General features: G+C 50.8%; 6 protein-coding genes across 12 annotated transcripts in view; 5 read left to right on the top strand and 1 right to left on the bottom strand.

The window, feature by feature from the left end:
• Positions 1-11,203, bottom strand: part of CYP4F22 (cytochrome P450 family 4 subfamily F member 22) — a gene marked incomplete at both ends in the record, with an annotated part of 17,234 nt that extends 6,031 nt beyond the window's left edge. The window contains 5 exons of the mRNA XM_082651128.1: positions 2,309-2,430; positions 2,638-2,765; positions 2,868-2,921; positions 7,631-7,775; positions 10,982-11,203. Coding sequence (XP_082507254.1) covers positions 2,309-2,430; positions 2,638-2,765; positions 2,868-2,921; positions 7,631-7,775; positions 10,982-11,203 — 671 coding nt within the window. The remainder of the gene's footprint in view (positions 1-2,308; positions 2,431-2,637; positions 2,766-2,867; positions 2,922-7,630; positions 7,776-10,981) is intronic.
• A 30,067-nt stretch (positions 11,204-41,270) lies between these two features.
• PGLYRP2 (peptidoglycan recognition protein 2) lies at positions 41,271-46,005 on the top strand. Its single transcript, XM_082651123.1, has 5 exons — positions 41,271-41,453; positions 42,572-43,654; positions 43,974-44,184; positions 44,792-45,089; positions 45,880-46,005. Exons 1-5 carry the CDS (start codon positions 41,390-41,392, stop codon positions 45,937-45,939), a joined length of 1,716 nt encoding a protein of 571 aa, XP_082507249.1. The 5' UTR covers positions 41,271-41,389; the 3' UTR covers positions 45,940-46,005.
• Positions 46,006-48,343: 2,338 nt separating this feature from the next.
• RASAL3 (RAS protein activator like 3) lies at positions 48,344-59,269 on the top strand. The gene is made up of 17 exons (XM_082651113.1): positions 48,344-48,680; positions 51,148-51,278; positions 51,443-51,521; positions 51,624-51,685; positions 52,051-52,121; positions 52,673-52,799; positions 52,885-52,983; positions 53,441-53,983; positions 54,318-54,462; positions 54,716-54,860; positions 55,731-55,967; positions 56,055-56,256; positions 56,364-56,482; positions 57,408-57,798; positions 58,083-58,240; positions 58,762-58,825; positions 58,931-59,269. Exons 1-17 carry the CDS (start codon positions 48,359-48,361, stop codon positions 59,072-59,074), a joined length of 3,039 nt encoding a protein of 1,012 aa, XP_082507239.1. The 5' UTR covers positions 48,344-48,358; the 3' UTR covers positions 59,075-59,269.
• A 1,692-nt stretch (positions 59,270-60,961) lies between these two features.
• On the top strand, positions 60,962-87,041 carry WIZ (WIZ zinc finger). Of its 4 annotated transcripts, XM_082651108.1 has the most exons (13): positions 60,962-61,098; positions 62,535-62,798; positions 67,801-67,873; positions 69,484-71,615; positions 72,757-73,080; positions 77,340-77,510; positions 78,449-78,952; positions 80,007-80,405; positions 80,984-81,535; positions 82,633-83,160; positions 83,357-83,776; positions 84,071-84,266; positions 85,317-87,041. In XM_082651108.1, exons 2-13 carry the CDS (start codon positions 62,594-62,596, stop codon positions 85,474-85,476), a joined length of 5,664 nt encoding a protein of 1,887 aa, XP_082507234.1. In that variant the 5' UTR covers positions 60,962-61,098; positions 62,535-62,593; the 3' UTR covers positions 85,477-87,041. The 4 variants fall into 4 exon arrangements, with proteins under 4 accessions (XP_082507234.1, XP_082507235.1, XP_082507236.1 ...); XM_082651109.1 differs by lacking the exons at positions 77,340-77,510; positions 80,007-80,405; XM_082651110.1 differs by lacking the exons at positions 67,801-67,873; positions 69,484-71,615; positions 77,340-77,510.
• Positions 87,042-89,611: 2,570 nt separating this feature from the next.
• On the top strand, positions 89,612-119,612 carry AKAP8L (A-kinase anchoring protein 8 like). Of its 3 annotated transcripts, XM_082651120.1 has the most exons (15): positions 89,612-89,712; positions 96,382-96,456; positions 102,415-102,447; positions 102,745-102,802; positions 102,905-102,985; positions 104,895-105,348; positions 105,440-105,536; positions 105,616-105,686; positions 106,009-106,072; positions 106,972-107,080; positions 108,533-108,674; positions 108,763-108,868; positions 109,106-109,236; positions 119,078-119,173; positions 119,283-119,612. In XM_082651120.1, the coding sequence occupies exons 1-15, from the start codon at positions 89,700-89,702 to the stop codon at positions 119,598-119,600; spliced, it is 1,848 nt and encodes a 615-aa protein (XP_082507246.1). In that variant the 5' UTR covers positions 89,612-89,699; the 3' UTR covers positions 119,601-119,612. The 3 variants fall into 3 exon arrangements, 2 of the variants coding, with proteins under 2 accessions (XP_082507246.1, XP_082507245.1); XR_014296508.1 differs by having other exon boundaries at positions 102,745-102,985; positions 109,183-109,236; positions 119,283-119,421; XM_082651119.1 differs by having other exon boundaries at positions 102,745-102,985.
• Positions 119,613-119,997: 385 nt separating this feature from the next.
• Positions 119,998-137,662, top strand: AKAP8 (A-kinase anchoring protein 8). 2 transcript variants are annotated; one of them, XM_082651117.1, is made up of 14 exons: positions 119,998-120,083; positions 122,652-122,690; positions 124,122-124,154; positions 124,670-124,946; positions 125,396-125,879; positions 126,386-126,515; positions 126,758-126,804; positions 128,191-128,224; positions 130,157-130,244; positions 131,993-132,134; positions 132,503-132,596; positions 133,036-133,166; positions 134,339-134,434; positions 135,922-137,662. In XM_082651117.1, exons 1-14 carry the CDS (start codon positions 120,065-120,067, stop codon positions 136,423-136,425), a joined length of 2,118 nt encoding a protein of 705 aa, XP_082507243.1. In that variant the 5' UTR covers positions 119,998-120,064; the 3' UTR covers positions 136,426-137,662. The 2 variants fall into 2 exon arrangements, with proteins under 2 accessions (XP_082507243.1, XP_082507244.1); XM_082651118.1 differs by having other exon boundaries at positions 120,004-120,083; positions 124,670-124,764.
• The last annotated feature ends 1,459 nt before the right edge of the window (positions 137,663-139,121 follow it).

Genomic DNA, 139,121 nt, shown 5'->3' with positions numbered 1-139,121 from the left:
ACCCCAGGGCCAGGCACTGGATAACTTGGGGGCACCCCTGTGCCCCAGAGCCTGCTGAAATTATTCAAACTAGCCAATCTTAAGCCTACATACCCTGCCTTTCTCAATGCTTCCCGTAGAACACCCCCAAAAATGTTTTGGCCATGCTTTCTTCTGGGGCTTCCCCATGTGGCTCTGTGTGGTGTGGCATGCCCCCTCATCTTGGGAGCAGTAAGTAACACACTGTCTTTTCCATGGCAATTTTTCTTGATCTGTTTCTAGGTACATTTTTAAAACAGGCCCAAAGAGGGATGAGGACTTCTAAATAGAGGTAGCATCACTAAAATTAAATGGCTACAATCCACAGAGCGGGAGAAAATATTTGCCAATCATATACCTGATGAGAAGCTTGCATCTAAAATATATAAAGCACTCTTAAAACTCAATAATAAAAAAGACAAATAACCCGATTTTAAAATGGGGAAAGAATATAATAGACATTTCTCCAAAGAAGACATACAACTGGGCAACAAGCATATGAAAAGATGCTTAAAAGCATTGGCCATTAGGGAAATGCAAAAAAAAACTACAGTGAGATACCGCTTTACCCCAACTGGATGGCTATAATCAAAAAGACAGATAATAGCAAGTGTTGATGAGGGTGTGGAGAAACTGGAGCCCTCACATACTGCTGGAAGGAATGTAAAATGGTGCAACCAGCTTATGGAAAAAGTCTGGCAGTTCCAAAAGAGGTTAAACATAGAATTATCGTATAACCCAGTAATTTTACTTTTAGGTATATACTCAAGAGAATTTAAAACGTTCACACAAAACCTTGTACACAAATGTTTATAGCAGCATTGCTCATAATAGCCAAAAAATGGAAACAACCTTAATGTCTATAAACAGGTGACTGGATAAGCAAAACGTGGTATTACGTGGTAAATGGAATATTATTCAGCAATTTTTAAAACGAATTATTGATAATTCAACTACAGCATGGTTGAATCTGAAAACAATATGTTGACTGAAAGAAACCAGAAACAGAAGTCTGTGTAATTCCATCTATATGAAATTTCCATAAAAGACAAATCTATAGAGACAGAAGGAAGATTAGTTATTGCCTAGATCTGGAAGGGAAGTGGGAAGTGGGAGACGAGTGCTAAAATGTACAGGGTTTCTTTTGGGTGAAAATATTCTAAAATTGATTATGGTGATGGTTGCACAACTCTGTGAATATACTAGAAACCATTGGTTGTATACTTTAAATGGGTGAATTGTATGGTATGTCAATTACATCTCAGTAAAGTTCTTATTAAAAAAAAGAAAGAAAGAAAAACTAAATTGCAGGGGGCAGGATTGCAAAGCGCTGTCCTTAGTTCTGAAGCATGCTTGTTGTTTTCATGCACTAATCACCAACTGGCATTTTCTTGTTTATTTGTTCATGGTTACTGCCTGTCTTCCCACTAAAATGTAAGTTCCAGGTGAGCAAGACCTTATCTGTTTTGTTGACCACTGTATTCTACTCTAGAGCTGGCACACAGTAGGCACTCAATAAATATTTCTTGGATCAATTAACGAATTAATTACTAAGGCCATCTCCACCTTACCCAACGGAAACAATACCACTAGAAGGCCCTGAGTAACAAAGTCAGCAGCTTGTTATTGAGGACCTACTATGTGCTACAAACTTGACAGGCATTATGTCCCTTATTCCTTATATCCCCACTTAGACTGTAAGCTCCAAGGAATTGGGCTTAGTGCTTACCACCATATCCCCAGTGGCTAGCATAGTGCCAGGCACATAGTAGGTACACAACAAATATTTGATGAATGAATGAATGAACCAGAGCTATGGTTATTTCATTCATTCAACAAATATTCACTCGACATCCATCATGTGCCAGGGCAGTGCTATATCATTTTATGCTTTAAACGTCTCTCAGAAGGTCAGGGATTGTCATCCCTATTTCACAAAGAAACTGAGGCTCAGAGAGTGTGGGGAGGGTCTTTCCAAAGACCACGTACCTTCTGTGGAGGAATGAGTGAAACTAGCGTCTACCGAGCACCTACTGTATGCCAAGCTATTGACTCACATTATCCCCTATAATTCTCATGCGATGACTGTGGGGATGGGATGGAGATGTGCATTTGGGGAATGAGGAAACAGGCTCAGAGAGGTGATGTCAGTTTCCCAGAACCACACAGCCTGTCAGTGACAGAGCACCAGCCGCGCAGGAGTGCCTAACAGCTAAGAGTTTCCTTTTTCCTCTCATCACCTCGCCCCTGGAGCAACTGACTCTATGTTCCCCAGGGAGGCCACACTCACTCCTGGCAGTTGCTGCTGTAGCTGAAGACACATTTCTGAAGAGTGTCCAGGGTCATGAGGCTGACATGCTCAAACATGTCCAGGGAGACTTCTGAGCCCTCTGCCAAGCGCTGCCATTTAGCCTGGAAGAGAAAGACACGTGGCAAATGGGTACGGAGACCACAGACCTTCAGCCGGGCTGACAATGACCCAGCTGCGAGTTCACTACAAGACCACTTTACAGATAAAGGAAGTGAGGCTTCCTGGCATCACATGGTTTGCCCATGAGCTGGAACCTGGACCAGCCTCACTTCCAGGATACCCTCTTCCCAAGAAACCTTGGGACTCACATGCATGATATCGGCGCACTGGTTGAAGATCTTCATGTAGGGCTTCAGTATGTCAAAGTGGAAGGCAGGTGTCAGCAGGCGGCGGTGCCGGCTCCACTTGTCCCCTTTGCTGAGCAACAGCCCATCTCCTGGACCCAGAAGACCAAGGTTAAGGACCTCACCAACAAACCCCACACCCTGCCCCCTCTTTCCTGAAGCCCCAGCTCCAGGCTACCCAGTGTCAAGCTCACCCAGCCAAGGTTTCAGAAAGCCATAGAAAAGGTCATCCTTGGGGGCAACGGCAGCTGTGGAGAGAGAAGAGGTGATGATGTCTCAAAACAGAGTTCTGACCCTTGACCTCTGCTTATGACCTCCTTGGGCCTCCACTTTGGGCTCTCACCTCCCACGTTACTCCTCCAGTCCAATCCTCCACACCTGCCCCAAAGAGAGCCTTATAACATGTTGATCTGAACATGAGCCTTCCCTGCTCAAACCCCTCCCATGGCTCCCTAAAACCTTTGTAAAAAAGGTCAAGCTCAGGCTAGCACTGAGGACCCTGCCCTACCTTGCTGCTGTATGCCTCTCCCATCTCATCCTTCAGCATACACCAAATAACCCCGCACGTTGTTCCTCACTTCCAAACCTTTGCCCAGGCTGTGCTTTCTCTCCAGTATGGCTTTCTTCACCTGATTCTTCTCCTAATCCACGCCCTCTTTTCTGCCAGCTCAGGCCATCTGAATTACACCTCCTGTGCTCCCAGCCTCCAGCCTCGCCCTTTCCAGTCTGTCCTGTACCCTAGACCCAGGGGGATCTTACTTGACTCTAGATCTGACCATGTCCTTTTCTGCCCACACCCCCATCAGCCTCAAGCACAGCTGCTCAACCCATTTACAAAGCCTTGAATGACGTATCCCAGTCCAGACCATTCTCAGAACACCTCTCTCCTCCACCACAGCCACCCCTTCCCGCACACACCCAACTTGCTAACATCATAGAACTTTTCTCAGGTCCTTGAAAAGCTGTGTTCCCTCTCTCTTCTGAGTCTTTCCACCAGGCGTCCTCTCTGCCTCCAACACTCTTTCCTCATTCTTCCAGTCTCTCTTGGATGCCATTCCCTCTCCCACCAATCACTCTGGATTGTATCCATCCAGTTACAAGCCCTTTGAAGGGAGGGACCTTGTTGATCACTAACATATTGGTGCTAAATAAATTTTTATTGTATGAATGAATTAACCAATCAAAGGATGAATGAATGAGAACTATCAATGGGTAGTTGGATGGATGGTTGGATGGTTGGTTGGATGGATGGATGAATGGATAGATGGATGGATGATGGGGGGGTGGGTGGGTGGATGGATGAGTGAATGCATTCCCTTTCTATGTGCTGAATAGATCTGGGACAGGATGGGCAGGGCCCAGGAAGGAAGTACCTGAAACTCAAGTAATGTCACTTTTACCTGAGATATGATTCAGCCACCTACACTCCCCAGGCATTGGCCAATTGTATGCACAATCATCTGTCCACTCGTTCTCCCATTCTACACACCTCTGCTGCCACCTTTCTGTGCCCAACCCATGCTGGGGCCCCAGAGATGGCTCAGCTCCACACCCTGCCTGGAGGAGCTCTGGGTGTAGTGGGAAAGGGAAGCAGAGACATGCCATGTAATTAGTAAGAAGGTAGAATGTGTGCCAGGAGCAGAGGGAGGCACAGAGAAAGGGCTACTAGAAGTCAAGGCAGACTTCCAGGAAGAGGCAACTTTGGAGGAGGAGGTGGGAGTCTAGTCACGCCTCTCCTCTCTGGGCTCTGGACTCCACGCTAGGCCCTTCAGGGGTCTTTCTGACACACAAACTTGTCCAATGGCTATCCTGCTCAAACACCTCCCATGGCTCCCTAACACCCCCAAGATAAAACACAAGCTCCTTCACTTTGTACATAGGTGCTCTGAGTCCAGCTCCTGTCTCATTTCCTACTTCTCCCCACATGTCATCTTCACTCCAGACACCCCAAGTCGCCTGAATTCCCCTGGTATTTTCACACATCTGCACTTTTGCACTTAGGACCCTCTACCTGGGACCTCTCATCAGGCAAACTCCTATGCATCCTTCAAAGCCCAGTTTCACTGATGCCTCCTCCAGGAAACCTTCTCCAAACCTTCTCTTCAGCCAAACCCTTGCTCTGTCATCCTCAGGTCCCTCCTCTAATCCAACCCTCAGCACTCAATGCCAGGAGAGCCTGTGTCCAGGCTGCCTCTCCCATCACTTTCCCCTCCAGTAACAAGGAGATGGTAACATCCACCCTGAAGAAGATCATATAAGAAAAGCCCCCACAAGTGCCCAGCAGGAAGCTTCATATTACTGTGATTGAGAGCTTGACCTCTGGGCTGGCCAGGTCTGGGTTCAAATCCCAGCCTTAACTGGTTGTGTAAACTTGGGCAAGAAAATCGAACAATCTTGCCTACCTCATGGCAACCCTACAAAAACTCAATGAACTAATGTGCTCCTGGCACACAGTAAGTGCTCATTAAATATTCATGCACATAAATGAATAACTAACCAACTGTTGGCTATTTTTACTACTGTGACTATAATTATTGCTCAGTTGTGTCAAGAACTTGTGAGATGAATAGCTGGGTCCCCAGCTCACAGCAGGACCCTAATAGGGAAAAATGAGTGCACAGACACCATGGGAAACAGTTTGGTGGTTCCTTGAAAAGTTAGACATAGAGTTCCCATGTGACCCCACAATTCTACAACTAGGTACCTACCCAAGAGAAATGAAAATATATGTCCAAAACTTGTACACACATGTTCATAGCACCATTATTCATCACAGCCAAAAGGTAGAAACAACCCAAATGTATGTCAGCAGATGAATGGATAAGCAAATGTGGTATATCCGTACATCCATACGATGAAATATTGCTCAGCCTTAAAAAAGAATGAGGTCCTGATCATTGCTACAATGAGGATGAACCTCAAAAACTATTCTGAGTGAAAGTCAGCTGCAAAGGACCACATTTTGTATCATTCCTTTCCTATGCTATACCCAGAAAAGGAAAATCCATGGGGACAGAAAGTATTTACCACTGGATGAAGAGAAGGGGGAATGGTAAGTGATAACTTAATGGCTACGAAGTGTTTTATGGGGCGATGAAAAGGTTTTGAAACTAGGGAGAGGTGACAGTTGCACAACACTGTGAACACACTAAACACCTTACACTTTAAAATAAGTAATTATATGGTATGTGATTTCCGCTCAATTTTTAAAATGAATATATGAAAACAAGCTACAATTAAATGCCTGTATATCCTGCCTTGTCTTCTATAAAGCATTCTCATCTACTTTCTCTGTATATCCCAAATGCCCCTTCAAAGATGAAGAAACAGAGGTTCTAAGAAGAGCCATGCCTTTCTCAGGGCCCATCAGCTATGTGGGTTTAAGCCTAGAGGAGCAAACCCCCGAGATGTGGTCCCAAGGAGGCCCCAATAGGGGATGGAATTTACGACTTAGGACCAGGTCTGTCCAATCTCAGGCAGACAGGCATGGAGGGGCCCGGACACCTTGGGGCCGGGAGGCCTGATGCCTCCTGACTCACACAGCCCCACCCTCTCCAAGCTGGAGTCTACCATCCAGCTCCTCCAGTGGAGGAGGCACTAGATAGCCTGCCTGTCCTGAGAGAGGGCAGGGGAGAGGAGAAGAAGAGGCCTGAGCATCTACTAAATTGCCAAGCTTATGATGGGGGCTCTACTCCCTGGTCTGCTTGGAGTCTCATAACCATGCAGGGTGACACTCAGAAAACAGATGCTCTGAGCTGGTGGAGAGGGGAGGGAGGGGGAAAGAAAGAAAGAAAAAAGATATTAAAAAGGCAGAAGAGAGAAAGCCTTTATCAGCACCAACCCACACTATATTACTGACTCTTCACAACCACCCTATTTTACAGATCAGAAACTGAAGCCCTGAGAAGCTAGATGAATTGCTGGGTCACACAGCAAGTACATGCTCCAGCCTGGATTCAAGCCCAGCCCACCCAAGTCCTGGCCCAGGACTCTTTCCACAACTTGGTGCCCATCCCTTGGAAGAGTCACCCTTCCCAGCGTCCAGGTTTCCCTCTTTGTTCATTGGGGATGGTCATTCCCTTACAAATGCAATAATGCGGGACACTGAGGCATGAGGAGGGCAGAGCTGGGAAAGGGAAGGATGGCAGTTCCTTCCTCCTTCATAGCTCAGGGGACAGCCTTGAAGGTGGTCTCCATACGTGTGTTTGCAGAGACCAAAGCTGAGGCCAGAGGTCCTAAAATTCCTGGAGCTCTTTATTTCCCATCCTTCCTCTCTCAAATGTCCCCTTATGCCTCTGGAGATGCCCAGGTACATGCGAGGCCCCCCTGAGGGCCCAGAGCCCCTCTCATGAGGAAGATAGTGCTAGGCACAGACACATTCAGCGCTAAATGGTTAGGAGTGAGAATGGGAGAGTCTAGAGGAGAGACCTATGGTCTGTCTGGGGGAATCAAAGAAGGCTTCCTGGAGGAGAAGGTCATTAGAGCTGCATGTTGAAGCCTGAGCAAGAGCTTGCCAAGCACACTTGGGAATCCTGCACCTTGAAATAGGTGTGGATGGCAGAAGGGAGAAGCAATCCTTCTACCTCTCCCTCTCTGCCAGTCAGGGCCAGCCTGAAGGCTGCGATAGCCACAGTGGGAGTGTCAGAACCCAAATGATAGGAGTGCCATGGCTTAAAATTGAGCAACAACCATTTAACAAAAGCTTGGGCAAACAACTGCCTATCCGAACATGTCTGCTCTGACTCTGAGAGGTGAACATTCTCTAAAAGTTCCTGGGAATGTTATTGTCACGCCTTTTCCCATGCTGTTCCCATTATCTGTATTGCCATCGTGGCTTTGGTAAACTCCTATTCATCCTTCAAACGGCCCTTCTTCTGGATAGCCCACCTGCCTAGAAACCCAGGTAGGCTCTGGGAGTTGAGGGTTTACTCATCACTCAGAGGCCCAGCCCACCTACCTGAGGCGCCCACCAGGGGCTTGATGTAGTCAGGGTGCACCAGAACCACCAGTGGCAGGACAGGTCCTATCCACACCAGGATCACATGGTGCATGCTGTCCAGCACCTTCTTCTCATCTTGGAGGCCTGTCTCATTCGGGAGATACTGCAGAGGGTGGTAGAGAAGGGTAGTGAGAAGGTGTCCAGCCCTGGCTTCCCCCAGCCCTTCCCTCCCACCACTTCCCCGGCCCTCAAAACAAGCCAGGAAGAGCTGTATGACTGTGGGCAGTTGGCTGCACCTCACGGAGCCTCCATTCCCTCATCTGAAAACTGGGGGAAAAGTCAACTCCCCTTCTGAGGGTAGTTGAGAGGATTCATGGAATAGCAAAGTGGAAGAGCCCCAGCACAGGGCCTGACACACGGCGGGTGTTCAAGAAATAAAAGCAGTAAGAGTAAACACAATAATGATAACGGTTGGCACTTAATCTAGTACCTCTATGTTCGTAACAAAATATTACTAGTATTGTTCTCTTTAACACGTACACATGCTTGCAGTTGGGTGCTGCTGTGGGCAGTTTTCAGATATTCATGCATTCAACCCACACAAGAACCCTATGACGTAGTTGCTACTATTTTCCCCATTTTACTTTACTCCGAAGGGTCAAATGATTTGTCTTAAGATACAGGTGAGTAAAGCGACTGTCCTGGTTTGGGCTCCCCTAGAAGCAGGACCTGAGACAAGGGTTCTAGGGCAAGCAGTTTATTTGGGGGGGTGATCCCCAGAAACACGGGTGGGGAGAGGAGAAGTGAGATAGAGAGGAAAGGCAGCCAGCAAAGAGTTGTCAAGGGAATTACTCCCATGGGCAACTGGGGCTCAGTCCCATTGGGGATCTCTGGGGGACATCCATCTCAGAGTCAACCCACCTGAAGGTGAGGGGGCTGGGGTGTTTTTATACCAACTCCCCTCATCCCATAATCACCGGCTGAGGTTGAAGTTCACAGTCCGCCCGTGCAGAGTGGGCTTCAGCTGCTAGAGAAAGCCTTAAAACACGGGTGCTAGCAACTAGAAGTCAGCCAACTGAAGCCAGACATGGGCCGAGAGGATGTGCGCAGACACTGGCATCACCTGCCATAGTGGTAAAGCCAGGATTTGAACACAGGCCCCCAAGCTCCAAAACGCCTGCTCTTAACCAACATGTTCTATGAGGCAGAGCACTTCAGGCTCAATGTCAGATGGATCTGAGCTCAAATCCACCCTCAGCGGCTGTGTGATCTTGGGCAAATCACCTAATCTCTCTGAGCCCCAAAGATCGAATCCATAATATAGGGCAGGTCCATCCCTATTTCATAGGCTATGAGAATTGGGAGAGCTCAGATATAAAGGAGCCTAACCCAGTGCCTGGCCAATGGTAGGGTCCAGCAATTGTAGAATGAATGAATGAATGAACAAATGACTCCTCTCTGGTTTCTGTGTCTCCTTCTTGATCAGGTTCAGCCCTGAGCCTGTCCACACCCAAGGGAGATCATGGTGTCATCCAGGTCTCATGGCCTGGGAGGCAGGATGGGCCCACGGGGTCAAGGCTGGACTTCAGAACTGGTGCTGGCCAACCTCCCATGGCACCAGAGCCTGGCCACTATTTCCAGGACCACCATCCATGCCAGAGGGCTTCCTGGAGTAAGGGCATTGGATGTGGGGCATGAAAAATGAGTAGAAGTTCATCTAACAGAGAAGGATATTCTGGGCAGAGGGCACAGTTTCGGCAAAGGCCATGGAGGTGGAAAGTCAGAGGCTTGTTCCAGGAGCAGAAAGTCATTCTATGGGACTAGAGGGAGATGGTAGAACAGGTGAGGAGGGTGGGGGTTGGAGTCTAAAGGGACTTGAGCTCCAGCTGAGAAGCTGGGACTTTCTCAGGACAGCAATGGGGAGCCATGGAGGGTGTATAAGCAGGGGAGGGACATGGCTGGATTCAGGAATCCTTCTGGGACCAGGATGAGGGATGGACTGGAGGGGTAAGACTAAAGGCAGGAGCCCAGGGAGGAGGCTGGACCATGGAACAGCAGGAGAGGAGGAGGCCTGAGCAGTGGTTGGAGAATGGGAAAGAGGGAGGAGATTCAGGTACAGCCAAAACTTGGTGAGTGCTGGCTGCAGGAGGATAATAAAATGACTGTTTCTTGCACTATTGAGTGGAAATGTCTCCTGCTTCCTTCTTCTGAGACACTCACTCCAAGCAGTATCTAAAATGTGTCTAGAATCACTTGTTACTTCCAGTCTCCGCAGGACCCGAGAATTGAGCACATACATCCACCGCGGTGTAGCAGGCTCAGTGCCCAGCATGCCACAGACACGACTTCAGGAATCGTTGAAACAATCCCACGAGATTATTAGGAATGATTATAGTTCCACGTTGCAGATGAGTCATCTGAGGCACAGGGAGGTGAAATAGCTTGTCAGGGTCACACAGGCAGCACATGGTAGAAACTGGCAAGTCCACACTGGTGACCATTGCCCCAAAGTGCCTCTCCAAAGTCTTCCTCCAAGTTCAGCATGAGGAAGGTCTCCACAACTGTCCCTCGGTTTCATCTAGGCCTGGAAGGGGGATCAGCTGAGTCCAGCAGGGAAATAGGGGCTGGACTCTGGCCCCCAAAGCCTCAGCACCCTCAGGAGTCTGACTTTCTCTCTTCTGACCTCTGAAGCCCTTTTAGAAAAGTCCAGCCTTTCTCATCCAGAAGCTAGAGGGGCAAGGGTAGACAGCTAAGATCAGGGACGCTGGAACCAGACAGCCTGGGTTTAAACCCAGACGCTGCCACTTACAAGCTCTGTGACCTAAGGCCAACTACTTAACCTCTCTGTGCCGTAGTATTCTCCGGAGAAAAATGGAGATAATCACAGGGCCTACCTTCTAAGGTTGTCAAGAGGACCAAAGGAGTTAATATTTATAAAGTGCCTGAAATAATACCTGGAATATATATGTGAAATAAGAAATGAAATGAAAGAAAAGCGTTGGAATCCTCACCTGGGACCACAACATTAAAGAGAAAGAGAGAGTGTGTGAAACCACATTGTGGGGTAGGTGAAGCAACAAAATCTACAGGGGTGCCCCGCCTCCCGCTCTGGGATTTCACAAGCACTGGTACCTGTTGCTATAGCAATAGCCTGGAATTAGAGTCAGCTCTGCCTCATCCAAGCTGTGTGATCCTGGGTTCCTGCTTGCCCTCTCTGAACCTCAGTCTCACTCCGATCCTGTAAAATGGGTCTCTTCATGGCTCCAACTAGATTCTTGGGGGGATGAGGGAAGCCAGCAGGTCCGTCATCCTTACTGAACATCTGCACCTCCCCTGCCCTGCCCAGCCCACCCGCCCAGCCACACACACCATGCCCAGGTGGCCCAGCAGCCAGCTGCGCCGGGGCGGCTGGGGGAAGCAGCGCAGTCGGCAGCAGGTGATATAGAAGTGCCAGCAGAGCCTCAGGAACTGCAGCAGCAGACGGAAGAGGAAGAAGAGCAGGGAGAGAAGGAGCCCGGACAGGGCATACAAACGGAACGCCGTCTTCTCCAGTCCCAGGAGGTGCAGCAGGTGCTCTGTGATGGGCAGCATCCTGGGGGGACACACAGGGTGGGGGTCAGTGCAGGGGGGAACCACCCTCTGGCCACATGTGTGCCATACACATGATGACCTGTGGAGCCAAGCGTGATGTGCCTGGCACATAGTAGGCACTCAGTCCATGTAAGTCCCAGACACCAAGGATGCTTCTTCCCAGAGCAGTGACCTCCAGCCAGCTGGCCCCGCCCATATGCCCTCAGCCTTGACTTCTCAGGGCATCCCTCCCAACGTCTCTGCCCGTGCACAGGTGGCCAGAGTATTAGAAAATTGAAACAAACTCCCTCTCCTCCTTCTTGCCAAAAGTAGCTCTCAATCAATGACTGATGAGCGTTGCTGGATAAATAACCCAGCTCCTTCTTTCCAGGGCAATGACCCTGAGGTGTGGGTTCTGCATGCACTGCTAGGGTTCCCCAGCAGCATTAAACTTCAGCCCCTCCTCCCCCTCCCCCTCCTCCTCCTCCTCCTTCTTCTTCTCCTCTTCCTTCTTTTTTTAATTGAGGTAAAACTCACATGCTATAAAATGAAGCATTTTAAAGTGAGCAAGTCAGTGGCATTAATACATTCACAATGCTGTGCAACCACCACTTCTATCTAGTCCCAAAACATTTCCATCACCCCAAAGGGAGAACCCGTCTCCATTTAGCAGTCCACTCCCCGCTCCCCCCGACCCCTGGAAACCGCTAATCTTTTTTCTGTCTCTACGGATTTGCCTATTCTGGACATTTCACATAAAGGGAGTCATACACAGCGACTTTTCATGTCTTTTGTGGCTTCCTTCACTCAGAATGATGTTTTCAAGGTTCATCCACTTTGTAGCATGTATCAGTGCTTCATTTCTTATACTGCTGAGTAATAGTCCATTGTAAGAATTTATCACATTTTGTTTATCCATTCATCTATAGGACATTTGGGTTGTTTCCACCTTTTGACTGCTATGAAATGTGCTGCTATGACCATGCATGTCTATGGATTTGTTTGAGTCCCTGTTTTCAATTCTTTTAGGTTCACTGCCTTCTCCCTTATTCGTCGTTTCTGTGATCACGTCCCACATAAACTACTTGCACTCAAATCCTTGCCCTAGCGTCAGCTCCTGAAGGAACCAAAACAGAGTGGGTGTGTACCAATAATACTAATAACACAGTGACCAGGTGTAGAGCGCTTACTACCTGCCATGCACCACCATCAGGGTGGTGCCTCATTTCATGGACTCTTAAAGCAATCTTTGAAGGCAGGTCCCGTCATTCTCTCCATTTTCAAGAAAATTCAAGCTCGGTGCCTCCAACTCACGGGAGTTGGGAGCTGGCAGGGGTCCCCTGAACCCCCACCAAGGCCAACCTCAATCAATTTGAGGGCCCATGGATCTCAGACAACACCAAGGAGACTGCTGAAAATGCTCAGGTCCTGCTCTCATCAATCTTTTCCACTCAGTCCTATGAGCTAAGGGTTCCCTCTGTGCTCCCACCTCCTTGGACAACAGAGCTAAAGAAACCCTGCACTGCAGGTTCTCACCTGTGTCCTCAACACCCACCCACCCCTGCCAGGGGTGCCCCCTCCCAGGACCTCCAAGCCACTGGCTCTTCCACCAGCCAAAGTCCAACCACATCATCCAGGCAGAGGTGAAGTTTCTATTGGTTGCTGTGTCCTGGGAAAGCAGGAGGATGGGTCATTACCAAATGTGGAGGACCCCATTGGAATGGTCTGACTTACAAGGCAGATGACATGACGACTCATTAGGATGGCTACTATTAAAGAAAGAAAGTAAGAAAATAACAAGTGTTGGCAAGGATGTGGAGAAATTGGAAACCTATGCATTGCAGGAGTGAATGTAAAATGGTGCAGCCGTGCTGCAGAGAACAGTATGGTGGTTCCTCAAAAAATTAAACATAGAATTACCATATGTTCTAGCAATACCACTTCTGGGTAGATCCCCAAAAGAAACGAAAGCAGAGACTCAAACAGATATTTGTACACTCATGTTCATGGTGGAACTATTCGCAATAGCCAAAAAGTGAAAGCAACCCAAGCATCCATCAATGAAAAAATGGATAAACAAAATGTGGTCCATTCATACAGCGGAATATTATGCAGCCTTAAAAAGGAAGGAAACTGTAACACATGCTACAACACCGAAGAACCTTGATGACATTATGCTAAATGAAATAACCCAGACACAAAAGGACAAACACTGTATGATTCCACTTATATGAGGTCCCTGGGCTGGTCACATTCATAGACACAGAAAGGAGGATGGTGGTTGCCAGGGTCTGGGGGAGGGGGAAATGGTGAGTTAATGTTAACAGATACAGGGTTTTAGCTGGGGAAGATGGAAAAGTTCTGGAGATAGATGGTAGTGATGGTTGCACAACAATGTGAATGCCCTTAATACCACTGAACTATACACTTAAATGGTTAAAATGGTAAATGTTATGTGTATTTTACCACAGTTAAAATCTTTTTTAAAATACAGAAAGCCTGGTGTAGGCAATATGCCCTCTGGAGGGCTGGAAGGGGAGGGGGAGGGGGAGAGAGTAAGCAACCTTCCAAAATGAAACACAGAGAGCTCCGAGTCACGAGTCCCAGGCATATGCTCTGAACTAAGACCACTGATGTGCAATTGGGCTGCCTCTCCCATGGGCAGCTCTAGGTGACACACACCACAGGAAGTAGCCATGGGTATTTATTTCTTTACCAATTTAGTGATGGATAATGATTTTCGCCAGCAATATCGGGGAAGCCAGCTAGCGGTTACTACGAAGAATGGTGACCTTCCTCTGGCTTCCACAGGCCAGGACTTCCACTAAGGGTTCTACATGCTTCTCTTCAGCATTCAGTTGGCAAATCATTTCTGAGCCCCCGCTATGTGTGTGACTCTGTTCTAGGCATGGGGATGTAATGATGGCAGGACAGACATGGTCCTGGCCCTTAGGGGTGGTGACCACCAACAGACATGCTAGGACACCACAGAAAGGCTACATGTTCTGAAGAAGGTAAAGTGGGGATGGGGGAGTGGCTGAATATTGGCCCCCCCGCATTGATATCCCATTCTAATCCCTAGAACCTGTGACCTTATATGGAAAAATTTTTGCAGGTGGGATTAAGGTAAGGATCTAGAGATGGGGAGATGATTCTGGATTGTCCAGGTGGGTCCTAACTGGAATCACAAGTGTCCCTCTAAGAGAGAGGCAGAGGGAACCGAGGACCCGGGTTCAATCCCTGGTCAGGGAACTAAGATTCCGTAAGCCACGTAGCGCAGCCAAAGAAAGAGAGTGAGAGAGAGGCAGAGGGAGATCTGGCACACAGAAGAGAAGGCCGTGTGAAGACAGAGGCAGGGATTGGGGTGATGCGGCCACAAGCCAAAGAACACCTGGAGCCCCCAGAAGCTGGAAGAGACAAGGAAGGATCCTCCCCTAGATCCTTCAGAAGGAGTGTGGCCCTGCCGACACCTGGATTGCAGACTTCTGGCCTGCAAATCCAAGAGCTAATAAATTGTGTTGTTTTAAGCCGTCCAGTTCACGGAAATCTGTTACAGCAGCTACAGGGCACTAATACTCAGAGTAAGAGGATGGGGAGCAATTCTTTTAGATGAAGTGGTCCAGGGAGGCCTCTCTGGAGAGGGATATCTGGGCAGAGGCCTGAGTGAAGTGAGGAACCTATATGAAGGGGGCTTTCTTACTAAAATATGCACACACACACACACACACACACCATAAGCAGCTGGGTTCTAATCCTAACTCCTCCACTGACTGCTTTTACTGTCACTCCCAGTTCCCCATATGGAACTGGGGGTAGCTGTGAGAGATGATCTCTGAGTCCACCATGGTATGACCTTTCCTGTGTGTGGTCTGGAGTCAACATATTCAGCCAACAGGTCACATGGGTCACATCTAACCCCTGGGCAAGCTGGCTGTGGTCTGGCTTCTACCCCATCCACTACAGATACCTTTCTAAAGGCCTGTCATTCCTCTGCTCTAACTCCCTCCAGGGCTCCCCACTCCCCCCAGCCTGGTATCCAAAGCCCTTTGGGAGGTGAACCCTGTCCATCCTCCACCTCAGCCACAAAGCTCCCCTTTCTCAGTCCGTTTTGGACCCCCCCTTTCTTCACCCAATTTGTAAATGTTGGTGTTCCTTAGAGCTTGGTCCTGGGTGGTCTCCTCTTCCTCTGTGCACACCTCCTGAGGATCTCACGCCCTCCCATGGCCTCCGTGACTCGTCTCTGAGGTGCCTCCCATGTCTCAGTGGCCCCCTTGATAGGTCCAGCCACCGCCTGGATATTCCCCCACGGGTATCAGATTCCCCTCACCCCCACCTCCTTCCTTCTTCCTCCATTCGATCTGTTGCCAGCTGCTGCCAGTTATCCAGCCTAAACATCTTTCACATCCATTCATTTCTCTCCATCCATCATCCCAATCGATGTCAATTCACCGCTGTGGTAGCCTCCTCCCATCGGTCCCGAGTTCCATGCTTGGCCCCCAGCAGTCCATTCTCCACACAAAAGTCAGAGGGCTTTTCCTAAAATTAAATCAGACATGACCTTCCCCTTCCTCCTATGGCCCCGCCATTACACTCTGAAAGCAATTCAGACTCCTTCCCATGGACCCCATTGCCCTGTGTGGCCTGCCCCTGCTGACACCTCCAACTCTGTCTCCCACCGCTCTCCCCCTCACTCACCCAACTCCGGCCACTCCAGCCACAGGCTAAGTTCATTCCTACCTCAGAGCCTCTACACTTGCTGTTCCCTCCACCCTGCATGCCCCTCCCCCAGCTCTGCCCGCACCAGCTTCCCCTTGTCCTCCAGGCCCAGCTCTGCCCTGACAGCCCATTTTGCACGGCAATCATCTACCTCCTTTCCTTTGCTCTCAAAAGAATTATTGAGCACCTGCTGTACGCAGTGACTTTCACAGTCATGCATGCCTTTCATCTTTCCAGTAACCCTCAGAGGAAGCTGGGGGACTTGGAGTCACAACAAAAGCCCCCACCTCCACCCAGGAAAATCGCAGCTGATGTTCTGACCAAAGAGTTGTCTTCCTGAAGGATTGAAATGGGAAGGAATTGGAACAAGATAAAGTGTGAGCCCTGAAAAAGGGGTCCCTGCTCCAGGTGGGTGGGTGCATGGGAGGGCCAGAGAAACCCTGTGCCCACCTCACCATCCCTCAGGACAGGTGCAGGCTGCAGTCTTTCCTGGGACAGACACCAGCTCTACTCCTAGCAGAAAAAACACATGCTGTGGGTCCCCAACTGGCTCTCCCCCTGGGAGCCACAGTCTTCTCATCCACAAAATGGGAATAAAAGAAAGAGGTCCATCTGATGTTCATGGGAGGAGCTCAACAAATGGGTGCACTGAGGAAGTTCTCTACTTTCCACAGCTGGGTTCCTCCTCCCCTCAAACAGAGCAGTTCTGTCCAAATCCCCAAAGAAAGTGCTACAAAAAGTTTTGAGGAGGTGCGGCCGCTGTGGGAAACAATTTGATGGTCCCGCAAAAAGTTAACTATAGAATCATTCCATGACCCAGAATTCCACTCCTAGGTGTATACCCAAAAGAATGGAAAACAGGGACTCAAACCGATACTTGTGTACAAATATTCATAGCGGCACTATTCACAATCACCAAAGGGTGAAAGCAGCCCAAATGTCCATCAACTGGTGATGGATAGATATCATATGGTGTATCTATACCATGGAATATTATACAGCCATGAAAAGGAATGAAGCACTGACACAGGCTGCAATACAGATGAACCTCAAAAACATCAATCTGAGTGAAAGAAGCCAGACACAAAAGGCCATGTATTGTATAATCCGGTTTATATAAAATATCCAGGATAGGTGGGAGACAGAAAGCAGATTCGTGGTTGCCAGGGGCTGGGGGGGAACGGGAGTGGGGAGTGAGGAGGTCTCCTTTCTGGATGATGGAAATATTTTGAAAACAGATACATGTGGTGATTGCACAACATTGTGAATGTACTAAATGCCACCGAATTGTTCACTTTAAAATAGTTATTTTATGTTAGATGAATTTTGCCTCAATTTTTTTAAATGCAGAAAAAAAGGTTTTGAGGACCCATGAGAAATTTATCACGGTGGCTGCCTCTGAAAGGAGCCTGCAAAAACTGGGGGCAGGATTGGAAGGGAGGCTTACCTTTCTGTCTCCATCTTTGGGGACTTTTTGATTTTCTATACCCTGAGCACATATTGACCATTCAAAAGTGTTTTAACTATTAAAATTAATTAGTGAATTGTACAAGCCAAAGAATGAACTCTAATGTAAACTATGGACTCTAGTTAATAACAACGTTCTAGGGACTTCTCTGGTGACGCAGTGGTTAAGAATCTGCCTGCCAATGCAGGGGACACAGGTTTGATCCCTGGTCCAGGAAGATCCCACATGCCACGGAGCAGCTAAGCCCGTGAGCCAGAACTACTGAAGCCCAGCGCGCCCTAGAGCCCGCGCTCCGCAACAAGAGAAGCCAACGCAATGAGAAGCCTGCGCACTGCAAGGAAGAGTAGCCCCCGCTCGCCACAACTAGAGAAAAGCCCACGCGCAGCAACGAAGACCCAACGCAACCAATAAATAAATAAATAAGTGAAAGATGGGGGGAAAACCTAGCATGTTAAAAATAAAAATAATAATAATGTTCTATATTGGTTCATCAAGTGTAACAAGTGCACCACACCAATGAGAGATGTTAATAACAGTCGAGTTGAGGGGGTGTGTTGGAACCCCATACTTTCTGGGTAATTTTTCTGTAAACCTAAAACTGCTCTAAAAAGTAAAGTCTGGGGCTTCCCTGGTGGCGCAGTGGTTGAGAGTCCACCTGCTGATGCAGGGGACACAGGTTCGTGCCCTGGTCCGGGAAAATCCCACATGCCGTGGAGCAGCTGGGCCCGTGAGCCATGGCCGCTGAGCCTGCGCGTCCGGAGCCTGTTCTCCGCGACCGGAGAGGCCACGGCAGTGAGAGGCCCGTGTACCGCAAAAAAAAAAAAAAAAAAAGTAAAGTCTGTTAAGATTTAATTAGTTGATAGCACAGGGAACTATATTCAATATCCTGTGATAATGGAAAAGAATATAAAAAAGGAAGGAATATATATGTATAACTTAATCACTTTGCTGTACAGGAGAAATTAACACAACATTGTAAATCGACTATACTTCAATAAAAAATTAATTAGTTGAAATTAATGAAAAATGAATTAAGATGCTTCAATGGGGGGGCATGTTTGGGGATGCAGGCAGTTATTCTCTTTCTTGATCTGGGTGCTGGTGACATGCGTGGGTTCAGTTTGCAAAAACCCCAGTTCTAGAATGTGCACTTTCCTGTATGTATATTACACTTCAACTTAAAAAATTAAAAATAAAATGAAGAGGTGTTTGGGGATTGCATTATTCTTTAAAAAATGCATTTTTGGATTCAAATCACAGCTCTGCCCCTCCCCAAGTAAGCAGCCTGGAGTGAGTCCAGTCCCCATCCTCAGCATCCCATTTCCAATCTGTGAAATGGGTTAATAATAAAGGGACCTACTTCCTAAGTTTGTCTGGGACACTTCAATGAGATGAGGCTTGGCACATAACATGCAAAATTTCAGCCATTATTCCTATTTCTATTACAATATTTATAAAAGTGAGACAAATTCAAAGCTGACACTCTCAGGATGCTGTGGGAGGCTGGCATGCCTGTTCCTCTCAGCACCAGCCCCCAATCTCATCCCAGAAGCCAGGCAAGGGCCGCAGCAGCCCCGCCCTGGCAGAGGTGGCCCCGCCCACCCCACTGGGGTGGGCATTATCTGAAGATGGAGGTGACAGTGACTGGCTCTGAGGCTGGCCCACACCCATGGAGGGCTGGTTTGTCAAGTTAGCCCGGCCACCAAACGGGGACTCGTCATACAAGGTGTGTGGACTCCTGAGAACGAATGCAGTAACGTGGAACCTGGCCCACCAGAAACCATATATCTGCCTCTTCTTGAGCCACAGGCATTGTACATACTACCTCCACTCCCCACATGGTGGCCTGACAGCCAAGCACCCAACACTGGCCCCACTGCCCTACATCCCAGCCCTGCTCTCCGTTCCCTCTAGCAGCCTGTAGTCAGACAGCCTGCCCCCTAAGCTGGCTCATGGTACCTTTTCGAACGCCTCTATGCCAAAGGGCTGTCCCATATTTTTCCAAAGTGCCAGACCCCAGACGTTATGAGCCGGGAGGGGGCCTACCCAAGTATCTGGGGTTCTGAGGGTTTCAGGGGCAGTTATGACAGCAGGGCCAGGTTGGCAGAACAGGATGTGGGGGAGTGAGTCTCACCACAGCTTTGGGCATACTTTAGGCATTTGCCTGCAGATTCTTTGGCCCAAAGGAGATCCTGGCAGAAAAAGAAGCTTAAAAATTACCAGTAAGGGCTTCCCTGGTGGCGCAGTGGTTGAGAGTCCGCCTGCCGATGCAAGGGATGCGGGTTCGTGCCTCGGTCCGGGAAGATCCCACATGCCGCGGAGCGGCTGGGCCCGTGAGCCATGGCCGCTGGGCCTGCGCGTCCGGAGCCTGTGCTCCGCAACGGGAGAGGCCCGCGTACCGCAAAAAAAAAACAAACTACCAGTACTCTAGATCATTCCAGGGCTGCAATGTCTCTGCCCATCATCTCCATCAAATGTGGCCATGCTTGGATGTGCACCTCAGAAAGGACTCCTTGGAGCTCTGCATCTTAGCTGTGTGACCTCAGGTGAGTGTCTGCACCTCTCGGAGCCTAAACTTCCTCATCCATAAGACAGGAACCCTATTACCAACTTCATGGGGCTGAGATGACAACTAAGCGTTTTTTAATGTGCTCAGCTCAGTGCTTCATCAAGGACAGTAAGTCCTTGATCAAAGGTACCTCTCACAGCTGTTGGTACTACCATCACATTCATGATTGTAACTCAGCCACCCAGGATTTCGAGAATCAGGCCCAAGTCTTTCCAGGGAGAAGAGATGGGGTCCCATACCGTCTGGATGACTCTTGAATGTCTCCAGAGTCAACCAAACCCCTCTGCGGATACCAACCAAGGTCACGGCTGCACACTAGCCCAGAGCTAATGTTACTGCTCAGAAACCCAAGCTGGGCTATACAGAGAGGCCAGAGCCTTCGGAAAGTGCCCAGGATTTTGGGGTCAGCCGGGGCTGGTTTGTTCAAATCCCAGCTCCCCCATTGTCTCCCTCCCACCTCCAGCCTGAGACTTATCAGCTGGTGGGCCTCAGTTGCTTTGCATGGTCCCTGCTGGCTAGCCCCCCTCTGGTCCAAGGGGGAAGGGCCAGACCCCTGGGACACCAGGGAGCATTATTTCAAACAAACATCCAACGAACATCAGCTGGGACCAACTGCAGGACCTCACGCGACCCTCACAGCCAACTGTGGGGACCCAGGCAGGCATCCTCTTTTCATAGAGGGTCAGTTGGAGGCTCTGCGCCTGTGATGTGTGTGAGACTGTGAAGGCGGCGGCACCACAAGACTAAGGTCCATCAGTGGGACGCACTGCCTCCCCTTTAAGACAATGTGGAGTGGTGAAATCCCAGTGACCCCAACCAGCCTTCAGGAGGCGTCACAGGGCTGGGCTTGGATCCGTCTAAGATGCCCTGATTCGGAGAGGTGTCTTCTTGAGGCCCTTCCCACCATGGACACCCAGAGAGAAGGATACACCCAGGACTCCGAGGCGCACATAGAAGAAACCTCACACAAATGCAGCGACGGTCGGGGGGACACACGCACACACACACACACACACACAGACACACACACGCACACACGGGCACACACACACACACACACACACACACACACGAGTCCCTCACAGGCAGTCCCGTCCTGGTTCCTGGGGATTCCCGGGGCCGGCAGTGCACCCGCCCGCCGCCGCGCGCAGACCCTCGTAGCCGCGCTACCAGCCCCGGAGCTGGTGCACCTCGGGTTACCGCGCAGGGCTGAGGCCGCCCTCAGGTTACAGTCCGCCACCCCACGCGCGCTCACCCTGCGGGTCTCGGCCTCCCTCCCTCGAACCAGATCCGCCTGAACCGAAACCTCGGCTCTGACTTGCCGTCAGGCGGCCCAGCTCTTTAACCCAGACCAGCCGGCCACAAGGAGAGGCCCGCCCCTGTCACGCCCCCGATCTCAACAGCCTCTGGGCGGGGACTGAGGTGCGGCCTCCAGAGATGGAGAAAACGAGATACAAGAGACATGGAGGCGTGGAGAGGGACAGAAAGGGAAAGACAACAGAGGATGAGTTGGAGAGTGACAGGTGGAGAGATGGAGAGAAAGACACAGAGACAGAGAAAGACACAGGCAAGGAGACAAAGACTTAAGATACCCAGAGGCCCCAACCATCAGGGTTCCTGCCACCCTGACTCCCTTTAGCGCCCAAATCCCCCTCTGGACCACTCTCTAGTACCCTCCTCCCACACCAGCACCCCTCAGGGCCTCCAGTTCAGGGCCTGCTCCCAAGCTGGGACAGGAGTCCCTAAGCCAGCATCCCTGGTGCCCCATGGGCCACAGGGCCTCCTCTGGGACGCCAGAAATCTGCAGACTCCACCAGCCCTTGGGAGCCAGCCATTCTGCTCCCTCTGGATCTTGGGTCCAACACACCAGCCTGGAGCTCTGCAGCCAGCCTCTCCCTCCAGGAAGACCTCCAGCTTCAACAAGCACCACAGGGACTTCCCTGGTGGTCCAGTGGGTAAGACTCTGTGCTCACAATGCAGGGCGCCTGGATTCGATCCCTGGTCGGGGAACTAGCTCCCCGCATGCATGCCACAACTAAGAAGTCCACATGCCACAACTAAAGATCCCTCATGCAGCAACTAATATCCTGTGTACTACAGCTAAGACCCAGTGCAGCCTAAATAAATAAATAAATATTTTTTTTTAAAAAGCAGGGCTTCCCTGCTGGCGCAGTGGTTGAGAGTCCGCCTGCCGATGCAGGAGACACGGGTTCGTGCCCCGGTCCAGAAAGATCCCACATGCCGCGGAGCGGCTGGGCCCGTGAGCCATGGCCGCTGAGTCTGGGCGTCCGGAGCTTGTGCTCCGCAACGGAAGAAGCCACAGCAGTGAGAGGCCCGCGTACTGCAAAAAAAAAAAAAAAAAAAATGCACCACAGACACTTTTTCTGCTCCTCCCACCCCACCCATCCCCTGCCAGCCACCTTGACCCCTCCAACTAGGAGGTTCTCCTTGGCCAGCCCATCTTGTCCAGAGGTGCCCAGAGTCAGCCCTGCCCCCTAATGTGAGGCAGATACCATTCCCTGGTTGGTGAGTGGGTGGCTGATCTGGGCAAGTGGGCAGACAGGTTGGGAGGACTCACAGCTGGCCCCCAGCTCCCCACCATCTCCCCAGGACCAAGCAAACGACCTTGCACATACCAGATGCCCAAAAATATCCATCAAAGCGGAGGAAAAACACTGGAGAGCAGAGGCCCAAGCTTTAGTGCAGGTCCATCTAGGAAAACTGAGGCACAGGATGCAGGCTTGAGGAGAGATATGACTGTCCAGGTTCAGGCAAGGGCCAGGTCAATTAGAGAAGCCTGAAGCTCTGAGAAGATAATACTCCCCTCTCAATGAGTTCCAGAGTTAGAACTGCCGTAAACCATAAAGAAGTTCAAGAGGGACTTCCCTGGTAGCACAGTGGTTAAGAAACCGCCTGCCAATGCAGGGGACACGGGTTCGATCCCTGGTCCAGGAAGATCCCACATGCTGCAGAGCAACTAAGCCCACAAGCCGCAGCTACTGAGCCCGCGCACCACAGCTACTGAAGCCTGCACACCCAGAGCCTGTTCTCCACAACAGAAGAAGCCACCAGAGTAAGAAGTCCACGAACCACAACAAAGAGTAGCCCCTGCTCGCTGCAACTAGAGAGACCCCATGCGCAGCAACGAAGACCCAACACAGCCAGTCTCCCTGAGAGTGCCCCCTCCCAGGATCAGCTGGTGCTGAGCTGGGCAGTGATTGGCTCAGAATTAGTCTGTGCAACAATGGAGCACCCACTGTGCTCCAACCATTGTTTTAGGTGCTGGGAATATGGCAGAGAATAAAACAGACCAAATCCCTGTCCTCATGGAACTGAGATTCAAGTGGGGAAATAGATACAGATATTTCCATCAATGAAGGGATATAACAAAGGGTTTTGACATGAGGTAGAAGGGATTCTACTGTATGAGGTTGGGTATCAGGTCACTGGCTAAAACCTGAATAACAAGAATAAATGTTGAATCATGTTGTACATCTTGAATATACACAATTTTTATTTGTCAATTATACCTAAATAAAGACAGAAAAGAATAAATTTTGAATGAATGAATGAATTTTTACAAGTCTGAACCTTACAGAAAATGCTCTGGCTGGTTCCCAGAGGCTGATACAAGTACCCTTAGCTATTAAGCCTGGTTATTTTACTTCATTTCATTTCATTTTAGAGCAGAGAAAGGTTTTTTGCAGGGCCAAGTAAGGAAAGCCGGTGGCTCCTGCTACAAAAAACCCGAACTCAAGCCCAGTAATTGTATATGGCACGTGGAGGAACATTTTCTATTCATTTTCTGGTTTATGTAGTTATATTAAATGAGAGATTCGTTTGGATACGTAGAAGAAAAATATATATTTGGCCTGAACATCAAATCTGCAGTCTCATGGATATAATAATAGCATTATAAATTTTGCTTAAAATAATAAGGCTTAAAAGGAAGAGCCCCGAGAGAAAACTATTCATTAAGTAATAGAAAGGTAATAAGTACATAGGGCAAAAAGTGGTGACAGGTAATTGTGAATGGCTGAAATTTCAGAATCAAAAACGATCAGTCTGGATTAAGATAAAGACAGAGGAGGAGGCTGAAGATCTCTGAATTTGAGTTTTGGAAAAATACAAATTCCAGAAAACAAGAAGCAGAGGGCTCAAAACTTGAAGCAGGGAATTCTAGAACAAGTGTAAGATGCCCCGCTTTGCCCCAGCAGGTGGTAGACTTGGATGAATTCTTCATCCTTCATTTTCATGAAGTTCTCACTAGGCGGTGAGGGTGGGAGGGGACAGTGTTTCAAGGTGAAGAAGAGGAGATACAAATAATTGAAACTTTGCTGCTTTGGAGGAGGCAGAAGGGAGGCCAAGAAAGGCAACATGAGGGATGTGACATCTGAGCTGGGACGGCAGGGAGAGGTTGGATTTCAACAGGTGCAGGAAAGGGAGTAGGGCTCGAGCACAGAGAAACCAGAGGGTGTGGCTGGGCGGGTGGCTTTCTCTGGCCTCAGGATGTGAGAGACAAAGAGGCTGGAGGGGTGCAGGACCTTGAAGGCCAAACCCAGTGGCTGAGGGTTGACCTGGGGAGCAGTGGGGAGCCATGGACAGTGCTTGAGCGGGGAAGAAGCCCCCTGTTGGTTGACTTGTTTTCTGGCTTGTGGAATTTTACTTCCCCGACCAGGGATTGAACCCGGGCCCTCAGCAGTGAGAGCGCGGAGTCCTCACCACTGGACCACCAGGGAATTCCCGGTTGGTTGTTTTAAAGCACATTGGAGCTTATTTAGTTTTTAGGGTTGTGGAGGATGTCCACATGGGTGACTAGCTGGATGTGGGTTTCGAGAGAACCGAGGAGGAGAAGAGAGGGTGTCAGCCCAGCTTCTCTGCCTTTAGAGAGATGGAGAAAAGGAAGGAGGAGCAAGTTGAGGGGCCCGGGGATGGGGAAACACTTCCTGGCCACGCGACCTTGGGCAAGTCATGTGACCCCTGTAGGCCTCCATTCCTGACAGATAAAACGGGGGAGATGACCACAAGATGAGATGGTGTTTGCAGTGCACTCAGCCCCACGCTTGGCGCAGAGCATGGGCTGGACAAACGACAGCACTTCAAGTTTGTAGTTTGATTTGGGCTATCCCAGCAGTTCTCAGCTGGGGCAGACTGTCCCTTCAGAGGACATTTGGCAATGTCTCAAGATACTTTTGATTGTCATCCTGTGGAGTGAGAGATGCTACAGGGGTCTTTTGGGTGGAGGCCAGGAATGTTGCTCAACATCCTACAATGCACAGGACAGCCTCCACCACAGAGAATGATCCAGCCACAAATGTCAGCAGTGCCACAGTTGAGAAACTCTGGGTTACCTGGAGTCTAAAAGGCCTGTGGGCCATTCAGGGAGACACCCAGGAGGCAGCTAGGCCCATCAGGAGAAGTGCATCTGTGAGTCACCTGTACTGGGAAGACAGTGGATGCCAGCAGAGTGAGTCAGTGATGTTATTCCAGGAGTTGGACTGAGAAGAGGATGGGAAAGCAGAAGTGTTGATCACAACTGCACTTAGAAAGAGGACAGGCAGAGGCATGGGTCTGGAGGTGGAGATGGATCACATCTGGGGGGATGAGGAAGCATGGTAATAAGTTCCATCAGCTGTGCCAGAGGTCATGGAGCTCAGGCCGTAGCAAGAGACAGAACTGTGTGGTTACCAATTCACCAGCGTCTTTAGCCTGGCTCAATAGACTAAGGTCAGAGTGGGAGGGGAGGAAATGGAGGCAGTGGCCAGACCAGGGAGATGGTACCAAAAAGACATCTGGAAGTGGGTAAAGGTGGAGCATGGCACGGGTGCTGGGAAGGGCTTTTCCTGGGGCTCCAGAAGCTCACATAAGACTTTTTTTTTTTTAACATCTTTATTGGAGTATAATTGCTTTACAATGGCATGCTAGCTTCTGCTGTATAACAAACTGAATCAGCTATACATGTACATATATCCCTATATCTCCTCCCACTTGCATGGGCGTGGAGAGGGACATCCTCCCTATCCCACCCCTCTAGGTGGTCACAAAGCACTGAGCTGATCTCCCTGTGCTCTGCGGCTGCTTCCCACTAGCTATCTGTTTTACATTTGGTAGTGTATATATGTCCATGCCACTCTCTTACTTCATCCCAGCTTACCCCTCCCCTCCCCATGTCCTCAAGTCCATTCTCTACATCTGCGTCTCTATTCCTGTCCTGCCTCTAGGTTCTTCAGAACCTTTTTTTTTTTTTTGGATTCCATACATATGTGTTAGCATACGGTATTTGTTTTTCTCCTTCTGACTTACTTCACTCTGTATGACAGACTCTATGTCCATCCACCTCACTATAAATAACTCAATTTCATTTCTTTTTGTGGCTGAGTAATATTCCATTGTATATATGTGCCACATCTTCTTTATCCATTCATCTGTCGATGGACACTTAGGTTGCTTCCATGTCCTGCCTATTGTAACTAGAGCTGCAATGAACAATGTGGTATATGACTCTTTTTGAATTATGGTTTTCTCAGGGTATATAGTGGGAGTGCTGGGTCGTATGGTAGTCCTATTTTTAGTTTTTTAAGGAACCTCCATACTCTTCTCCATGGTGGCTGTATCGATTTACATTCCAACCAACAGTGCAAGACGGTTCCCTTTTCTCCACACCCTCTCCAGCATTTGTTGTTTGTAGATTTTCTGGTGATGGCCATTCTAACTGGTGTGAGGTGACACCTCACTGTAGTTTTGATTTGCATTTCTCTAATATTAGTAATGTTGAGCAGCTTTTCATGTGTTTCTTGGCCATCTGTACATCTTCTTTGGAGAAATGTCTGTTTAGATCTTCTGCCCATTTTTGGATTGAGTTGTTTGTTTTTTTGATATTGAACTGCATGAGCTGCTTGTATATTGTAGAGATGAATCCTTTGTCAGTTGCTTCGTTTGCAAATATTTTCTCCCATTCTGAGGGTTGCCTTTTGGTCTTGTTTATGGTTTCCTTTGCTATGCAAAAGCTTTGAAGTTTCATTAGGTCCCATTTGTTTATTTTTGTTTTTATTTCCATTTCTCTAGGAGGTGGGTCAAAAAGGATCTTGCTGTGATTTATGTCATAGAGTGTTCTGCCTATGTTTTCCTCTAGGAGTTTGATAGTGTCCGGCCTTACATTTAGGTCTTTAATCCATTCTGAGTTTATTTTTGTGTATGGTGTGAGGGAGTGTTCTAATCTCATTCTTTTACATGTAGCCGTCCAGTTTTCCCAGCACCACTTATTGAAGAGGCTGTCTTTTCTCCATTGTATATTCTTGCTTCCTTTATCAAAGATAATGTGACCATATGTGCGTGGGTTTATCTCTGGGCTTTCTATCCTGTTCCATTGATCTATCTTTCTGTTTTTGTGCCAGTACCATACTGTCTTGATTACTGTAGCTTTATAGTATTGTCGGAAGTCCAGGAGCCTGATTCCTCCAGCTCCGTTTTTCTTTCTCAAGATTGCTTTGGCTATTCAGGGTCTTTTGGGTTTCCATACAAATTGTGAAATATTTTGTTGTAGTTCTGTGAAAAATGCTATTGGTCGTTTGATAGGGATTGCATTGAATCTGTAGATTGCTTTGGGTAGTATAGTCATTTTCACAATGTTGATTCTTCCAATCCAAGAACATTGTGTATCTCTCCATCTGTTCATATCATCTTTAATTTCTTTCATCAGTGTCAGTTTTCTGCATACAGGTCTTTCGTCTCCTTAGGTAGGTTTATTCCTAGGTATTTTATTCGTTTTGTTGCAATGGTAAATGGGAGTGTTTCCTTAATTTCTCTTTCAGATTTTTCGTCATTAGTGTGTAGGAATTCAAGAGATTTCTGTCATTAATTTTGTATCCTGCTACTTTACCAAATTCATTGATTAGCTCTAGTAGTTTTCTGGTAGCATCTTTAGGATTCTCTATGTATAGTATCATGTCATCTGCAAACAGTGACAGCTTTACTACTTCTTTTCCGGTTTGGATTCCTTTTATTTCTTTTTCTTCTCTGATTGCTGTGGTTAAAACTTCCAAAACTATGTTGAATAAGAGTGGTGAGAGTGGACAACCTTGTCTTGTTCCTGATCTTAGTGAAAATGGTTTCAGTTTTTCACCATTGAGGACGATGTTGGCTGTGGGTTAGTCATATATGGCCTTTATTATTTTGAGGAAAGTTCCCTCTATGCCTACTTTCTGGAGGGTTTTTATCACAAATGAGTGTTGAATTTTGTCAAAAGCTTTCTCTGCATCTATTGAGATGATCATATGGTTTTTCTCCTTCAATTTGTTAATATGGTGTATCACATTGATTGATTTGCATATATTGAAGAATCCTTGCATTCATGGAATAAATCCCACTTGATCATGGTGTAGGATCCTTTTAATGTGCTGTTGGATTCTGTTTGCTAGTATTTTGTGGAGGATTTTTGCATCTATGTTCATCAGTGATATTGGCCTGTAGTTTTCTTTTTTTGTGACATCTTTGTCTGGTTTTGGTATCAGGGTGATGGTGGCCTCGTAGAATGAGTTTGGGAGGGTTCCTCCCTCTGCTATATTTTGGAAGAGTTTGAGAAGGATAGGTGTTAGCTCTTCTCTAAATTTTGATAGAATTCGCCTGTGAAGCCGTCTGGTACTCACAGCAGACTTTAAGGGGCAGAGATGAAAAGAAGAGAAATCCCCTCGTATACTCTTGATGGGGATGTAAAATGGTACAGCCACCATGGAAAAACAGTGTGGTGATTCCTTTTTTTTTTTTTTTGTACAGCAGGTTCTCATTAGTTATCCATTTTTTACATATTAGTGTATATATGTCAATCCCAATGGTGGTTCCTTTTTTGAGGAATAGAATTACCATATGAACTCTCTAATTTCCACTCCTAAGTATATACCCAAAAAACCTGAAAACAGGGACTCAAACACATACATGAACACAGATGCTTATACCAGCATTATTCACAGTAGCCAGCCACTTGAGACCATTTTTTCCAAACCAACCAAGGCCATCTCTCCCAACTCAAAGCCTTTGCACTGCTGTTCCTTCTGCCTAGAATTCTGTTCCCTCTCAGGGGTGACTCATCTCCCACCTGGGCAGAATCTTAGTGACCTAGTTACTATGGAGAAGGCGAAATGAGCAGTAAAGAACAAGGTGTCCTTTCTGGCCTTTGTCTAGTGTGACCCAGCCCCCACCCTTCCTCTGCAAACACCTGTCTCCATTTCCCCATAGTTTCGGGAGGATTAATTTCCACCTCCCTGCATCAGGGCCCAGGGACACAGTATATGTGAAATAGAGGGTAAACGATACCACTGACATCCGCGGATACTTCATTCTACCTCCCTTAAGCCAATCAGACTCTCTCCTCCCACACCTTAGACAATTAAATGCTCTCCTATCCCTCAGCTGAACAAACTCCAATCTCCTGTTTCTCATCCAATTAGACTCCGCCCCCTTCCCCCCTCACTCCTAGCCCTCAGCCAGTCAGACTCTGCCCTCCCTCTCTTCAGCCAATCAGACACTCTCCTGCTTCTCAGACAACCAGACTCCACCTTCCTGCCCCTTGGCTAATTAAACTACTCACCTAATCCTCAACCAGTCAGACTCCCATATCCTATTTCTCAGCCAATTAGACTCTTCCTGTCTCTCCACCTAACCAATTACTTCCACCTTCCTGTCCCTCAGCTAATCTGGCTCAGCCCTCCCCCTCCCCACCTCAGCCTGTCAGAAACAACCTTCTTGTCCCTCAATCAATAAGAATGCCCCTTTAGGTGAAGCCCGCAGTAGGCCTGGCTCTGCCAGTTGCCAGCTCTGTGGACTGGAGTGCTCTTCTTAGCATCTCTGTGTCTCATTCTTCTCTACTGTAAAACGAGGGCAGTCGTCTCCTTCCCTGTTGGGGTGGTCCCGAGACTCCAACCTGAAAAGTGGATTCTCCCTTATATGTTGTATACATGTGTGTTAGTATTTCTCCTCTCTCCCTCAAATCCCCAAAAGCTGTTGCCTCTACTAGAATACCCTTTCCTGCCAGACAAACTCCTATTCATCCTTCAAAACCCAGCTGCAGCAACCCCTCCTCCAGGAGCCTTTCTGTGCTCCTCTCCCATGCTGTACTCAAGCTCCCACTGTGGACCCTCCCAGCTAGCCTGGGACTAGGTCTTTTGGGACCCCAGAATCTCCCAGCATGAGACTGGGCACAGACTATTGCTGCCATTTGAATAACTGCTGACCAACTGAGTCCATGAACAAATCAATTTTAATACTGATTATCTGGAGAGGAAACCCAGAATTGGACTTTGGGGGAAATCATTAAATCCCTTAATATCAAGTACCAAATCATGAATTCATTTTTTCAGTGGAGACTGAGAGCGACAGCTTTCACCAGATTTTGAAAAAAAAAAGGGGGATTAAGGACTTTGTTTTACAAATTGGAGCCTCACAGAGGGCCAGTGACTTGCCCAAGGTAACACTGCCTGGTGGTGAAAACAGAGTCAGGATATTAATTCCTGTGACCCATCTGAGAGTTCTGGGACTCGGACGCCCAGTGTGAAAAAAGCTTTCACACTCATCATCCAATTTAGGAGGAAAGAAAATTCATATTTATAATGAAGAGCCAAGTGGTCACTCAGTTGACAGATGTTTATTGAACACCTGAATGCTGTGTGCCAGGCACTGGTCTCAGCCCTGAGGATGCAGCACTGAGCAGCACAGGTCCCTGCCCTCCTGGAGTTTCCATCCAAGTGGGGAAGGCAGCAGTAATTAAACAAATGAATAAGATAATGTCTGGTAAGGATCTTAGTAAATAGGATGTTCTCGCAGGGAAGGACTGGGAACCTAGTTTAGATAAGGTGGTCAGAGCTAAGCCTCTAGGAGGAAGTTATGTTTGAATGATCCCTGAATGATAGGAAGATATGAAGTAGACTGTTCCAAGCAAAGTGAACAGCAAGTGCAAATGCCCTGGGACTGAGTGAGGGTGGCATCCTCACGGAGCAAGAGGCCAGTGGGCTGGAGCAGGAAACGCACTAGGAGAGGAGATCAGAGGTGGGGGAAGAAGTCAATTGTGAAGATTCTAGTGTATGCAAGGCAGAAATGAGAGGGAAGCGGGGTGGGTGCCTCAAGGCAGAGGGACCTGCAGGAGCCAATGCCTAGAGGCCAGGAGGTGCCTGGTCCATGCCTGTTTGGGGGCCCAGAAGTCACCCTGCTTTCAGCTGTGCTGATATAAACTGTAGAGCAGGAAGGGAGTGAACAGTTTGCAGCAAAGTTGACCTCTGCCAGGGAATCTGTTGTTGTTCTTGACCGCAGGCCATCCTAGGCTGATTCAGCAAGATTCTGTGTTGTCAAAGGTCAGCTCCCCAAAGAACAAAGCAACACAGCAGCAAACGCTTCCCCACAAGAGGACCTGCCTTATGGACCTCACCTCACTAGCTTCCAAAGGGGTTGAACTTCAGGAAACCTCAAAAATGCTTGCAGGCTGGATCTAGCCACCAATTGCTATGTGACTTTTGGCAAGTTACTTCACCGCTTTGAGCCTGAGTCGACCACTTTTTTGTGTGACTCATCTGTAAATCAAAGGCTTCATACATGCTCCATTGTCTGCCTACATTACCACACTCATTTTTCACATTAAGGTTGGGACTCAGATTATAAAGAGAGATGGAGGTTCAGAGTATAACTTACCCAAGTTGGGAGTTAAACTAGATCTGTCAGATTCCAGGGATGGTGAGGCTATGGGGGTCCAAACCAAAGACCCTCCTTAGGAAGTGTCTGGCTCCCAGTGGCCACTAAGCAGATGGGAACTATTCTATGGTTATTAACCTCAGGATGGTGTGACACCACCTCTCCCAGCCTCAGTTTCCTTGGCTGCAAAATGGGGACTTAGAATTCTCTCTTCACTGGCTTTGGGAGGCATTAGAGATATCAAATGTGTAAAAATAAATGGTGGGGTTTGGTGATTTCTCAGAAAGTTAAACGTAGAGTTACCCCATGACCCAGCAATTCCACTCCTAGATATAGACCCAAAAGAATTGAAAACTGTACTCAAACAAGTGCATGTGCAGGCGTGTTCCTAACAGCACTATTCACAGTAGCCAAAAGTGGAAACAACCAAAATGCCCATCAAATGATGACTGGATAAACAAAATATCAAATATCTATAGATTAGAATATTATTCAGCCATAAAAAGGAATGAAACCCTGACACACGCTACAACGTGGATGAAACTCAAAAAGCATTACGCTGAGTGAAAGAAGCCAGACACAAAAGTTCACATAATGTATGATTCACATAATGTATGTATATAAAATGTCCAGAGTAGGTAATTCTTAGAGACAGGAAGCAGATTGGTGGTTGCCAGAGGCTGGGGAGGAGCGAGGAAGAGGAAACGGGGAGTGATTACTTAATCAGTATGAGGTTTCCGTCTGGGGTGATGAAAACGTTTTGGAACTAGATAGAGATGATAGTTATACAAGATTGTGAATGTACTAAATGCCACTGAATTGTTCACTTTGAAATGATTAATATTATGGTACATGAATTTCACCTCAATAATAAATAAATTAGATATAAATGGTGGGAAGCAGGTTGATGTGATTTCATATCACCCATACATTTGCTACAAGCATAAGATAGATACATTATTATTCTCATTTTAGAGATAGAAAACTCAAGGCACAGAGAGAGGAGGTGCTCCACCCAGGGAGTGGGCAAGTCTGAATTGGACCTGGGGTCTCTCTGACCTCAAGCAGTTTCCACTCCTCTGCCTGGGAGCCATGCAGGTGATAGATACCCACAGTGAGATCATGACCCTGGAAGCACAGGTGACTCAGCAAGAAGGCAAACAGAAGAACACAGGATATTGGCTAGCTTGACCTGGTTCTTTTCCTCTGGCCCAGGAGAACCAAGCCAGGGAGACCCAGAGCTAAGGGGCTGTCCTTTGTCCAGGCAGAAAACCTTTGTTATTGTCACCTCTCTGTTCCCAGTCCTGGGCTGAATGCCCCAAGAAGACTCATCCCCGGAGCCAGCACTCAGGGAGCTCCTAGTCTGGAGAGTATGGAGTTTGACATAGATACTCACAGACTCTTGGTGTCAGGGCTGAACCAGAGAAAGGACTCTGGAGCTGGGAAAGGCAAGAAGAGAAAGCCTGAGGAGAAGGGAAGTCTTCCTGGATACTGGGGATGGGTTTTGAAGTATGTATAGGAGTCCACTGGGTTGAATGAAAAAGTTTGTACTTTACACACTCACAGACTTTACTAAGGAAAATGCAAAGTGATATGAGCCCTGGAGAGGGGAAATTAGTAAATATCTGGCAAAATTATATAGGTATTTATCCACTTAGAGGAATATATCCCAATGGTTTTCTTGCAAAAATAAGAAAAGATGAATGAACAAGGTTATTCATAGCAGCACCATTTAAACTGTCAAAAGACTGGAAATGTCCATATGTCCAACAGTAGGGCATGGTCGAATAAACAAATTGTGGCACAGCCACATGATGGAGTACTATGTAGCTGTAAAAAGGAATGAGGAAGAGCTCCGTATATCAGTGTGGAAAGATCTCCAGGAAACAGTGTTAAATGGAAAAACAGCAAAATGGAATCTATCTATCTATCTATATATATACATATATATATATATACACATATATGTGTGTATATATATATATATGTATATATGTATATATACATGGAGAGAGAGAGGGAGAGAGAGAGTAAACCATGAAAAAAATTGTAAATTGCTATCTGAGAGGAAGGGAAAGAACATGATGGAGGGTACTGGAATAGAAGCTAGATGTCTCTCTATATATCTTATTCTGTAGATTTGACTTTGGAACCATTTAAGTATTTACATAATTCTAAAATAATATTAGATTTAATAAATAATTTCCTCACTTCACACCCATTAAGATAGCTAATATAAAAAATGAAAATAACAGGGCTTCCCTGGTGGCGCAGTGGTTGAGAGTCTACCTGCCAATGCAGGAGACACGGTTTCGTACCCTGGTCTAGGAAGACCCACATGCTGCGGAGCGGCTGGGTCCGTGAGCCATGGCCACTGAGCCTGCGCGTCCGGAGCCTGTGCTCCGCAACGGGAGAGGTCACAGCAGTGAGAGGCCCGCTTACGCAAAAAAAAAAAAAGAAAATAACAAATGTTGGTGAGGATGTGGAGAACTTGGAACCCTGTGCACTGTTGGTAGAATGTAAAATGGTGCAGCCACTATGGAAAACAGTATGGGAGTTCCTCAAAAAAGTAAACATACAATTACCACATGACCCAGCAATTCCACTTCTAGGTGTATACTCAAAAGAAGTGAAAGCAGGAACTTAAATAGATATTTGTACACCCATGTTCATAGCAGAACTATTCACAATAGTCATAAGTGGAAACAACCCAAATGTCCATCAACAGATGAATGGATAAACCAAGTGTAGTGTATCCATACAATGGAATATTATTCAGCCTTAAAATGGAAGGAAACGGTGGCACATGCTACAACAGTGATGAACCTTAAAGACACTTTGCTAAGTGAAATAAGCCCGTCACAAAAGACAAATATTATATGATTCCACTTATATGAGGTTCCTAGAGCAGTCAAATTCATAGGGAAAGAAAATAGAATGGTGAGTGCCAAGGGCTGGGGGAAACTGGAATGGGGAGTTAGTGTTTAATGAGGACAGAATTTCAGTTGGGGAAGATGAAAAATTTCTGGAGATAGATGTGGTGGTGATGGTTGTACAACAATGTGAATGTACTTAATGCCACTGAACTGTACACTTAAAAATGGTTAAAACTGTAAAATCTATGTTATGTATATTAACCACAATAAAAAAAGGTAAAGTGGCATTACCTTATTTGAATGACCCAGTTAGTCTAAGTTGCATTTGTTATAGTACAATATTCAGAGATATTTTTAAATGGGGGTGGTGGAATAGTGAGGTGAATTTTTCAATAATAATAACAGTTATTATAATAATATAAATCCTGTTAGTTGAGATGTTTTCTAATCCCACATTTTTTCTAGTCACATAATTATAATGCACAATCTTATCATGAGGTATTGTTTTTATTGTTGTTACGGTTTTAAAAAAAATAAAAACTTTCTGTCCTCCAAAAGAAATTTCCTAAAAATCAAAAGCTTCAGGTTAGGGGCAAAACTACAAAATGAAACTATTTCAAGAGACAATTACGGGACAATAATTTGATGGCGCATTCCCAATGGGATATACCCAAAAGACAAAAAAAAAAACCCAGAAAAAAACGTCTTAAATGGATTTTCAACAATCACATTGTTTAAGGTACTGTTGTTATGTTATTCTGAGATGATATGTGTGTATTGTGGGGGACTGGGGCCAGTAGGGAAGACTTGACTTGGACTAGTACCCCAGGTGCAGAAATAATAAATGACTGTGAGTTTGGACTCATCCAGGACATGGAGTCTGGCCGTAACAGATTATCCTGTGGGCTGACCCTCTGCTAGGGAGGCTGGGGCAGTCAGGTGGATGAGCAGAAATGACTCTACTTATTGAATGCTTTCCACATGCTGGCATGGTCCTAAACATTTTGCATGTATCTCCTTGTTTAACTCTCACAAAAACCCTATGAGTTTGGTACTATTATCCCATTTCAGAGATGGACAAAATGAGGGCTCAAGACTAAGGCTCTTTCTCTAGCTAGTAAGAAACAGTGTGAGAATAGGAATCTGGGTGGGATGGCTCAGCAGGGGTCAGCAAACTTTATTTGAAGGCCACATGAATCCAAATGAAATGAAACCACTACCCAGAAAGGTATCTGCACCCCATGTTCACTGATGCATTATTTACAATAGCCAAGACAGGGAAACAACCTAAGTGCCTCTCAATGGATAAAGAAAAGGTGATATGGATAGATAGATAGATAGATAGATATAAATATAAATAAATATACAATTCAGCCATTAAAAAATAAGCAAGTCCTGCCATTCGCAACAACCTGAATGGAAGTTGATGGCATTATGCTATGTAAAATAAGTCAGGCAGAGAAAGACAAATACTGTATGGTCTCGCTTACATGTGGAATTTAAAAAAGAAAAAAAAAATAAACATATAGAAACAGAGTAGAATGGTGGTTGCCAAGGGCTGGGGATGGGGGAAATGGGGAGATGTTGGTCAAAGGGTACAGACTTCTAGTTATAAGATAAATAAGTTCTGAGAACCTATCATACAGCATGGTGACTATAGTCAACAATTTTGTATACTTCAAAGTTGCTAAGGGATTACACCTTAAAGTTCTCACCACAGACACATAAAAAATAAATATGTGAAGTAAGGCGATGGATGTGTTAACTACCCTTATTGTGGTAATCATTTTGCAATACATTCATATAACAAATCATCACGTTGCACACCTTAAACTTATACAATGTTTTATGTCAATTATATCTCAATAAAGCTGGAGGTGGGGGATGCACAGAGTAAGTATTTTCAACTTTTCAGGACAAATGGTCTCCATCACAATGACTCAACTCTGCCATTAGAGCATGAAAATAATCATAGACAATATGTAAACAAATGGGAGAGGATGTGTTCCGATAAACTTTCATTTTACGTAAACAAATTGTGCTACATCCATTGAATGGAATATTATTCAGCCATATAAAGGAATGATTCATAATAAAATGCATTGATTCACGCTACAATATGAATGAAACTTGAAAACTTTATGCTCAATGAAAAGAAAGCCAGACACAGAAAGTCACATATTGTTTGATTCCATTTATATGAAATGACCAGAATAGGTAAATCCACAGAGACAGAAAGCAGACTGGCAATTGCCAGGGGCTGGTAGATGACAGAAAGTAACTGCTTAATGGCTACAGGGTTTTATTTTGGGGTGATGAAAATTTTGGAACTAGATTAGATATAGGTGATGGTTGTACAAAATTGTAAATGTACTAAATGCCACAGAATTGTACACTTTTAAATGGTTCACTTTATGTTAGGTGGATTTCACCTTGAAAAAAAAACAAAAAACAAAAAAAATTGTTTACAAAACAGATAGTCAATGCATAGGCTGTGGTTTGCCCAGTCTTGCTTTAAAACATCTCTTCTATGTGGCACATATATACAATGGAATATTACTCAGCCATAAAAAAGAATGAAACTGGGCTTCCCTGGTGGCGTAGTGGTTGAGAGTCTGCCTGCCAATGCAGGGGACGCGGGTTCGTGTCCCGGTCCGGGAAGATCCCACATGTCACAGAGCAGCTGGGCCCATGAGCCATGGCCGCTGAGCCTGCACGTCTGGAGCCTGTGCTCCGCAACAGGAGAGGCCACAGCAGTGAGAGGCCCACGTACTGCAAAAAAAAAAAAGAATGAAACTGAGTTATTTGTAGTGAGGTGGATGGACCTAGAATCTGTCATACAGAGTGAAATAAGTCAGAAAGAGAAAAACAAATACCGTATGCTAACGCATATATATGGAATTTAAAAAAGCGGTACTGGTGAACCTAGTGACAGGGCAGGAATAAAGACGCAGATGTAGAGAATGGACTTGAGGACACAGTGTGGGAAGGGGAAGCTGGGAGGAAGTGAGAGGGTAGCATTGACATATATACACTACCAAATGTAAAATAGTTAGCTAGTGGGAAGCTGCTGCATAGCATAGGGAGATGAGCTCGGTGCTTTGTGACCACCTAGAGGGGTGGGATAGGGAGGGTGGGAGGGAGGCTCAAGAGGGAGGGGATATGGGGATATATGTATACATATAGCTGATTCATTTCGTTGTACAGCAGAAACTAACACAACATTGTAAAGCAATTATACTCCAATAAAGGTGTGAAAAAATTAAAAAATAATAAAAACATCACTTTATGTTAGGTGAATTTCACCTTGAAAAAAAAACAAAAAATGTTGTTTACAAAACAGATAGTCAATCCATAGGCTGTGGTTTGCCCAGTCTTGCTTTAAAACATCTCTTCAATGTGGCACATATATACAATGGAATATTACATCTCTTCACAAAACCCAGAGCTGAATTTTAAAATGTAGGCATACACAAAACATGGAAACAACCTAAATGTCCATCGACAGATGAACTGATAAAGAAGAAGTGGTACATATATACAATGGAATACTACTCAGTCATAAAAAGGAATGAAATAATCCATTTGCAGCAACATGGATATGACTAGAGATTATCATACTAAGTGAAGTAAGTCAGAGAAAGACAAATACCATATGATATCACTTATATGTGGAATCTAAAATATGGCACAAATAACCTATCTACAAAACAGAAACAGACTCACAGACATAGGGAACAGACTTGTGGTTGCCAAGGGGGATGGGGGTGGGGGAGGGAAGGACTGGGAGTTTGGGATTAGCAAATGTAAACTGTTATATATAGGATGAATAAACAAGGTCCTACTGTATAGCACCGGGAACTATATTCAGTATCCTGTGATAAATCATAATGGAAAAGAATATTTTAAAAAAGAACGTCTCAAGACTTCCCTGGCGTTGCAGTGGTTAAGACTCCGCACTACCACTGCAGGGTGCACAGGTTCAATCCCTGGTCAGGGAAATAGGATCCCACATGCCATAAGGTGTGGTCAAAAAAAAAAAGAATGTCTCTATGTGTATAACTGAGTCACTTTGCTGTACAGCAGAGATTGGCACGACATTGTAAATCAACTATATTTCAATTTAAAAAATTAAATTTAAATAAATGTAGGCATATAAAATCTTATCTCAGAGACGTGCACATAAGTTTTTATTATTATTATCAGGTTCTTCATTATTATTATCATTACTGTTACCAAAATGAATGTTATTAACTCTGATCTTGGCCCCAAGCCCAGCCCTGACCCGCCCCAAGTTCTTTTTCCTCTGGCCTCTGGCCTCAATCCCAGGTTCACTTCAGATCCAAAGTCCAGGGTTCTGTCTCTCTGTGCCAATGCTACCTCCATTAGAGATGACCCCAGGCCCTGGGTACTCTTATGAGACCCCTGGTCTGTCTGCAGCCTGGAGGGGCCTTGGCATATCCTGGCAGTGGGCCTCATGAAGTGGGAGGGAAGCAGGGGCGGGAAATGACTCATCATGGGAATCCCAGCCTTTGTGCTGCCTCCCAGGCCCAGCCAAGACCAGGTGCGCTGGTGTGTGGGTGTCTGCATGTGTGTGTTTCAGAGCCTAACCTCAAATTGACCCCACATCCTCAATCAGGTCTATGGTGTACTCAACAGTCACTCCCTGCTACCCATCTGGTCCCTGACCTGTGGTGGGCATTTCTGGACATCCCAAGAGAATTCAACATCTCCTAGTCTGGGGGAGATGGAACCAGACAGAGAAACTCTAGACCTTGTATGGACAGGTCTGGGTCAAAGGTAGGAATCCCGGGTTAGGGAGCCAGAATGGGAGAAGTGGGGAGCCAGGGGTAATCAAGGAGCCTTCCTGAAGGAAGGGTCCTACCCAAGAAGGTCACAAATCCCAGATAGACCCTGAGGGAAATGTTGGCTGGCCATGACATGTCCCTGACTCCAATACAACCCAGCTCCTACCACAAACTTCAGGCTTTAAACGGGTATCAAAGCTGCCCATCTGGCTGGCCCAAGAATTACTGGGTGTGAAGTTGCTCTGTAGCCAGTCTGCAAACACTTGCCCAGCATGAAGAGGTATAATTACTCTGACCCTGACCTAGCCACAGGATAGTGAAAACATGCACTGGGCTTGGAGTCTTCCCCAGGTTCTAGCTATGTGACCTTGCACAAGTTACTTAACATCTCTGAGCTCACCCTCCTGCTGGGTAGAATGAGTATAAATTGGCAGTTAAATAAAATTGTAAGGGTCTCTCCACAGCCACAATCAGTGGGAGAATCAGAGGGACAAACCCAAGGTCCATGATGCCACATCAGGGTCATTCCCAGACCAAGCAGACATTAGGTGAGGATCTCATGTGACAGTTACCCCGCAACATCCTGGGGGCTACCCCCTGGTGGATGTAGGGCCTGGATGAAGTTAAAGCAAGGGAGGCACAAAGACAGGATCAGAATTCCTGATTTTTCCTTTCACTTCTGGCTCCAAGATGTCTAAGCACAGCACTGCCCCTGACCCTGTCTTTATTAAAATGTTGATATTTGGTTCATCATGGATTTTTTCTGCATTTCTTTTCGTCTTTTAAAGCATTGTGCTCGAATATTATTTATCTTGATGCTGAGATTTTCGGCACCACCTTAAAGTTTACACCCTCACTCTCCTCACGCTAATCCTGCACCGGATGGACACACAGCCCACATCTTCCACGTGGTTCTATCAGGCAGAGCCCCTGACCCCAAATCCTCAGAAACTGGGACGTGGAGGAGGAGATTTCCTCAGAATCTCCTGGGGAGCAGCCTCTATTCATCCTCCTCTCTTAGCATCTAACTCTGTGAGCCCCTACTGTGTGTCCAGCTTTGTGCTAGGCCATGCTGAGTGCCCAGAAAGAGGACACTCAATATCTAAGTAGGTCCCCTGGGGAATCCCAGGCCTGGCTTAACCTGGGCACTCCCAGGCCTGCCCAAGGCCCGCCCTGTGCTGAGTGCCCAGCCCGGTGGGTCTCCTGGAAATTCCCCAGGCTAGTTTCGAGATGGGAGGCCAACAGTGAAGTAATTTACACGGCAGCCCCAGCCATGATGAGCCCATCCCACCCGATGCTGGATAAAGAGGAGGAGGGCTCTCTTCAGCAGGACTTGGCCACAGGCACCAGAGGAAGAGGGAGGACCCCTCACTGCCAACCCAGGTGAGCCCAGAAGTCCGCTCCGGGGACAAAGCCAGGGTCCCAAACACCCCAGCCCAATTCCTGCTCTCAGCTACCTCTGGTAGCTTGGGATCCGGAGCTGGAATGAGATGAGAGATGACATCTTCGGGTCTCCCTACGCTACTTCAACAAAAACAATCCTCGGCCCCTGCACTCATCCTCTGCCTGAGGCTAAAGTGCTGGCATCAAAGAAAGCAGAGGCAGTGCCGAGTTCAGGCCTCTCCTTCTCTCCTCACCCTCATCACAGCCAGTCTTACCAGTCGGGCGGCACCTGAGAGTCCCCTCTGGTGGCCAGAAGCAGCTACAGAACGATCACCATAGGAAGGGTGGATTGCTGCATTAGCCTCAGTTTACCTCTCCTGGGGAATGGGCAGAGTTTGCTGGAATCTGAACTACCTAGTTTCCAGGCCACTCCTGCAATGCGCTTGGCTTACTGACCATTGACCTCACCCTGGGAGGAACAGGATAGGATGGGGGAAGCCCCTGAGACCCAGATGACGTTGAACCAGGGCACTCTGTACCCACGCCACCACTGCCTCCCGCCCACAGCTCTGCAAGTGGCAGCCGTGTCATTCACCGCTGGACTTTGACAGTAGCCAAAGGCACTCTCAGTTCTCCATGCTTGTCTCCTTCCAGCTCTGCCAAAGTCTCCACTGAGGTAAACTGGATACTTCCCCTGGAAACTGGAAGCCCACAATGGTGGTCCAGGCTATCCTATGGATCCTGTACGGATTGCTGCTGCAGCCGGAGCCAGGCACAGGTAGGTCAAAAGGAAGAGGCCTGAGGCCAGGACTCTTATTTCAGCAGAAGTATACTGCTGCCCCTCTGTGTCCAGCCCTGTACAGGGTGAGGCTAGATCCAGGAGGCCCCAGTCTCAAGGAACCTCCAGTCTGGGAACACAGATGCTCCCAGCCCCCTAGGATCAGGGCAAGGGCTGGGGGAAGAAACTGGGGCCAAAAGAGCAAAAATCAGGAAGGCTTCCTGCAGGAGGGGACATAGATCTAGGACAGGAAGAAGAATTTTACTTGGTGGTGAAGCAGGAAAGGACATTTTAGGCAGAAAGAAGAACAAAGCTAGAGAGGAATCACTGAGTGAACTGTCTGGAGAAGAACCTGAATTCCAGCAGTCAGCAGAGTGTAAGGATTAAGACTTCCTGTGTTCAAATCCTGCCTCTGCCACTTCCTAGCTATGTGATCTTAGGTAGATAATTTAACCTCTCCACGTTCATAGGGTCCTTGTGAAGATTAACTGGGTTGTTATATAAGTCACCTAGAATGGTGCCTGGCACATAGTAAAGGTTTAATTATTCAACAACCCACCCCAGCTCTGAGTCCCAGACTTCTAAGTTCCAAGTTCAGCCATAGACATTTCTCCCACAAGGCACAGGCCCACCCTCCCCTGGACATCCTTTGAGACACCTTTCCCTCTAAAATTCCCCAAACTCCAATCCATCATGAAAAACGGTCCATCTTTCCCTCAAAATATCTGGAGACTCTGCCCACTCTTGTCCATCACAGCGTCACCATCCTGGCTTCAGCCACCTTCATTGCTTACCTCCAAACTCTCTCCCCTTCTCTACTCTGGTCCCCCCAAAATCTATTCTCCACACAGCACTCAAAGGAGCAATCAGAATTCCAACCTGGCCATGTATCTCCCCTGCTCATGAACCTGCCATGGCTCCCCAGTGCTCGCTGATAGTCTAAGCTCCTTAACTTGTTGTCTGTGCCTCAGTTTCCTCACCTACACAAGGACAATGTCAGACATCATAAGATTGTCCAACGAAGGCAGGGGGCATTGAGAAGATGTAGAAACGGCAGGGGGAGGCTCAGTAACAGGTGGTGCTGGGCTGCTGGGCTAATACCATCCCTCCTCCTTCAGCGACCCTGCCCCTGCTCATGGACTCTGTCATCCAGGCACTGGCTGAGCTCGAGCAGAAGGCACCAGCCACCGAGGCTGGCCACACTGCCTCTTCATGGCTGCTGTCAGCCCAGGACTCTTGTGCCCACAACCCTCTCCAACACTTCTTGCTGGAGGAGCAGAGTCTCAAGACCACCATGCTGGATCCTCCTTCACTGAGCCCAGAGCTTCAAGGCCTGACCATGGAGGTGGCGAGACATGGTGTGTGGGACGGGAAGGAATGCGGGGTGGTGCTGGCACCCGATGGCTCAACCGTGGCTGTGGAGCCTCTTCTGGCAGGGCTGGAGGCAGGGCTGCAGGGGAACAGGGTCATAAACCTGCCCTTAGACAGCACGGGCACCCCTCCGGACGCTGGCGTCACCTTTCCTGACTTTGGAGCCACGGTTCCTGATGTAAGAGCCACCTCCCCAGGACTCAGGGATACCTCTTCAGATGTCACGTGGGCAGATGTCGGAGCTGTGTCTCCAAACGTTAGAGCCACAGATCTAGATGTCCAAGTCACCTCTCCAGATATCCAAGCCTCCTCAGCAGATACCAAAGCCAAGTTCCTAACCACTGTAGACAGCCTCCTAGTGGTCACCCTGGCCAGAGACCTGGGCCTGAACTTCCTCCAGGGCCCTCAGACCTGGAGCCATTCACTGGGAACTGAGGGTTGCTGGGACCAGCTCTCTCTTCCCCGGACCTTCACGCTCCTGGACCCTGAAGCATCAACCCTCACCACGGCCTTCCTCAATGGTGCCCTGGATGGGGCGCTCCTTGGAGACTACCTGAGCCGGTCCCCTGAGCCCCGGCCACCCCTCAGCCACCTGCTGAGCCAGTACTACGGAGCCGGGGTAGCAGGAGACCCAGGATTTCGCAGCAACTTCCGACGGCAGAACGGAGCTGCTCTGACTCCAACTCCCATTCTGACCCAGCAGGTATGGGGGGCCCTCATCCTGCTGCAGAGGCTGGAGCCAGCACACCCTCAACTTCAGGGTATGAGCCAAGAACAGCTGGCACAGGTGGCCACCCATGCTACCAAGGAGTTCACTGAGGCCTTCCTAGGTGAGAAGGGCCCCCACCCCCTGTAATGCTCCTTCTCATATATACAGACATTCTCAGTGCCCCACAGGTCAGGAGGATCTAGGACTGGGGGATTCCAGAGGGGGAAATAAGGGCTTTGGCTGGGAGGCCAACAGGACTAGGATGCTGTTAGATTTAGTTAAGTTAGATCCCAATGGGGGCCAGTGTGGTGTGAGAGTGAACTGTCCCCAAATCTGGGAAGAGACTGAAGGGATGATCCTTATATGCGCTCTTAGTGTGGGAGGAGGCGGCAGGCAGAGAAACGCTTGCTTACTCCCGTGCTGGACTCTCTTCCTCTCAGGGTGTCCAGCCATCCACCCACGTTGCCGCTGGGTCGCGGCCCCGTACCAGGGCCGCCCGAAGCCACTGCAGCTGCCGCTCGGGTTCTTGTATGTACACCACACATACGTGCCCGCGTCACCCTGCACGGACTTTGAGCGCTGCGCCGCCGACATGCGCTCTATGCAGCGCTTCCACCAGTATACTCGCGGCTGGGACGACATAGGCTACAGGTGGGCGGCAACCTGCAAGTCGCTGGCAGGGCGGACCAAGTGGTGGTGCAGTGTAGAGCCTGGGGGCGCAGAGCCTGACTGAGGGGGGCGGGGTTTGGACCTGAGCCAAGCTGGCAAGGAGTTTAGGGTGGGTGGAGCCAGTGTGGAGAGGGGAGCGGCCTAGACTAGGATCCGGGCCTTAACATGGAGCAGAAATAGCTTAACAGTGGATTCCTGAGTTTGGGGTGGGAACTAGGAAAGGAGTCCGGACTTGGGAGAGGAGCAGGACCTGTGGTAGCGGCTGAGTCTGGGACGGGGCAGTGATGGGATATGACCTAAGACAGAAAAGGGCTCTGAATTGGGCAGGAGTTGGACTTGAGACAATGGGGAGGGAGCTGGGTAGAAAGAGATGAGGCCAATGTTGGGTGTAGATCCAGAGAAACGGGACGGTTTCTGGGGTGGCATTAGGTCGGGGAGTGGGACACGGCTGGACGGGGTAGCGTCAGCGCGACCGGGCGGGACTTGGGGTGGCGGCGGCCCTTGGCACAGGTGCGGAAACTGGGGTAGAGGGCCAGATGAGAGACGGGGCCTCACGCCAAGTGGTGCATGCTTCCTTCTCTCCTCGCAGTTTCGTGGTGGGCTCAGACGGCTACGTGTACGAGGGCCGCGGCTGGCACTGGGTGGGTGCGCACACACTCGGCCACAACTCCCGCGGCTTCGGCGTGGCCTTGATAGGCAACTACACTGCGGAGCGGCCCGCAGAGGCCGCGCTGCGCGCGGTGCGCGACGAGCTCCCGCGCTGCGCTGTGCGCGCTGGCTTCCTGCGGCCAGACTACGCGCTGCTCGGCCACCGCCAGCTCGTGCGCACTGACTGCCCGGGCGACGGGCTCTTCAACCAGCTGCGCACCTGGCCGCACTTCGACAAGGTGAGTCCCCGACGCCTGCACTACCTCGGCCTGAGGCCCATCTGTCCACACAAGCTCAGCACGGCCCCTGATCCCTGCCTGCTTGCCTAACCTCAGCAGGCCCCTCACTCCTTCCTGTAACCCTGTGCCCACACAGCCTCAGTCAGGACCCTGAACCCCCTTGCAGCTCGTCTGTTCAGGCAATCTAGACTCAGACTCCAGTCATTCTGCTTGCAATATAGCCTACCCACTCTGCCACTCTGTCTGCACAACCTCATCCCAGCCACCCAAACTTGCCCTCATCCTTGCCCCTTACCCAAAGCCCCGCCCCCACCCATCCACACAACACTGACCCAGACTGTGACCCTCTACAGAAAACCCTTTTACCTACACAGCTTCTGTCCAGCCCCTAACCTAGTATTGCAATCCTCTGCTCAGACAATCTCAGAGTCTCAGAGAGACAATCCTCTCCTGAGGATGCTTGCTAGCCCCAGCCTTCCTGACCCTTGACGACAACTCTTACGCTGGAGCAATCCAGGCCCAGTCAGCACAACCTCAGCCTGATGACTGCACCCCAACCTCTGATCATGATCACAAAAACACCTCTATAACATCCCTGTGCTATCTAGCTGTACCTTCAAGCTACCACTCCATTTCATTTGGCTGGCCTGCCGTTGGCATTGTACCTGCCCCCTCACTTTGGGCCCCTGTCCTCTTACCATCTAGGGTGCCACCATGAGGAAGGCAGACCCAGCCCCATGACCCCTCACCCACCCCACCGCCAAACCTCACACCCCCTTGTCTTTTTTAGAACGTGAAACCAAGAACTGCCAGGAGGGCCTCTAGGAGATCCAGGAGGGCCTCTAGGTGATCCAGTAGGAGGCCACCTCCAACGATCCTGCTAGCCACAGACCTCCAATAAAGAGACCATGGGAAGAAAGCCTGTGTCCATGCAACATCTGCGTTTGCACATTCTGTCTTAGTTTAGGGTTGCCCAGAAGCAGACCCTGGGACAAGAATCCTTGTCGATAAGTAGTCGTCTGAGCAGTGATCCCAGGACATGTCAGCTGGGGAATAAGGAAGCGACACAGGGAAGGGAAGGCAGCTGGGAAAGGGTGCTTTATCAGGCATGTGGGTATGGGAGGCACGTGGAGCTCAATCCCACCAGGGACCTTTGGGGGAAAGTGTAGGTCACACACCGCAGAGTCATCCCACTCAAAGGGCAAGGCAGCTGGAGTACTGATCCTCCAACTTCCATAGTCATTGGCTGAGGGCTGCTCCCAGGGCAGTGTTAATGTGTTGGCACTTTGGGACTGCTTGTTGCACGGGCAGTGTGGACTCCACCTGTCAGAGAAAGTCCTCCAGCAAAAATGCAGGGAGTTGGGAGTGGGGCCCGTATGCAGTGAAGTGGTACAGGCTCAGAGATATGGTGGAACACAGGGAGACTCTACCTGTATGTGCAGTGAGTGGACTGAGTGTGGTAAGAATGAGGTGGGCATAGCTAAGGTATGTGCACCCGCAAGAACATGTCCAGCACCAGGAAAAGGATTTTTGACCCTCGCTGAAGACCCTCTTCCTCAGGACAGGTTATAGAATGTTCAAGGCCCAGTGCGAAATGAAAAATGCAGGCCCTGTCCAAAAAGTTAAATCAAGCGCAATGCAGAGCCCTTCTGAGCCCGGTGACTGCACAGGTCACATGCTCGTGAAGGCAGTCCTACCCATCCCACCCTGTGAATTCCGGTCACGCTTGCCTTTGCACAAGCCGTTCCTTCTACCTGGCGTGTTCTTCCCATGACCAGCTCCTCCTCATGCTCAGCCCTCCTGGATTTTTCCAGCTCAAAGTGCATCACTTCTGCTCAGCCTCTACTCTGTCTATTTGCTTCCAAGTCTTCACCAGCTAGAAATGTCCTGCATTCATGTTCAAGATTTGTCTCTCTTGCTGTACTGTGAGCTCCAGGAAGGCAGGAACCAAGTTCATTTTGTTCCTTGTAGCTTTTCCAGTACCCAGCACATAGTAGGCATTCAGGAAACATTTGCTGAATAAACAAAGTGTCCCATTATAAACCTTCTGAAACTGATGTTATCATCTTGTACAAATCAGGAAACCAAGGCTCTGAGAGAGGAAATGACTTGCCTGAGGTCACACAGTGAGAGAAGGACCAGCTGGCACTCAAACCCACTCTGGGGCCAGTGGGCCAGAATTCTACTGACTCTCAAGTTATCTCACTTATTACTCAGAACAGCATGTGGCCACCTCTTTTTTCAAGTAAATACTTATTGTGGTATCATAGAGATATAAGAAAGGGCACCAAACTGTGTGGTTAATGAATTTTCACAACAGAACATACCCATGTCATCAACACCCAGCTCAAGAAATACAACAGGTTAAATTTATATTATGTGAATTTCACCTCAATTTAAAAAAAAAAAAAACCCACCATGATCAGCTACCAGAAGCCTCCGTTGTGCTTCCCCACCTCCCCAGTCTCTGGCCCTTCCAAAGGAAACCAATATCCTGAATTGTTAAACAGAGTTTTGCCTGCTTTGGAACTTCATATAAATGGAAGCACACAGTGTTTACTCTTCATTGTTTGGGTTTTTTTGCTCAACATTGTGATTCATCTGAGTTCGATCCTTCTTATTGATACATAATATCCCACTGTGTAAAGAGACCACAATTTATTCATTCTACAGTAGATGCACACTTGGGTTGTTTTCCGTTTGGCGCTATCATGAATAGCGCTGGTGGGCATGTCTGTTGGGTGTATACCTAGCAGTGGAACTGCTGGGTCAGAGGAGAAGGGTGTGGTCAATGTTCATAGGTCACAACAGTTTTCCAACTTGGATGAATCAGTCTACACTCTGACCAGCAGTGGATGAGAGTTCCAGCATTTAGTCAGCATGGGCCCATTTTGCAGAGGAGGTCACTGAGGCTCAGAGAGGGGCATGTGCTGCCTCCTGGTCAGTGAGAGATTCTGAGTCCTGCTCTGTCACCTCCTCTCCTCTTGCATCCTGCCCTCACTGTGCCCTCCCAGCTTGGCTGTGGGGTGGGGTGGGACAGACAGGGTCACGTGGAGTTGCGTTCAGCGGGAGGAAGCCAGGCAGGGTGCAGACGGCTGCTGATTCTGGGGCTGGTCAGGAAATCAAGGTAAGAGAGGGAGTGCATATGGCCCCCAAGGGGGTTCCCTGGGGGCAGAGCTGAGAGTAGGGAGGGGGCCAAGATGAAGACAACATGTGGGCAGACACTGGGCAGAATTGTCACCCTATCATCCCCCAGGAGAATCTCTGCCATGGACCCACCTTCGCCGAGCCTGGCCTCCCAAACCCAGCCAGCAGCCCCATCGCCGCTAACCTCCTACCACTGGCACTCAGGAGGTTGTGGGGAGAAGGGGGCTGGAGGGTTCCGCTGGGGCCGCCTTGCAGGATGGGGGAGGGCGCTGAGCCACCAGGAGCCCACAGTCAGCAGCCAGCCGGCCCCTCGCTCGCTGTTTCGTCGTGTCCTCTCTGCGCCCCACAAGGAGTCGCGCTCGAGCCGCCTCCGAATATCCAAGACCCTCTGGGGAAGGCATAAGAGCCCACCGCTGGAGTCAGAACCAGAGCCAGAGACCTCAGGTACATGGCTCCCCCACCCAGGCTGGGAGGCCCAGATGCTTGGGTTTTGTCTGCCTCCGGAGCATCAGCCTTACAGACACAGGAAGTTGTGGGGAGTGCAAAAGCCCGACAGGAAGTGGCTGGGGCCCGGCTGGCTGCCCTCTTCTCTCTCTCCCCCTTACCCAGGGCCTGGGCATGGTGGGAGTGGCTAGGGACCTGTGAGCTGGGGGTCCAGCCCTGGGAAGGGACAGGGAATAGACTGATGGTAGCACGGTCCAGATGCCAAATGGCTCTTGGCCCCAGTAGGTCTCTCCTCACATTCAATGGCCCAGGCTTATTCTCTCCTGCCTGGATACCCATCTCTGCTGCCTCCTGCTCTCCTGCCCTCCAGCCTCCATGTCTTAGTTTCTTCACTTCCTTGAGCCTCAGCTTCCCCATAAGTTAAATGGGAATCATGATTCCTACCTTGAAGGATATATTATTTCATTCGTTCATTCATTCATTCAAACAGAGGTCTGTGAGCATTTACTACGTTCTAGGCCTGCCCTGATTTAGACCCTGAGGACACAGCAGTGAACAAAACGGACGAAACTGCCTGCCCTGTGGAGCTCATAGTGTAGTGGGTGTGACAGACAGCAAACAAACAAGAAAATGACAGATGGGGCTAAGTGTCACACAGAGGGATCTAGAACAAACAAGAAAATGACAGATGGGGCTAAGTGTCACACAGAGGGATCTAGAAGAGTAAAGGATATCATGAGGACTGGAGCTCATGAATGTAACGCTGGTCTAGGACTCAGCACATTTTATGTGATCCGTTAGCAAGTGGGAGTCATCATTTATTCCCCTGGTGGTAAAACAATGGGACAGACAAGTAATCTGGGCGGCCTGATCCAGCCCTCCTCTCCCGGAAGCTCATCTGCTTCTCATCATTCATATTCCCACTTTGCAGAGGCATCCCTTCAGCCCCCTCCACGGTGTCAGGTATTGCCCACGCCATAGGATACAGTGAGAGCTCTCTAACAAGCAGACCTGCTCCTCCCCTACTCAAACACCTCCATGGCTCCTCATACCTCCAGGATAAAACCCCAGCTCTTCTAACTGACACCCAAAGCCCCACACTAATCTCTTCCTGAACCTTCCCCTCCAGCCTCCAAGCCCTCCAAGCCCTTCTCACCCTTCCCTTTATTTCCCTGGGCCAGGCCATGTGCCACCTCCCAGGCTTTGCTCAAGCCATTCATGCCACGATCTCCTCCATCTTTGTCAAAACCCAATCTGTTATTCAGGACCCATTGCAGGGGACTTCCCTGGTGGTCCAGTGGTTAAGACTCCACGCTTCCACTGCGGGGGGCTCAGGTTCTATCCCTAGTTGGGGAACTAAGATCCCACATGCCACGCAGCATGGCCAAAAAATTAGAGAAAAAAAAAAAAAAGACCCATTGTAAACTTACTCTCTCTGGGAGGCCTTCCTACTGCACTTCTCCCAACCCTGCCCTTCTTCTGTTCCTTTCTCAGACTTTGAACACTTTTCCCTTTAGACTTGTTATTTATGTAAGGAACCAAGGCTGCTGTCCTGTTTTTTAACCTCTTGGACCTGCCCACTGTCTTGCTTAAGAGAAGAATGCTTGTATGTACACGACCCTTGAGTATGGGCTCTGTTAGTGCCAGCCAGGCCCTGGAACAAAGGCTTAGTTTCCTTGAAGGAAACTATGAAAAGGAAAGAAGGAAAATTAGCAAGTAACGTTATTTCCATTTTCAGTGCATTTCTCGCAGTGAGATCAGACCACCACAAGGCTGAACCCTCTCGGAAGATCTGTTGCGACCTTTATCTTTGTTCTTTATTTATCATGCATTTAAAATGAGATGCAGAAGCATTTAACATACTATGTAAATATGGACCTCTTAAAATTAAAATTTCATTGGAAATGCTTTCAGTTCAGCAACATCTTAGCTATTTGTTAGTTCTTTTGTGTTGTCTTATCAAAGTTTAATGGATACAGTTCCATAGTTGTTGATGTGTTTGTGTGTATGTTCGATTTGTGTAAAGATGGTACTAAGTCAATTAAAAAAGAGAGAGAGAGAAGAATGCTTGTATCCGAAGCCCAGCTCAGTGACTCACAAGCTGTGTGACCCTGGGCAAGTCACTCAATTTCTATGTGTTTTCAGTTTCCTCCTTGGTAAAATGGGTGTTATAATAGCCCATCGAATGGCTTTTGGAGGATTAAATGAGAGGTGTGTGAAGCAGTAAACACAGTACGCGGGGCACATAGTCGGTGGGGCTGTGTCCACCACCCATCACCACCCATGGTTAGTGGGGACAAGGCCCGGAGAGGGGTGGAGGCTTGTCCAACACCTGACATGGCTGCTGGGTGGGTTGGGAAGAGGGGGCACTTAGGAGGGAACCCTTGATGAGCCTTGGGGAGTGGAGAGGTTGTTCTGAGGGAGAAGAAAGGACTCCCACGTCCCCAGCACCTCCTCCTCTACCCAGAGCCTGAGCCGGAGCTGGAGCCCCCTGCCCCACAGATCCCAGAGGCCCCCCCACCTGACGTGCCCATCTGGAACATCGGGGCCTTCACCCTATTTGATGGGAGGCTGGTGCTGCTTGGGGGTGAGGAGGAGGTAAGAGGGGACACCTGGGCAAGGGGAGGGAAGGAGAGGAAGGAAGAGAGACAGAACAGTGGTAACGGCGGGGGATGAGGGGGCATAACAGAAAGGCGTCTGCCTCTCCGTCTGTCTGTCTGCCTGCCTCTCCTTTCTGACCACCCACCCTTTTGGGGGGACAGCGTCCTTGCAGGCCCCGGGTGGGGAGTGCTAGTTCCGAGGGCAGCATCCAGGTGGCCTTGGGGAACCTCAGGGATCCAGGTAAGCTTGAGAGATGGGGGCTGGGGATTGGGGAGCCTCTCAAGGTGGGGCAGAATCCACGATGATCCCACCCCCCAACCTTCCACCCCTGACCACCCACAGATCGGATCTCTGGAAAGACCGAGCCAGAGGCCGCTGGCGCCAACGAGGTCCACAACATTCGGGTAAGTGGGGGGGGTGGAGGGGAGAGCAAAGACTTTCCGACCTTCAGAGGTGAAAGGGGGACTCTTCCTGGGTGATCTTAGGCAGGTCACTGACCCTCTCAGGATCATAGTGTCCATATCTGTCAAATGGAGCCAGAAAGAGAAGCTCCTGCTTGGGGCTGTTTATGAAAAGTCCATAGAGAATGTAGGAAAGCATGTGATTGGTGCTTTAGAAATGGGAGCTGTTGATTGCCTTTAATATTCCTGCTAATATAGCCTGAGGTTGTGATCCCTCGAGACCAACAGATCTTCCAGGACACCCTGGGGGGAAGGGAGCTGAGGAGGGAACACAGGGTTCTGCCCAGCTGACATCCCCCTCCCCACAGGGGCTGCTCAAGCGGCTGAAAGAGAAGAAAAAGGCCAAATCGGAGCTAGGAGCCAATGCTTCCCAGGATGGGTAAGGGTCTCTGAGGAGCTGGAGGGGCTGGGAGTCAACATTGCCCCTTCCCCTCCTCCTGCCTATAATTCTGACTTTTACCAAATATCCCCTGTGGCCCTCTGTGTCCTGCCCCACGTTGGGCAATGCTGGGGCCACTGAAAGACCCTTAGCATTGAGCCAGCCCTCTGTTGAATGGTGGGGGCAGAGTCTGACACAATAACTCTAAAACTGCAGCTGAGTCAACACCTTGGTCTGGGAGTGTGTCAGGGAAGGGACACTTGAGCTGAGATCTGAAGGATAGATGGAAGTTAACTAGGCCGAAAGGGTCAGGAAAAGCATTCCAGGCAGAGGGAACAGCAAGTGCAAAGGTCAAGAGGACGGATGAAGTGACAAAAACAAGGCCAGTGTGACTGGAGTTCAGACAGCGAATTAAGTGTCAAAAGGAGGATTCAAGTCCAATTTAGGTTCAAGTCCCTCCTGGCTTCCACCCTTCAGGCTGTAAGGGGTAGTTGGGGTGGGGGAGGGGTAGTGGGTAGGAATGACAGCTTGTTCATGTGCGCCTTCACCAGACCCCCCAGTGCTCTGGGCTCTCGGGAATCGCTGGCCAAGCTTTCGGAACTGGACCTGGGCGCCGAGCGGGACGTGCGGGTCTGGCCACTGCACCCCAGCCTCCTGGAGGAGCCCCACTGCTTCCAGGTACGTGCAGGCAACTCTCCGCCTCGCCTGACCCTTTGGCTCCACCCTTGGTCTCAACCGCACGCTGGATGCCCCTCCTCAACAGGTAACGTGGGCGGGCGGGAGCCGCTGCTTCTCCTGTCGCTCGGCTGCTGAGAGAGACCGCTGGATAGAGGACATTCGTCGCCACTTCCAGCCTAGTCAGGTCGGTAGTGCGCAAGGTCGGACCTGGAGACCCCTCCCACAGCCCGGGCCCCGCCCCTTCCACCCACCCCAAATCCCACTCGCCCCAAAACCTTGCCCCTTGGACACACCTGCCCCCCTACACTTTTGCAGCCACTCCGAGATCCTCCCCGCCACTTGCATCTATTACCAGCCCCTTGCACAGCTCGGATTGTATTCAATCCGAGCCCTATTTGCACCCCAGGCAGTCTCCAAGTCCCCACCCCGCGGCTACTCCTCCATGCCCTAGAGCCCTGATCTCTCCGGGAGAGCCCAGAAAAGCTAGAGGGTTTCCGCATAGCCATCTTGGGCACCCCCGTGGTCTCACTGTCCTCCCCCAGGGGCCCAGCGACCCCCTGGGAGCACGGGCCCCGTTCTTCACCTCTGGTGCCCGATGTGGAGCACAGACGCCACGCCCCCGCCCCTACTCCGGTCCGCAGGACAACATTGAGCGGGAAGAGACGTGGCTGAGCGTGTGGGTGCACGAAGTGAAGGGGCTGCCCCGGGCGGCGGCGGGGGCGCCGGGAGTGCGCGCGGAGCTGTGGCTGGACGGCGCACTGCTGGCTCGCACAACTCCGAGGGCTGGCCCGGGCCAGCTCTTCTGGGCGGAACGCTTCCACTTTGAGGCGCTGCCGCCCGCGCGTCGCCTGTCGTTGCGGCTACGCGGAGCGGGCCCGGGGGACGCGGTGCTGGGCCGCGTGGCCTTGGCGCTGGAAGAGTTATGTGTCTCCCGCGCGCCCGCCGCGGGCCTGGAGCGCTGGTTCCCGCTTCTCGGGGCGCCAGCGGGCGCGGCGCTGCGGGCACGAATCCGGGCGCGGCGCCTGCGCGTGCTGCCCTCTGAACGCTACAAGGAGCTGGCTGAGTTCCTCACTTTCCACTACGCGCGCCTCTGCGGGGCGCTCGAGCTCGCGCTGTCCGCTCAGGCCAAAGAAGAGCTGGCGGCTGCCATGGTGCGCGTGCTGCGGGCCACCGGCCGGGCTCAGGTGCGGCGCTGCGACGGGACGAACCCGGGTGACCAGGGGCTGACCGATCGCGCGCTCCAGGGGGGAGTTGGTGGGGACAATACCAGAGTGGCACTTTCGAGGGGCTGGGCAGCTTGAGGGGCGGGGTCTGAGCTGAGCCTCTGCACTGCGAGGCCCAAGTTTGTGCTTGGAGGGGTGGAGGTTCCGGCCTGTTAAGAGCCCCAGCAGCGAGGGCTGGGCCTGGGCAGCGGCTATGAGGAGTGGGCCTGTGCCCCAGGGGTGAGGGACCCGCCAAGGGCAGGGATTCCCCCTGACTCAGTCTGCGCCCAACGCATCATAACCCCACTATGCCCAGGCACTGGTGACAGACCTGGGCACCGCGGAGCTGGCACGCAGTGGAGGCCGTGAGGCTCTTCTGTTCCGGGAAAACACACTGGCCACCAAGGCCATCGATGAGTACATGAAGCTGGTAGCACAGGATTACCTCCAAAAGACACTGGGTAAGCAGAGTGGGGCAGGGGTCAGAGGCCTAGCTGAGCCGACTAGGACACCCCAGGGGAGATCTGAGAATCCTTGAGTAACTTGGATTCTGGTAGTGGGTGGTGCCCTGGGGATGCTCAGATCCTAGAAGGAATCAGGGGTTCCCCAAGATTTTAGGTGCCTCCAGAGTAATTTGGAGATAGAATTGGAGGCTGGGTGCTGTGGGTTGTGGTGGTCATGGGCTGGCCCCTCTCTGGCTGTGCTGGACTGCAGGACAGGTCGTGCGGCGTCTCTGTGCCTCCACTGAGGACTGTGAGGTGAACCCCAGCAAGTGCCCGGCCTCAGAGCTGCCCCAGCACCAGATCAGACTGCGAAACAGCTGCAAGGAGGTCTTTGAGAGCATCATCCACTCTTACGAGTGAGAATCAGGGCCCCAGAACCCGAGCCTAACCCTGCCTCTTAGCCACTGTGCTAACCCTGACTCCCAATTAGGGTTTCCAGATAAAATACAGGATGCCCAGTTAAATGTGATACCATATTTGGGACATGCTTACACTAAAAAAAGTGTTCATTTTTAAAATCTGAAATTCAGGTTTAACTGTTTATCCTAAAGTTTTATTTGCTAAATTTGGCAACCCATTCCCAATATCATGCTACCTAACCCCAAGTAACCTGGGACCAAATTCTTTGTCTTCTAAACTACAGGTGACCCCATACCCTAATTCCATGCCACCTGACCCCAATTAACATAGGATCTCACTCCTATGACCTCTGATTCCAGTAATGGCATACCCCCAATTCCATGATCCCTGACCTTAAGTAACACTGTGTCCCAAATCCCATATAACTGGGATTCCTAGAATTCTAATTCCTTGACCTCTGACCCTAGGTTAACCTGTATGCCTAATCCCATGCCATCTAGGATATCAATCTCATGATTTCTGAACCTAGGTGACCCTGTAACCCCAATCCCATCCTATTTCATATCATGTCTGGCACCCCAATTTCATGTCCAGTCATAGCTACATCCCAAGCTCATGGCCTCCATCCTCATGTGAACCTGTACCCCCAAATCTAAGATTACTGACTCCAGAAGTCACCACGATAACTACACCACAAACAAACCCTGACCCTAAATGGACCTATAACCCCAAGCATCATTATCCCCAATGTCTTCAATCCTGACCCAGAATGCCGGTGTCTCCTGACACCTGACCGTAGCACTTTGATCATCCATGAACTTTATGCCCATATCCTCCCACTCTGACCATTGTCTTTTCTGCCCCAGCTGGTTCCCAGCAGAGCTGGGCACTGTGTTCTCAGGCTGGCGAGAAGCATGCAAGGCACGTGGCTCTGAGGCACTGGGGTACCGACTAGTGTGTGCCTCTCTCTTCCTGCGGCTCCTGTGTCCTGCCATTCTTTCACCCAGCCTCTTTGGCCTAGCGCCAGAGCACCCGGCACCTGGCCCAGCCCGCACCCTCACGCTGATCGCCAAGGTCATCCAGAACCTCGCCAACCATGCTCCGTAAGTCCTGGGAGGCTGGGAGGCCATGCTGGGGCCGTGGGGGTAGCAGATGCCTGACCTGACCCACCCAGTTGGGCCTCGATCTAGGTTTGGTGAGAAGGAGGCCTACATGAGCTTCATGAATAGCTTCCTGGAGGATCATGGACCTGCCATGCAACGCTTCCTGGACCAGGTGGCCATGGTGGATGTGCACACAGCACCCAGTGGTTACCAGGGCAGCAGTGACCTGGCCCTCCAGCTGGCAGTCCTGCATGCCCAGCTTTGTACCATCTTTGCTGAACTTGACCAGGTGTGGCCTGAGCCCAAAGCCCAGAATATGAGGTAGGGAGGCAAGAGAGTAGGGAGCCTCTGGTCCTGGAGATCTTGCTCAGCATCCTCCCTGCATTGCTTTACCAGGCAACCCGTGACAGCCTGGAACCACTGCCCACCATCCTGAGTGCCATCGAGGAGGGCCGACCTGTACCTGTGTCTGTGCCAATGCGTCTTGCACCACCTCCGGCCCAGGTCCATTCCAGGTAACCTACCTGCCTCAAGTCTGATCCAGTTCTGATGGGTAGGAGCAGGGGAAGGGCCAAAGGCATCACAGGGTCAAACTGTGGTCAGAGATGAAGACAGGATCATGTCAGGGGTCAGAGACAACAGGGTCATGTTGGGGTCAGTGTCAGAAGCAGTGTAGGATGGAGGTCAGAGGCTGGAGACAAGATCATCTCAGGGGTCAGGGAGAGGCTCACAGTACAGTCAGAGGGCGGGCACAGGGTCAGATTGGAATCTGAGGTGGGGATTAAGCATTGCAGAGATCAGGGAGAGGTCACATCTGGGGTCAGAGAGAAAGTGACATTGTGGTCAGCAATGAGGGGCAGGTTTCAGTGAGAGGTTGTGGATAGGGTCAAATCAGGGGTCAGAGTGGGTCAGATGGATGTTGAGACACATCATCAAGGGTCAGGGACAGGTTCATATTGCAAACAGGTCGGGCCCAGGGTCAGATGGGGTCAAGGGTTATGGGCAGAGTCATTTTGGAGGTCAGAAGTCAGGGACTATGTTCTTTCAGGAGGCTGAGACAGGGTGAGTTTAAGGTCAGAGGTTGGGAACAAGACGGAGTCAGATTGGGAAGGAAGAGGGTACAGTTGTGAGCAGAGGCCAAGCTCAGGCAAACTGGAAGCAGAGGTTACAGAGAGCCTCAAGCCAAGGGTAACACTGTGTCAGAGTTCAGGGACAAGGCTAGAAAGAAATCAGAGGTTAGATTGACGTTGTGTCAAAGGTCATAGAAGGGAGAGTATTGTCAGAAGTCCAGGACAGGATCAGAAGTCAAAATGTGATCCCTTCAGCAATAGGGTCACATAGAAGTAAAAGATCAGGGGCGGGGTTATTTCTGGTCAGAGGTAGAGATGCAGTCCGCTCAGGAACCGGTGGAGCGTCTGAGCTCCCCCATCCCACCCCCAGCATCTCTGCAGGAGAGAAGCCTGGCTTTCTGGCCCCCCGAGACCTCCCCAAGCATACCCCTCTCATCTCCAAGAGCCAGTCCCTGCGCAGCGTTCACGGCGCAGGTAGTTGGGCCCGGCCACGGCCGGACGAGGAGCAGCCCCCGCGGCTGCCTCGGCCGGTGCAGCGCACGCAGAGCGTCCCGGCTGGCCGCCCCGCTCGCCACCGCCCGTCTGCAGGGCCGCGGCCGCGACCCAAAGGCTCCCTACGCACGGGACCCGTGCCCCGCGGCCGGCCCTGGACCGGAACCTCAGCATCGCTGCCTCGGAAGCCGTCGGTTCCCTGGCAGCGCCAGCTGGACCAGCCACGGGACAGAGACCAAACGCTGGGCACCCACCGACCCATGGGCAAGGTGAGGTACAGCCCAGGTCCGCCCGCACACAGAGTGGGGAGACAGGATTGGAAAAAGACTGAAAGATGGGCAGGTCTCGGTTCAAATACCGAGCTTGCTGTGCTGTGTGACCCAGGCATAACCCAACCCTCTCTGAGCCTCAGTTTCCTCTTCTCTACAATTAGGGCATCGTTCCCCAATAGGCAGGGCGGTGAGGAGGCAGAGCACAGGGTACAGGGAGGTCAGGGTCCTTGGGGAGAAGGGGTGGGACGATGGCTCAGGTTACAGCTGCTCCCTCCCCACAGATGACGGAGCTGCAGTGCGAGGTGGTCGCCCTGCGCCAGGATCAGAAGGCGCTGTCCGGCCTCGTGGAGTCACTCGGCACCCACATCCGGGCCTTGAGCGAGCAGCAGGAGCAGCTTCGGAGCCATCTTCAGAACCTGGCTACCAGGCTCCAAGAAGGGTAAGCCCCGCCCTTCCCACTAGCTCCGCCCCCAGGTGGGCTTTCTATTAGAGATCGGCTCAGGCCCCGCCTCCCAGTCAGTCCCTCCCAAATCATGCCTGTCACGGCCACGCCCCCTCTGCAAGACCCGCCCCAACACACCTAAGACCCGCCTCTTGAGCTCCACCAGCCCCAAGTCCCTGGGAGGGCCTCTCGTCCAGTCCCTCAGTCAGCTTCTCCCACACAGATTGGGACAGACCCACTATCTCTTAGTCTGGGCATTCCCTCATCCCTCTCATGACCCAGCTCAGGACTAGCCAAGACTCGCCTCCAACGGTTGGTTGGTTTGTCCTTTCATCCCATTACGGTCCAGGCTCTAATTCAGCAGCCCCTTCTTCAGACTGATCTAGGCCCCACCCCCCAGCCTGGATAAACCCCGCCTCCATTCCAAGCTTCGCCCCCGAGCCCCTGACTCTCCTACCAAGAGCTGGAGGGATGTTCCTCAGCCTCTGACTCTTTCCCTTTGCCCCTGATCCCCACAGGACCGCGAAGTTGGATCCAGAGCGCGATCCTCCAACCAATGAGGACCACAGGCTGAAAAGTCTGGTGAGACCCCTGCCCGAGCCCTGGGGCCTATCTGGGCTGGGTAAGGGAACAAGAATTGGGCGCAACCCTCCCCCGCCTCTGAGTCCACTGCCGCTGCCTCCCCAGGAGTGCCGCCTGGCCGAGATAGAGAGTACTCAGGCCCAGCTGAGGGAGACCATTCAGAGCCTGCAGCTTCTTCCCAGGACATCGGGGTCCCAGAGCCAGCCCCTGCCACTCAAAGCACCCTGCATCAACGGAGACACCACTTGAGCTGCCCACTCGGCCCTACGTGTTCTGGGAGCAGAGAGAAAGCGGTCTTAGGGGCCTTTCCAACCCCTGCCTCAAACCCACGTGGCCTGCAGTATGGAGTGGAGCTGTAGGTGCCAACCAGTCTGGCACTATCAGGTTGCCCAGTAAAATCTTGATTTCAGTAAAAAATTGATGGGGTTTTTTTGCGTCTAAGTGTTGCCAATCAGAAAGCAACCCCCCCCCCATTCAGCTCTCCCAAACTCTCCCCTAACTGGAGGTCTCAGGGGAGGGGGGTGACATAGGGAGAGTCTCACCAGCTGTGTGACCTTAGGCCCTCACTCTCTCAGAGCCTTGATTTCCTCATTTGTAAAATGGATCTAAAGTCCCTTACACAGTAGAAGACCCATAGTTTAAAGTGTTCAGTAAAAGGTATTTGTCATTGTTAGGGGCAGCACTTGCTTCTCAGTGAAGCCCAGATCCCACCTCTACTAATTCCCAGATCCCAGACGAGAGCAAATCCCACACCAGCTCCCTCATGCAGTGAGGGCGTGGGTCTGGGAGGCAAATGAAGGAAGGGGTGGGTAGGTGTGGAGATGGTTAAGCTCTGCGAGTGGTCACTGGGAAAATGAGTGGACATTTGAATAATGGGTGGGTGGATGGGTGAGGGATAGGGTGGGTAGGACAAAAGGCAGATGAATAGGTTAGCATTTGCTGGATGTTTGCCCTGGTAGGTGATTAGTTGAGTACGTGGTTAGCTGGGATGGGTATGTCTGCCTAGAAAAGGTCTGGATGGTAATAGGAAATAAACATTTGAAATAATTAAGTGGTTATATGTATTGCATGTACACTTGTTGAGGTCTCCTGAGACTCTTGAGTTGAGCAGTGGGGAAACAATAATATACTAGATAGACAGACTCCTGTTCTCATGGAACTTACCCTCTACTGGAGAAGACAAACAAACATGCAATTGATGGTTGGGTGAATGGGTGACTGGGTGACTGGGTGAAAGGATTATGTGTAGAGATGGGTGGATGCTTGCTTGGTTGTTTGGATAAGTAGGTATTTACTTGGGTAGTGGATGGATGAGTATGTAGATGGGAGGTTAATGGTTGGTTTGAGTGGGTATTTGGATGGAGGGATGGATGGATTGACAGGTGGTTGGAGGAGTGGGTGGATAGGTGGTTGGTTAGTTGACTGGTTGGGTAGATGAGTGGTTGATCCACTGAATGTGTGGATGAATGGGTGGGGAGATGGATGGGTGGTTGGACATGTGGATGGGTGGTGGGTGGGCGAAGCAGCAGTCCTATTATGTGCGCATTATAGGGTAGTCCTAGTGACTGTGAACCTGGGGGTTGGGTGGAGAAGGGGGTCTTACTCTGGGGACCTAGGGCAGCTCTAGGGGCATGGAGGTACTGAAGTTCACTGTGCATAATGAAGTAGGGAATGAGCTTGTGGTTGGAACGTAGCTGATTGGGAGCAGGGGACTGAAGGCTAAGGATTCGCCATGTGGAGTCCTCAATAATGACCTATGAATGACCCACGGGGGAACTTCCCTGCCCCCTCCCCACTCTTCTGGTGCTATTAGCAGTCCTAGCATTGGAAGAACCAGTGGGGTGATGAAGTGCCATTGAGGGCAGGAGGACAAGAATGTTGTCATGGTAACAGAGCCTCTCCCTGGACTCTCAGGCCGCGCGGGCCCTTTAAGGGCCACCCGACTGGCAACTCCCAACATGGCGGCGCGGCTGCTAGCTGCCCCCCCACCGAGGTGGATTAGGCGGGGGTGGGGGGGAGGGAGTGCCTCCGGACCTCCCCATCATGGCGGCGCGGCGGGGCTGTCGCACTGAGGTCACGGCGGCGCGCCGGGGGGGCGGGGCGGCGGGGGGAGCGATTTAAAGGGACAATGTCCCCCGAGCGGTGGAGGCGGCGGCGGCTGCGGAGGCCGCGACACCGGCACCGGGAGCGGCGAGGACCGTAGCGGCAGCGACGGCCGCACCAAAGAAGGGAGCTCCGAGCCCCGGCGCCCAGCCGGCGGCGCCGCCTCCCCGGTGAGGCCCGGCCCGGCCTGGGGAGCCCGCGGGCGGGGCGGAGCCGGCACGGGGAGGGGGAGGCCCGGGCCGGGCAGGGCCAGGCGGGACCCCCCGGGGCGGGGGGCGGGGGCGGGGCCTGCAGGGGCGGGGCCTTGTCGGGGGCGGGGCCGCACAGGTTGTGGGGAGGAGCGGGGGTCTTGGGGCAGGTGTCCACCCTACCTCGGCGCGTCCCGCGGGGTCTCCCGCCCCGAGGTGCACGGGCGGAGGGCGCATCTCCCGGACCCTGGCGCCCCGAGGGGTGCGCTGGCGTGGCGCCGCCACCACCCCTGCGACCCCCGGGGGTGTCCAGGAGGGAGCCCTCCTCCCCACGCTGCCAAAGTGCTCCGAAGTTGCGGTCCCGCCCGTTCCCCGCGGGCAGTGCCCACCCGGTGGTCACCCGCAAGTGCTTCCTTGGGGCCTGGGCAGGGACCCCGCACCACAACGGCCAGTCCACGGACGGGCCCCCTGGGAGCCTCCAGGCCCCCGAGGGCAGCGCCTGCAGCCAGGCCTGGAGCCCCGGCCCCGCCCCGGTTGCCTGGGCTCGGCCTCCCACCATCTCCCTGGGGAGGGCGCCTCATTCCTGCCCTTCACTTTCCGCCGTTACCTTGAAGGTATTTATAGGTGGAGAAGACAGCCCCCACCCCCACAGCCTCCCCAGGGTCCTCATTTCTGGACCAGGAGCCCCATCCTTCCCTTTTGCCCTCAGACTAAAGAGATCTTGGGAGGGTGGGATGAAGGAACCCAGGCTGGGTATGCATGAGGGGTAATGTTGGGGTAAAGCGAGGGGGTTTAATGTTGGGGTCACTTGAGGCTGAGTGTGAGGGTGAAGGGGTTAATGCTGGAGAATCCTAAGGTTGTGTGTGGAAGGAGGATTGGAGTGTGGGAAAAGTGCAGGGGTAACTGATACAGGCAACAGAAGCAAGAAAAGTGCAGGGGTAATGATGGGGGGGGACTTGAGACAGTGTATAGGATCAGAGTGTAGAAGTGGCCGGGATTCGGGATTCGAGCTGAGGCATGCGCACAGGATATGCACGTGCATGGAAGTGAGGGCACAATTGGGGAAAGTGCAGCAGTGTATGAATGAAGGGAGCCATCTAGAAGTGATAGGATTAATGCTGCAAGAAAACAAGGTGGCTGAGTGTGCATGTTGTAAAATGGGGTAAACTGAGGCAGTGCAGGATCTGTGTAAAGAGAGGAGTCATGGATGGGGAGACTGAGGCATGCTGAGGTTAGGGACCTTTGGGATACAATGTGTGAGGATAGGGCCTCAGTACCATGTACTTGCTCACCTGTGCTGGGAGGTAAACTGAGGCACTGAGCTGCAAGGGTGAGGACTAGGGCTTCAAGGAAGGAGAAACTGAGGTAGACTGCGTGCCTTTCCTACCTCCCCTAAGCACCTGTCTCTCTGCCCCCAGACCTACAATGCCTCACTGAGCCAGGCGGGCAGCTGAGTGGAGCCAAGCAGAGAGCATCTATGGATGGGCCCCCGGCAGGCGGCCTGGCCGCCCCGGATCGTCCTCGAGGCCCCGAGAGACTGCCTGGCCCAGCGCCGAGGGAGGACATCGAAGGTGGGGCTGAGGTTGCTGAGGGGGAAGGTTGCATCTTCCGGTCCACCCATTACTTGCCTGTCACCAAGGAAGGCCCTCGAGACATTCTGGATGGCAGAGGTGGCATTTCTGGTAAGAGGGTGGGCCCTGTGGCCCTGGGGGAGCATCCAGCCAGGTCCCCGAGGCTCCGGGAGGGCCAAGTCACCCAGCCCGGCAGGGGCGGAGTTGGAATTCTGATTCTGCCTGGGTTCAGAGCCTCTGCATTATGCTTAGTTTCCCATTTTACAGTTGTGAAAACAGAGGTCCTGGGAGCTAATGACCTGACCAAGGCCCCCCAGTGGGTGACAAGAAGCTGGGACTTGACTCAGGTCTGCCTGGCTTCCTTCTCTGAGCGTACTAATTGGGTCCAGGTGCCCAGCTTAGCACCCCTAGCTCCCCTCCCTGAGCCCACTTCTTCCCTATGGGCATACCCCATTCCCATCAGTCTATCCCAGTTCCCTCTTGCTGCACTGTCTTGGTGAGTCCTGCTCCCGAGCCATTGGTCCCAAACAGCTTATGCCCTCTAGTGGTTAGGGAGAGACTGGGTAGTCAGGGATGACAGCCACCCCTTTATGCCTCGGTTTCCCAGCAAAAGGGAATCTCACACTGTCCCCACCTCAAGATTTGTTATTCCTTCATTGAATACTCAGCAACTACTATGTGCCAGGCTCTGTTCTAGGTGCTGGAGATACAGCTGTAAACAAAAGTGGCAAAAGTTTCTGCCCTCAGGGACCTGCCATTCTAGTAGGGGAGACAGACAACAAGCAACTATAAAAATAACATACGGGCAGGTAGTGACAGGTGCTGTGAAGGTATTAAACAGAGTGCCAGGATCATGCCTGGGGAACCTGGGAAAGCCTCCCTGAAGGGGTAGAATTTGAGTGGAGCATGGAATGAATGGTGGGAAGGGCAAGCCAGGGAGAGGGAACAGCAGGTGCAAAGGCCCTGTGGTGAGGAGGAGCCTGGCATGTTCAAGGGCCAGGCAGGAGCCTGGTGTAGGTGAAGAGTGGTGAGTGCAGTACAGGCTGATGTACTACATGCCTCCCTTCATCTCCTTGGCCTGCTCTAAAGGCCTTGGTTTCCAGGAATCTCCAAGCACTCTGTCAGGGGTTTCCTACACACCAAGCCCTTTATGTGATCATCTCATGTCATTCTCAAAAAAACCCTTTGGGGTAGCCTCGGTTATTATTATCCCATGTTAGAGATGGAGAAACTCAGACCCCATCTGAGGTGTCAAGTAAGTTGCCCAAGGGCCCACAGCTAGGCAGTAACCTGACAGCCCTCGTCCTTAACCACCACCCTGTGTCAGGGCATCCTTGACCTGCCCCAGTTCACCTTGGCAATGCTCATGACACTCAGATATTTACAGAGCACCTCTTAAGGGTCACTGGTGCACAGCGACCAAGTGTACACACCATCCCCGCCCCCACTGGACCCTGCCATCTGGGGTCAGACAGACAGAGCAGCCACCAGGTGCTAGGACACAGTCACTGAGGTTGCAATGGGCGAAGCCCAAGCTGGGGGACACCCAGGAGTCCTGGATGAGGAACATTGAGTCAGACAAAGAGGCAGGAGACATCTAGGCAGGGGGCTCCACACATGCAATGGCGTGGAGGTGACTGGTGGCACCTGAAGGGGATGAGGGGGTGAGACCCCTGCTCAGAGAACCTTAGCAATCCCCTCCTCCAAACCATTAGTAACTCAGGCCCAAAGAGAGGCAGGACCGTGTCCCAGGTCATGTGGCTGGCCAAGACAGGCCCAGGACTTTGACTTTGTGGGAGCCCTGCGGAACAGGCTCTGGGTCCTGGGGCCCTCTCTGAGTCTGGTTCTGAGAAACTGGGCGCTCTGCTGTACCTGGCAGAGGTCCCAGGTCTGGAGAGAAGAAGGTAGGTAGGTGGGTAGGTATGTCCTCACTCCCCCTGGGGAATCATCCAGGGTCCAGTGCATGTGCCTGGGGAGGAGGGGAATGTGGCTGCTGAGGGGGGTGAGGTCCACCCTTACCGGTGTCCCTGAGCACATGGGTCATGGGGCAAGGGTGGCTTGACTTGGAGTAGGGTCGCGGCCTGGAAGCTGGAGGAGGGCCTGGGCGTCGGACACAGTGTCTCCCCCCGCTGCCCTCTCAGCCCGTTCCACCCCGCCTTCCCTGAAGCAGGCACCTGCCCTAGGAGTCTTGTGATGCCTATAAATAGGAACAGCCTCTGGGGCTGCTGTTCCATGCAGAAGCCTGGGCCCTCCCTCATGCCCACCTAGTCCTTGGAGCCCCTCAAGAGCACCCCTGGAGTGGCTACCTCCAAACTCCACCTAGACACGGATGAATCCCCTGCCTTCTCTGTCCTCCGTTATGGCTGTTGGCCTGGAGCTCCTACAGCCTCCCTGCAGCCCCTCACCCACAGTCTGGCCTCTCTGGTTGGCCTCCTGGGTGCACCCAAAGCTTGTGGGGCTGAGATGGTCCGCATGGATTGCTGAAGAGTCTGGCGCATGCCTGGCATTGGGACCAGGGGGCTAGGGGATGAACAACGCGTCATTTCTGCCCTCGTGGGGCCCCAGGCTGAGGAGGAAATCAGAGCATGGAGTGAGTGGGCCTGAGGCTCCCGGTCAAGCCTCCAGCTTCCAACCTGGGACATGTCTCAGCCAGCCCTGAACCCCGCCCCGGGCACACCCATCTCCCTTCCTTCCCTCCACCGCCGACTCTCTGGATCGAGCATTTACTCTGTGATCTTCCTTGGCATCGGTCACTGGCCCTTCGAGACTGGGGCCGTAGCTGTTCCCATTATATTGAGGAGGAAACAGGCTTGGAGCGGGAAAGGCATGCCCTTCAGGTTCCCTCTTGGGCTGGAACTGGATCTGTCTGACTCCAATGTCTAGATTCTTGGCCACTCTGCCAAGCTGCCTGGCTTGGGGTTCAAGCTGCTCACGGACACACTCTTCATTTTCAGTCTCTCATTTTCAAAGCCCCTCGGGGACCCCAAATGGCAGGAGCCAATGAGGGCCCCTCGGCATGGCCACTGCCGGGGGCTGCATCCAAGGTGCCTTGTCTGGACCCCCACCGGCTGTGGAGGCCTCTGGATGAGCCCCCAGCCCCCAAGTGTCTCAGACACGGGGCCCTGCTGGGTCTGCTTCCTCCAAAGTTGCTGCCACTAAAAATAGGAGCTTCACTGGAGCCGCTCAAACAAAGAGGCCAATACGGCCCCCTGGCTCGTGGAATTCTTAGACAACGGCAATCGCAGAATCATCGAATCTGGGACACTCGGAATCTCAGGAGCTTGGGGTCCCAGAATCTCAGAATCAGGACACCCGGACCCTCAGACTTGCACCTCTAGCCTGTGCTGGGGCTCGTTGCCTGTGAAATGGTTGCCCTCTCCTGAGAACTCATGTCTGTGATTCTTGTGTTCTCAAGAGACCCATTTCTTGGGGTCTCACTCCCTTAGCTGGTCCAGGCCTTGATTTCCCAATCCTCCCACCCTCTGCAACACTCCACCCGCTCCATCCTCCCACCCTGACAGCAGCCCTTTCGTCCGAGCACATTCCGACCTGGCCCTGCTCCCCATCAGTCTACCCCAGAGCTTCTCAAATGGAGGTGATTCTGCCCCAAGGGACACTTTGGCAATGTCTGAGGACATTTTTGGTTGTCATGACTGCAGGGCCAAGGGTCAGGGCGGGGGGTGGCTACTGGCATCTGGGGGTGAGGCCAGGGATGCTACTGAACATCCTACAATACACAGCGTGCCCCCCACCACAGAGAATGATTTGGCCCCAAATGTGAGTAGCACCAAGGTTGAGAAACTGTTCTAGATGATGCAAATTTCTGTATCCCCATCACCACCTTCACCTTCCAGAGGCCACATGACAGTCACAACCCTTCTCTCAGACTCAGCAGAAAGACCCCTGGCAGTATCACAACTTGCTGACCCCTACCCTCTACCCTCAACAGCTCTTAATTTTTTGGCCTCTGACAGTCAGCTCTCAATTTCCCGGGCAAATTGGACAGTAGGGGATTTGAAAAAGTACAAACCCCGGCACTAGCCCTCTTTCTGGACCATCCTCAAATTGAAGCTAATCCAGCAATCGCATCTGTTGGGCTCTGGATGGGGCACAAGTTCCCCCAGTGTGTTAACCTTGGCCCACACAATTGGCCTGTGCCCCGATTGGCATGCTCGCCTGCGGCAGGCGGGTGCGGCAGGCAGAGGAGGCACAGGCCAGGATTCCTGTGGTCGCTCCAGGCATTGGCTCCACAGGCGGATAATGGAGAGTTGGCTCTATCTGTGTGAGGGTTCCTAGGAGGGCATGTGATTCTACCATGTAGGCCTGGAAGGGGTTCTGGGAGGCAGGAGGCAGGGACGGGCCCTCTGCAGCTCAGACTAGAGGGCTCCTCACTCTTCATCTGGCGAGTATTGGTTGAGCACCTGCCGTGTGCCGGGCACTGAGGTGCTGCAGTGAATGAGGCCCTGGGGTGGGGGTGGGGCAGCTTATGTGCTAGCAGGGGACACAGGCAATTTCAGAGAGTGCTAAGAAAAAAAAAAAAAAAAACAGGTAATGAGAGAGAAAATCGTAGGGGCTCAGTTTAGCAGGTGGCCAGGGAAGGGCTCTCCAGGCAGAGGGAATAGCTGGTGCAAAGGCCCTGAGGTCAGAAAGAGTTAGGTGGGTTTGAGGCTTCACGAGGAGTCTGGGCAGAGTGAGTGAGGGGTAAGGAGGAGAGGGAGGTGAGGCTGGAAAGACCTGCAGAGGTCCGACCTCACGGGGCCTTGTAGGTGGTGGTCGGGAATCTGGCTTTTATTGTAGGTATGATGAGAAGCCAGGTGAGATTTTACCAGGGTGTGACTTAAACAAAAATCACCCTGGCTGCCAGATGGGGGCAAAGAGAGAAGGGTTGAAGGCAGCAAGCCCTGGTGGTCCCCTAGGAAAGCAAAGGGGACTCCTCCAAAGAAACCCCTTTCAAGGCTCAGGAGTACAGAGGCCAAAGGCCTCTCAGGGGAGAGGAGTGGGGAGCCGGTCGGGCCCTTCCGAGGTGCCCGGCAGGGCTTCCAGAGCTGGGGTGCTGTGAAGGGCCCCAGCCAGGGGGACCCCAGCCCCTCAGGGTCTCCCCTCTCTGTTGCAGACGGGCAGCCCCATCCTGGCCTCAGCGAAGCCCTCCCCCGTGCCACCTCCGCCACCCATCGGATCAGCAGCTGGTGAGTGCCACGCTGGCCCTGACCTCAGGGAGGGCAGGGGGGCAAGCAGGACATGCCTAGGCCTGAGAGAAGCCCCCAAGAGTGAGAAGGGGATAGGAGGGAATCTGGAGGCCAGGCAGGAGGAGGTGGCTCCCTGCAGGCAAGCCCCTGGGCATTTGTAGGGGGTGGAGGGAGGATTGGGATTAACACAGACAGTCAACTCTCATTATCCCTGCCAAGAGCAGGGCCAGTGGGCCAGGAGCCTGGAGGTTGGACCCTTGGAGTCCTGTCTCTGCCAGGTGATCCTTAGAATAATGTTCGGCTTCTCTGAGTCTCAGTTTCCTCATCGGTAAATGGAGTCCCTAAGATACATCTCACAACCTCACCTCGAGGACCCAAGGGACGTTGGGTAGGAGCAGGAATTGACAGCAATGCTGATGGCAGCAGCCTTTTATTAAATGGCTTGGGGGTGCTAATATGTAATAACATCCATATTGGGATTAATAATAGCTCTCAGTTATTTAGCGCTTGCTGCGTACTAGGCCCTCAGCGCAGGTTTACCCCACTGAGTCTTTGCCATAACCCTGGGGGGAATGGTCCCATTAACATTGCATGTCACTGATGGGGCTTAGAGAGGTAACCCTGTGATTTCCGCTCAGCCTCTCAGTGGAACCTGTTTCCGCATCTGTTCCGTGGGTGTGATTCACAGCCCCTTGTGGAGGCAAGATCTTGAAAATGAGGGGGATTGATCAGGAACAGTCATAATAAGAACCCACAGTGGTCATGGGCTTACTGGGAATCAGGCAGCAGGCCAAGTGAAGCGTTTCCCAGCCTTGAGTTGTGTCATCCTCACGCTACACTTCATGGGGTCAAGGTCCCCATTTGAATAAGCACCTGCAGTGTGTTAGGTTTTCTTTGATTATGGGTATGAGAAGGCTCCCTTAGTCATTGCATAAGGGCACAGAAGCTCCTGGTTCTTGGGACTCATCCCCATTTTTAGGATTGGAAAACTGAGGCTCAGTGAGGTTGCCTTACCTCCCCTCTCCTCCAAAGGAGGTCAGGGTCACTGGGGCCACAGGCTGAGCAGGGACTTTGCACCTCTCCTGACTCTGCCCTTCTAGGAGGGGAGATGCAGGGAGGAAGCTAAATTTGCTTGAGTTGTTTATGCTGCAGAGTTTCACCAAATTTGCTGGAAAGATGAGGCTAAACAAACTAGATCACCCCGATTTGGGGAGGACCAAGACAAAAAAGCAGCCTGAAGCATAGGTCGGAGCCTTGGACCCTCCCAGGGGACGGATGAGAGTTGACTGTGCCACCAGACTTGGGGACACTACTTGTGATCCCCGCTGTGGTCTCTGCACACTCCCCCCACCACCACATGCAGCGGGGCTGGGCTACATACACAGGTGTTCCCTGGGAGCTAAATCCAGCGTTTGACCCAACGGCCCTGGAAGGGTCCACATGTACTCCCTCTACCACCCGACCCGCACCCCAACACGCAAGCCCCTCTGAGGCAGCCCTCAGGCTGGGTCTCTGGAGCCTGTCTCAGACTGCCTGGGACCCCCTCCCCTGCCCAAGGAAGGGAAACTGAGGCCCACAGCTAACCTGTCCCCATTGGCACTTCCTTGCAGCTGCTGGGATGGAGGCAGCCTGGACTTCCAGCCGGGCTCCCCACCACCCCATCCCCTGGGCCACTTCCCTGGCCCCCCCGATGGCCGGGGGCCCTGGGAGCACCCCATGGTTCAGGAGGCCGGGGAGGGCATCCCATCTGAGCGGAGGTTCGAGGACTCGGTCATTATAAGAACCGTGAAGCCCCACGCTGAGCTCGAGGGCTCTAGAAGGTTCTTGTACCATCAGGGTGAATCAAAGCTCTTGGAGAAGGTCCCCCGGGGCCGCCCCAGGTTCGACTGGCTCCAAGACCCAGAAGAACAGGCCCCACTCCAGGATGCAGCGCTGCACCTGGACCTGCCGCCCCAGCTGCCACCCCTCACCTCCTTCCGGACGGTGCTCGTGCCGGTAGAAGATACCACTAAGACGTTGAATGTGCCAGTGGTGGGCACCGGAGAACACCTGGCAGACCTGGAGGGCCTGGCCCAGCCGTCCGAGTGGAGCCTGCCCAGGTCGGCCTCAGAGGTGGCCACACAGACCTGGACGGTGAACTCAGAGGCATCTGTGGAGCGGCTGCAGCCACTGCTCGCCCCCGTCCGGACGAGGCCCTATCTGTGTGAACTGCTGGAGGAAGTGGCCGAGGGGGTGGCCAGCCCAGACGAGGATGAGGACGACGAGCCAGCCGTGTTCCCGTGCATCGAGTGCAGCATCTACTTCAAGCAGAAGGAGCACCTTCTGGAGCACATGAGCCAGCACCGCCGAGCCCCGGGCCAAGAGCCCCCCGCCGAGTTGGCCCCCCTGGCCTGTGGCGAGTGTGGCTGGGCCTTCGCTGACCCTGGCGCCCTTGAGCAGCACCGGCAGCTGCACCAGGCCTCCCGGGAGAAGATTATCGAGGAGATCCAGAAGCTGAAGCAGGTCCCAGGTGACGAGGGCCGGGAGGCACGGCTGCAGTGCCCCAAGTGCGTCTTTGGCACCAATTCCTCCAAGGCCTTTGTGCAGCATGCCAAGCTGCACATGCGTGAGCCACAAGGCCAGGCTGCAAAGGAGCCCTTCGGGGGTGGCAGCAGGGCTGGCAGCCCAAGCCCCGATGCCACCTCCCTCACCTATCAACCCTACGGAGGTTCCTTGGGCCTCAGTGCCTGCGTTTTCTGTGGCTTCCCCGCGCCCAGCGAGAGCCTGCTCAGGGAGCACGTGAGGCTTGTGCATGCCAACTGGGAGGAGGATGGTGAGGCTTTTGAGGAGGACCCTGCCAGCCGGCCCGGCACCAGCCAGGATGCTTATGCCCGATTCTCTGATGCCACTGACTACTTTGGCAAAGCTGAGCCGCTCTTGGCCCCCATGTGGCAGGGGAACCCTGCTGGATACGACCCCAGCCTGTCCTTTGGCCCTGGCTGCCAGCAGCTGGGCATGAGGGATTGCCCACTGTTAAAGCCACTCCCACATGGCTCGAGCCAGAGGCCGCAGGGAAGGCCAGCCTTTCCCTCGTCACTAGCATCTGCCCCCTACTCCTTACAGGCCAGTAGAAGCAAGAGTGCTGTCCACCCACAGGGGCTCTCAGCCCAACTGGGGGACCAGAGGCACCCTTGGAGCGAAGAGGACGAGGAGGAGGACATACTGCTGGCCTCGGAAATGGACTTTTCCCCCGAAAATGGGGTCTTTGCATCGTCAGCCACCCCCGGCCTCATCCCGCAGTCAGCCCTGGAGCTCAAGCGGACATTCCGAGAAGCCCTGCAGACAGCTGAAGCCTCAGGGGCACAGCAGCAGCAACTCTGTGGGATGGTGCCGGTCGTTCTGGTGGCGAAGCTCGGGCCGCAAGTCATGGCTGCGGCAGCCAGGGCCCCCCCGAGGCTGCAGCCTGAGGAGCTGGGGCTGGGGGGTGGCCACCCCCTGGACTTCCTGCTCCTGGACACACCACTGGGTGGCCCTCTGGGGCTGGACACATTCCTGGATGGGGACCCAGCAGAGGCACTGAAGCATGAGGAGCGGAAATGCCCCTACTGCCCAGATCGCTTCCACAATGGCATCGGCTTGGCCAACCACGTTCGGGGCCACCTGAACCGCGTGGGCGTCAGCTACAACGTGCGGCATTTCATCTCCGCCGAGGAGGTGAAGGCTATCGAGCGCAGGTTCTCCTTCCAGAAGAAGAAGAAAAAAGGTAGGGCAGCTTCACTCCGGCACCCACCTCCCTCCAACACCTGGGAGATGCACAGCTGGGCAGCTGAGTTCTGAACCAACCAACCCTCACTCTAAATCCTCCCGTAGTGCCAAGCAGGGTGAAGTCAGGGCCTCCCCTCTCAGAAGACCTGGGAGCTGAGGCAAAGGTCACCACATTGGAGGAGGTGCGGGGACACCCCAATGCCCTGGCCCTTCCAACAGCTGGAAGAAGGAGTATGGGCAGGGAAGTCAGCCCCAGGCACGGAATTTCATTGATTCCTTCATTCAACAAATACTTATTGAGTTAGGTCCCCTCTGTTCTGGGCACTTGGGAACACAACAGTGAACGGAACAGCAGTCCCTGCCCTCCTGGAGTGCACAGCCCAGTAACAGGAGTGGTGGGACCCTGGCTGACTTTAGAACCCCTTGGGCTGCCTGTGGTGTATGCAGATTCCCAGGCACCAAGGTTCTGATTTCGGGGGTCTGTCTCCAACACCAGTGCCCTGGGTGGTTCTGATGCTGGCAGACATGGAGCCTACGTGGGGAGGTGCTGGTATGGTGTTTGAGAGTGTGTGTGTATGGGCACTGTGGGGAAGGGGCAGGGGACAGACAGCCACAAAACCAGGCAGTTACAATGTTAAGTGACCAGGGCTGTGATGGGGGAAGCTCGGGGAACCAGGAGTTTGGGGAAGCCAAGAGAAGCTCCCTGACTCTGCCTGGGGGATCCAAGCAGACTCCCAGAGGAAGGTGTCCCATCCATTTGTCCATTTCTTCATTCAGCAAAGATGTAATTTATAACACTGGGGTGTATAGATATGAGCTCTAGACGAAAGAGGGTATTAATCAAATACCCAAACTCACCCAAATGATTGCAAATCCACCCTGGAGAAGTATTTCTGAAGGTGGGGTCCCTGATGCTTTGAGCTATGCAAGGGGAGAAAATGGAAGGTCAAGAAGAGAAGACTTCTTGGAGTGAGCTATACAGGCAGGAGCATGAACAGCAAAGGACGAGGGAGGCATCCAGGGTGAGGAACGGCACTGTGTGATCCGCTGAGGATGAGCAGCCCCGGGAATGGGGAAAGCTGGGGCTGTCCCCACCCCCACCCCCAGCCAGGCAGTCCATGTCCTCTCTCTCTCTGCAGTGGCTAACTTCGACCCAAGCACCTTCAGCCTGATGCGCTGTGACTTCTGCGGGGCCGGCTTTGACACTCGTGCCGGCCTCTCCAGCCACGCCCGGGCCCACCTGCGTGACTTTGGTATCACCAACTGGGAGCTCACTGTCTCACCCATCAACATCCTGCAAGAGCTGCTGGCCACCTCAGCTGCTGAGCGGCCCCCCAGCCCCCTGTGTCGTGAACCTGGGGTGCCGCCTAGTGGCTTCCTGACCTCCCGCCGGCCCCGCTTACCTCTTACAGTGCCCTTCCCACCCACCTGGGCTGAGGACCCTGGGCCAGCCTACGGAGATGGTAAGGGGAGAAGGGGCAGGTAGGGCCAGAGCCCTGACCCTTCCCAGGGGCCCGGAGGGATGGAGGAGTGGGAGGGGGCAGCCACTCTGCTTTCCTGGAAGTGTTTCAAGTCACTTTACAAAGTAGGTCAACAACTGTCCTGCCACTTAGGGGTCATTGCTGTTTTACTCAGGGGCTGGGCCAGGGCTCCTTCTAGATCCAGTTCCTGCCTGCCCTGCCTGACAGTGATTTTAACATAGGCTTATTGAGCTCTTTACTAGGAGCCAGATCCTGTCCTAAGCACTTCACAAATGTGGACTCATTTACATCCTCACAACAATCCTTCTTTTTTTTTTTTTTTTCTCACAACAATCCTTTAAAGGCAGGTGTTATTATCCCCATTTTACAGATTTGGAAACTGAGGCCCAGAGAGTTCAATTAACATGCCTGAGGTCATACAGCTGAAAGCATGTGGAGCTGGGATTTGAAAGCCCAGGAAGCGTAGGCTCCAGAATCCTTTTTGTTAATGATATCTTTTATCTAGCACGGCACTGTCTGGTGGAACTTTCTGAGATGATGGAAATCTCTCTAGACAACGGTACTGTTCTACAGGGTCACCAGTGGCCACATATGGCTTCTGAGCACTTGAAATGCAGCTAGCACAAGGTTAATGGTGATCCAGTTGGACAGTGCGGATCAGGAGTCTACATTCTAGATTTTCAATGGTGCCTACTGTGTCCAGCAGCATTGATAACCCCTCCCGTAAATGAGTTCTTGCTGTGTATCAGGGTTTCATCTCACACCTGAAAACAATTCTGTGGAGCTGAGGATTGTTGTGTTCCTGTTTTATGGATGAGGAAACTGGGGGTCCTCTGCTTTGCCACAGCCACAAAGCAGCAGAGCTAGACTTATGCACACCATGTTCGGTGGTCTCTCCAGTGTAGGATGGCTTGGGAAATCCAGAAGTAATATTTTGGTGAAGGAGCCTGGGGCTGGACACCGTGGAGGCAGTGGAAAGGTGAAGGACCCAGCCTTACAAAGCCTGACTTTGTGGGAGACTTTATTGAACCTCAAAGCAGAAAACTCAGCAGTGAAGAGACGGTGGGCTCTGAGGAATGGAGAAGGTGCCTGAACAAGGGAATTGTCCAGGGGCTGCCTGGGGCTGAGGCTTTCATCTCTGTTTCTCCTACCTGGAGTTTCCAGGGTCCTACCTAGTTCTGTACTCTGGGCTTTGCTGGACCCATCCACAAGCCTCCTTACCAGTGAAGGGCACTTGAGGGTCTGCAAAGGGAAGAGGGGGGCTATCAAAGCCCCCTCTCCTCTTTGGAGAAGGAGGAGATTTGATGGTGGATAGTGGACAGAGAGAGGATAGTTGTTGGTTGAGGTCACACTTCGGGGAGAGGCAGAGTGGGGATGTGACCTCAGGCTTCTTGCCTTTGTGAAGGCTATCCCCTAGGCATTCAGCTCACATACCTGGCTAGGTTTGTGGTGTTTCAGTGGTGGCTAGGAGGTGCAGCTTGCTCTGAAGATGGCTGGGGAGCACAGGAAGCAGTCTGTAGTCTCCAGCACTGCCCCCTTCTTTCTCTGTCACTCCAGCAGAGGCCTGAATGTCAAGCTTACGCCCTTTACCCGGCACCTGGGCCAGGCACCCCAAGAATGGCAGCCTGCATCCAGCAGCCAGGTTCAGCTCTGGCTAAGCTGTTTCCACCAGAAGACCAATGTACCAGCCCCTAGTTAGTGCTGAGGGAACTGGCCAAGTCAGTAAGACGTAGGAGTCAGCCTGGTACTGCACTGGCCCTGTACATGGGGGGAAGCTATGATCAGTCTTTCAGTGAACACGCTGGGGGTGAGGGCATTAAGGAGTGGTTGAGAAGATCCCGGAAACCTTGCCTGAGGAAAGATGTCCAGGATTAGGGCTCGGTCTGGGCACCGACCCTGCAAAGTGGCTATCCTTAGAAGCCTCTCCCATGCCTCCCTAAGCTGGCGGTAGGGAGCCGTGGCCAGTTTGGGGGCGTGGCAACGGTCAGATGCTGGCTCCACCCAGCTGTCAAATAACAGCTGGGGGCAATCCGTTTAGTTTTAGGGAGGGAGAAGGGGGTTGTGCTTGAAATGTGCCGTTCTTGTGGGGAGTTCCGCAGGATTGCCGGACAGCGCCGTCGGGGGACAGTTGGACACCAGGATGGTGTCGGGGGGATCCTCCTAGTTGGGGATCAGGTGTCTTCCAGGATTCCCGAGCCAGAGGGGAGACTTGCAAGGAAGGGAATGGAACAGGGTCCCGGGGCAGGTCCTAGCTCCGCCCGTCGGGCTCTAGGAGCCTGGATGCTGTTCAGGCGGATGCGTGTGGCCGGAGGATTCCTATAGTAGTTTTAGGGATGTCCGGGGTGGGGAAAGAGTGTCCCGGTCCGCCGAGACCTGGGCTGGGGCAGCAGTTGGCAGCCGCTCGTAGCAATGCGTGCGTGTGTCCGCAAGCTCCCCTCCAGCCTGGCGGGGACAAGGGTTTCGTTCGCTGTGCTCGACGCTCGGCCGGCCGCCCTGGGCGCGCCCCTAGGGACGGGGCGGAGCGGAGCGGACTCCGCGGCGGCGGCGCTCGGCGCTCGGCTGCTCCCGCCTGGGGCGGCCGCTCCGCGTGCGCCGGAGCCAAGATGGCCGCCTCCACCGCCCAGTGCCGAGTGACAAAAGCGGAGAGCAAGGCGGCGGCGGGGCCGCGCGCGGGGGGCGCCCGGGAGCGCGCGCCCGCGGGGGCGCCCCCGCTGGGCCCCCAGAGCCCGGGCCCCGCGGCTCTCCCCGCGCCGCCGCCGCCGCCGCCGCCGCCCCCACCCCCGCCGCCGCCGCTGCCGCCGCGGGACGGGCCCAAGGCCGAGCCGGAGCCGGGGCCCGGGCCCGCGCCCGCGCCGGGTAAGAGCCCGCGCCGGGGAGGGTGCGGGGAGGGCAGAGTTGGCGCCCCGCTCGCCCCCTGCCGCCGCCGCCGCCGCCGCCGCCCCGACGCCCGCCATCCAGTCTCCGGGACTTCCCCTCCCCCCAGGCCCTCCAGTCGCGGGGACCCCGGGCCTCCCGTCGCGGCTCGCAGGGTCCTGGGCTTCAGAAACACTCTCTGCCGTCACTTCGCGGAACCCTCACCCCATCTGACAGATGCCCCCTGAACCCTTTGGAGCCTCTGGATCGTCTCTTAACACAGTCCCTGTACCTCCCGCGCGGAAACCCACTCCAAGTCACTTCAGCCTTGACAAGGGCCCTGCCCCATCTGACAGACGCGCCCACTCCACCCGGAGGCTTTGACAAAGTCCTCGGCGTCCCGTGCCCCGGTGCATCCCCCGACCACCTACGTCTCCTTGCCTCTGTAGGAGTCAAACTGAGTCAGGGACCTGCCTGCCTGCCCTCCTATTAACAACACTGAGCACCTTCAGGGTCCCGTCTGACACACAGTTCCTTCATTCTCAGCGCTCTCTCCATGCTCTGAATGCTAAACCCGGGACTCAGGAGGCTTCTCAAGTCCCTTTTTCTGCAAAATTAGACCCTGAAAACTCACCTTTGACTATCTGTCCTCCTATACGCCTCACCCGGAGAAGCTTCCTGGCCTGATGGATGCCTCAGAGACTTCCTATAAAGTTCTGTGATTCCTATTCTCTCTGTCCCCAGTAAGGTCCCCTGCTGGTCCAGGATCCTAGTTCTTACCTTACCCCACCTAGGGCTTAGCTTGTGATAAGACCACCCCAGGATCCCCAGTTGTCTCTGCAACCCCAGCCCCAGCTGTCTTGTCTGGTGGAGATTCCCCACAAGTTCCCTGGAGCCTTCTTCATGTCCTGAGCTCCCTGCCTCTGCATTGCCTCTCTGGCCTCTGACCCTGGCCTTGTCTTACTGAATTCCCCTTCTGACTGCCACCTACCCGCCCCCAAGACTGATAGATGCTTCCCTCCACAGAGAGGAGCCCAGAGAGATCTCTCTGCCCAGAGAGATATTTTCTCTGAGATCTGCTAAGGTGGGAGTCTTGGCTCAGACTAGCACTGCGTCCCCTGACCTGTCCGTGTTCTGGTAGGTGGAAGCCATTCCTAGTCTCTGCTGTCAGTTGGCAGCCTTGACATCCCTGCGTCATATTGGTGCTCGGGGTTATGGACGGAGCCTCAGCTTTCATGGGGTGAGCTGCATTCCAAAGTGAGAGCAGGCACCAAAGATGAGGAAGAAGGCTCCCACCACCACCACCAATGTACCCCTGGCCCTCAGTCCTTACAGGGGTAGACAGCCCACACCTTGCCTGGGCTGAGCCTGTCTTCCCAACCTCACAGGCTTGGGTTCTGAGGAAAACGCAATGGTGGCCATGGACTTGGGCTCCCCCCTGCTCCCCAAGAAGAGCCTGCCTGTCCCTGGGCCCCTGGAGCAGGTGGCCAATCGGCTGAGCAGCAAAGTGGCTGCAGAGGTTCCTCATGGCAGTAAGCAGGAGCTGCCAGACCTTAAGGGTGAGTGGCGCAGGAGGCAAGGGTGCCGGCCAGGCTGGTCACACTCACAGGGAGCTCTTGGGCCTGGTAGTTAATGTGGGGCCCGGGAGTTAATGTGGGGCCCCAGGTTGGCCACAGCTTTCTCTCTGGCCTCTCATGGCACCAAGGAGACACCCAGCTATCTTCTCTCTTGAGCTTTTGCTGTCACAGGCATGCATGGCCTTGAGCCCTGGTCAAGGGAGGGGCATCCGGAGAAGCAGTGGGCATGTTCATCCAGAGCTCACACCCAGACCCAGTTCATTTGCTGACTTTGATTGCTGATAGCTATGTGATCTTCTGCATGAAACTGCCTTGTTTGTCCATTGATTCTCAGGTCATTATTGAGTAATGACAGGCACTGTGCTGGACCCTAGGGATGTGAGAGATGCAAAACAGACCTGGCTCTTGTCCTTGGGAGTCACTGAAGTTGGGGAGCAGGGAGGCAGAGAAGCAGATAGGCAGGGATAAGGGCTCTGCAGAAGAGGGTGCAGGCAGGGCACCACAGAGACCACGGCTGAGGCCTCCAGCCTAGCGTTTGGGGCATGAATTAAGCTGCAGATGGTGGCTAGGCCTTAGCTTTCGTCTGGCAGGTCAGCATCTGTGTGAAAACCTGCTGCCAGGGCACCCTGGTACGTTAGAGATCCGAAAGGCGTTCCCCTGGCTGAACCACAGAAGCGCTCAGCTCCTGCTGTGTGCCTTTGGGCACAACTCTTCCCCTCTCTGAGACTCAGTTTCCTTATTTGCAAACTGAACAGGCTAATTCCTGCCTCATTAGGGTCATTTTAAGGGTGGGAGGTGTTGACAGAAGCAAAACACTTGCAAGAGCCTGGGTGAGTGGGGCCCCAAGGGGAGGAGAAGTGGGAGAACAGAGATTGTGCAGCCTCACAGCTAGCTCTCCTGGCCTCCATCTCACTTTCCAGCCCAGAGCCTGACCACCTGCGAGGTCTGTGGTGCCTGCTTTGAGACACGCAAGGGCCTGTCCAGCCACGCGCGCTCCCACCTGCGGCAGCTTGGGGTGGCTGAGTCGGAGAGCAGCGGTGCCCCCATCGACCTCCTCTACGAGCTCGTGAAGCAGAAGGGCCTGCCCGACACACCCCTTGGGCTGCCCCCGGGCCTGACTAAGAAGTCCAGCTCGCCGAAGGAAATGGTTGCTGGAGCCCCACGACCCGGCCTGCTCGCCCTGGCCAAGCCCCTCGATGCCCCTGCTGTCAACAAGGCCATCAAGTCACCTCCCGGCTTCTCGGCCAAGGGCCTGGCCCACCCGCCCAGCTCCCCACTGCTCAAGAAGGCATCACTGGCCCTGGCGGGCTCCCCTACCCCCAAGAATCCTGAGGACAAGAGCCCCCAGCTGTCCCTGAGCCCCCGGCCGGCCTCCCCAAAGGCACAGTGGCCCCAGTCTGAGGACGAGGGGCCCCTGAACCTCAGTGAGTGCGGGTCCTGGGAGCCGAGGGAGGTCCTGGCGCTGGGAGGGGCAGGGCCTCAGGTTGGGCTGCAGGGCTTAGGGTGGGGGCAATGGGGACTGCAGCGCCTGTGTCCTGAGTCGACTGGGCCAGAGTGTGTTAATCAAGGTGCTGCGTCTCCTGTTGGGCCAGCCATGCTGCATATTATCTGTCTCCCATTTCACTTCGATTTTCTAACCCCTGGAAGCCTGGCTGTGGCTACTGAGTCTGCCAGGGTCATCCTCACCACTTAGGGGCAGCTTTTGGCTTTCTCTGGGCCTGAGGGTTGGGGCAGTGAAGGTAACCAGGGCTCCCGTGGGGCACCTTGGGTCCTGCAGGTAGACAAGTGGTCCACCTGACAGGAGGTCCCATGGTTGGCCCTGCCTTCACATCCTCCTGCTCCTGGTGTCCTTTGCAGAGGTACCTCTGTGCCCAGGGATGGAGCTGTACCTCCTGGGCTGCCTGTGAGCATGGCAAAGAAACTCCCAGGCGTGAGCAGGTTTAACAAGGGCATCCCTTAGGAAGTTAGGCCTTCCCACACATTTGTGGTCATGAGAGTCTGGGGGTGAGCCTAGGGTCTGGCACCCTGCCCAACAGGGCACCCCAGTTGCACCTCACATTCCGATGAAGCTGCTTCCACTGTCTGCTGTGCTTCCAGGAGCAGCGTTCTGAGCAGGTGTGCCCTTGGCTGTATGATGCCCAGCAGCCTGTGGGCCCCTGCTTTGGACCCGCCCCACACCTTGCACAGCTCCATAGCTGAGGTCCCTGGGAAGAAGGCTTGGAAACATCAGACTGTGCCATTGGAATTTGGCCACTGCCTCTGTACTGCACATCCTTACGCTCTCTACACTCACCTTGATGCCAGAGGGCTAGGCACAGAACAGGACTTTCTGCTTCCCAAAACCTCTTAAATCTGTGGCACGAGTCTTGGACCTCCAGCAGCCTGGGCAGCCGAGAATCACACCAGGCCCTCCCGCCTCAGTCCCCCAGGGCCGGCCAAGGTGGCGGCCGTGAACCCCCCTGTGTTTTGTCTCCGCAGCTTTAGATAGTGACGGGGGCAGAGAGCTGGACTGCCAGCTGTGCGGTGCCTGGTTTGAGACCCGCAAGGGCCTGTCCAGCCACGCCCGCGCCCACCTGCGCCACCTGGGCGTCAGCGACCCGGACGCCAAGGGATCCCCCATAGACGTGCTCCACGGGCTCATCAGGAGGGACGGCGTCCAGATCCGCCTCCCACCCGGGCGTGGCACCCTGGCCCTGCTGGGGCGGCCTCCTCCCGCCTCTGCGGCCCTCTCCTTGCTCCCCCCCCCACCGCCGGCCACGAAGGCCAAGCTGAAGGCCGAGGGTATGGCCAGCCCCTGGGGGAAGCAGGACCTCTCAGCCGCCGCAGCCGCTGGCATTTTCTGGGCCTCTGATGTGGAGCCGTCTCCTCTCAACCTCTGTAGGTTCTCGCTTCAGCCGCCCCCTCCTCCCTGCGGGCCCTGGAGCCCCTCCCAGGGTGGGGGTCACAGCCCCATCCCTACTCCCTCCCTGCTGGGGCAGGGAGTGGACAGGGGCCCTTAGCAGTGGACCGGTTCTGCCCAGAGATCTTGTCGGCAGTCGGCTGCTAGGCCTTCTCTCTTGGCCTTTGACCTCCATGACTGAGACTTTCCCTGAGAATGAAGGCCAAGGGTGGGGTGCTGCCTTTTGGTGTGGAAGGTGCCCATGGTTGCCCCTGGTCTGGATGGCAGGGCTACCACTTCCTGCCCCCATCCTCGTTAGGACCCGCAGAGCCGTCGAGTCTTGGTTCTGTCCTTTTCTGCCAGGACCAAGGGCCCATGCGCTCTCTAGAGCCTCCCTGTGCTCCTGCCGGGTGTCTGGCCCCCCCGCCCTGCTCCTCAGTTCCCTCACTTGCACTTGCCCTCCACCACCACCCCAGCCCCTGGACGTGCTGCTGTCCACGCCCAGCCGACCAGGAGACCCACAGGTGACTGTGCTAACAGTGCCCACGGTGCTAACTGCCCCTTTCTCCTGCTGCAGCTTCAGGCCCAGAGCCGGCACGTGACATCCGCTGCGAGTTCTGTGGCGAGTTCTTCGAGAACCGAAAGGGCCTGTCGAGCCATGCACGCTCGCACCTGCGGCAGATGGGCGTGACCGAGTGGTACGTCAACGGCTCACCCATCGACACGCTGCGGGAGATCCTCAAGAGACGGACCCAGTCCCGGCCTGGTGGACACCCCAACCCGTCAGGGCCTAGCCCAAAAGCCCTGGCCAAGGTGGTGGGCAGCGGAGGTCCTGGCAGCTCACTGGAAGCCCGCAGCCCCGCGGACCTTCATCTCTCACCCCTGGCCAAGAAGTTGCCACCGCCACCAGGCAGCCCCCTGGGCCACTCACCGACTGCCTCTTCTCCTCCCACGGCCCGGAAGATGTTCCCAGGCCTCTCCTCACCCTCCCTGCCCAAGAAGCTGAAGCCTGAACAAATGCGGGTGGAGATCAAGCGGGAGATGCTGCCGGGGGCCCTTCATGGGGAGCCGCACCCATCCGAGGGTCCCTGGGTGGCACCTCGGGAAGACATGACCCCCTTGAACCTGTGTAAGTGTGACCCTGGGGCAGGATAGGGAGAACAGTCTTCCCCCACACTTCCCTCGGGGATACCCAGAACACCCAGGGTTGCAATGGAAGGGAAGTACGCAGGTCCAAAGGACAAGGGGCTAGCTGTGTGTTCCTGCTATGCAGACCCCCAACTGAGCTGCTTCTTGATTATTCTTCATTCCTGTGAGGGCGGCAGAATTGTGTCATTAGGCAATGGCAAAAAGATTTTATCTCTGTACCATCTTTAATCCATTGGTAGTGGCTACCATCCAGATTCCTAGGGATCAATTGGTGATGTCTGCCATGGGCAAGAGTATATGAGTATTGGAAATGGGTGTCTTTCTCATATTCCTGGTCACTAAGTGCTTGACATTTGGAGTTCAAGTTAAGGTCTTGGCTGCTCCAGAGTCTAGCAGTATATGACCTTGGGCAGTTGCCTCTTTTGGAAGATGGAGATCAGCATGGTCCCAACTCTGTAACAGGGTTTTTTTAAGTGGTGTAAAGCACTTAGCTTTAACGCTTAAAGCTCTGTATGCAGTAGCTGTAACATCCCTATTATAACAAGCAAGTGCACTTCCCTCTCAAACTGTCACTTAGCTGCTGTGTGCCGAGCAGGTGAGGATGGCCCAGGCCTCTGCCTTAGTGCTCACATGCATTTCACGTCTGCTTTATACCACGTGCTTTGAATTGCTCCCGCTTTAGGGTCCCACCGCCCCAGTAACACAGGGAGGTGGTTTCCATCTCCATTTTGCAGAGGAGGAAACTGAGACTCAGGGCAAGTGGCTTGCCCAGCATCGCACAGGGGGGTCACAGCCAAGCTTGCGTCTGAGCCCAGGATCCAGGGAGTGCTTGTTCCTTGATACTTCACAATGTCATAGGGAGTCATCATGAAGGCAGCTAGAATTTGAGGTTACAGAACAAGCAGAAGGGCTGGATGATGTACACAAGGGCCTCTGGAGGCAGATGAAGGAGCGGGTCATTCAGGTCTGGGGCTGCATGGATGGGACAGCAGGGCACTTAACACTGACCTTGAGCTTGGAGGCTTCCTGCCAACAGCCACCACCTCCTTCTCCTCCCCCTGCCCCGACCCCCTGCAGCGTCCCGGGCAGAGCCAGTACGTGACATCCGCTGTGAGTTCTGTGGCGAGTTCTTCGAGAACCGAAAGGGCCTGTCGAGCCATGCACGCTCGCACCTGCGGCAGATGGGTGTGACCGAGTGGTCTGTCAACGGCTCACCCATCGACACGCTGCGGGAGATCCTCAAGAAGAAATCCAAACCATGCCTCATCAAGAAGGAGCCGCCGGCCGGAGACCTGGCCCCTGCCTTGGCTGAGGACGGGCCCCTCACGGTGGCCCCTGGGCCCATGCAGGCCCCTTTGCCGCTGGCGCCAATGGCTGGCCGGCCAGGCAAACCAGGAGCTGGGCCAGCCCAGGTTCCCCGCGAGCTCAGCCTGGCACCCATCACTGGTGCCAAGCCTTCAGCCACCAGCTACCTGGGCTCAGTGGCAGCCAAGCGGCCCCTGCAGGAGGACCGCCTCCTCCCAGCAGAGGTTAAGGCCAAGACCTACATCCAGACTGAACTGCCCTTCAAGGCAAAGACCCTCCATGAGAAGACCTCCCACTCCTGTAAGCAGTGGTTGGCAGGGTCCTGGGAGGGCATCTGCCAGGGCCTGTAGGGCTGGGCAATGCCGTGCACACACTTATCCCCAGTGGGGGTCAAGGCCCCAGTGGGAGGCGGGACTGGCTCCCGACCTGGGCAGCGCCTTCTGGGTACCCTTGCTCCCTTTGGGCTGGGGCTCAGCAGCACCCCCTCTGCCTGCAGCCACTGAGGCCTGCTGCGAGCTGTGTGGCCTTTACTTCGAAAACCGCAAGGCTCTGGCCAGTCATGCACGGGCGCACCTGCGGCAGTTCGGCGTGACCGAGTGGTGTGTGAACGGCTCACCCATCGAGACACTGAGTGAGTGGATCAAGCACCGGCCCCAGAAGGTGGGCGCCTACCGCAGCTACATCCAGGGCGGCCGTCCCTTCACCAAGAAGTTTCGCAGTGCCGGCCATGGCCGCGATGGCGACAAGCGGCCGCCCCTGGGGCTGGCACCCGGGGGCCTGGCCGTGGTGGGCCGCAGTGCCGGGTGTGAGCCAGGGCTCGAGGCTGGCCGGGCAGCTGACAGTGGTGAGCGGCCTCTGGCAGCCAGCCCGCCAGGCACTATGAAGGCTGAGGAGCACCAACGGCAGAACATCAACAGTGAGTGCTGGTGGAGGAGGGTCATGTGCTGCCACCTGCTGGGGTTCCCCTGGATGCCCCCTGGGTTCTCTGCTGTGCATCTGCCCTTAAGTCGCTTTCCCAGTTTGCCCTCCCGTTCAGTCATCCATCCTTCATCCCACCTGTCCCGAGGTCCAGGAGGTGTCCAGTCATCTGTTGTCCTGACTTAAAATTCCCCACAGCATTTGCCCCTTGCTCGCTGAAGGCAGGAACTTCCTCAGGGGACTTGCCCTCTGGCTCATCTCCCGTCCCTCTCCCCACCTTTCCCCGCCTCAGAATTTGAGCGCCGACAAGCCCGCCCTCCAGATTCCTCTGCGGCCCGGGGTGGTGAGGAGGCCAATGACCTGCACCAGAAGCTGGAGGAGGTGCGGCAGCCTCCGCCCCGGGTCCGGCCAGTCCCCTCCCTGGTGCCCCGGCCCCCCCAGACATCACTCGTCAAGTTCGTTGGCAACATCTACACCCTCAAGTGCAGGTATGCAGCCCGCAGGGGAGGGAGGGAGAGAGACTACCCGCCCGGGGCTTGGCCCTCCAGAGCCTCTGAACAGGACTTGGGCTGGTGGAGGCAGGAGATGTAGCCTCAAGGACTGCCCTGGGCTGTGGCTGGACCCAGATTAAGGGCTCCTCACAGACAGCAGCACCACAGAGCATCAGGCTGAGACCTTGAGCTTTATAGTCAACAAGACCTGAGTTCAGTTGCCAGCTCTGACCCCAGCTTAGTGACCGTGAGCAAGGATTTCCTGCTGCGTGCCTCAATATTCCCACCTATAAAATGGGGTTGATAACAGACCTACCTAATAGATTTGTTATGAGGATTAAAAGAGTTGAGTATAAAGCATTCGAACTGTGCCTGGCGCATGGTAAGCACTTGGCAAGTATTTGCCGGATTAAGAAAAAAATAGGTCTCAGTTCATTCTTACCAAAGTCCATGTGTACATCAGAGGCCAGGAAACAGAGTCTGAGATGTGATGTGCCTGCCTCAGGCCACACAGGCCAAGTCAGAGGTAGGATTGGAACCTAAGTCTCGGAGCCATGAGCTTGGGTTCTGGGCCCCTATGCTGTGAGGCCTCCCTTGGGGCCGAGAGGATGAGGAGCTAGTGAGTTGGATGGGTAGGAGTTAGTGCCCAACCCCCTTTCCCTGGCTCCCATCATTCTCTCCTGGGGCCTGGTGGGGTCGGATCTGCTTCTCTATGTCCTCTCCCATTTCAGAGCACATGCTTCAGTCAGCTGGCAAAGGTGCTTGGGAAGCTGGATGGCCCATACCCAGTCCCTGAGCCAGCAGACTGCCCTGAGCATAGAGACAGGGGTCTCCAGGGGACCCTACCGTGACCCCATGATGGGTAGAGGTAGCTGTACATGGGAGAACATCTAGCTTCTGGGTCCCCCTTCTGTCAAATCCTGGGCTTACTTTGTTGACTCTGAGTAGCAGTAGGTGTGCCTGATGCTCAGGGTGTGGCCAGGGCTATGCTTCCACCTCTCCTCACTGCAGTGGCCACTTCTCCTTCTCTCTGTTCCCCCCCTACAGGTTCTGTGAAGTGGAATTCCAGGGGCCCCTCTCCATCCAGGAGGAGTGGGTGCGGCACTTACAGCGGCACATCCTGGAGATGAATTTCTCCAAAGCGGACCCTCCGCCCGAGGAGCCCCAGGCCCCACAGGCACAGACAGCGGCAGCAGAGGCGCCCTAACACAAAAGCATTCCAGATCCCCTCTCGTGCCACCTCTATCTCCTCTTCCTCCGCAGTCTCCTCCTCCCTCTCCTCCCTCTTTCTTTTCCGTTTCCAAAGGAGCAAGCCAAAACCTCAAACCGGCACCTTTCAGGAGCCGGGCACACTACATCCGGGGCACTGGAAGCCAGCTAGCCATGCTTCCCCCAGCCTGAGGACTCTGGGGCCACACACAGGGCATCTTCCTTCAGCCCACACCCACCTGCCCACCCAGTTCAGCAGGGGCAGCTGCCAGGTCTCTGGTGGCAGCCATTCTGTTCACAAGGGAGGAAGGCCAGCGTTCTCCCACGTCTAACAGCCAGGCAGGCTATGTTTGCCATCCGTGGCCACTTGCAAAGACCCCAAGGACCCCTGTCCTGGTTCCCTCTTGCCCCTATGAATATCCTCTCACACACACACACGCACGCACGCACGCACGCACTCAACGTACCTCGTGAGACCCGGGAATCTGCCCCAGCCCTCCAGTTCCCGGGTCGAACGACAACCACATCATGCCACGGTGCTTGCTCAGGGGAAGCCACACTCCCTCTGTGGCCCGCTGCTGGGGCCTGGGAGCCCCCCCACTGAGCCCACAATGCCACGGAAATCCTTGTTGGCCACCCCCACAAGAGGGGCCTTCCCAGCTGGGAAGAGCTCAGAGCTGACAGCTGCCTCCTGCCATGTCAAGGCCCCCAGAGCCTTGGGGGCTCCAGGGCCTGGGAGGGGGTGGGGGTGGGACTCTCCTTCCCCACCCTCACTCCCCTCCCTCTTTTCACTGTTGCTTTCTATGTATAGCTCCCTAGACCTTTCCACTTTTTTAAAACCGCATTTTGTGTAGAGAATAAGGAACGTGGATCTTTTTATTTTGCAGTCCTGGGCCAGCTAGAAACCGGGAGCTGATTGACCTTTTAACTTTTTTCAGTGGCCACATTTTGGTTATCGATGTACCTAGAAGTATGTAAATTAGATTAAATTTCTCTTCTGGAAACACCCCAGGGCAGGCAGCCAGCGTGTGTTTTTCTGTCGAGTGGACAGGCTGGCATTGTCTGTCTGGCAGCCAGGGCTGGGATCGAGCCACCTCCGCCAAAAGCCCCTGGAAGCCCTGGGTTTTCCTGTTGGCCACCAAGCCCACCAGACCTTTCTGGGGATGAGCCCAAGTTCCCAGCTGTTGGCGCTCGATGGCATGGCTGGTGTGGATGCTCTGGCCAGCTGGTGAAGCGGCTCCTGTGAGCTGAGGAGAGGAACCAGGACTCTGGGCAGCTGGTCTGGGAAGGGAGCCAGGATTGAGAAGTGATTGAGGCCTGAAGGGCTCTCTGAGGGCAGGAGCTGTCCAGTGAGGGTGTGGGGGACTCGTTGGGGGAGGGTGAAGTGCACAGCTGCTGGGACTGGCCTGCCTTCAAGACATGTGACTTGTCTGGAGACACATACACCCTGAACCTGACTAACATGAGGGGAAAAAGAGAGCTGCTGGCTCCTTTTCGTTGTTATTTATTTTCTCGTTCTGCAAATGTTTATTGAACATTTCTGAGATTTTAAGAGATTTTGTTGGCTGCTCCTTCTTGTTTATTGCATGTGGTTTCTCAGCTCATCATTTTCACTTAAACAGCCAAGGGCTAGAAAGTAGAAATGACCTCATGGGGCAGAGGCCTCCTCCACCCCCAACCCTACTATCCTGGGTCCCCCACCATGCCCCTGGCTGGGAAGGAGGGGCTAACAAGCTGTGATAGCATGCCCTCAAGAGTAGTCTTGGCCTGCACACTTGGCTTTTCTTTTCGTGTGAAATCAGGACACACATCTTGCCTGGTGGAAGAAGGCCTCTATTACTTAACGTCTAACCAACGCTGTGGGTGGGCATGTGTGAGACTTTGAAAGCCGGTAGGGCATCTCCTGATGAGAGCACCTCCTCTTTCAACTTTTTATAAATTAGTTTAAAAAACCCAGTAAGTTTTTAAAAGTGATGTAAGCTGGATGAAAAAAAAAGTTCAAACTATGCAAGAGCTAACAAAGTAATGTGGGAGGCCCTTCCCCACCCACAGTTGTGCCGTGATAGCTATGTCAGTCCTTGAAAGGGTTGAATACAATTGCCACAAAGGGATCTTTTCCTGACACTTGTGAGCACACCCCTTCTCGTAAGCAGTTTTACTGCCTCTCTAATGAAGTTGGCAAATGAGGGTAAAATATGGCTTTGGTACATGCTGTGAGGGAAGCTATGGGATCCAGGAGAGATGTCCTGGGGCCCTGCCTTAGTTTGGAGGGCAGGCAGGCATCCTTGAGGGTGACGCTGAAATTAGCCCCACAACTGGAGTGCACATTAATCAGAGATTTATGTACTTCATATATGGAGTTTATCAGTGCATCGTGAACCTTGTCCCATGTGGCAGCAAATTCTGCATGAGGCCCATTTTTGGAGGAGTTGTTAAAACATTTTATCATGGAGAATTCTAACCACGCAAAAGTGGAATAGTAAAATGAACCGTCATCTACTCATCAGTTATAAACTCATGACCAATGTCTTCAGCTATAAGCCCTCCATGCCCTCCTCTTTCCTCCATCTGAATTACGGTGAAGCACATCCTGGTCATCAGATCAATTAATATATTAATGTTTCAGCATATTTCTCTGAAGGATATGGACTTTATTTTTTACTTTTTATTTATTTAGTTTTTTTGCGGTTCGCGGGCCTCTCATGTTGTGGCCTCCCCCGTTGTGGAGCACAGGCTCCGGACGCGCAGGCTCAGCGGCCATGGCTCACGGGGCGCAGCCGCTCTGCGGCATGTGGGATCTTCCCGGACCGGGGCACGAACCCGTGTCCCCTGCATCGGCAGGCGGACTCTCAACCACTGCGCCACCAGGGAAGCCCGGATATGGACTTTAAAAAGTGCCATCGGAAAAAGAAAGTGCCATCGTTAAACTAAAGAAATGGGCAATTCCTTAATATCAAAAAGTGAGCAGCAGCATACTTTTTTTTTTTAACTTATTTTTTTGGCCATGTGGTGCGGCATGCAGGATCTTAGGATGCGGGAACTTAGTTCCCTGACCAGGGATCGAACCCGTGCTCTCTGCATTGGGAGCACGGAGTTGTAACCACTGGACCACCAGGGAAGTCCCAGTAGCAGTATAAGTAAAACAAGAAAAAATGTAAAAGTCGTACAACTTGAATTTTCACAAGCACGATTGAGTATGATTTTCAGTGTCTGTAGCTCTGTCAAGTCATCTCTTAGAAGTTATGAAATGTCTCTGACAGTGTATTCCACACATCCCAGTGAGGGTGCTGAGGAGAGAGCTGGAGCCTGGCTGGGCTACTTAATGCAGGATCTCTGAAGTCCAGAAGAAACCGAGAGGGGTTTAGAGGGGTAGTTCCAGCTTTGACACTTTAAGTGTCAAGGACCCTGAGCAAGTTCATGAATTCCAAGCCTCAGTTTTCTTATCTTTTAAGCGGGAGTTTTAAAAAATTTCCTCACAGATATGAGGGGGCATTTGAAATGATCATACAAATATAGTTATTAAGTATATAATATAAACATGCTATATACTTGTTATCATTATGAAACGGTGGATAACAAAATGTAACATTTCTTTAGAGCACCCGGCACCGGACTGAATTATTTGCATACATTATCTCACGTATTTGAACGTGTGCCCAGTATCTTGTTTGGCGCTTAGTTGTAATTTTCACTCCAACGTGGTTTTCCCGTATTCGTTTTCGAGCTCAAGGCCAGAGAAGTTAGGAAAGAGCATAGGTTGGCACAGCACCCCCATGGCAGATCCGGGATTGGAGGTGTGCCCTGCGCTGTTAGATCCGGCTCCCGCCTGCCGGCCTCCAGGGCACAGGCCCGTCTCCAGCCTGACTGCGCTTGGGCCTCAGGTCTTTCCGTAGTGCACAGCTCCGCCCCTTCGAACTCCACAGGATTCCACCTCCAGGCCGTCTCCTCTGAGCCAATCACCGTGGTCCCGGGATAACGGAGGCGGGAATAGGGTGGGGCTCTCACGAAATTGGCACCACCTTCAGCCACTGGCATAAGGACATTTCGAGATGGACAGCGGGGCTATCCAATAGGCGTGAAGCAAGGTCCGGAGCGAGCCAATGCGGTCGGGAGGCGGGGCTCAGTTGTGTGTAGAAAGAGGCCGGGGGATTGTCGCCGCTTTCGCGGCCTCTGACGCGTGGAGCAGCTGCCTGAGTCTTCGGGTGCAGCATCGCTACTGCCATGAGCTACACAGGTGGGCCCGGCAGGGTGGTGTGGGGTCGGGTCCGGGAGGGGAGGGACAGGGATGTGCCAGAGCCGCGCCGGGCTCGTCCGTGCCTCCCCCGGGGCTTGGACACTGCCCTCTCTGCGGTCACAAAATGGCGCCGCAGGCCCGTCGCCTCAGTTTCGCGCCCCTCACGTCTAGGCATCTTAGTTCTCTGTGTTGGCAACCTTGGATCCCGGCTCCCGGCCGCCAGAAGTCTTGGCTTCTGTCGTCTGTGTCCGTGGGCCTTGGCCTCGGCGCCTGAGATGTCTCTTCCGTTCCTGGCCCAGCCCCCTGGGTCCTCGACGCCTCAGGTCGCCCTTTCTCAGGCCTCGGCCCTTCAGGTCAGTCTGCTGACTCGGCTGCAGTCGCCATTGCCATACTGTTTCCCGCGCAGTTTCCGTGCAGATGCCGCAGCTGCCCGCATCATCCCCCGCTTTTATCTGCCTCAGGCTGGGAGAGGCGCCAGGCCCGGCGGGGGGATGAGTAAATCAATATATGAAGGCTTTGGGCTGAATGGGAATCTCGCGTCCTTAGGGACTGAGCCTGAGCCTTGTGGGGAATGGCTAGCTTCCGCGTTAACTCATTCCACACCTGTCAAATTCATCGTGTCGGGGTTACAAACATAGTATATATCGTGGGCTGGTCAGTACCTTGAGGGGGTCGCTGTATAACATGGGGTGGTTGGGGACCTCTGAAGAGGTGACATTTGAGCAGAGACCTGAATGGAATGAGGGAGTAAAGGATATCAGGGGGCCTTCGACATAAAGACGCAGTGGCAGGAGCTGCCTGACTTGTTAAAGATCAGCCAAGGCGATCAGTGGGACTTGAGCTAAGGGGAGAAGGGGGGATGATGAGATTAGAGAAGGGGCCATAGGATATGCTTGGGTGATTTCAGATCATCCCTGGATGAATTCAGAGGCTGCCTGGGTTTGCCTTGGGAATAGCTGATGAGGCTTCTCAGCCAAGAGCCTCCCTTGTAATGCAGGTATTACAGGCGTGAGCATGTGTGGTTGTTGGGCAACCAGCATTCTACTTGGAATGTTTTTAGGACTGAGAATGGAACCTGAGCCTCTGGGGCTGCTCTATAGGCTGCTTTATATTGGCCTAGACAAGAAGGTAGTGTTAGCCCTCCAGGTCAGGAGCTTGGCAAGAACTCCAGTTTTTAAAGCAACCATCCCTTAGCCCAGTGGTTCTCAACCGGGGGCAATTTTGCCCTCCAGGGGACACTGGCAATGTTTGGAGACATTTTTGGTTTTCACTTCTTGGGGTGGGAGTGCTACTAGTGCATCTAGTGGATAGAGACCAGGAATGCTGCTAAACATCCTACAGTACACAGGATGGCCCCACTGGAAAGAATTATCTGGCCCCAAACATCAGTAGTGCCGAGGTTGAGCAATCCTGCCCTAGCCTTTGTGTACCCTTCCTGGTTCAGGAGGAAAGTCAGTAGGGTTGTTGCTGACATATCTGGAATTGAGATGTGATCCTTTTCACCAAATCTTACTGAGAACTGGAAGACAGTTCTGTGGTTATCAGGGGCAGGATTGCTGAAGAAACCAGGGATAAATGGTGGGGGGCTGTGGGGTAGCTTAATAATGGACCATTTGTTTTTTTATAGACGAGGAAGCTGAGTTTAGAGAGGTCACAAATGGCCAATTCTGAATTTCAACTCCACATCTTATAGGCTGTAATTCTGGGTTTGAGTGGGCACTGAGGTAGCCAAGGTAATGAGGTAATGATTAGTTTTTCCTTGATTTTGATCAACTGAAAACCACAGTAGCTTTATAATGTGAGTCTTTCCCTTTTAAGAAGCAGACCACCGAAGTCAGAGGCATATAGGGACTTCCCTGTGGTCCAGTGATTAAGACTCCACGCTTGCACTGCAGGGGACACGGGTTCAATCCCTGGTTAGGGAACTAAGACCCTACATGCTGTTCGGTGCAGCCAAAAAATAAATAAAGTCAGAGGCATTTTATGTCACATTTCAGACAACTGTTTGCCTGTAAGGAGAACTTCTGGAGGCCTTGAAACAAATGTTACCATTATTAGTAAGCATAGAAGGTGATTAAACTAATTTATCTTTTTGATAACTTGTCCATTTTTTGAACCTAGTTTCTTTATGTGTACTTGAGAAAGAATGTTCCATCTCCAGCACTGAGGGGGGGAGATTGGAGCAGTGGAAAAACAGGACAAAAATTCAGAATCAGGTCTTCAAACAAAGGTCTGAAATGCTACTAATCTTTTTATAGGAACATTTATTATCTCACATATTTTCTGTGTGTTAGGAATGCACAGGTGGTTTAGCTGGATGGTTCTGGCTTGGGATTTCTCATGAGGTTACATTTTGGATGTTAGCTGGGACTGTAATCATCTGAAGGCTTGACTCAGGCTGAAGGTGACTCAAACTCATGTGGCTGACAGGTTGGTGCTGGCTGTTGGTTCCTATACCATCTGGACCTCTCCACAGGCTTACTAGAGGGTACTCACTCTGTGCTGGCTAATTTCCCCCAGAGTGAATGATCTAAGAGAGAGCAAGGTGGAAGTCTCAGAAGTCACACTCAGTCATTTTTGCAATACCTTTTTGGTTACACTGGCTATCTCTATTAGTTTGGGAAGAGACAACATAATGTCTGGAGGCAAGAATCATTGGAGGCCAACTTGGAGGCTGGTTATCACCAGATGGTAAAGGTTGGGGGCAACCTAACCCAGTTCCAATTGTCCTCTAATTTTTGTCACTTAATATCATTTCTTCAAAGAATCCCCTTCTAAAAAAAGAAGGAAAAGAATAAAACTGAGAAGCTTTGTGTATTTTTGAGCAAAAAAGATGTCAGAGAGGCTGGCCAAGAGGGAGGGGCTATGATACAGAGTTATAAATCCATGGTCTGACCTTTCACTTTATATGACCAAAAACTTGCTTATTTTATTTTTTCACTCAGAGCTTATTGTATTTTTTTTACTCGGAGTTTATCAAGCTGGTAAATTGAACTAAGAAGAGAACGATATCACAGCCAGACAAGAATTTGTTCATAATTGGAGCATAACTGGCTAAGGAAGGTCCTGCCCTGGAGACAGTATTGTGGAAAAGAATATTAATGTGGGGAGGACAGGACTAGAGCAGTTTGCCGTTGAGCTCTGAAGGTTTGATGGATTGTCTTTCCTTTCTCCCCGGGGAGAATCAGGCCCCCTCTCCCCTGAATTTACATAGATCTTTTGCTCCATGACTTTCATGTACTGGGTTCCAGTATGTATTTCTGTTAGCTTGTGGTAGGTTCCAGTTGCAGCTGCAGTACATACCAACCACATTACCTAAAGTCTGGAGCCATTTTGCCAGTGGCAGTATTGCTGAACAGACGAGTTTCCAGAAGCTAGTTGAGCAAACGGTGGAAAAGCCCCGTGTAAAGTACTTTTTACCCTGTGAGCCTTCCCCACAGGTCAACCATCTTTAGAATGCTTTCAGTGTTTCTTGTGTACAGTTATTGATTATCAAGGGTTAAGATTTAAGTATCTCAGGAAGGTCTTGGGTCCCTGGAGGGAATCTATTCCAGTGTGCCCTCTTTAATTAGGGAAGGTAAAAAATGTTGGATTTGTATACTTCTCTCACTGGCTCTCTCATTCCCCAATGCCCAGTCTCACTTCTCTCCTCTGGGAAGTAAAGATAAAGTGTGGGTCCACTGATCCTTATTTGAAACCCTTGGAGCTGGGTGTGTTTTGGAATTCTAGCTTGAGAGGACATTCCACAGCACCTGCACTGGGGTCTGGGGCAGCACCTTGTAATTAAATGAAGAAAGATAAAAAATATCCTCACAGGTCAGTTTTGCCCCAAAATGAGTGTTGACACCACATTTGAGGAGAACACTTGGTTTTCAGACCTTTTTGGAATTGCAGGGTTTGGTTTTGAGTCCTTTTTGGAATTGCAGGGTAAGGGTCTTGGCCCTGTTCCTTTTGTTGGCTGTGGTGAGGATGAAATGAAATAATGCAGATAAAGCTCTTAGCACCCTGCAGGGGAAACACTTGTTAAGTTGTTGGCTGTCATCTTTGTTGCTTCTGTCTTAAGAAATGAACATGATGTGTTGGTTTCTGCTGCACTGTGAAGTGAATCAGCCATGCGCATACACACATCCCCTCCCTCTTGGACCTCCCTTCCCCTCCCCACTCACTTTCTCCCAAACCATTTTGATTATGACTTACTGCCTTCAGCCTCTTCCTTGTCCAGTATTGCCTGCATACCCGCCTTTTGACCTGAAGGGGCTGCTTTGATCATATCACTTCTTTGTTTAAAATTCCATTAATCGTTCATTGGTAATTCCAGAATCGAGTTCAAATTTAAAGGCATATGAGGTCTCCTCCATAGATTGCTCTTTTCCCCCTTCCACTGTGGTCTCCCATTTTTGTTTTACTGAAATGCTTTAGTGAGCATGCGTCTTTAAAAATCTTAATTCACAGTTCTGATGCTGGAATATCCTACCTTCATCTCCCAGGTTTTCACAGTTACAGTTGTCCTTTAGGGTTCAGAACAAATCTCACTTTCACCTTGAAGTCTTAATCTCTTATCCATGGGACTGTCCCTTTTCTGAAATCTCCTATGGCTTATGTTAACTTTTATTCACTTAGTGTTTTTCATTTATTGCTTTTATTGTATTTTTTCATGGTTGTATGTGATCTTTCCAGTTGTATTGATTAAATACATACAGATATATATATATATTTACATAGATGTATGTGTGGGGGGGTGTCCACACATACATAAACTCCAAGGACCATATATCATCCTTAGCAGATATTGAAGTATTGGAATTGTTTTCTTTGCCTTCTGTGTGGTGGAATTAAAGTAATGGTAATGAGGGAGGGCTACTTTATTGCTGTAAGAGTACTTTTTCTCATTACATTCACAGAAGAATGTACCTTGTTTTATTCACTAATCATAAGATGAAGGTGTGTAAACTGACTTCTCTATCAGTTTGAAACTTTAGATAATGCCTCTATGTCCTAATTGTTTTTTCTGTTTGTGTTTTTTTTGTTTTTGAGGTTTGCGGGCCTCTCACGGTTGTGGCCTCTCCCGTTGCGGAGCACAGGCTCCGGACGCGAAGGCTTAGGACGCGCAGGCTTAGCAGCCATGGCCATGGCTCACGGGCCCAGCCGCTCTGCGGCATGTGGGATCTTCCCGGACCGGGGCACGAACCCGTGTCCCCTGCATCAGCAGGCGGACTCTCAACCACTGCGCCACCAGGGAAGCCCTGTCCTAATTGTTTTAAATGTTTAAAGAGGACAAGCATATAATGTTGCTTAACATGAAAAATGTTATCAAGTGGAATAAAGACTATTTGTTGTTAAAGAAAATCAATTTGGGGGAATTTATTTAATTGAAAACAAAAATATAAGTATTTTGAAACCATTCTTTACCATGTGTTTCTTAACCATGATCTGTGGAGTCAATTTTATTTAATTCTTGAGACCTGTAAAAAGACCTGTATAGAAAGACCTTGTTTTTCCCCTACTCTGCGTATACTAAAATTAAAGAAGATATGTTTAAGGACATTTTCCTCAATGTAAAGAAAGTATTTGCTAAAGTAAAATTCTCTTTCACATTAAGTTGAAGATACATAGTTGATACACCTTTTGCCTTATGCACTGTGAATGTTAAATCCACATCCTAAACTTAAAATATTTGTGAGTCCTCCACAGGACTATTTGTAAATGTTTTATATACTAGTTTTGAATAAACATTCAGTATTATACCAAAAAAGAAAAAAGAAAAGAAAAGAAATGAACATGGAAGAGTGTCAACAAATATGTGAACGCCTACCCAGGGAAAGGTACTTTGTGTGTGCTTTTGTTGTAAATAAGCTACTGGAGGTTCTGGCTTTAATTTTTAGGTCATGAGTTGGTGCTGATGGGAACAGGCAAATATTGCCCCTTATGGTGTCTGTCATAATTTCAGTGCTAAGTGTAAATCATTTAAAAAATGTTTTAAACGTGTAGTTTTAAAGATAGTGTCAGGATTCATCATAATCTGTTATAATCAGCATTTGAGAGCAGTAGTTTCTGGTAGAGGTTCAGATTTTCCTTACCTGGTACTAATTCATTTTAAATTGAGAAATAGTATGAGAGTTGAGAAGATAAGAAATTATATGTATAATCTATAATACTTATTCCATGTCAACATGCTAACCCCAATGCAATTGAAATTACAATTACCTTTGAGAGGTAATTGTAATACACACATTTTTTTATTGGAAAACTGAAAAATACAAAGCCGTTTCGGCTTCAGATTTGGGGGAATGGAAGAGGTATTATTTACCTTAACATTGTTCAAAACTGACCCCCCATTGTTTTTTGAATTGGAGCTCACCTTTCAGTGATTTGATATAAATATTTTCCTCATTCAACTGAATAATTTGGGTACCCATTTATCAAAACAGGATACTAGTTTGAAGGTTTAAAAGTGTTTATGCAATTCTTCTGGCATAGCAAGTTAAACATAGCCTGCCTTTCCATTGGTTAATATGTTCTGGAGGTGTAATTAAAGCGTTCAGAAGCTAGAGGTTTTGGTGGCTTTCCAGTGACGGGAGGGTCTGCCAGCCAGTCTCCACTGAAAGGTAGTCTTAGATCATTTTCATGCAACTTGTTTGGGAAAATTAACCACACTGTACCTCTGTTTAGGCTTTGTCCAGGGATCTGAAACCACATTGCATTCTACATACTCAGACACAACTGCTCAACCCACCTGTGATTATGGTAAGTGTGGGCCCCTGGGAATTGGAGGGTGCATGCTCTGCCTTCTTCTAGTGGCAGAGCAATTTGGTGTTTATTAGTTGCCTTTAACTTTGCTGTCACACTGTCTTTTCCAAAGGCAAACTTGTGTGAAATGGTATGGTGGGCTCTTAGAATAGCCAGTGCTTCCCTTTGGGGAATTATGGGAAAGATGTCTGTTATTGAGCAAGCTGGAGTTCTTGGGGCTGTAAAAGATTTGTTCCTTTGACTCTTTGACATTTTCTTAGAAGTACCTGTGGTCTGTGACAAAGATCTGGCTTCAGAAAATCCCCTTGAGGGTCTGGGAAGGAGAATGGCCAATCAAAGTCCAAAGGATTGGTCTGAGCAGAAACCAAGCCATTAACTTAGCCCCAGGGTAGTGCATGAGACAGCAGTGTGGGAGAGGCTGCCTGTCTGAATCTAGCAGGCCTTTAGAGTCACAGTCAGGCCAGCAGGCTCCTCACACACAGGTTTGAGAGAAGGTTTCTCATTGATTTCTCAACTCTGGACAGACACACTAAATCTCTAATTCAGAAGTAGCCACGTGACAGAATCCATAGATGGTCTGTTGGTGTCCTTCAGCAGCCCAGAACTGCCAGTAAAGCTGTCCTTCTGTGATCTGTGACCCTAGTTGTCTGTCAAGAAGGAGCCCTCTTTAAAGGATTTTGCCTTGGTTACTGAGATGGGTTATTGGTTTTACTGCCAATGTCTAGGGAAAGACTAAGCCTACACAGTCACATTCCCTCAGGAGTCACTGATTAAGTGGACATAAGTAAGCTCCCTGAAGAATTAGCAGATAGTCTCGGGGCGGGGGCGGGGGAGACTTAAAATGTTCTGAAAATTGGGCTTCCCTGGTGGCGCAGTGGTTAAGAATCCGCCTGCCAATGCAGGGGACACAGGTTTCGTGCCCTGGTCCGGGAAGATCCCACGTGTCACGGAGCAGCTAAGCCCGTGCGCCACAACTAGAGAAAGCCTGCTTGCAGTAACGAAGACCCCTAATGCAGCCAAAAATAAATAAATTAATTAATTTTTAAAAATACTTAAAAAAAATGTTCTGAAAATGAGTAAGGAGGTATCAAGGAGTTCATAAATGAGGAGAAACTTGGTTTGCATGGCTTCTCTGTCCTGCCCTCCCTGCCTCAACCCTTTGAATCAGACATAGTCCCACATCACACAACATTTTTGAATTATTTTCCTCGGGTTTATATATTCTGGGTACAGAGCATTTTATCAGATGTGCCATTTGCAAATATTTTCTCCCAGACTGGAGTTTATCTATTTATTCTCTTGATAGTGTCTTTGGAAGAATACAAATTCTTCATTTTGATGAAGTCCAATTCATCAGTCTTTTCTTTGTTTTTGTTTGTTTGTTTAAGTCTTTTGGCCGCACCACGCGGCATGTGGGATCTTAGTTCCCGGACCAGGGATTAAACCTGTGCCCCCTGCATTGGCAGCGCAGGGTGTTAACCACTGGACCGCCAGGGAAGTCCCAATTTTTCCTTTAATAAATCGTGATTTCTGGTGGTGTATCTATGAAATTTATGCTTAGCCCAAGGCCACAAAGATTTTCTCCTAAGTTTTCTTTTAGGTGTTTCATAGTCCTAGGTTTTACTTTTATTTTGTGATCCACTTGAGTTAATATTTCTACCAAGTGTGCAGTATAGGTCAAGATTCTTTTTTACCTTTGTTGAAAATTAATTGAACATATACGTGTGGGTCTGTATCTGGCCTCTAATTCAGTTCCATTGATCTTTGAGTCTGAATTTCCTATAGTACCTTGCTGTCTTGATCACTATAGTAAGTCTTGAAATTTGTAAATGTGAATCCTCTGGGTTTGTTCTTTTTCCAAAATTGACTTGGATATTATAGTTCCTTTGTTTTTGCATATAAATTTTAGAATCAGTTTGTCAATTTCTATTAAAATTCCTGCTGAGATTTTGAGTTGAATGGTCTTGAATCTATAGATTAGTTTGGGAGAATTGAAATCTTAACAGTATTAAGCCTTCCAGTACATGAACACGGTATGCCACTTCATTTGTTCAGGTCTTTGATTTCTTTCATTGGTGGTGTAGTTTTTTTGTTTGTTTTTTTTTTTAAGTGATATGGTCACTTCATTTAGGAATTAAAGAGAAGCTGTACATTCTTTTTTTTATATAAATTTATTTATTTTTATTTATTTATTTTTGGCTGTGTTGGGTCTTTGTTTCTGTGTGAGGGCTTTCTCTAGTTGCAGCGAGCGGGGGCCACTCTTCATCGCGGTGCGCGGGCCTCTCACTGTCACGGCCTCTCTTGTTGCGGAGCACAGGCTCCAGACGCGCAGGCTCAGTAGTTGTGGCTCACGGGCCCAGTTGCCCCGTGGCATATGGGATCTTCCCAGACCAGTTCTCGAACCCGTGTCCCCTTCACTGGCAGGCAGATTCTCAACCACTACGCCACTAGGGAAGCCCCAGTGGTGTAGATTTTTACACACAGATCTTGCACACATTTTGTTAGATTTGCAGCTAAGTATTTCATGTCTTTAGTGCTGTGGTATATGATAGTTTTCAAAAATTCAGTTTCCAGTTGTTCATTGCTGGTATGTAAAGAGTTGATTTTTGTATATTGACCTTGTAATAAACCTTGCTTAGCTTACTTATTCACTAGTAACTCTTTTTTGTAGATTTTTTGGAGTAGTTTTACATAGACAATCACATTGTGAAGCAATAGGTATATTTTTACTTTTCCTTCTGGATCAGATTGCAAGAATAATATAATAGCATTTAAGTAACATTTTGAAAAACAGTCAACCAAGATCCCACCATTTTATATTTAACTTTTGTCAGCATAGTTACTTTAGGTAGTTGAATAACTTGCAGGTGGCTAGAATTGTGTCTACGGTTTTGTTTTGCTTACTGTTAGAAGCATTTCCTTGTGCAGCATAAGGCTTAGATTCTTTTTTGATGCCTATGTGATCTCACTGAGTAGGTTGGCTATAATCTGTTCTGATTAACTATTACCTTAAAGTTGAATGTTTACATTGTGTTCTTTTTTTATTTTTAATTTATTTATTTTTGGTTGTGTTGGGTCTTCATTGCTGCGCACAGGCTTTCTCTAGTTGCGGTGCACAGGCTTCTCATTGCAGTGGCTTCTCTTGTGTGGAGCGTGGGCTCTAGGTGTGTGGGCTCAGTAGTTGTGGTGCACGGGCTTAGTTGCTCCGCAGCATGTGGGATCTTCCCAGACCAACGATCGAACTGTGTCCCCTGCATTGGCAGGCGGATTCTTTTTTTTCTTGTTTTTAATATCTTTATTGGAGTATAATTGCTTTACAATGGTGTGTTAGTTTCTGCTTTATAACAAAGTGAATCAATTATATATATACATATGTTCCCATATCTCTTCCCTCTTGCGTCTCCCTCCCTCCCACCCTCCCTATCCCACCCCTCTAGGTGGTCACAAAGCACCGAGCTGATCTCCTTGTGCTATGCAGCTGCTTCCCACTAGCTATCTATTTTACGTTTGGTAGTGTATATATATCCATGCCACTGTCTCACTTTGTCACAGCTTACCCTTCCCCCTCCCCATATCCTCAAGTCCATTCTCTAGTAGGTCTGTGTCTTTATTCCCGTCTTGCCCCTAGGTTCTTCATGACCTTTTTTTTTTCCTTAGATTCCATATATATGTGTTAACATATGGTATTTGTTTTTCTCTTTCTGACTTACTTCACTCTGTATGACAGACTGTAGGTCCATCTGGCAGGCGGATTCTTAACCACTGCGCCACCAGGGAAGTCCCTACATTGTTTTCTACTTTTGCTCTTTTTTGTTTACTACGACTGTCTCCTTTTCTTTACTCTCTCTTTTTTTGTTGTTTCCTTTTTAAAATAAATTATATTCTTAAAATTCTCTTTTGTCAACTCTGGTCTCATCTCTGTGGATGGAAGTTAGTTCCGATGTTCTTCTGCAAGGGTCAGGTCTCAGGGAGTCGCCAAAGAACATAGTGTAGACAAAGATTTCCGCCCCCCCCCCAAAAAAGGGACCTGGTTGGGGAGCCCATCAGGGAGTCTAGGTTGCTCTGGGCATAGCAAGTAGCACATAGGGAGTGCTTGCCTGCCCCTGTCATAGGAGCCACCAACCTGTCCTTGTGTTTAGCGTTAATGCTCACTCCTGCTTCCTCTCCTTGTGCTTCTTTGCTCGTTCTGGCAAGTCCTCAGTAGCAGAAGCCTGGGGTGGGGCAGGGACATCCTATTCTGGCCTCACAAGCATAACCCTGATGGGTCTGCATTTGCCTCCCAGTCCTGTCTCTTTTTGAATAGCTAGTGTCCACTGTCCTGGGTGCAAACAGCCATGTGGCCAGGCTCTTGTTAGCTGCTGGGACTAAGTGCATTATTCCTTGTATGGCTCTGCCAGCCTCTCTTCTGCCTGTAAGAACGCCTCTTTCACCACTCACTCCTTACATGATGTCCAGCTGCTGTCCCTTGCTGCTCTAATTACTTAGTGTCTCCTTTAGCACACAGTGCTCTGGGCCTGAGGAGTGCCCAGGACTGCCAGCCTCTGTTCTGTGTCCTCTGAGCATGATAATTCTTGAATAAACAAACGAATGAGAAGCCCTTGCTTTGGTTTCCCCAGCTGAAGAGGATTTTTGCTTTGTGAGCTCTAGCATGCCCACGGTTCATTAAAGTAGTGTTCGTCTAAAGTTCCTTGCTGGTTTCCAGTGTCTCCCCATTCGTTTGTGCAGTGGATTGAGGAGGAGCCTGAGTGTAGGATCTCAGCCTGCCCCCACCCCCCTTCATTCTGATTCATCTTCTCAGTGTATGCAGTATTGCTTTCCTGTGGCTGGATTCTGTTGTTCATCACACTGCCGTCTCACTGAGCTTGGTCCCCTGCCCTGGGATGAGCCTGACCTGTCTGTCTGCAGGGTAGACAGTGTGGAGTAGCAGGTAACTCTGAGGTCTCACCCAAGGCACTGGAAAAGCAGTCACCTGTTCTAATGGACTCCCTTGGGAAAGAAACATGTCTGCTTGACTCAGAGGTCCCTCTTGGCTTTGCACTTTGTCAGTTTTCAGTGGCTTTATGTTTCTGAAGGAATGAATTTTTCTTACATGCTGTAATAAAATCCAAAGCATATTTAGTTTATAATCCAGATTGTTTTCTCAACAGCTTTTCTCAAGCTGGGAGTGGTGTTTTGTCCCCCTCTGCTTATGTGTTCCAGCACAGCACACTCACAATTCAAGTGTTTGGTGGTTCTCCCTGTTAAGACAGACATTTAAGGGACTAGAGCAGTCAGTTTCTCTGCTCCATATGGCTTTGTCGGGTGATTTGATTGACACGATTTCAGAGTGGCTATGAGCTCTGTGCTGAGCTTCTTGTACAGCACAGTGTCGGTGTAAGGCACTGGAAACTGCTCTCCTCCTCCTCTGATTGGTGCTTAGCCAGGGGCAAGAGTAATCTTCCAATACTGGCTTTTTTTTTTTTTTTTTTTTGTGGTACGCGGGCCTCTCACTGTTGTGGCCTCTCCCGTCGCGGAGCACAGGCTCCGGACGCGCAGGCTCAGCGGCCATGGCTCATGGGCCCAGCCGCTCCGCGGCATGTGGGATCTTCCTGGACCGGGGCACGAACCCGTGTCCCCTGCATCGGCAGGCGGACTCTCAACCACTGCGCCACCAGGGAAGCCCCCAATTCTGGCTCTTTAAGGAAGGCGTATAGGAGCCAAATTCCTTAGCTGAGAGTGTTAGGAATGGGAGGTTCCTTAAATAGCAGATGGTCAGAACCACGAAAGGTCAGGCACCAGGGCAGCAGGTGGCCTGGGTCATTTATGTAGTGCTCTCAAGCTCAAGGCTTCTCAATTAGGGGAGGTTCAGTCTCCTGTAACCGCTCAGGTTCTAGGAATCGTTGTCTTTGTGCCTGAATTAAACTCTTACTGTATTGTAAGCAATTATAGGTGTAATTGTTCTTTTACTTTTTGTAGGATATGGAACTTGGAGCTCTGGGACAAACAGAGGCAAGTATTATACCCATGATCATTCTCCTCTCCCTTGGGATTGAACTGGTTGAGTCTTTCTGCCACTGCCCAGCTTAGCCAAGGTTTTGGGGTGGGGGTCGCCTTTGGGGGTCCCAGATGCCCTGGAGCTGGCTACTCCTTCCCAGGAGGCCTTATTAGTATGAACTAGGGCCCAGCCAGCCTTAGGTGGCTAAGATACAGTCTTGTCTCTGTGACCGAAGGTGTCCTTGTCTCCGTGTTTGTCTGTCTCTCCTCGCCCCCTCCATCTTGTCTGTCTTTCTGTCTCCCTCATTGCAGGCTACGAGAACTATGGTTATGGCTATGGCTATGGCCAGGATAACACCACCAACTATGGGTATGGTATGGCCACTTCAAACTCTTGGGAAATGCCTAGCTCTGACACAAATGCAAACCCTAGTGCCATGGGTAGTGCCAGTGCTGATTCCGTTTTGTCCAGAATTAACCAACGCTTAGATATGGTGCCGCATTTGGAGACAGACATGATACAAGGAGGCGTGTACGGCTCAGGTGGAGAAAGGTGAGTGGACACCTGCCTAGGTGCTGAGGCTCTGCAGGGTCACCTCCTGCCTATTGCCCCTTGGCGTCTCCCTCTTCTGAACTGCCTCTTACGTCTGCTTTCTCCTTCTTTGCTCTGCTGTCGGGGCTTCCCAGAGACTGCTTGGGGTCCAGTGCACTTCCCTTCTTTGGCCTGTGTCCCCTCCTCCCTCCACCCTCCCCAACTGCCTGATGGTGAGCCTCTCTTCCAGCTTTTAGAAAGAGGAACAAGCCCAGACTGGGCTGGCTTCACTGTACCCTCCGAGTGGCTCTTCTCAGGAGCATTGTTAAATGGCTCTTCCCTCTGGAGACAGCCATTTGACATTCTTCAGATACTTTACATCCTGCGCTCTGTCAGGGCAGGACAGATTGGGTTGGGTGTGAAGGGTGGGATGAACCCTGTGAGCTGCGCATCCCACATAAGGGACAAGGAAGATGTGGGCATGTCCTGACCACCCTTCAGTGCCTTATAAACATGTACCTGTTGAGCCTCAGAAGTGCCCGTGAGGAACTGTTGACATCCTTACTTTGCAAATGGGGAAAGTGAAGCGCATGCAGGTCACACCTCTTGCCCACAGGCACCCAGGAGTAAATAGTGGAGCTGGGCCTCCCACTCAGATCTGTCCTACCCCACAGCATCATGCTGTGGGCATTTGTCATTGTCTGAAGTGGTGCTGGCCTAGAAGTTCTTGTGCCCTAGTGAGAGGTTTCAGTGAGGAGGGCACATGTATTTCTGGCACAGGTTGGGGTGGAGTGGCCTAATGGCTCCAGCTGACAAATGGGAGAGAGCAGAGAGTAAGGAGGGGCCTGGCCAGGCACTGATGGGGCCAAGTGAGGCACCAGGACCACTAGGGGGCAGAGGGTACCAAGGGGACTTTTGCTTGCATGGGCTCTGTAGCAAGCAAAAAGTGTTGGGGGATGCCCAGCACATCCCCTGCCTGACAGTCATAGTGCTTGGAGCTGAGGCTGCCAAATTGCAGGCAGGGGGTGGGCGGGGGGCCGTGCAGTTGGGCTGACATTGCTGCTGGTGCCAGCTGCCTGTGTACCTTTTTGTGGCAACCTGGAGCTGGAGAGCAGGGTTGAGGGATGGAGTGGCAATTAATTGGGTAGCACTGGCCTATTCTTTCATGCTGCTGGTGCTTCTTGACTACCCAGCTTTGGCAAAGAGACATGTGGGGTCTGGGCCTGTGGGTTGCAGCCATGGTTAGAACGGCTCTCTCTGGTGCCCTGTCTTGCGCAGGTAGAATGTTTGGCCTGCCTTCCCAAGTTGCTATGTAGGATGTGATTCCCTGTCCTGGGCTCCAGAGTTGATATGAGCTCATAAGAACTCTTTTTCTTGTCCCTGGGCAAGGTCACATTGTCTTTCCTGGCAACATTCCTTGTTTTGTCTTCCTTTTCCTTTCGAGTGGTGATGGGCTTTGAAGGGTTTGGCAGTCTCTCGTGGGTGTCATCAGCCCCAGTGGACAAACACTGATGTGCTGAACTGCCCATGTACTGCAGGATGCTGGGGTGCTTGGCTCTGCCCCTCAGGGAGCAACCTTGGGTGTTGTGACTGCCACAGACACATGCACGTTTCTTATGGGCTGTGGGCTGTCTCTTCTCCTAACTGAGACCTACTTTACCCTAATAGTCCTTCTTAGGGTCCTCAAGCTGGTGTGGCCCACATGCAAGCTTGGGGACATCATCTGAGAGGCCCTTCTGGCTTCTAGAAGTCTGCTCCTGAGAGGCCTTTTAAATTGGCATTTCCAAATATTGATCCTCTGATGGGGATCAATGGGGTAGGTGCTGGAGTGGGTTTTCTGTCCCCATGACAGAGAGGTTTGGTGGCAGGCAGGAGCAGAAGGGTGATAGGACCTGAGGCCCTCCCTGATGCTTGCCACCTGCCCCTGCAGATACGATTCCTACGAGGCCTGTGACTCGAGGGCCGTCCTGAGTGAGCGTGATCTGTACCGGTCGGGCTATGACTACGGCGAGCTTGACCCTGAGATGGAAATGGCCTACGAGGGCCAGTATGATGCCTACCGCGACCAGTTCCGCATGCGTGGTGGCGACACCTTTGGCCCACGGGCTCAGGGCTGGGCCCGGGACTCCCGGAGTGGCCGGCCGATGGCCTCAGGCTATGGGCGTGTGTGGGAAGACCCCATGGGGGCCCGGGGCCAGTGCATGCCTGGTGCCTCCCGGCTGCCCTCCCTCTTCTCCCAGAACATCATCCCTGAGTACGGCATGTTCCAGGGCATGCGTGGCGGGGGCACCTTTCCGGGTGGCTCCCGCTTTGGCTTTGGGTTTGGCAATGGCATGAAACAGATGAGGCGGACCTGGAAGACCTGGACCACAGCTGACTTTCGGGTGAGTGGAGGAGGCCTTCCTGTTTTGTGACTGAGCAGAGCGAGGGGCCTGGAGCCATCCACCCTTACCCTGCTCCCTCTTTCTGACCCAGACCAAGAAAAAGAAGAGAAAGCAATGTGGCAGTCCCGACGAGCCCGACAGCAAAGCCACCCGGACGGACTGCTCCGATAACAGTGATTCAGACAATGGTGAGGCCAGGCACTGGCATAACCCTGTCCTCTGCCCCTTGGGGCTCCTGGGCTGAGCTTGCTTCCTCTTACCTTTCAGACGAGGGCACCGAGGGGGAAGCTGCAGAGGGCACTGAAGGCGCTGAGCCTGTGGAGAAGGGCTTCAGAGCAGTAAGTGGCCCCAGCCCTGCACTCTCTCTGTCTGTAGGTGAGGCCTGTGAACAGTGGATCGCCTGAGTCATCTCTGCATGCACACATGACTAGTACAAGGAGGTGGAGGTCTGGTAGAGAGCACAAGCTGCTGGCAGGCTGCCTAACCAGAGGTTGGATTTCCTTATCAGAAAAATGGCAGAGTGAGCCCTCTGTGCAAGGGCTGTTGGGAGGATGTGAGGCTCCTGGCTCAGTGCCTGGCCTTGAATAGGGCCTTGTCATTTACAGCTGTTATGAACAGCTATATATGCTTTAACATTGAATTTTTGAAATTGTGTCTTAGGAAGGAGAAGACGAAGAGGGAAAAGAGGATGGGAAGGAAGAGGGCAAAGAGGATGCAGAGAAAGGTGAGTCTTCTGAGTGGCCTGGGTTCTGGGGTGGCTCTTCCAGGTGCTCGTGGTGGGAGGGGTCCAGCCAAGGGCAGGGTTTTGGCAGAAACGTGTCCAGCTTGGATCCTCCCTTGTGTGGCTGGGTATGTGCTGGTAGGGAGTAACCTCCTTCTTCACCCCCTTCCCACTCTGCCCCTAATCTTCCCAGACCGAGGCTATGGGTGGCGATGGTCCCTGCCTAGTACACTGGTTTTGCCTTCAGGTAGGGGCAGCAAGCAAAAGTGTGGGGGAACCCCAGGCACACCCCCTGCCCTCAGGCCCTTAGTAACATGCAGTTCTGAGTCCTTAATGGTTGGTGTCCAAGCCGGGACCCTTGGTGCAGTTTTTACGGCTCTGGTTTGCGTGTCCTTTCCCTTAGCGCCTCCACAGCCCCTGTTGGGAGTCCCTGTCCCCCTATTCAAGTGATGAGCGCCAGCAGGTACCTAACCATAAATCCAGCCTCAGCCTACTGTTGCCGTGGTGCCCAGTGTGAGGTGGGCAGGGCCATGCAAGCTTTGGGGCCTTTACCACTTGGAGGCTGCTCTTAGGCCCCAGCTGAGGCCTTCCTGCATCCTGCCACCTGGGCCCTCTGAACTTGTGCCAGTGTCCCCACTGAGACAGCCTCTCTTTACCTTCCAGCCTCCCTGTGGCCCACTCTGCAGAGTATAGATGTCCTGGAGAGTGGTGGGGTCAGCACGTGTCCTCCCCTCTTCAGGGCCTAGGCCAAAATCACTCCCCACCCATTCCAGGGTACCCAGCCCTGCTCACAGCCAGAGGCCTTGCTCGACAGCTGCTTTCAGAATGGACCCTCTGGAGTAGATGGTGGATGATCCAGCCAGAGGCCACAAACTGGTAACTGTGCTCCTCTGTTCCCACAGGGGCCCTGAGCACCCAGGATGAGAGTGGCCAGACCAAGCGCAAGTTGCAGGCAGGCAAAAAGAACCAGGACAAGCAGAAAAAGCGGCAGCGAGACCGCATGGTGGAAAGGTAACCAGCTTCCCTCCACCCCTTTGCCTCTGCCTCGCTCTGGGGCTGCCTCCAGGAGAGCAGGGCCATAGCTCTGCTGCCTCACCGCCCTCTGGCCTCCCTTGGGAGCTGCCACCTGCTCGGCCGTGCATGGACCCTGCTTTCCGCCAGGCCCAGCTCCCAAGGCCTGATTCGTCCCTTGCCCCTCTGCGGCCGCCTGGCGACCGCTAGCGACTTTGGCCTGAGATCTGACACTGCTCACCACCGTTGCCCAGAAGCTCCAGCACTAGGTCACTCAGCGCACGAGCCCCGAGGTGCACTGGGGGCCTGATGCCCCTGCGGGAGGGGGCCAGCTCATCAGAGACTCAAGGTCCAAGGCGCCTGTGCCACCCCAGCTAGCTGCCAAGAGGCCATCACCGTGCTCAGGAGAGATGGCAGCACCTGTGGGCTGTGGCAGCCTCGGGCCTGCCCTCTGCCTTGCCCGCCGGCCCTGTCAGGCCGGGCCTGTCTGCGGCTGAGCCCTTCACGCCCCTTGGTCGGGTCTGTCTGCCCTCAGGGCTCCCGCACTGGCGCTTGCCTCCTCCTCCTCCGCCTCAGACTCTTGCTCTTGCTGGACCTTCCTCAGCCTCGCCGGCGCCTGGCCCCTGGGCTCTCCAGACAAAGCTGACCCCGTGGCCCAGATAAGGACGTCCGGCAGAGGTAGGGACCTGCCCCAAGGCCTCGGTGGCGGCTGGCCTCCTCCGCCCCTTGCCACGGCGGCCTGCTCCAGCCCAGGCCCCAGACCCCGGGCTTCTGCTGTGGACACGAGGCCCAGACAGAGCACCTCGCTCAGGTGACTCCAGGCTGCCCTCTGGCAGGCCGGGCGGGCGCCCTCCTTCCAGCTCAGACTGGTCTCTTCTCAGAAGAGGAAGATGAGGCAGCAGGTGCCCAGGCCTGCTTGCCTCCCATCCCTCCCGACACCACCCCCAAGCATTCTGAGCAAAGGATGGGCTGGGCCTTTCAGTCCCTCAGACCCCAGAAGGAAGATGCAGCACCTTTTCGGGCCCTGCCTCGGGACTGCGTACTCCACTCTGCACCTCAGGGCCACCTGGCTCACGCCAGGGCATCCTCCTTCCGGTCCCCAGCTGGGCCAAGTACACAAGCTCCTGCCCAGCCTTGGTAGAGATGCCCTCCGGCAACCTTCCAGCGACTCCTTGCCTGTTGCAGCAGCTGCTGCCTCAGGCTTCAGCCTCCTGCCTATGGGAAGGAAGAGCTCCTCCCCTGTCCCCTACGTTGCAGTAACTGCAGCCTGCAGACGTTCTGTCCCTCTCTACACCCAACCCCACTGGTCCTAGCCTGTCCCCCTGCTGGGACCGTACTTCACAGGCCCATGAGCAAGGCCTGTTTCAGGGCTCGCAGCTGGGTTGGGTGAGGCAGCAGCACTGTTCCCTGGGACCCTCTTGATCTCAGTCCCTCATTTCCCTCCTGTGGCAGGATCCAGTTTGTGTGTTCTCTCTGCAAATACCGGACGTTTTACGAGGATGAGATGGCCAGCCACCTCGACAGCAAGTTTCACAAGGAACACTTTAAGTACGTAGGCACCAAGCTTCCGAAGCAGACAGCTGACTTTCTGCAGGTGAGCCTTGGAGTGGTACAGCTGCTTTTACCCTCAGGACATAGAGCAGCCCACACAAACCTTAATATCTCCTTGGGATCTCCGGCAGGACTACGTTGCCAACAAGACCAAGAAGACAGAGGAGCTCCGAAAAACCGTGGAGGACCTTGATGGTCTGATCCAGCAGATCTACAGAGACCAAGATCTGACCCAAGGTGAGGAGGTTCCATCCTAGTCCTATCAGGCAGGGCCTCAGACTTGCCTCCTCTGGTTCTCAGAGTGGGGTCACAACACCCCTCTGTTCCCCCAGGGAGGGTCACTGAGAACAGCCTCAGGCCCACGTGGAAGTGGCAGGGTGAGGTGAGGAGCTGGTCTGCTGTTTTCCCCCAACTCCTGGGTCTTTCTTAGGTGCCTGGGACCAGTGGCAACTCCCCTCCTTCTCCCCTCTACAGAAATTGCCATGGAACATTTTGTGAAGAAGGTAGAGGCAGCCCACTGTGCAGCCTGTGACCTCTTCATTCCCATGCAGTTTGGGATCATTCAGAAGCACCTCAAGACCATGGATCACAACCGGAACCGCAGGGTGAGTGGCTACCAGTGCCCTCCCACCAGCCTGTGGGTTGACTGGGTGAGGCCACTGGGGAGGTCCTGGGGTTATAGCCCCTGCTTGCCTATGAGAAACTGCAGGGCGCAGGAAGATGTAGACATTTCCAGCCCAGTTCAGTCAGCGAAGCTACAGAGAGAGGGGTGGGAAATGGGGACTCTGCCTGGCAGGTGGTGGCATCAGAGCTAGACCTTAAGAAGTAAGGTCTGTGGGATATGGGGACCTCCATGTGCATATGGGTCAATGGCCACATAGGTTCAGAAACCAAACAGGGAGAAGTGTATGGTGCAGGTGTTGTTGGAGGAAGTATTGGACACAAGGTTCATAAGGGCTGGGCTGAGGGGCCTGATCTTGCTCCTGTAGGCAGCAAAGCTTTTAAGTGGGGGACCAGTAGGATTAGAGTCGGTGTTGGACTAGAGACTTTGGGCACCTGTTGTGGGAGGGAGGTTGGGGATCAAGGAAGGGCTGCTGCAGTATCAAGCCAGAGGTATGCCTCCACCTTGGAGATGAAGACAGGCAGGATAGAAGAGGTGTTAAGGAAGTGAACAGGAGGTTGGCATGAGGGAGTGACCAGAAGTCTGGGATGTGGCAGATTTCTGCCTTAGCTGGTGGACAGTGTTGCTGCTATGATGGGGAGGGCGGTATATGGTACAGGGAAAGGAGCGAGTTTGGCAAGAAATTGAAAAAATTCTGTCTTGCATTCCAGTGTATTCCCAGTGCCTATCACAGAAGCCAGAGTAGGTGGGGTTTTTTTGTTGTTGAATGGGTGACATCCTAGGTTAGAGGTGTCTGTTAGAGATCAAGTGAGGGTGGTGGGGCTTTGCAGTAGGGAAAGAGCTGAGAGGCTCAGGACCCGGTCTGGGCTAGAAAGAGAGTCTTGGGTGCCATCACCTGGAGGAGGCTGATGGGATTTATGAGCAGATAATAGCAGCAAAATGGTATAAGAAATAGCATTTCTCAACCTTTTTCCATGCCCATCAGATTCATCGCTGGTCTTTCTCAGTGCAGTGATTCTCAACAGTGGGATGGGTTTAGAGATCTGGCTTGGGTGGTTGAGGAGATTTGGGATTGGCATATGCAATTGAGAGATATGGAAAGATAAGGAAAATGTCCCTTGGCTTTGGCAGCAGAGAAGCTGTAGGGATCTTGCCAAGGTGAGATTCTTGGTTTGGGAGCTGATAAAAGGGGTATACCAAAAGAGAACAGAGAGCAGATTGTAGAGGCTGGACAGTGCATGGTATTAAAACTTGGAAAATCTGGATGAAATGAATGATAGCTAGCAAAAAATAAACTCAAAAGTGATTCTAAAGCAAGTTGAAAAAAAAAGAACAGCTGTAACAACCAGCAACTGTAGAGGGGATTGGAAGGGTGATAAAAGTTACTTTGAAGACACCAGAAGTAGTTTATAGAGATAGTTTCAATATAAACACTATATTTTTTAAAATTCCAGACTTAGAAGTGAATAAAAAGCTTCTAATTATTATTATTATTTTGGTGACAGCTTTATTGATATACAATTCACATACCATATGGTTCATCCATGTAAGGTGTACAAGTCAGTAGTTTTTAATAATATTCACAGTTATGCAGCTATCAGCACAGTCAATTACAGAACCTTTTCATCACCTCAAAAAGAAACCCATACCCTTTAGCTATCACTCCAACCCCCATGCTCCGCCAGCCTTAGGCGACCACTGATCTACTGTCTGTCTCCATGTATTTGCTTATTATGAACATTTCATAAAAATGCAATCACATAGTATGTGGTCTTCTGTGATCGGCTTCTTCAATTTAGCGTATGTTCAATGTTCTTCCATATTGTAGAATGTGTCAGAACTTCATTCCTTTGTATGGCCTAAAAATATTCTCTTGTATGGACACATACCTCATTTGGTTTATTCATTCTTTAGAATTTGGATTGTTTCTACCTCTTGGCTATTATGGATAATTCTGTTATGATGCAAGTTTTTGTGTGGACATGTATTATCATTTCTTTTAGACAGGAGTGGAATATCTGGGTCAAATAGTAACATTTTAACTTCCTGAGGAACTGCCAGATTGTTTTCCAAAGTGGCTGTACCATTTTATATCCCCATCAGCAATATATGAGAGCTCTGATTTATTATATCTCACCAACACTAGTTATTATCTGACTTTTTGATTCCAGCCATTCTAGTGGGTGTGCAGTGGTATCTGTTGTATTTTTCATTCGCATTTCCCTGATAACTGACTAATGATGTTGAGCATCTTTTCAGTGGCTTGTTGGCCATCTGTCTACATTCTTAGAGGTGAAGAAATGTCTGTTCAGATACTTTATTTTTTAATTGTGTGGTCTTTTTGAGTTGAGGGTTCTTTATGTATTCTAGATACAAGTACCTTATCAGGCATATGATTTGCGAATATTTTCTCCCATTCTGTGGGTTGTTTTTTTTCACCTTTTTAATGTGTCTTTGCAGCACAAAGTTTAATTTTTTTTTTTTTGCATTATGCGGGCCTCTCACTGTTGTGGCCTCTCCCGTTGCGGAGCACAGGCTCCGGACGCGCAGGCTCAGCGGCCATGGCTCACGGGCCCAGCCGCTCTGCAGCATGTGGGATCCTCCCGGACCGGGGCATGAACCCGTGTCCCCTGCATCGGCAGGCGGACTCTCAACCACTGCGCCACCAGGGAAGCCCCAAAAGTTTAATTTTGATGAAATCCAGTTTATCTATTTTTTTTCTTTTGTTCCTGTGCTTGGGGTATCATATCTAAGAATCCATTGTCAAATAAAAGGTCACAAAGATTTACCCCTATCTTTTCTTTTTTTAAAATATTTATTTATTTATTTTTGGCTGCGTCGGGTCTTCATTGCTGCTCGCAGGCTTTCTTCAGTTGCAGCGAGCGGGGTCTACTCTTGGTTGCGGTGCACAGGCTTCTCATTGCGGTGGCTTCTCTTGTTGCAGAGCACGGGCTCTAGGCACACAGGCTTCAGTAGTTGTGGTGCACAGGCTTGTAGTTGTGGCTCACGGGCTCTAGAGCCCAGGCTTAGTAGTTGTGGCGCACGGGCTTAGTTGCTCTGCGACATGTGGGATCTTCCCAGACCAGGGCTCAAACCTGTGTCCCCTGCATTGGCAGGTGGATTCTTAACCTGCGCCACCAGGGAAGCTCCCCTATGTTTTCTTTCTCTTTTTTTTTTTTTTTCTTTTTTTGCGATACGCGGGGGGCCTCTCACTGCTGTGGCCTCTCCTGTTGCGGAGCACAGGCTCCGGACGCACAGGCTCAGTAGCCATGACTCACGGGCCCAGCCGCTCCGCGGCATGTGGGATCTTCCCGGACCGGGGCACGAACCCGCGTCCCCTGCATCGGCAGGCGGACCCCCAACCACTGCGCCACCAGGGAAGCCTCCCTATGTTTTCTTACAATAAGAATTTTACAGTTTCGGCTCCTATAATTTTGGATCTTTGATGCATTTTAGTTAATTTTTGTATATGGTATAAGGTAAGGTTCAACTTCATTCTATTCCATGTGATTTTCCAGTTGTCCCAGCACCATTTGTAGAAGAAACTACTTTTTCCCTGTGACTGTTTTTTCTCATTTTCACCCTTGTCAAAAAGCAGTTGACCATAGCTACATGGATTTATTTCTGGACTCTTTATTCTTTTGTTCTCTATATTCTTATGCCATTACCACACTTTAGCTTCATAGTAACATTAAGAATCGGAAAGTGTGACTCCTCTAACTTTTGTTCCTTTTTTTTCAAGATTGTGCCTTTGAGCTTCCAAGAATTTTAGGACCAGCATGTCAGTTTCTACAAAGAAGCCAGCTGTTATTCTGATAGGACTATATTCAATTTCTGTATCAATTTGAAGCGTGTTGCCATCTCAGCAGTATTAAGTCTTCCAGTCTGTAAATATGGGGTGCCTTTGCATTTATTTAGATCTTCTTTAATTTCTTTCAACAGTGTTTTATAGTTTCCAGTGTATAAGTTTTGCACTTTTGGGGCTCTTAATTTATTCCTAAGTATTTTATTCTTTTGATACTATTATAAATGGAATTGTGTTCTTTAATTCCATTTCTGGGTTGTTCTTTGTATGTGTATCAAAATACAATTGATATTTGTATGTTGATATTTTATCCCGTAACTTCACTGAAGTTGTTTATTAATTCTGATAGTTTAGTGGATTCCTTAGCATTTTCTGTATATAAGATCAGTTATCTGCAAATAGAGATAGTTTAACTACTTCCTTTCCAATCTGGATGCCGTTTAATTTTTTTTTTTCTTCTTTAATTGCCCTGGCTAGAACATCCAACACAATTTTGAAGAGAAGTATCTTCTTGTTCCTGATCTTGGTAGGGGAGGAAGCATTGGTCTTTGACCATTAAGTACGATGTTAGCTGTGGATTTTTCATAGGTGCCCTTTTTCTGGTTGCTGAATTCCCTTCTATTCGTATCTTGTTGAGTGTTTTTATTCTGGAAGGATATTGGATTTTGTCAAATGCTTTTTCTGCATTTATTGAGATGCTCATGTGGCTTTTGTTTTTTATTCTATTCGTGTGGTATATTACATTAACTTGGGTTGTTAAGCCACGCTTGGTGTTCCTGGGAAAAATCCTACTTGGTCATGGTGTATAATTTTTTTATATGTTGTTGGATTGGCTTTGCTGATGTTTTGTTGAGAATTTTTGCATCTGTATTCATAAGAGATAATTCATCTGTGTTTTTTTGTGATGTCTTTGGTTTTGGTATCAAAGTAATACTGGCCTCAAAAAATGAGTTGGGAAGTTTTCCCTCCTTTTGTTTGGAAGTATGTGAAGAATTGGTATTAAATTCGTAGAATTTGCCCCTGAAGCCATCTGGACCTGGGCTTTTCTTTGTGGGTAGCTGCTTTTTTTTCATTGCTAATTCTATTTCTTTACTTGTTATTGGTCTATTTAGATTTTCTGTTTCTTCTTTCTTTGGCTGCACCATGCATCTTTCAGGACCTTACTTCCCGGGCCAGGGATTGAACCTGGGCTCCAGCAGTGAAGGTGCCAAGTGGTCCTAACCACTGGAACACCAGGGAACTCCCTCTATTTCTTCTTGAGTCAGTTTCAGTAGTTTGTGTCTTTCTAGAAATATGTCTGTTTCATCTATTATCCAATTTATTAGCATACATTTATTTCTAGTGTTCCATTATAATCCTTTTTATTTCTGTAATGTCAGTAGTCCCCTTCTTTCTTTTTCTTTTTTTTTTTTTTTTTTTTTTTTTTTTGCGGTTCGCTGGCCTCTCACCGCTGTGGCCTCTCCCGCCGCGGAGCACAGGCTCCGGACGCGCAGGCCCAGCAGCCACGGCTCACGGGCCCAGCCACTCCGCGGCATGTGGGATCCTCCCGGACCGGGGCACGAACCCACGTCCCCTGCATCGGCAGACGGACCCCCAACCACTGCGCCACCAGGGAAGCCCCCCCTTCTTTCATTTTTGACTGGTAATTTGAGTCTTGTTTTTTTCTTGGTCAGTCTTGTTAAGGTTTGTTAATTTTGTTGATCTTTAAAAAGAATAAACTTATGGCTTCATTGATTTTTTTTTCCTCTTCTGTTTTTCTGTCCTCTGCTTCATTAATTTCTACTCCAATATTCTGCTTGCTTAGGTTTTTTTCTTTTTCTTTTTTTTTGCGGTTCGCGGGCCTCTCACTGCTGTGGCCTCTCCCATTGCGGAGCACAGGCTCCGGATGCACAGGCTCAGCGGCCATGGCTCACGGGCCCAGCCGCTCCGTGGCATGTGGAATCTTCCTGGACCGGGGCACGAACCCGTGTCCCCTGCATCGGCAGGCGGACTTTCAACCACTGCGCCACCAGGGAAGCCCGGTTTTTTTCTATTTTAATGTAGGCATTTATAGCTATAATTTTTTCTCTGAGTACTGCTTTCACTGTATCCCATAACTTTTGGCATGTCACGTCCTCATTTTCACTCATCTCAGGTTATTTTCTAATTTCCCTCTGATTTCTTTTTCTTAGACCCACTAGTTATTCAGCAGTGTGTCATTTAATTTTCACATATTTCTGAATTTCCCAAATTCCTTTCTGTTACTGATTTCTAATTTTATTCAGTGTGGTCAGAGAATATACATTCTATTATTTCAGTCCTTTTAATTTACTGAAGTTTGTTCTATGGCCTAGTGTATGGCCTATGCTGTGCCTTGTGCATTTGAAAAGAATGGATTTTCTGCTCTTGCTGTGTGGAGTGTTCTATAGATACCTGTTATGCTTGTTTGGTTTTATAGTGTTGTTCAAGCCTTTTATTTCCTTGTTGGTCTTCTGCCAAGTTGTTCTATGCATTATTGACAGTGGGATATCAGCTATTGTTGAATTGTCTGTTTCTCCCTTTATTTCTGTCGGGTTTTGTCTTATGTATTTTGGTGCTCTGTTGTTAGGTGCATCTATACTTAGAATTGTTATATCCTCCTGATGGAGTGACCCTTTATCCTTATAAAATGTCCCTTTCTTAGTAACATTTTTTAACACTCTATTTTGTCTGCTATTAGTATAGCCAGTTCATTTTTCTTATGGTTGATGATTGTATATCTTTTCCCATCCTTTTCATTTCTATTTATTTAATCTATTGGATCTAAAGTGTATCTCCTATGAATAGCATATAATTTGATCTTGTTTTTCTATCCAGTTTGACAGTCTCTGTCTTTTGACTGGATTGTTTAATTCATTCACATTTACCATTATTGTTGATATTATTAGATTTACATCATTCTTCTATTCACGCTTTACTGCTTTCTTTGTATTAAGTATTTCTTTAGTATAACATTTAATTTTAATGGTTTTTTTGCACTGCATTTTGGGGAATTATTTTCCTAGTGGTTTCTCTAGGCCTTACCTTGTACATATTAACTTTTTAAGTTTTCCTGTAGATACAATAACTTAATTTCAGTGAGATTAAGTTACCCCTATGTACCTCTCTACATAGGAGGTTTTTGTTATGTAAAGTAGTACCTCTGTATGTGGTACAAACCCAATAATGTAATACAATGTAATTATTACTTTATATAATTTGTCTTTTAAGGAAGCTGACAGAAGAAAGGAGAGCAGTTACATATTTCTAGTTTTTGTTATATTGGCCTTCTTATTGCTCATTACTGGTTCTCTTCATTTGAATTCTTCCTGTGGATTGAAGTTACCATCTACAGTCATTTCCTTATTAGCCCAATACAATTTTACTCCCCCAACCTTCTTTGTGCCATTATTGGCAAATATATTACATTTCTGTGTTACAGGCCAAACAATACAATTATTTATATGTATTTACAACTATATATATTTTTAATATTTAAATATATGTATGGTTTTATACAACCCCTTTTTAAACCAGTTGAGAAGACAGGAAAACATATTGCATTTGTAGTGTTTTTTGTAATTACATAATTACCTTTACTGTTCTTTCATGTGGATTTGCATTATTGTCTGGGATCACTTCCTTTCTGCTTGAAGAACCTCCTTTGGTATTTCTTATAAGGTCTGCTAGTATGTGGTATGTGGTTGTTGTAGCAAAAATCTGAAAACATTGTAAGTGTGCTTCAGTTGGGAGACATTCTGGTGTGTCCATCTGTGCACCTAAAGGGAGGAGGATAATGTATTGGCGAGTGAGAATAGTATCCTAATTGTGCATCTTTTTTTTTTTCCGTTCATAAAACTTTTTTTACACTTAACATGAACTTAATACACGTGTTCTTAACAATTATGCTTGAATTGTTCATGAAAATCTCATAAGACATTAAAAAAGCCATCATCTCAAGTTCCATGTTAACTATTTTTACAGCACGTTAGTCAAGCATCAAAAAAAATCACAAAAGCAAAAAAAAAACTTAAGAAAAAATTAAATATATGGTGTTTTTTTTGTTTTACTGCTGTGCTTGATATACATGAAGTAGTGGATATCAAGCAATTCATTTTTTTTTTAATTTTTATTTATTTATTTTTGGCTGTGTTGGGTCTTCGTTGCTGCACGCGGGCTTTCTCTAGTTGCAGCGAGCAGGGGCTGCTCTTCGTTGCCATGTGTGGGCTTCTCATTGCAGTGGCTTCTTTTGTTGTAGAGCACAGGCTCTAGGCTCATGGGCTTTGGTAGTTGTGGCTCAGGGGCTCTAGAGCACAGGCTCAGTAGTTGGGGCGCATGGGCTTAGTTGCTCCGCGGCACGTGGGATCTTCCTGGACCAGGGCTCAAACCCGTGTCCCCTGCATTGGCAGGTGTATTCTTAACCACTGCGCCACCAGGGAAGCCCAAGCAATTCATTTTTACTGCATCTTGTACATTCGTTCTTAAGTTGCCTAAAACATTTAAATGCAAGTATAATGAGTGTAGCAAAAATAATGAAAGCAAACAGCAGGTAACTTTATAAATAATGGAATGTGAACCGTTTTTGCTCTTATCCAGAGTAAATTGGGTCACAGCTAAAGGAACGCTTCTGTAGCTGTAGTCAGCGGTGTGCACATTGAGACTGGGTGTTCTGCAGATAACACATAGTTTAACGTTTAATATCCATGGGATATCTATTTCTACTACAGCCTTGTAAGTGTGCCAAACCTTAAAGTACCCACAACTACACCTGCGACTGGAACCAGTTATCCCTTTTATTCCCCACAAGGACAAACCAATATGTAGGCAGTTTTCTTTTGTGTATCTTTAACTTGTTTCATTTTCAGCATGCATGAGGGCTATTAATATCTTCCCCAAGTAGTAGAGAAAAATATGTAAGGAAAAGAAGATGAAGGTGGGGAAAGGGAGTAGAAACAGAAAGTGAGATGATTTTCTGAAATGTGATAATAGAGTGGCTAGGGTAGAGTAGAGGTCCTGGAGATCAGCTTCCCCACCCCTCCAAAAATAGCTTTACCTGTTTTTCCTGTTCATGGCTTTATACTTGCATTACCATTACTTGCATTAATGATGGAAGTAAGAGTTGCCTTCATTCTCACCACCGAGAAAATCATGTAGCATTTTGGTATAAATCCTCCCAGAGGGAAAGGCTCTGGAATGCTGTGCACACTGTCCCTGAGCCCTACTTTAAGGACCGCATGGTGTTCTTTTGAATGTTTGATTTACTTAACCACTTCTCCACTGAAGAACATTAAGGTGCTTTCCAATTTTTCACTACTGCAATCAATGTGCATGCACGTTTCCAATTTTAAACTTAGGCTAGACTCTGGGAAGGAATTACTGAGAAATTTTTACTTCTGATATATTCCATCAAACTGATTTCCAGAAAATAAACAGTTGAGCCTCTCACCAACAGAGTATAAGTGTCTCTTTTCAACCTTTACATTTGGGGGTATAATTCTTCCTCCTGGGAATCCTATGGATTAAAAGGATGTATATCATTAAAATACACTGTTTGACATTCGTATTCCTGCTTTTATATCCTCCCTGTTTATCCTAAAGAGTTCCATGCATTTTAGGGCATTTGCCCCCTTGTTAGGTGTTGCACATTTGGTTTTTAGTAAGTTTTTTTATTTGTTTGCTGCTTATAATTTTTAAGTAAGCAAATCAGATTTCTGCAGTACAGCTGTAAAGACATATGTCTGTAATCAGTTACATACAGTAAGTATGGTATGGAAAGATGGAGCATTTGAGCAAAGATCAAATCGGGTCGTGGCTCCATGCTTGTAGAGTGGACCCACACTTGTACCCAAGGGTGTGCTTACAGAACTACGCAATCTGGTAGTAGTCATTGGCGGTGCTGGGCCCCGAGGTGGAGGTGGAGAGGTGTGCGGGTGTGAGTGGTCTCTGCCCGATCCGGCGGGGTGGGGTGGGGAGTTTTGGATACCTGGGGCAGCCTCTGCAGCCCTGCCTGCCTTGCCCGTAGCTCATGATGGAGCAGTCTAAGAAGTCCTCGCTCATGGTGGCTCGCAGCATCCTCAACAACAAGCTAATCAGCAAGAAGCTGGAGCGCTATCTGAAGGTGAGCTGCACGCCCCTGGCATGCTGGCCCCGGCCCCAGCCCCTGGTCCTGGTCCCGGCCCCAGCCCCGCGGGTCCTCCCTTTCTTCAGTATGGCGCCCCTCTCCGCAGGGCGAGAACCCTTTCACCGACAGCCCGGAGGAGGAGAAGGAACAGGAGGAGGCCGAGGGCGGTGCCCTGGATGAGGGGGCGCTGGTCGAAGCGGCAGGGGTCGCGGAGGGTGCAGAGGGCGCGCCGGCGCAGCCCCCAGTGCCCCCGGAGCCGGCCCCTGGGGCCGCGTCCCCGCCCCCACCGCCGCCCCCCGAGGAAGACGAAGAGGCGGCCGTGCCCCTACTGGGCGGTGCGCTGGAGCGCCAGATCCGAGGCATCCCGGGCCTGGACGTGGAGGCTGATGACGACGACGAGGAGGGCGGGGGGGGCGCTCCATGACCCGGGCCCGGGGCGGGCGGGGCCCGCGTGGCCGAGGCTGCAAGCCGAGTCTAATAAAGTTCTTCCCATCTTACCTCTTCCTCTTTTGTCTATGTGCGGCGCGGTCCCCGTGGGCGGGTGTCGGCACCTAGTCGCTGGGCTGTGTGTGCCTGCGGGTGGGGCCCGGGGGTGGGGGTGGGTTGCGCCTGCGCACTGGCGGGGAGGAGAAGGGATACGCCTGCGAGCAGCAAGGCACCGCGGTCCGGACCAAAACTCCCAGGGTGCTGTGAACACCGATCCACAACAACCGGAAGGCCAGCTGGGGTGGTAAGGGCGGTCCCGCTGTGAACTCCAGCCAATGGTAGCCCGTGGAAGGGGTGACACATGCGTCTGGTCTACCAGTAGAGGACGGCGGGAAGTGCGTTGGGCGCATGCGTCCTGTGGTGGCTTAGAAAAAGGAGCTGCTGGCGGGCCGAGCTGAAGACATGGAGCAGGGCTACGGAGGTTAGTGTGGGTAACTCAGTGCGGGGTGGGACCGACAGGTGGTGCCCGGGCGGCAGGGCCACCACCACGCAGAGGGCTGCGGGCCGGGGACTACACCCGAGCGCGGTTACCGCAGTCCGGCCCTGCGGCGAGGCGGCAGGGGCGCGCGCGCGCAGCTTATTGGATCTCGGCCCCGTCGCTCCCGGGGCGCTGCGTGCGGATTGGCCGACAGGGCCTGAGGAAGTTGGCAGATTTCGGCGTGCCGACGCTGCGGCGGGCTTCGGGGGGCGCCTCAGGCGGTTGGGGCAGTTTCAGTTCCTTAACCCTGGCGGGGTTGGCCGGGCCCTGCGGATCCTCGCCGCTAGCAGGCTTGCTGTCCCTTTTGGAAGACGCCACAAAATGGCGGCGCCGGGGGGCGGAGCTATGGCGCGAGTTTGTGGGGCGCGGGGTCTTCGGCCGGGAGCCGAGGTGGAACCGCTGCCTCTTTCCGGGCCGTCGGGCCTGTCCGGGGACCTGCGGGGCTTGGCTGGGGTCTCCGCGCGGCACACGTGATCTGGGGCGCCGGTCCCGGAAGCCGTATGGGCGGCGCAGGTTTGGACCCCGCCAGGCCCGCGGTGCAGAGCAGCGGGGCCTAGTGCGGCCTCTGCAGTGGTTAGCCTCACTGGGCGCCTACCGCGGACTTAGCTCGTGCAGATCGGGGACGACACATTTAAGGGTCAGATGCGGGGTATCTTGGTCAAAGCTTGGAAACCCGATGAGCTTTGGGGTCGTGACAGATTGGGGGCTTTCCTTAAGGCAGTCCTTTGTGGTGGCCTGGAAACGCCAGAGGGGCTGTGTGAGAGGGAACGTGCCCTTACTCACTTGGGTTTTAGGGCCTGCGGCAGGACGGACCTTCTTGGGCGATCTGCTCTCATTCTTTGGAATCTGAGCCTCCTGGGAGGCCTTTGCTCTATGCTGGAAGCCGCGTTTGCCCGCAGAGAACAGTTGGAATATGCAGGGTTGGGCTTGACCCGGCGCAGATCCCTATTCAGGTGTATGAGGTTCGAGAAGTAAGCGATCTGATCATGGCTGCCGCAGCGAAGGCGCATGTTTTGAAAGGTGGCAGCATTAGCAGGAGGCCAGCAGCAGGAATTGCAGAGAAGCAGAGAGGTCCTGAGGTGCATGGTGTGCTTGTGGCTCTACCTGGTACTCCTGTCTTTTCTGCAGTGTGACTGGATCTCACTCTTCTTTACCTGCCTCCCTACCAGAGTTTTCAGCTAGTAGTAATTCTGCTTTATGCATGCCCTTAGCTTGGAGAGGTCACACACACACACACACACACACACACACACACACACACACACACGCCCATCTTCCTGCTTACTTAAAACCTTTTCAGACTCGGTTTAGATGCAGAGGCCTCCCTGAATCCTTCTGTAGCTTTTCCATCTAGAGGTATTTCCTAAGATTTGTTGAGGCTTAAGAGTTACTGTTTGGCCATAGGAGGCACCTCGATCTGGGTCCAGGTCCTTGTTCTCCTCAGCTCCATGTTCTTGGGCAAGTGACTTATCCTCTGGAGTCTCTGTGTACGACAGAGTAAGTAGTACCTATCTCAAGGGTCATTGTGAGGTTATGTGAATACCACATGCTCCTTAGTTAGACCAGTGCCCCACAGTTGGTCAGTTGCTGTTAGAATCACTGCTTTTCTGCTGCACAGATGTGGAAAGCTGTGTGACATGGGGAGGTCGTAACCTTCAGCAGGGTGACTTTGGATCAAGTCCCCTAACCTCTGAGCCTTAGCTCCCACAACATCTCTGAATGTCATTCTCTGAATGTCACAACTAATGTGTGCTGAGTGCCCGTCGTGTGTTGCATACAGTAGGCACTCAGTGGTTTGGGTTGTCCTGGTAGGAGAGAAAGGATGTATTTGAGAGAGAGGAGGCTTTGTAAAGGTGAAGTCGTTTGACAGGTATGAATGGTTGCCCGTGCCCAGCTCTGTGCCAGGCTCCAGGGACACAGATGAAGCAGGGCTAGACAGATGCTATCATGGGAATGTCTGGAGGGGCAGAGGGAGCCACCACAGAGAGGAGTGCAGTCTGATGCCTTAGGGCCAGGCTGAAGCCCTGGGACTTCACGGCCCAGCAGAGCATTGGACGGTTCAGAGTCACACAGAAGCGAGGCCTAGAGAGGCACAGCTGTTGTCTCCAGATTTTCGAAGTTTGTTCTCAGTTGTGGGATACTTATGGCTGCTTGGGGTGGGGGCGGGGGACTGTGTCCTAATGATGAGCTAGCTGGTGGCTGGTTCTGTGTCTTCCTCAGCTGCGGGTTGAGGCTTAGGTCAAGGTCTCTCCTCAGGCAATGGACAGAACTGTCCCGGAAGCCCATCCACCTCCTCTTTTTTCTGCTTTGACCTCAGACAGGTGGAGTGTGATAATGCAAAACCCAGCTGTGGGATGACATTTAAGGAAACATTGTTGTGGTTGTGCTGCCTTCTTGTAAGGCTGGCACTGAACTCCTTCAAGGAGATTCTTTTATGTTCCTCAGAGCATCTCAGAAGCACTTGTTCTCTGGTATGACACATATGACCCTAACTCACAGATCTGTTCACAGGCTATGGGGCATGGAGTGCTGGACCTACCAACACCCAGGGTAAGTGGGATGGACCTGCTTTTCAGGGAGGCATGGGCTACCCACCCCCCAGCACCAGCATGACATAGCTGGGACCAAGAAACCTTTTTTGTAAAGGGCCAGATAGTAAATTTGGGGGCGCTTTGCAGGCTACATGGTCTCTGTAGAGCAAAAGCCACCATAGACAGTTTATAAACAAGTAGGTAGGCCAGTGTGCCGATAATATTTACTTAAAGACACTGGAATTTGCATATCGTATGATTTTCATGTGTTGCGGAATAGTCTTTCTTTTAACAACTTTTGTTGTTTAATTCTAAGTAAATAACCGAGGGTATAACGAAAGGTTTTTATAATTAATAGACTTTATTTTTTAGTAGCTTTAGTTTATAGGATTGAGCAGATAGTGCATAGAATTCCATACACTCCCCCTACCTTCACCCCAGTACAGTTCCCTTATATGTTACAATTTATAAACCAATGTTGATGTATTGTTATTAACTATAGCCTAGAGTTTATATTAACGTTAACTCTGTTAAACAGTTCTATGAGTTTTGACAAATGTGTAAGTGATGTGTCTTTTGTCAAAATTCGTATGTTATGAAGTATTCTTTTGATTATGTTTTTTTTTCTTTCCTGACCATTTAAAAACATAAAACCCATTCTTAGCTTGCAGGCCCTACAAAAACTGGGCTATGGACTAGATTTGGCCCGTTTGCTGACCCTGCTTGTGAGTCTATATCATGGTGCTAAGTGTGTCTGAAGTACCAGAATGTGCTTTTTGGTGGGCGAGGTTTTCTTCTTTTTGCCAGCATCTGTTCCAGGGGATGGGATGAGGGTTTACTTTGTTTTCTGAGCCTGGAGCTTGGCTCTAGCACCACTAGGAGCAGGGTGACTTTTCTGCCCATCACTGAGTTTCCCAGGAGGAGGTCTGTGTTATTCAGGCACATGACGACCTGAATAACACAGGTTGCTCAGTTGAGTTAGGGACATGATTTTCCACCAGTGCACTCTCCGTGCTGTTGGCAGTGCCTTAGTTCTGGCTCCTGGTGAGAACTGGCACTTTAGAAGGGCTCTCTACCTAGGGACCTGGCCTGGGCGGCCTCTTGGCTGGTGGCCCACGCTGGACAAGCTTCCTGGAAAAAGGCTGCTGTGTCCTTTCTGTTGCCCTAATGGAGGAGATCAGGCTTGCTTAGGAGAGAAGCCCTGACTGTGCTCCGCTGAGTGCTCTGTAGGAAACGAGTTTTACAGCTAGTGGATTGCAGCCTTTCCTGGCCATAATGGGCAGCCAAGGGTGCCTCCTGGAGCACTGACATAGCCACCCTCAACCCTGGCCTGTGCATAGTGGATGAGGCGATAACTGTTCTTCAGCGCCCGGCTGTGGTGGGGGGAGGGGATGTGTCTCAGATGCCTTTGTTTTGCAAACAAAACTCGTATGTTTTTGTTTCTTCTAAGGTGCATATGGAACTGGTGTGGCCAGTTGGCAAGGTAGGCCCTTCTGGGGGTCCATGGGTGGGTGAGTGGGCCTCCGATCAGCTACCTAGAGAGGCTGGGGTGCAGGGATCCCCAACTTCACTCCTAGACGTGCTCACAGCTGTTGTGAAGGCTCAACAGACTGGACCTGAGGTGTTGAGGAGGGCTGGGGGGCAGGCCTCCAGGGGAACTTGCTGGATATGGGGGGTGGGGAGAGTTGTGGTTGTATTCTGGGAGCAGCAGCTCTTTGGTGGGTCCGTCAGTAGTCCCAACTGCTGGCTCCTGGGCTCTCGCTTTGAATGAGAAGCAAGTCTTAGGATCTGGTATAGAAAACCCATTGCTCAGAGTTGAGGCCGTGCCCCTGCCCTCCTCCTGCTGCCTCTTGGCAGTGTTGGGGTAATGCCAGAAGCACCTGGACCCATGACCCTTTTCCTTCTCCGTGGGCAGTGGGTGCTCCTCCCCAGACTTGTCCACCATGGGCTGGCCTTGTGGCTGCTGAGATCTGATTTAGTTTTTCTTCCCTCTGTCAGGTTATGAAAACTACAATTATTATGGTGCCCAGAACACCAGCGTCACCACAGGAGCAACCTACAGCTACGGCCCAGCCTCATGGGAGGCCACCAAGGCCAGTGATGGCCTGGCACCTGGGGGCCCTGCCATGCATATGGCTTCTTATGGCCCAGAGCCGTGCACCGACAATTCCGACTCCCTCATTGCCAAGATCAACCAGCGTTTGGACATGATGTCCAAGGAAGGAGGCAGGGGCGGGAGCAGCGGCAGTGGGGAGGGCATGCAGGACCGGGAGAGGTGATTATAGACCTGAGCCCTTCCCGGGGGATCCCGCATGCCCAGCTTTGTGTAGACGGGAGTGGGCACCTGCTCTTCCAGGGAGGGCTCTTCTCCAGCTCCCTCCTGAGTGTAGGATAGATAAATTGAGCCATTGTTGGGGCCGAGGCATGTAATAGGACTTGCTGGTTTCTTGAGTGGTGGGGCTTAGGGCATGACTGTTAGCTAAACTATGCCAGACTCCTTATTTCTGTTTCAGGCGCCTAGCAGACTCTCCCCATTCCTGTGGCCAGGGCTTCAGGCCCCTTTTCAACAGTGTTTGAAAGGGATTTTGGTCTGTTTTATTTCCTGAGCATTTAGGAGGGATGCGTGGTGGTTTGGCTGTGCTGTTCTGAATATAGGGAAGTCAGCTTTGCAGGAGGCGTTGAGGTGCCCGGACAGTGTGGTGATGGGTTGTGCTTTCTTTGCAGCTCCTTCCGCTTCCAGTCGTTCGAGTCCTATGATTCCAGGCCTTGCCTGCCCGAGCACAATCCTTACCGCCCCAGCTACAGCTACGACTATGACTTTGACCTGGGGCCCGACCGCAATGGTGGCTTTGGTGGTCAGTACAGTGACTGCCGGGACCCAGCCCGTGAGCGGGGCTCCCTCGATGACTTCATGCGGGGCCGAGGCCAGGGCCGCTTCCAGGACCGCAGCAACCCCGGCACCTTTATGCGCAGCGACCCCTTCATGCCACCTGCAGCCTCTTCTGAGCCTCTTTCTGCTCCATGGACGGAAATGAACTATGTGGGTGGGCGGGGCCTGGGAGGCCCCTCCGCCAGCAGGCCTCCACCTTCCCTCTTCTCCCAGTCCATGGCCCCTGACTTTGGCGTGATGGGCATGCAGGGGGCAGGTGGTTATGACAGCTCTATGCCCTACGGATGTGGCCGGTCACAGACCCGGATGAGAGATCGGGTATGCCCTTGCCAAGTTCTCATCTGCCTTATTTGCTTTTCCTTTTAAATAGCTTTGTCTGTAAGATTCACTCATATTTTAAAATGCACTTCAACTTTTAGTAAAAACGTACAGAATTGTGCATCCTTCACCACCACATAATTTTAGAGCGTTTCCGTCATCCCAGAAAGAAACCTCTGTTATTAGCAGTCATTCCCCGTTCTCTCCCCCAGCCCCTGGCAGCCACTAATGTACTTTTCTGTCTCTGTAGATTTGTTTTTTCTGGACGTTTCATATGAATGCAGTCATATAATACTTGGCCTTTTGTGTCTGGGTTCTTTCACTCAGCATAAAATTTTTGTGTTTTGGTTGGGGTGGGGGCGTCCAACCATGTTGTATTTCTTTGCTTTCTGAAAAGACCTTTTCTGTCCTTGTTCTCTGATCTTACAACCTCTTTGTTCTTCATTTCTCTGGGGTATGTTAACCGTCCGAGTAAGCAATGCATTGGAATATGCTTTTGTCTGTAGCCTAGGCGGAGAGAGTTTGATCGCTGCGGCCCAGATAGCTTGGGCAGGAAACGGAAGCAGTTGCAGATTTACGATGAGCCAGACACCAAACAAGCCCGGGCTGACAGTGAAGGAGATTTTTCTGAAAACGGTATGCCCTGGGGCCAGTAGGCCCAGCTGTGTATGAGTCAGTTGCATGCTTGGTGTTCTGCCTGCTTGTCTGGACAGGGGACACACAGGAACTCAAGGGCTGTGTGTGTCACCTGCACTCTCAAAATCCCCACTGTAGTCAGGACAAGCGCAGTCACTCTGGACAGTGAGTTTGGGAGGTGAAAACGGGGAGTGGGCCAGCTGCCGAGGTGCTGACTTTACCTATTCCTTTGTGTTTGGTAGATGATGGAGCTGGTGACTTCCGGTCAGGAGATGAAGAATTCAGGGGTGTAAGTTCGCCTTTACTCATCAACCTCCAGTGTCTCTAGTGTGGGATTTTTTCCTTACTTTAGTGTCTTCCTTACAAAGAGGCAGAAACAGTTGCTGTGGTAGATTCAACTCTACCTCATGAGTAGCTTTTTTTTTTTTTTTTTTTTTTTGCGGCGCGGGCCTCTCACTGTGTGGCCTCTCCCGTTGTGGAGCACAGGCTCCGGACGTGCAGGCTCAGCGGCCATGGCTCACAGGCCCAGCCGCTCCGCGGCATGTGGGATCTTCCCGGACCGGGGCACGAACCCGTGTCCCCTGCATCGGCAGGCGGACTCTCAACCACTGCGCCACCAGGGAAGCCCTCATGAGTAGATTTAATAATCAGATTTGCAGCTAGGTTTCTAAGAGTTTTCCACTTGCAACAATCCTTCTTTTCTTGAAGACCTTCCCAGCCCTCTCCCCAGCCATACCTGTGTCCTCGCAGTGATGTGCCTAGCTATACACGTGGTAACTGCAGTGGCTGTGTAGGCTGAGGCTTTCAAACAAGCGCCGAAGACTCATTTGCTGCCAGCTCTGTGCTGGTGCTGAGCTGCATCCTTGTCATTCAACTCTCAAAACCAGTCATGGGAGATGGGTGTTGAAGGCTGGCTCTTAGCCAGGACCATGCACAAGCACCTGGGGAGCAAGCCTTCGCCACCTCCTGCAAATTCTGATCCAGGTCTGGGGTAGGGCCTGGAAATCTGGGTGTATGAAGGCTTCATCCAGGTGCTTCTGATGGTCAGACGAGTTTGGGGAAGGGGAGGAAGGGGCAGGATACAGTGAATTTTCAACTTTTCTGAGGGTCTTGCTTGCTCCATGTCTAGGTTGCTTAGATGTTGAGTCTGAAAATCTCTGCATATCTGCTGATTGCTAATTTAATCTTTAGCTTAATGTCTAAGGAATGGCCTCAGTTTCAGTTTTCAGTTAGATGAGTTGTTTTTATCTATACCTGGCTTGTTATAACGTAAACAAGTAGCTGGGAAACTTCATAAAGCCCATTTTCATTAAAGAGTGCAGGAACTAGCTTCCTACAAATCGAGGTTGCTTAACACAGTTGATGGATGGGCTCTTGGTCTTCCCATGTGCAGAACCGTTCACTTGCCAGAGGTAGTTCTCTAGCTTTAGGAAGAACTAAAAGCTGGACTGTGTCTTTAATAAAAAAGCAAGTTAGTCATCATCACAGAATCTCAGAAGGCAACCAGGACTAGTGAGAGGACACTCAGGCTCCATCCCATGGCCGTGGAACTTGTCCTGACACATTTTGGGGGTGTTCCTGGTGGCACAGCGACCACCAGGTGGTGGCAGGGTGCTGGGCTGGTCGTGGAGAGTTCTAGAAATTCCACCTCACGGTCTGACTTTGTGCCTTTTAGGAGGACGAATTCTTCGAATCCGGGAGGCAGAGAGGTAGGCATCACCCAGCATCCCTTTGAGCTTGCCTGTATCTGCCCAGCTACCTTGCACTCACTGCCTAATGCCCAGGCGGGCTGGGTTTCTGAGCGAGCCCAGGGCCTGGGTGGAGGGGCTTGTGGCTCAGGGAAGAAGAGGGGCCCTGCCTGCAAGGTGGGCCTTAGCCATGCCAGTCACCCCGAGGCTTTGCCTTGGAGTTTGGAGCAACACTTGCTGGAGACAGGTCTGTTTGCCTCGCTCAGTGCAGGCTGCAGAGGCAGGGGGAAACTCATCTCTGGGTGTCTGCAATAGCTCGCAGTGGTAGGGAAGGGAGAGTCTCAGAAATGCAAGAGAGAAAAGAAAAGGCGCCCTCCAGCTTGTCTTCTCTGCTCCCCCCTTGGCCAGTGCAGGTCCCTGTACTGTTCTCTCCTGGGCTTCATTCTGTCCACAGTTCCCTTGCTTGCCAGGCCAGGGCCATGCTCTCAGCCTCTGTGGTGGGGACACTGGCATGGCATGGGGCAGAGTTCAGACACCTGCCTGGGTGGGGAGCTCGGGAAGGGGGGGGGACAGTCGGGACACTCAGGCCCAGATCCTCCGGAGGCAGTCACTGCTCAGCAGATCTCACCAGTTCGAGCGAGGGAAACCTAAGAGACCAAAATAAGCAGCAAGAACAGAGCAGTGTTAAGCCCTTCAGGGGGATGTGGAGAAGCAGCCACTTGTTTCTTTTCCTGTTCCCATGGGTCTGTCCATAGCTGGTTTCCCCTAAGAATCACAGGCTGCCTCCTGTGTGACTCTGCTCCCGTAAATTCTGAAGGCCCCTGGCTTAGATGCTCCTTCTCTCATATGTTCAGGTTTAGCCAACCCTCTGAGGTCCTCCTGCCCTGTTTATTGAGGCAGTTAACGTTTATAGCATGGGACCACAGAGAGCATTTTGCAGCTCATGCAGCGGGGTAAATGCTAAAGCAAAGGTGACGTGTTTATTGCGCGCAGGTCCTGCTACCTACCCGGGATGACTTTGCTATTAAACAGCAGTAATAGTTTCAGGCAGTGACCTCTTGCCAAATATCCCACACGCCCTTTTGAGAGGCTTCTGAGCAGCGCACGCCGGTCGCCATCTTCGTGGGACAGTCTCGTGACTGGCATCAGGGGTAGGGGTTACAGTTCAGATGCTTATCCAACCTTTTTTCAGTGTCTGGCCCTGGCCCTGAGCCGCGGTGACCTGGCCTGGCCTCGCCTCATGCTGGGACTCTGGGCTGCACAGCTCTCAGAGGAGCTCCCACACTGGCCCCATGGGATGGATGGAGGACCAGTTGGTCTCTTCCCATTTTTATTTCTGGGATTGCTTCCCACATATTCTTGGGAAAGCCCTAGATTGACGGTTTTTGTGAGTGGAAGATAGAGTTTGGGCCACCAGGGATTGTCAGACCTGCTAAGGCCCTAGTTCAGAGGAGGCCAATGGGACAGTTGTCATGGTCCACCTAGAGGTGGGACGGAGGGCAGCAGAGTGGCTTGCTTTATTTTCTGAGGCCTTCCAGCTGCTGCCTCTTTATCTGGGAAGAATTGCTTCTCTCTCTCCTTAAGTAACATTGGGAGAAGACCCAATTGTAGGGTGCTGGATTAGAAAAGCAAGATAGGGAAGGACACAGAGAGCAGGTGGGCCATGGTGTGAGTGGGATGGGCGGGCCATGTCCCTGGCCCATGCCAGCCTTATCAGACCATGGGGGGAGTGAGGTGACTCCCTTGGGAACTACTGAGGGTTCTCATCAAAGGCCATCCCTGTTGGGAGCCTTTGACAGCCCTTTGGTACCTCAGGGTGTCCTGCCCCCGCCATGTGTGGAGGCCGTGGCAGGGCATGGGATGTGGTGGCCGAACTGTGGCCCCCATTCAAGGCCCTGGTGCTCAGCTCATCTGCAGGCTCCTCAGTGTCTCGAAGGAACTTTTCTGTTGCAGGAGAGAAGGACGATGAGGATGATGAAGTGAAAAAGAGGAGGGAGAAGCAAAGGAGGAGAGACAGGATGAGAGACCGAGCAGCTGACAGGTGAGGAGGCAGGCGAGGTGGGAGGTGAGCACTGTCAAGACTCCCCTGAGCTCATCTGTCATCACTCCACATGCAGGGGGGGGCCTGGTTTGATCTTCTGACTCCAGGTGTATGTCAGAAAATCCAAGTCAGGTCGATGGGAGACAAAACTTGGGAAACACACTGAATCTTATTCTTGCTGGTGGGTCTGTGTGGCCTCACATTCCCAGCTGGCGGCTCTCTTGATTGCCCTCCTGCAGGGCTGTGAGGAGTTCCCTTGCCCCCTGGCTTGTGTCTGTCATCCCAGACAGGTGAAGTTCATTCAGCATAGCTGCCAAGAAGGTGCTTTGGGTCCCTCGTCCACATAAATCCAAACCACCTGTGGAGTTTGATGTGACGATTGTATATGTATAGTTGCTACCTTCAAGGTTTTGTCTCTAAATAGAAAAAAATGCAAAAGTGCAAACCCCAAAGGGCTGTGTGCTGTGACCACACCATGCGCCTCTCCCCGTAAACCACAGGTGGCCACGTGAGTGCGTGGTTGATGAGGCCCATGACCACAGGTGGTTATGTCTCTATGCACAGGTTCTCTTGATGACTTGGAAGGGAACCCTTGCCCTTGAGGCTTAAATGGGGGTAGTGGTTTCCCTGTGCAAAGAAATGCTTAGTGAAAGAGCTAACAGTAGAGGCTGGAAAGCCAGGAACTGAAAAGTAGGAGTTCCAAGTGTTACACAGAATTCATTGAAATCCTTGTTTTTAAACAGATGAATAAAATGACAGGTATATTAGATCTGTTTTCACGCCACATGGGAACTGAGATGACTTTTTTAAAGGAATCTTTAACATACCTAGTGACTGAAGATCCTCAAAGAAACTTGGAGAAATTGTCATGGGGGAGGTAAAGTTGCAGCAGGGAAGTAGGAACCCTGTATTTCCTTGGTAGCTTACCGAGAGTCCTGCACATAGGGCCTGGGAGATTTCCCCCTTCACTCCTCTTTCGGGGGTATCTGCAAAGGCAAGAGTGTCTTGTGGCACTTGTCCAGAGATCAGAAGGCAGGCGTTGGGGGCCAGCAGATCTCTAAGTTGGCAGGGGAGGACTCCTGAGTGCCCCAGGGCCTGTGCTATTACACCCCAAATGGAGCAGAACTGAGGGAAGCAGCACCCCACTGTGGGGGTTTGGGGGTCTGTAGCGTGCTCTCCCCTTGCCGTACAGCATGCATGCATTTGGTGAGATTTTGAAAGCGCACAAGAAGCCTCAGTTTTCCTTCATAGAACTTGATTGTGATGTCTTTACGTTGAGTCCCATTGGAGAATTGATCTTAGGATATGTGAGTTTTGAATTGTGTGAGGTCTTCGGGAGTTCCTCTGTTGTATTAAATTGGGGTTGCCTTGTATCTTCTGAGTGGCTTCAGAAGGAGACATCTGAGAAGCTATGAAGTTAGGTACTAGGCCCCCAGAGCAGTGGGCTGGAGACTTAGGGAGCTCACAGTTCTGAAAAGTCTCCACCTTTGGCTGTTCTCTTGTGAGCCTTTGGACCAAAAAGAGTGGTAAGGTAGTAAAGTGCTACGTGAATCATTTTCCTGAAATACTTGCAAGGTTGTACTCTCATTCTTAAGGTGGGGAAACTTGGGGTAACTGCTACTCTGACACCCTGTGACAAGTCAGAAGACTTAATTCAGAAATTGCTTTCCCATTTCCATTTCAGTTCTAAGCAGAGATGAGTTGGTTATCTGTGCATCACCGCTTTTCTTTTTGTCTTCCTTCTCCAGGATTCAGTTTGCCTGTTCCGTGTGCAAGTTTCGTAGCTTTGAAGATGAAGAAATCCAGAAGCATCTGCAAAGCAAATTTCACAAAGAGACACTGCGGTTTATAAGTACCAAATTGCCTGACAAGACGGTGGAGTTCCTCCAGGTAAATCACGCTTGGCCTCCCATCACGGCATTTCCCAGATCCTGCAAGTGTCAGATCCCTCACAGAGAAGGGAAGGGAAATAAGAGGCCTAAACTTGGTCAAGATTTCGTTTTCCAGAATAGCAGTGTACAAGTCCCGAAGTCAGAGGGACAACTGAGAGCTCCCGTCATTGTAGTTCCCACTAATTCTGCCCATGGAGCTGCTCTGATAGCTGTCTTCCCTTCCTTGGAGCAGCTGAGATAAGGCTGTCACTGCCCCCCATGGGCTTGGCAGTCACCCTTGGGGGGCTGCCTCTGGTGCAGTTGGAAAATATCCACATGTGTCACCCTCTCCTCATTTCCTTTGGTGCCATCTCACAACCTCTCTAGGAATACATTGTAAACAGGAATAAGAAAATTGAGAAGCGGCGTCAGGAACTGATGGAGAAGGAAACCACAAAACCAAAACCAGATCCTTTCAAAGGTGAGTTGTGATCCTGGGGTGTGTGCTATTCCAAATCACAGAGCCCAGCTCGGGGTGGTTGAGCATGTGACGTGAAGACAAGTGGGAGGGGCGCTTAGCAGGGGAAAGAAGCCTTCAAGTGTGGCCTAATGTAGATGACACCTCTACTGGCAGCTTATTGGAGTGACATTAAGCACTCTGATGTTTTTTTCTCCTTTGAAGAGAAAGGACCAGAAGAATGAGAAAAGTTAAGTATAAAGTTGCCAGGTGTAGAGGCCATTTGTCTGTCTCCATACTCCTTCTGGAGGGCAGGTGATGCCCGTCTTAGATTCTGTCCTAACTGTCCTAACTTAGAGAGGGGCTACAGGGAGAAAACGTGGGCCTTGATGGGGAGTAAGTGGGAAGAAAGCATCACTTGCATGCTGTCCCAGATCCCACAAGACTTGGGTTTTGTCAACAGGGATTGGCCAGGAGCACTTCTTCAAGAAAATAGAGGCTGCTCACTGCCTGGCTTGTGACATGCTGATCCCTGCGCAGCCCCAGCTCCTCCAGCGGCACCTGCACTCTGTCGACCACAATCACAACCGCCGGGTGAGTGCCCCCCTGATGCTGGGTGGGGCAGGCAGTCCTGGCTGCTAGTGGGAGGGGTTCCGAACTTTCTGTCTCTTATGGGGAAGCTAACATCTTTAGGGGCTTTTGCCATATAGCATCAAGTCCATCATTTCATTAGGTGGTTATAAAATGCACCCCAGTTTCTATTAAAACGTGAGAAAAATGTGTTGCTTGAGATTGACTAAATCCAGTAGCTGCAGTTCTCCTGGGTTGAGAATGTTCTTTGTAAACCACACGGGTAAATTCCCCAGTTGCTGAAAAACTGGATTTCTTATAAGCTGAGGCTGAGGGCCACTCAGAGCAGAATGGCCTAGGGGACCCAGGACTAAGGACTGGTTTGATCCTTACTAGCTGATGGGGCCTGAGGCTAAATGTTTAGCTCAAGGCGTTGGCAATTTTTTTTTTTTTAAAGGGTCAAATTGTAAATATTTTCAGCTTTGAAGGCCATCAGGTCTCTGCCTAAAGCCTGCCTAACGCCTCAAGTCCGCTGCTGATGGGCAAAAGCAGCCAAAGGCCATAAGTAAAGGAATGGGTGTGCCCACGTTTGGTCTGCGGGCTGTAGCTCGTCAAGCCCTGGTTGAGCATCTCTGTCTATCGTTGGTTTACCCTGACTACCAAATTGGAGCTACCTGCCCACCTGTCTCCTGGTATTATTAAAGATCAGCCAAAAACCCCTGTACAAATATGGGATTATCATATGAATGTGTCAAGCTCTAGAACAGTCAAATGGTTGCAGCATTCAGACTTTTGCTCTAGAATTTACTTGTAAAGTCAATAAAACTCAAAAAACTGAAGAAAAAGCTTGCCCTTTTCCCCTACTGAGTCCACATAGCTTCTGATCTGTAAATGTTCTTATTTCATCCTTGCTTGTGCACATAGTATACATCAGTCGTGTGCCTGTGCTTTTGTCTTTCGAGATTATCAGACTTTTCTAACACTATTTCACAATCTCAGTTCCGGTGCCTCTCCAGTGCCTTCTTTCTTTCATTATTGGAGCCTAGCATTTGGGGACTTACCATAGTGAAGAAAGATGTTAGTTGTCTCTCTGCATAGGACTAATCTCAGAGCAGCTGAGTGTAACCAGGCTGATTTGTTCTCATGCTTCTCTATGCACGCCATTTTTAAAAGCCCATGTTTGATTCCCTTTGTAGTTGGCTGCTGAACAGTTCAAGAAAACAAGTCTCCATGTGGCTAAGAGTGTTTTGAACAACAGACATATTGTGAAGATGCTGGAAAAATACCTCAAGGTTTGTGCTCAGGAGTCCAGTAGATGGGAAGAGCTTTTGAGATGGAGGATGAACTAACTCTGGGGGTTTGGAATTATATCCAGAGTGCAGTGTTTGGCATTTCTGAGTCTTTTGAAGAACTGAGAGATGTTGGAATGTATCGGGCTTGGGATTCCACAACTGCGCATTTCCTGAGACTCACTGCTTGCCTGGGAATTCTGGAGTTTGGTCCTACTTGATTAATCTGTGTGATGGTGCTGACTCTCACCATGAGAAACCCTGACTATCCATAAAATACCAAGCAAAACGCTGGGGAGATGCTTCAAAACAAAGCAGCAAACCAAAGTAAATGATAATGGTCCAGGTGGAAGCTAAAAACAAGGTTTTGCGGGCAGAGACAACCAACAATGAGATGGGGAACGAGGGGGAGGGAAGAGCCAGTGGTGCCATACTACGGAGTAGCAGGAGCAGAGTAAGAAAAAAATCCCAAAGAGGGCACCCTAGCGAGGAGGCTGCTTGGAAGAGTCTCTGGTTCCTCCCTGGGAAACATATTTTGCTAAGTGCTCAGCCCCATGACTTCAGCGTTCAGGGCTGGGAGTTAAGATTCAGCATAACCTGACTAGGATGTGTTTGCCCTCCTCTCAGTTATTAACTGCTTCAGTGTTTGACAGTTCATTTCAACCATAAAGGGATAGAATCTAAATAACCGGTTTAAGAACCGTAACTGATCAGTGTTCACTTTGTGGCTTAAACAGACTTAAAGTTCCTGGAGTCAGCTGTAGACTCAAGCTTCTAAATAAGTGTCTTTGTTTTTGTTTTGGGTCCCACCTTGCGGCTTGCGGGATCTCAGTTCCCCAACCAGGGATTGAACCCTGGGCCATGGCAGTGAAAGCCCAGAATCCTAACCACTAGGCCATCGGGGGAACTCTCTAAACAGCGTATTTTAAAACACATTTTCTAATCTGCTAGTGATAATGTTTAGTTTACTTTTTCTAAACTAGACATAGTTTTAGCATATGCTCATGAGAAATTCAGCTTCTGAGAGAGGTACACTTGGATTGAATCCTGACTGATGTTTAATGGCTGTGTGACCTGGCAAGTTAATGATCTTTAAGTCTCATATCCTTCTCTGTAAAACGGGGATAACCTTCATGCCTGGGCTGAGTGCTTAATCGAAACTTAAGAAAGAGCCTTAACTTCCTGTTAAAATGAGGCTTTTTTTTTTTTTCTTTAATTGGGTTAAGAAAGCCTAGGTCTTTTAAACGTTTCCTCACCATTACATGCTTGAATAATAAGTGCAAAATAGTACTGGTGAAGCTTTTCTGAGATGTCTTTTCTGAGTCTGTGGGCTCTGAGCAGCTGTAGGATTGACTCACCTGGTGTGATTTAAAAGGTTTCTCTTGACTCTGCCCATTATAAAAAGATAAACTCCCAGCAACCTGAGCCTCAGTCTCTCATTTGGACAGTTCTTTAGACTGCACTAACCTGTGTTTCCTCTTCTTGGCCAGGGTGAAGATCCTTTCACCAGTGAAGCCGTTGATCCAGAAATAGAAGGAGATGACAATTTAGGAGGTGAGGATAAGGAAGAGACGCCGGAGGAGGTAGCTGCCGAGGTCTTAGCTGAGGTGATTACGGCAGCAGTGAGGGCAGTAGATGGGGAAGGAGCACCTACCCCGAAAAGTAGTGAAATGCTGGCGCAAGAGGAAGGCCCTATGGACACAGCTGAGACCACTAGTGGTCCCCACCCTGGAGAGCAGCTGGAAGCGGAGGCACCCTGTGGAATGGCACCTGAGAAGGGCAACACTGAAGCAGAGGCTGGAGGTGAAGCTGCTGAGGCTGGAGGTGAAGCTGCTGAGGCTGGAGGTGAAGTTGCTAAGGCTGGAGGTGAAGTGGAAACCCTGGCAGCAGAGTCGGAAGGCACCTTGACAGTCACTGCTCCTGTCCAAGCTGCTGCAGAAGCCGAAGTGGAACAAACTGATGCAGAGTCCAAAGATACTATTCCCACAGAATGATCCTCCTTTCCCTGTTTCAGGGGATGTGTTATATAATGCATTGTTCTTTCTTCTTTGGTTTATAAGCAGTACTAGGGTATATGATGCTGGAATACTATTTTGGTGAAGAGACCCAGCCGTTTCCTTCAGAAAAGTGTACCTCACAGGCTTGTCTTAAGAGTTGCGTGGCTTTCTGCCTTGGTTTGAAGGCTGCAGAAGCTGTACATTCCCACAAGTGGCTGTGACATCTCTCTTTACACTGTAGTTGGAATAATAAAAGTTGGATAAGTACATTTTGGTGACACTTTGCTTGTTAAATACAGCCAGTGGCTGAATGCACCACCACAACCACCAACACCCCTGCCCCCCCCCCCCGCCCTGTATTATTTTTTGGTCTGGGAGCAGTTCAGTACTAGGATATATCTTGCTTTATAAAGGATTTTTTTTTTAAGTTTCATGAATTTGCTTTGGCTTCAGTTTTTGATCTCTGCTTTTGTGGTACACTGTATGGTATGTGCTTCTCCTTCACAAGATGTAGCAGAATCTTGTTAACATGCGATGTTGATCCTGTCACATCACTGAACTCTCAAAGGCCTGATGAATCTGACACACCTGCACCATTAGAAGCATACCTACTTACCCCTCAAGAATGGGAACACTTTGCCCAGGGCATTGTTTCCCAATCTTTAGTCCTTGGTGAATCACCTTTACAATGTTTTACCTCATTTGTGTTCCACCTCTGCATTACTTCAGGGTTTTTTCGGTTTTGTTTTTCTTTAAGTTGAGTTACTTCTACTTAAATATATTTAAAAAGAAAATTTGATGTCTCATGAATGGAAAACCAGTATAAATTGCCATACATAGATACTATCCGTGGAAAATGAATAAATATTTTATTTTAGATAAATACTGTTGCTTTGGAAGTTTCTGAATCTGTAAGAAAGAAAAGCCAGCATGTGTTAAAGGGTAGTAAGCAACAGTGATACTTTCATATAATCAAAAGAATTGAAAGATACCTCCCTTTTGAAATGATACCGCTGGGTCTGTTTTCCTATAAACCTTTGAACTGTCACATTTGGGGAAGCATTGGCCAGTGGGAAATTGTTAGGAAAGAGGTAGCAGAATACTTGATGAGCATCTGTTGTGTACCAGGTGCTAATTCATGATAAAAATTAGATATGGGCACTGCTCTCAAGGAGCCTTATTGGAGATGTGAGATGAATATTTATGAAAAAGTCAATGTTAGAACTAAAAACAAATAAACTGCTTAGTAAGAAGAAACCGGTGCCTATGAATCTTTTCTAAACATTGTTCCTTTTACTGCACAGATGTGGCTTAGTCACAGGTTATGCGTGCCCTTTGAAGCTTGTTCTCTTGAGGCCAGAAGGTGGCACTGACCATCAGTAGCCTGAAAAAGGATAACAAAACTATGAAACTGCTTTTTTTTTTTTTCTTTTTGGCCACACCACGCGGGATCTCTGTTCCCCAACCAGGGATTGAACCTGCGCCCTCAGGAGTGGAAGTGCAGAGTCTTAACCACTGGACCACCAGGGAATTCTCTTGCTTTTCTTGTAAAATTAATACAAGTCTTGCCATGGAATCTGAATTTCAATTAAGTTCTTTCACTACCACCCTCGCATCCCCACCCCGTGTGAAATGACATGGATCATTTTATTCCTAAACTTAGGTTAAACCAGGCCCTTCCTCATTCCCCAAGATGGGGAGTCATTACTCAGGCTGCACAAAGGGGTGCCCTAATATTCCTGAGGTGACAGGAATAAGTTGCAAGCTTCCTCATTGCAAACTAATATCGGTTATTTCCCATATGTAGGGGAGAAACCTGAGAGGGACGTTAAGTAACTTTTAGGGCCCCACATTAAAGATGTGGGGCTACCGAGGTCAATACACAGGTCCATGAGACACCAATGGCCGTGAACTTTCCATAGAGCACCTTTATTATTTAAAAACAGGTTTAGAGAATTTGGCAATCTCTGCTACTGGCAAGCAAAAAAATCTTAGGAATGGCAACCTAGTTTCAACTTTTGGTAACATGGTGGGCCTATGTGATTTCTTTGGGTTTTTATGAAATACTACAGTTGCTAAAGGGGAAACAGTACAATGTAATGAGCAAAGTGCTCATTCAAGAGTACGTAATCAGTATTAGTAAATCCTCTTCACTTGGACTTTGGACCATAAAGAAATCACTTCTGCTGAAAGTGATCCTTGCTCACCAGAAGTGCAGCTGGTGGTGATTAGACAGGCACAGTAGAGTTGAAGTAGAATTTTAGCACTAACAGAGTAGAAGAGCCTTTTAGCATTGGGCCACTTCCTTTATCTTGTATAAGGACACTGTGAGGCCTATGAGGTTTAGTTGGTATGTACCTCCTCTCAAAAACACTATGTGGTTGAGCATATACTTTATATATATATATATATATATATATATATATATATATATATGAAATAGGAATTCAGTTTGGGGGACAATATGAATATGGTGGGGTAGGGGGCAATCTATCCATTCTCACAGAGTTGGTTATCAGAATTAAGTGAGATAATAAATACTTGGCACTACTGAAAAAGTGGTTTCTAAGCTTAATGGTTTTGGGGGTTTTTTTCCTAAGAGGTAAAATTCAAGTAACAAAATGGGCCATTAACCATTTTAAAGCAGACAATGCCATGGCATTTGGTACACTCACAAAGTTGTGCAACCATCA

This window comes from Grampus griseus (assembly GCF_964374135.1).
Source record: "Grampus griseus genome assembly, chromosome: 3".
Classification (NCBI taxonomy): Eukaryota; Metazoa; Chordata; class Mammalia; order Artiodactyla; family Delphinidae; genus Grampus; species Grampus griseus.
This window is presented reverse-complemented; position numbering and strand designations above follow the sequence as displayed.

Coding starts and splice junctions, on each gene's coding strand:
- PGLYRP2 (XM_082651123.1), top strand. CDS start 41,390: ATGGTGGTCCAGGCTATCCTATGGATCCTGTACGGATTGCTGCTGCAG. Junction 41,454..42,571: donor GCAGCCGGAGCCAGGCACAG/GTAGGTCAAAAG, acceptor CTCCTCCTTCAG/CGACCCTGCCCCTGCTCATG. Junction 45,090..45,879: donor CCTGGCCGCACTTCGACAAG/GTGAGTCCCCGA, acceptor TGTCTTTTTTAG/AACGTGAAACCAAGAACTGC.
- RASAL3 (XM_082651113.1), top strand. CDS start 48,359: ATGGACCCACCTTCGCCGAGCCTGGCCTCCCAAACCCAGCCAGCAGCC. Junction 52,800..52,884: donor AGGAGCCCCACTGCTTCCAG/GTACGTGCAGGC, acceptor CCTCCTCAACAG/GTAACGTGGGCGGGCGGGAG. Junction 58,241..58,761: donor GCTACCAGGCTCCAAGAAGG/GTAAGCCCCGCC, acceptor TGATCCCCACAG/GACCGCGAAGTTGGATCCAG.
- WIZ (XM_082651108.1), top strand. CDS start 62,594: ATGGATGGGCCCCCGGCAGGCGGCCTGGCCGCCCCGGATCGTCCTCGA. Junction 77,511..78,448: donor GGAGCTGCCAGACCTTAAGG/GTGAGTGGCGCA, acceptor CTCACTTTCCAG/CCCAGAGCCTGACCACCTGC. Junction 83,161..83,356: donor TGAGAAGACCTCCCACTCCT/GTAAGCAGTGGT, acceptor CTCTGCCTGCAG/CCACTGAGGCCTGCTGCGAG.
- AKAP8L (XM_082651119.1), top strand. Junction 106,073..106,971: donor CAAAGAGGATGCAGAGAAAG/GTGAGTCTTCTG, acceptor CTGTTCCCACAG/GGGCCCTGAGCACCCAGGAT. Junction 109,237..119,077: donor ATCACAACCGGAACCGCAGG/GTGAGTGGCTAC, acceptor CCTTGCCCGTAG/CTCATGATGGAGCAGTCTAA.
- AKAP8 (XM_082651117.1), top strand. Junction 122,691..124,121: donor TGGACCTACCAACACCCAGG/GTAAGTGGGATG, acceptor GTTTCTTCTAAG/GTGCATATGGAACTGGTGTG. Junction 128,225..130,156: donor CGAATCCGGGAGGCAGAGAG/GTAGGCATCACC, acceptor TTTCTGTTGCAG/GAGAGAAGGACGATGAGGAT.